Genomic DNA, 123,205 nt, shown 5'->3' on the forward strand with positions numbered 1-123,205 from the left:
AAGGCAGGCAGATCACTTGAGGTCAGGAGTTCAAAACCAGCCTGGCCAACATGGTGAAACCCCATCTCTACTAAAAATACAAAAAATTAGCCAGGCATGGTGGTGGGCACCTGTAATCCCAGCTACTTGGGAGGCTGAGGCAGGAGAATCACTTGAACCTGGGAGGCGGAAGTTGCAGTAAGCTGGGATTGCACTACTCCAGCCTGGGCAACAGAGTGAGACTCCGTCTCAAAAAAAAAAAAAAAAAAAAAAAGACAAGACAAGAAAAGACAAGAAAAACATTTCAAGATGCATATCTGATAAAAGGTTTTTATCCCAAATATATAAAGTTCTCAAACTCAACAGTAAGAAAAATAAACCAAGTAAAAATTCTCAAAAGATTTGTACAGTTACTTTATCAAAGTTACCTAATACAGATGGTAAATAAGCTTATAAAAATTTGCCTGGGGCGGTGGCTCACGCCTGTAATCCCAGCACTTTCAGAGGCTGAGGTGGGTGGATCACCTGAGGTCAGGAGTTTGAGAACAGTCTGGCCGACACGGTGAAACCCCGTCTCTGCTAAAAATACAAAAATTAGCTGGAAGTGGTAGCGGGCGCCGGTAATCCCAGCTACTTGGGAGGCTGAGGCAGGAGAATCGCTTGAACCCAGGAGGCGGAGGTTGCAGTGAGCTGAGACTGTGCCACTGAACTCCAGCCTGAGCAACAAGAGCGAAACTCCGTCTCAAAAACAAACCAACAAACAGAAATTTGTAGGATACACAGATTAAAACTGTGAGGATATACCGTTCGATATCTACTAGAATCATTAAAACTATAAGACGAACCGTATGAAATTCTGGCATGGATGAGGTGGAACTGGAGCACTCATACACTGCTGGTAGGAATGAAAAATGGTACAACTTTGGAAAAGAGTTTGTCAGTTTCCTAAATAGTTAATCATACACCTACTGTGTGATCCAGACATTATACTCCTAAGTATTTAACCAAGAGAAAAGAAATCCTATGTTCATACAGACTTGTACACAAATGTTCACAGCAGCTTTATTTGTAGTATCCCAAAACTAAAACAACCCAAATGTCATCAACAAGTAAATGGGTAAACGAATTGTGGTATATCCATACAAGGGAATATTCAAGATTTAAAAGAATGAATTTATACGAGCATCAAAATGGAGACATATGAATCTCAAAATAATTATGCAAAGTGAAAGAAGCCAGACAAAAAAAAAAGACATACTATATGATTCCATTCACATAAAACTCTACAAAATGCAAAATGAAAGCCGATTGGTGGTTTTCTGGGGAGGAGTCATCAGGAGGAGCATTGTGACACTTTCAGGGATGATGGATATGTTCACTCTCTTAATTGTAGTATGCATGTTCTCCACAAGGTGTGAAAACTTATCGAATAGTACACTTTAAATATGTTCAGTTTATTTTATGTTAATTATATCTCAATAACGCTTTTAACAAAAGCAGACATCTCTTGCCTACATAAGGATGACACAGCTCTTAAAAAAAAAAAAAAAGATTCCTGCTAGATTATGTGCAGCATAATAAAAAGGCTTCCTTTAAAGTAGAATAGCCTGTGAAGAGTGGGTGGAAAGGAAATAGAAGCCTAAAAATAGAAGATATATTTCTAATTCCATCTGTTTCTATTCAGCGATATTTGCATACCTGGCTCAGTTTGTTCTAGATTGAGTGTCTTCATTTTTTTTGTCTTGTATGTTTCGGAATTATAGCATAGCAAAACAGAGTTGAGAAGAGTTCATCTACAAAAGGTATGTTCTTTATGGAAAGAAATTCTATTCTTACCTCTGGGCCACACATCCCATGATTCTAACAAGAACTGTTGTGAAGGGTTAAAGCTATTAATCTGTTCTCTGGTAGAAAGAAAATAAAGAAATAATAACTGATTCAGGAAGTGGTTAACAGGTTGTGGATTAGCTTACAGAAAAGACCACTTACAGAAAAGACCACTCACTTACTAATTACTTTCTTGGGCTCCCCACTTGTCCCAAAATGTGTGTGTGTGTGTGTGTGTGTGTGTGTCTGTCTGTAAGTGGTAGAGTCTGGAGATGGACCACAGTTTAAAAACCAAGGATTGATATCTTTTTTAAAGTTAAGAACATGAGTTTCTTGATTTCGGAATGGCCTCTGTCCTTTGTTTCTTTATGTGCACTTTTTCCCAGACATATTTCCCCTTTTTGCTCTCTGCCTGCACTTGAGCAAGTTCTCCATGTTCTGTCTTTTATGCAATTTTACGAGTGTGAGGGGAAGGTGATAATGAGGTAAAGAAGACTGAGTTCGGAGGGTGTTCAAGCTTGAAGAGGAGTCAAATTTTAAAATAAAAAGGGGAAAATGGACTTCAGGCTGGCAGGGAAGCTTGGGACAAGCTAGGTGAAATAATACAGATAGCTAGAATCAAAAATGTTTTGACATAAAGGTGCCAGGCACCTGGAACCCCAGTTTCTGCAAAGGAGTTCTGCAGCCAGCTAAATGACAGTTTTCTGGGCTCTCATGTTTGGCACCCAAGTGACAAAGAATAGCTTAAATTCCAGAATAAAACTCAAAGACTTTTTTCTTTTCTTCCAGAGCCTTCAAATTCACTGTGCTCTTAGGTTTGCCTTCTTCTGACATATACTGAAGGCAGCTAAAATGCAGTTTTCCGCATAAACAGCTCCTCGTTGTATATATGCACAGGTACCTGAAGGGTATGTCTGGGAAACAGCACCTCGGACTCTAAATCTGCAGGCAGGAAAAAACAAAACAAACAAACAAACAAACAAAAAAACTTAGGTTTACTGCCACCTTGTTTCAGAAACTTAGCTTTTGAAACTTTTTGTCTTAAAGCCTCCAATCAGTAATAAATGTGGGAAGGAAAACTCAAGAAAATGTCTGAATGGTTAATGAGTAAATCTTTTTGTGAAAGAGGTAAGGAAGGAGACTTTGAGAAATTCCCCCAAGCTTCTGTCTGGCAAGAAGAGGACATTGGTGGGATGCAGGCAGTGACTTCACTAGCAGGTTCAGCAAAGAATAGGAAACTGACAAGAGAGGCATCAAAAAGAATGGGAAACTTACAAGTGGGGCATCAAAGGAGAACCGTCCTCCCAGAGCCATGGGTAGCTGGGGTTCCTCCGAGACAGCCCCATCCAGAATGGAAAACTGGAATAGGAAATTGCTTGCTGGATGAAGTCCTGTGGGGAGTAATGTTTCTGAGTTTGTGGAATCCACATGGTGGTTTTAGAATCTGAAAGTCAGTTAGTGTTAGATCCACGAAACTAAAGAACCAAAAGGTATCTTTGACATCCCCTTGACTGTTTTACGGAAACACTTACTGAAGGCTAGAAATACTACAGAGCCTGTCCGTCCAAGGTCATACACAAAATTGGTGATCAGATTAAGCTAAAATAACAGATATTCTGGCTCTCAAACAAGAATTCCTCCAGTGACAGTTTAAACCAGATTAATTTCCCTATCAACCAATACTCCAGCCCAACAAATATCCATGAACACTCACCAGATCAGCTGTGCTATTAATTTTCAGCAACTTGGCATCCAAAGACAAGCACTTCTCTTGGCTCTTTTCCCAGTTAAATGAGCCCGAGGAAAATAGGTAACAGTTTTCTCCATGCCAGATCCAGTCTTGCGGACAAGGAGCTGGGAAGGGTAGTATATCTCATCAGTCAGTTATGTTTGTGTAAAAGCAGTACTGCAGTTCTTAAATCAATGATCCCCTTAGTTCTCTCACGTGCATACTATTTATTTTTGTTTTTGTTTTTGTATTTTTAGTAGAGATGGGGTTTCACCATGTAGGCCAAGCCTCCCAAAGTAGTGGGATTATAGTCATGAGACACCGCGCCCTGCCCACACTACTTCTTAAGTAAAATTTTACCCAGGTTCTGCAAATACCTAAATAGACTCAGAGTCCTTATTTCTTTATTTTTTGGGAAAAAAAAAAAGAAAGAAAGCATACTGATTTCAGCAACCTAAATGTACTTCTCATTTAGCATTTTCACTTCCCCTGATGAAAAGCAAGTTAAGCTAGCATGTAATTTTAGAAACTGATCTATTTTTTAAAGTTGTGTTGGAAATAAAGAAAGTGAGGGTTGGGAGAACAGATATTTAGTAGCCATTCTGCTATTTTTAAAAAGTAATGCTATGCATTTTAAAATTTCATATCTTTGAATAATGAATCTGGGCTTAAATACTATGTGTCTTGCTTTCAGACATGTGTTGTCTAATACAGTAGCCATATGTGATTCTTGAGTACTAGAAATATAGCTAGTTTGCATTTCTTAAAACAAATTATTTTAATTGAAACAGGGTCTCGCTATGTTGTCCAGGCTGGTCTTGAACTCCTGGCCTCAAGCAATCCTCCTGCCTCAGCCTCCCAAAGTGCTGGAGTTACAGGCATGACCCACCACACCCAGCTAGTTTGCATTAAGATGTACTATAAGTGTAAAACACACAAAAGATTTTGAAAACTTAATTTGAAAAAAAAAAAAGAATGTAAAATAGTCCATTAAAAATTTTTATACTGATTAGTATTGAAATAATATTTCAAATATCTTGCGTTAAATAAAATGTGTTTCTAAAATTAATTTTATCTGCTTCTTTTTCATTTTTATGTGGTTACTAGAAATTTTAATGATATATGTATATATAAAATACATACTATATTTCTTTTGTACAGAGTTGTTCTAGGGAAAATAGTATATTAATATAAAGCGAGGATCTCAATTTAAACAAGATTTTAGAAAATAAGGAGATTTTCAGTAGCAAAATTCACAGGGAGTCCACCAAACCAAAAACAGGACTTAGACAATGGGCAAAATATACCAATGTCTACATGTTTATGGATGCTTTCAGGAACCCTCAAATCATCACTATCATCACCATCATCATCATCATCTCTCCCATCTCCTTAAGGGGAAACAAAGTACTCTGGTCTACACTACGACCAAAAGGTGAAAAATTAAAATCTTTGAGAAAGGCAGCATTTTAATTTCATTCTCACTGTGGCATAAAACCACTAAATAAATGTATAAGAGTAGGCTTTATCAGAGAGGAGAAAATAGGAGGGACTGAAAAACAAAAAGAAAAAAGTGAATGAGAAAGAGCATACAAAACACTAAGTTGATTTTTCACCAAACTGATGCTTGTAAAAAGAAAAAGAGACCAAGTTGAAAGCAGTCAATGCAAGCTTCTTACTTCTTAGTTTGCCTAACCCCATCATATTATGTAAATATAAATATATGTACGTTTTTGGCTGGGGGTGGTGGCTCATGCCTATAATCCCACCACTTTGGGAGGCTGAGGTGGGTGGATCGCTTGAGGCCAGGAGTTCCAGACCAGCCTGTGCAACATGGCGAAACCCCATTTCTACAAAAAACACAAAAATTCACTGGGCGTGGTGGTGTGCGCCTGTAGTCTCAGCTACTTAGGAGACTGAGGTGGAAGGATCACTTGAACCTAGGAGGTGGAGGTTGCAGTGAGCTGAGATCATGCCACTGCACTCTAACCTGGGTGACAGAGCAAGACTCTGTCTCAAAAAATATATTTAGATGTATATAAGTTTTTGTGGACTAAAAAGACAGTCTGGGCAAGTTTTCCCAGTTATGACAAAGTAAGAAGGACACATTACAAAATGTAGTATTTAAACTTACTGTATTTCTTTGTGTGTGTGTGTGTGTACACAAAAATAAACAGAGTAAGTGATATTTGTGTTTGTTAAATTATATAACAAATACAAATATCACTTACTATGTTTATTTTTTATATAATTTAACAAACACAAATATCACTCACTATGTGCCAGAAGCTATTGGAAGTACTGTACAGATATTAACTCATTTAATCCTCACAGTATCTCTGTGAGATAGGTTCCAGTCATTTTCCTCGTTTGACAAATAGAGGAGAATCTGGACCTAGATAATGTAACTCTAGAGTCTGGGTGTTTCACCACTATAACATACTACCTTTCAAACTTCTAAGTTACAACCATTTGAGGAAGTGTTTCTTGGTGCCGCTCTCGAGACATTTTGATACAGAATCTTGAGGTAAATCTGCAATCTGCCACTTTTAACAATCTATTTACATACAGTAAAGTTTGAGAATCACCACAAATTCCATTGCTAAATGTGAAGTCTATTCCTGCAAAGGCCCTGCATCTCACTAGCTCGTCGGCCTAAAGCAAACATATAAGAACCTCTCAGCATCTCTCCCTCCTCATATATACATTGAAGACCGCAGACTTTTTAGTAAAAAAGATAAAACTTGCCTCAAACTGGAAAAACCTGGCTTTTTTTTTTTTTCTGTTTGTGGTATTTTAGTATTACTTTTTAAAGACTTCTCAAAACTCTTTGGTGGGCCGGGCGTGGTGGCTCACACCTGTAATCCCAGCACTTTAGGAGGCCGAGGTGGGTGGATCACGAGGTCAGGGGTTCGAGATCAGCCTGACCAACATGGTGAAACCCCGTCTCTACTAAAAATACAAAAATTAGCTGGGCGTGGTGGCGGGCGCCTGTAATCCCAGCTACTCAGGAGGCTGAGGCAGGAGAATTGCTTGACTCCGGGAGGCGGAGGTTGCAGTGAGCCTAGATCGCACCACTGCACTCTAGCCTGGGTGACAGAGCGAGACTCTGTCTCAAAAAACAAAAAAAAATGCTCTTTGATGAAAGGCAAAACTTTATTTGGTATCTCTACTAATTAGCCTTTATCTGACACTGTCAAGGAATGGAACATGTTACTTGGTATATCTGCCAGCATCAGACATATCACTTATTGTTTTTTATTAGTTGTTCATCCAGGGCATCTCTGGGAGATAGTTCTGAATGGTCCTGATGTAGATTTAATCCCATACAACTGATAAAGACAAAATTCTCTTATGGCCTTGCCTGTGATATAAACCATTGGTTAGTATGTGGTTATGTCCGCTTTTATAAACATTCCTATCCTTAATAGATAAACTTTCTCCCTTTAAGCCTTCTTGAAGGTGGTATATTCATTTCCTAAAGAGATTAAAAATATTTGACACTTGCTAAAAATTATTTTGTTTAACAATTTCTGCTAATTTTGAAAATGTAAATGACCTCTAAATAGTGAAGGGATTTACAAACTGCAAAACATTACACAAAATTACTTTTTATTATCATTTCACTTTATCCGGGTCTCAGTGTTCCACCTATCAAGGAAAAGCTTGGGTATCTGTGAACTATTATTATATGCTCTTTATTCAAATAAATTATGTGGTTGAGATTAAGTAAATTGTGCAAGCAAGAAGCTAGAGAGATCTCTGTTTATTAGAGGAAGTTGTTCACTAATCCTGACAATAGGGCACTAATTTATGCACCTCCAAGGAAACAGAGTACCTCTGAATGACTCTCTCTCACACCTTTTAACTCTCCCTATGCCTAAAACCATATACCTGATTTAATGACATACTGCAGAAAGACCAAATAACACAGTAGCTTCTGTAACAATATCAGAGTTCACATCATAGTCTTCTTATAGATGCTACTATTTCTGCCTGCCTCTGGATTCTGAGTCCCTTTAGACGGCTAAAATTAACTCATTTCTTCTTATATAAATAGACTTCTTGGACTCCTCATATTTTTCTCTAATCTGAAGTATCTGCGTAAGGCTTGCAAGCCAGTCTACCTCCATTGGCTCTATTTAAATTGATGGGCCCGGCACAGTGGCTCACACCTGTAATTCCAGCACTTTGGGAGGCCGAGGCGGGTGGATCACCCGAGGTCAGGAGTTCAAAACCAGCCTGGCCAACTTGGTGAAACACCATCTCTACTAAAAATACAAAAATTAGCCAGGTGTGGTGGTGGGTGCCTCTAATCCCAACTATTCGGGAGGCTGAGGCAGGTGAATCCCTTGAACCCGGGAGGCGGAAGTTGCAGTGAGCCGAGAATGTGCCACTGCCCTCCAGCCTGGGGGACAGAGCGAGACTCCCTCTCAAAAAAAAAAAAAAAAAATTAGCCGGGCGTGGTGGTGGGTGCCTGTAATCCCAGCTACTTGGGAGTCTGAGACATGAGAATTGCTTCAACCCTGGAGGCGGAGGTGGCAGTGAGCCGAGATCAGGCCACTGCATTCCAGCCTGGGCGACAGAGCGAGACTCCATCTCCAAAAATTGAAATCAAATAAAATAAGTTGATGTAGTACACTTTAAGAAATAATGCCATAGAGTGAGCTAATGTAGAGTTAGGGGTAGACAGTTGCAAGGACAAAAAGACCCCTTAGAAAAAGAAATACAGTGATTAAAATGCATTGGAATGGAAAGAGATAAGGATCTATGGAACGGGGTGGGGGTGGCAGAATTCTTCAAGAAAAATGTCAAAACTGCTACTAGGGAGGCTGAGGCAAGAGAATCACTTGAACCCGGGAGGTGGAGGTTGCAGTGAGCTGAGATCACACCACTGCATTCCAGCCTGGGTGTGACACAGCGAGACTGTCTCAAAAAATAAAAAAAAAAAAGAAAGAAAAATCTCAGAACTAAAATTTTAAAAAGAAGAGGCTCTTATAAAGAAGGAAAACTTAAATCCACCAAAAGGTATGCTCAATTAAATCAGATTTTTCAAGGATTTGACATAGCATAGGGTGGTTCTGATAAAAAATTAAGAACTTCTTGCCAGGTGCGGTGGCTCACACCTGTAATCCCAGCACTTTGGGAGGCTGAGGCAGGCGGATCACTTGAGGTGAGGAGTTTGAGACCAGCCTGTTCAATATGGCAAAACCCTGTCTCTACTAAAAGTACAAAAATTAGTTGGGCATGGTGGCTCATGTTTGTAATCCCAAGCACTTTGGGAGGCTGAGGCAGGAGAATTGCTTGAACCCAAGAGGCAGAAGCTTAGTGAACTGAGATCACACCACTGCTTTCCAGCTTGGGTGACAGAGCAAGACTCCGTCTAAAATTAAAAAATAATAATAAAATAAAATAAAATAAATAAAAAATTGACCGAGAGCGGTGGCTCATGCCTGCAATCCTAGCACTTTGGGAGGCCGAGATGGGTGGATCACCTGAGGTCAGGAGTTCGCGACCAGCCTAGCCAACATGGTGAAACCCTGTCTCTACTGAAAATACAAAAATTAGCTGGGCGTGATGATGGGAGCCTGTAGTCCCAACTACTTGGGAGGCTGAGGCAAGAGAATCACTTGAACCCAGGGGGTGGAGGTTGCAGTGAGCAGAGACCACACCACTTCACTCCAGCCTGGGCAAAGGAGCGAAACTCCATCTAAAAAAAAAAGAAAAAGAAAGAAAAAGAAAAAGAAATTGAGAACTTCTTGTATAGAACATTATGAATGAATAATGATATGCATAACAATAGACCAATTTTGAGCCCAGAATTGTTTCCAAAAAATAGTTATGATTGGACAGAAAGCTTCCACTATGTCTCCTTACCCACCCTTCTCCCAATACCTGAACAATTTGCTACTCTCTTCAGTGTTTCTTGGAGATTCAGATTCTGGTGGTGAAGTTCCATTTGCTCTTTGGATTTCTCATTCAGCTTCCGAGCAAGGGTTTCTATCATTTCCTTGAGTTCGTTTTGTGACTCCTGTGAAGCTTCTTCTGCTTGTTGCCGGGCTGAGATCTGTCCCTCCAGTTTCTTTTTCTGGTGAGTTAGGTTTGCTTGCTCTTGTGTTAGGAGGTCAGACACCTGGGATACTGAATCACAGTTGCGTTAAGACTCTAGTTCTAATCCAAATAAAAATCCCTCCAGGGACTTTTTGAGGAAATCAAAACAGAATTAAATCTATTTTGACAATCGATAAGCTGCTGAAAAATGACCCAGATTTACTCAGAAGTTACAGATTTGGAGGTTCTTGAATACTCCTGCAGTATTTTGTTTAATGTCAGGAACATTGCAAACACTTGTAATTTTTTTAAAAATTACCAAGATTTTGGCTAGGCACGGTGGCTCAGGTCTGTAATCCCAGCACTTTGGGAGGCCGAGGCAGGCAGATCATGAGGTCAAGAGATAGAGACCATCCTGGCCAACATGGTGAAACCCCATCTCTACTAAAAATACCAAAGAAGTTAGCTGAGGGTGGTGGCACGCGCCTGTAGTCCCGACTACTCAGGAGGCTGAGGCAGGGGAATCACAGTGCCACTGCACTCCAGCCTGGCGACAGAGGGAGACTGTCTCAAAAAAAATAAAAAACAACAACAACAACAAAAAAAAAACCCAAGATTTTTTTTTATTGAGTTACAAATGAAAAGTAATCACAAGATAACCAGTACAGCATTAGAATAAATAAAATAAGGAAAACCTGAAATAGACACCCACCAGACTCAGTGACTATTAGTAGGAATTGTCATTAGTGATTTACTCTATTTATGTCTCAATTCCTCTGCTGTATCTCCTCCCATTCTGTCTACTCTTCCAGACTTCCTAATTTTAAGAACTGTGACATACACCCTTTTTTTGAGACAGCCACGCACACTGTGTCACAAGAGTCTCCAAGAATTTTTTCCTTTCTTTTTTTTCCCCCCTTGGCCACAGTACATTTTAGGAAGGGTGAAGATAAAGTGAAGGTTGTGAAATCAAGCAGGCAATAACATGTTAAGGGTCAAATGTCTCAGTTCCTGAATTTTGATGGTGCAATACAAAGCAGACCGCTTGGTTTGAAGGCAGCTTTGATCCTGTTATAAGATGATCAAAGGCTCAGAAGATTTTTCTGGTCACCACCACTAAGTCAAGGGCACTTCTCCTGGTCACTAGGAAAGGCCCTAAGTATTTACAAATTTAAAATAAAATAGTTTGTGAGCTTGAACAACAGTTAGGAAGCAAATAGCACTTCAATGGCCATAATAACCTGGATCCTGGGTAGCCTAAATAACTCAGTTCTACAACCTAAATTCACAGGCAGTTCAGGTGAACGTTGGGCACCATTTTCTTTCCTTCTTGGCCACTCTGGGCCGTCTTTTCACTTCTTTTTTTCCCTCAATATCTTCTCTTTTCTAAATGCTCTTATTATAAATGTGAAATATATTTTATTTTAAATGTTTTATTTATTAAGATTGTGTTTCTGGTTCTTAACATTAAAATGGTATTTAATTATCTCTATCAAAACTCAGCAAGCTAAATAAAATTTCTTTTACTTTTGGGCCTCTCAGATGATCTTGGATATTAGTAACTTTAAGTTATTATCTTCTCCATCATTCTAGAATTTAAATAGGCTCTATCCATGAGGTTGGTTTTTTGTTTGTTTGTTTGTTTTGAAATGGAGTCTCGCTCTGTTGCCCAGGCTGGAGTGCAATGGTGCAATCTCAGCTCACTGCAATTTCCACCTCCCCGGTTCAAGCTATTCTCCTACCTCAGCCTCCTGAGTAGCTGGGATTACAAGCATGTGCCACCACACCCGGCTACTTTTTGTATTTTTAGTAGAGATGGGGTTTCACCATGTTGGCCAGGCTGGTCTTGAATTCCTGACCTCAGGTGGTCCACACACCTTGGCCTCCCGAAGTGCTGGGATTACAGGTGTGAGCCACCGCACCCGGCCTATCCATGAAGTTATGAAAACAAAAGAAACAAAACAAAACAAACAAACAAAAAAATGCCTACCAATTGTAATTTTTATTTCATGGCTCTATCCATTTGAAGATGAACAATATACCCATTTATTTTCATGGTCACTCTTAAAAACATTTTGCCTAAAATGAATCTATATCAAGGCTGTTTGTAGTTGTTATGAAAGAAACTTATAAACCATATTTATTAACCTCATTTCCAACACCCCTGCCCCAATAAACATCAGTTCCTTATTTTAGCACTTACGTTGCATGCCCAGCACCATAATGGTCACTACTAATCCCAGGCAAAGGACCCCTAGAGTCGCAGCCGCCAGGCACCACCATGGAGAGTAAAGAAACTGAAGACCTAGAGTGACAGAGGATAGAATCAGAAAGACAAAAAAGAGTGAACAAGTAAGCAAACCATTCCTTGGAGCCTGTCTGTACTTGGTGATTTACTCTGTTTATGTTTTAGTAAATAGACATAAATAGTTTGCATTCCATACCACTAGTCCTCCAAATGGCTCTGCAAATAATTCATCATACACATTTAGGAATGGAAAACAGGGAGAGTTAAGGAATTTAAGTAATTTACCCATGGTCACACAGCCAGTAAATTCAGAGCCAGGATTCGATACCAGATATTTGAATCTAAATATATGATTCTAAAGCTTATACTTTATCTACTTTCCCCACAATTACTCCTCAAGAAACTCACAGTCCAGCTTGGTTGGATCAAATTCATCCACAGTGCAGAGAGCCTGAAGTTTTTAATATAGACCACGTGTACACATGTGCACACACAAGTAACATAAATGTCAGACATCAAGCAAACAAGCTTTCTTCAGTTAATCAACTGAGATTACCTCAAATAACTTTCTGAAAAATTTTATGCTATTCAATTATGAGTCCACCAAAATTACAACCTGGAACTGGGGTTATTAATCAAAGAAAAGTAGGGATGAAACCTTGATATTAATTTAGCTTATGTTAACAGCATATCCTACACTCACACCAAGTGTAGGCTTGATTTTACAAGAGAAATATTCACCATTTTGAAAAAAAATCACATAGCTCACAGGTGTATGAATATCCAATTATGTGTTCCACCACTAAAAAAAAAATCACAGATATTACTGGTTGTGTAGGAAAACATCCCATACAATGTATTTGGTTTCCTCACCTTGTGAGATAAACAAATAAGGTACTCCTATCATTATCCTCTGTATGCAAATAAGGAGACTGAAAGGTTTAGTGACTTGCTTAAGATCACACAGATGCTAAAACCCAAAAATAAGTCTTTAGTCTAATTGTCAGTAGCTACATGACTTGAAATATTATAATAATACAATTTCCAGTGTGAATGTATAATGATCCAGTCAAGCAGTGGTCAGATATATTCAAAGTTTTCATATGTCAAAGGTAGTGTGTTAGACTCCACAAATGATAAAAAGAAGATAGAAACTTGACAGGGATAAATATGGTTCATCTTCTGATTCAGTACTTAAACTGGCTTCTAGAGTGTGTGTGGCAAGCTAGCAGAGAAGTTGTAGAAGATAGCTGTGTCTCTTGCAAATAATTGCCTAATTCTAGCCTCAGGGGCAAATACCTCTATGTAAATCTTTCAACTCTGTGGTCACTGTTCATTCCACATTGTAGGGCATCAGATACCCTCATCGTGCTCTTTTTTTTTTTTTGAGGGGGAGCCTTGCTCTTCGCCCAGGCTGGAGTGCCATGGCGCCATCTCAGGTCACTGCAACCTCCGCCTCCTGGGTTCGAGTGATTCTCCTGCCTCGGCCTCCTGAGTAGCTGGGATTGCAGCCGTGCACCACCACAGCAGGTTAAATTTTGTATTTTTAGTACAGATGAGGTTTCACCATGCTGGTCTCGAACTCCTGACCTCATGATCCGCCCACCTCAGCCTCCCAAAGTGCTGGGATTACAGGCGTGAGCCACCGCGCCTGGCCTCATCACTCTTAAATAATGAAAAACTAAATTTTTAGAGGAAAAAGAAAATCACAGGACCCTGTGAAGGAAGGTACGTGTTCCCTTTTTCTATAGATTCTCTTTGTCCTGTGTCCTTGATAGGCAGAGACCATTAATCCAACTGCTGCCCCTACTAGTGATTTTCCAATCATAAACCAATCCGATTCTTTGCAGTAGGTACCTGATCTAACCAAGATTCTGAAAGAAGAATCAATCTCATGATTATTGTAAAATTCAGACCCTCAATATTTACTACACAAATAATGAATGAGTAAAGAAACGAATGACTATTGTTCACTTCTGGTTTTACCTATAAATATCAGCACTGTTTTTATAGCAATTTAGTTCATTAGCTCAAATGTTAAATCACTCCATGCTCACACTTATGTTCTCTATTGAGAGAAATTTCTGTTTTGTTTTTGGAAATGTAATTTGGAATTTCTTTATCCAAATTTCTGACAATACTTGTCTCTCTTTCTCTCCTTATATTCTGTTCATTTTCCTCAGAACAGATACAGAATAAAAGGCAATTTACCCAGACTGTCTGTGGAATTGGGATTATGAATTAATTTATAGCTATGCAATTTAATTACTGTATGGATCAAACAGAACTTACAACTTTTCAAAGCAGTAGTACACAACAAAATGTAACTTATGCTAAACTATACTGAATATCATTTACTTTGCCTGCATAATTCATGAGGTACTTCAGGTTTTTGTAGTGCCTGAAGGACACTTACAGAAATTATCGTTATATACACCAGATAAATTTGGTTCCCGAGCCCTCCGATGTATAGAATTCTGGATAAATGGGAGTTTGTGGTACAGTCCTAGCTCTACCACTTATTAGCTCCATAAAACTGGATGATGTTGTTAGTCCTCCTGATGCCCAGTTAGCTCTCTGTAAAAGGGAGATAGTAATAGTACCAATCTCAAAATGTTATTGTGAAGATTCCGAGAAATAATACTCTGAAAGTGAATAACATATAGAATAACCTGTAGTAAATACTCAGTATAAATTGTTATAAATAAGTTGTCATCATCATCATCATTATAGCCTTCTTGTTTATCTTTTAAGTAAATGGTATTAATTCTATTTTCCCATACTTGGGTGTTTAGCTTTCTAATCCCATTCTTCGGTGAATTTACATTTTGGGGCTAACACTGGGATTCTTTCCCTGTACACATTTTCCCATCCCTAGTACCTTTAGCTTTTTTTCCATTTGACTTCTCATCAGGCTGGTCCTTCACAGTCTGGATCTTTAGGTCATCAAAAGTCATTTCCAAATTCAAGCTAAGAATGAGAGAGTGAAGCAGTCATGAACTTCAACAAACTAAAAATATGTGAGCTTCTGCTGAAGTATTTAAATAGCTACTGTTATCTAATAGAAGAATGACTCAATCATTGGTAGGAGGAAGGAGAGGCTTTGCTTCATATTGGGAAGTTCGCTGACGCAAATTCTTGAGTTATGTGTCTTGCAGGTGGAGAAAGTGGTGATTCTGAAGGTGTTTCAGGATATTTCGCTAAGTAATTTATGAAAGGGAAAACTATTTTTCATGAGCATCAGAGGAGAGATATTGTACCCACTCTTCAGAGACAGAAACTGAAATTCAAAGAGAGTAAGTCACACTACATTTGTAAAAAATGTGCCAGAATTATGGGCCAAAATATTTGATTCCAATGTTTGTTTGCTAATTTCATTAGCAGACTGTTTCTATATGGTGTCTTTTATGAATCACATATATTCTCTTTTGATTTTCACTGTTTTATCTGGCAATAGATCTAAGAATTTTGGGGTGAATCACATATGGCTCCCACTTCCAGCAATGGTGTGTCCTGGGTGATTTTAGAATTTATCTGGGGCTACTAGTTCATGCAGTGCCAGTGTAACGTAGCAGCAGAGAGCACTTTGAAAGCAGAAAGAGCTAGTTTCAGTACTTTCCTTTAGTCTACAATCTTGGGAAATCTTAATACTTTGAATCTATGTCTTTGTCTGGAAATTAGGGATAATGTCTACCTGATAACATTGTTATAGGAATTCAAATGACATGCTGGGTAAAAATAATAAGCTTTTTTACACTAGGTTTGTGAAAAATGTCACGTTGCTATAGGAATTCAAATGACACGCTGGTTAAAAACGACAAGCTTTGTACTTGGAGCATAATAAGAACCCAATAAATAATAATTATTAGTATAGTACTAATATTCAGCACAGTTGAATTACCCATCAAATAATGTATTTCAGTAAAATCCATGATTGACTCATGTCACAAAGACGCTCACATGAGAGACCCATAAGTATGTCTATATGTATTTACTGATAGAATACTTTTCTATTTTCCCTTGACAACCTCCTAACCAGATATATATCTATTAGAGATGTCTTCTGAAGGAAGTATTTATAAGCAAAATGATATGATATCTGGCATTTACTTTAAATTACTCCAGGAAAAAAAAGTGCAAAGAAAAGAATACACAAAGGAAGAATGGAAAAATAAATACATAAATAAAACATATAGGAAACTATTAGGAAAAATTACCAATATTGACAGCCTAATTAGGATTCCATTTCCCTTCTCCTCCCTGTTTCCTATATTCCTTTTATTATGTGCAGAGTATTTGAGAACAAATTGAAAAAGTTGGCCAGGTGCAGTGGCTCATGCCTGTAATCTCAGCACTTTGGGAGGCTGAGGGCGGGCGGGGGGGGGGGGGGTGGATCACTGAGGTCAGGAGTTCGAGACCAGCCTGGCCAACATGATGAAACCCTGTCACCACTAAAAATACAAAAGTTAGCTGGGCCTGGTTGCAAGCCTATAATCCCAGCTACTCGGGAGGTGGAAAATGAAAATGCTTTTCATTTTCAGTGAGCTGAGATTGTGCCACTGTACTCCAGCCTGGGCAAGAGAGCGAGACTCCATTTAAAGAAAAAAAAAAAAGAATTAAAAAATACTGAAACGATATCACACTGAAAAGGGCACATTATCATTTCTACAGTGACTCAGTTATTTTGGATGCCATGAATATTATAGAACATAAAGTGTTTACCATTTCAACCATTTTTAGGTGTACTGTTCAGTGGCATTAAGTACATTTACATTGTTGTGCAGCCATCACCACCATCCATCTCCAGAACTTTTCATCTTCCCCAGCTGAAACTCTATACCCACCAAGCAATAACTCCTGTGATGGTGAATTTCATGTGTTTTGTTTGTTTGTTTGTTTGTTTTTGAGATGGAGTTTCGCCCTTGTTACCCAGGGTGGAGTGCAATGGCGTGATCTCGGCTCACTGCAACCTCCGCCTCCTGGGTTCAAGCAATTCTCCTGCCTCAGCCTCCTGAGTAGCTGGGATTATAGGTGCCTGCCACCACTCCCGGCTAATTGTTTTGTATTTTCAGTAGAGACAGGGTTTCACCATGTTGGCCAGGCTGGTCTTGAACTCCTGTCCTCAAGTGATCCGCCTGCCTCAGCCTCCCAAAGTGCTGGGATTACAAGCGTGAGCCACCGCGCTGGCCTTCTGTGTCTTCTTGACTGGGTCATGGGTTTCCCAGACAGGATGCTTTTAAATGAGATTAACATATTAATCAGCAGAGGAAAGTAGATTTCGCTGCATAATGTCGGTGGGCCTCATCCAAAAGTTGAAGGCCTAAAGAACAAAAAAACTTCTAACCTTCCCCCAAATAAGAAAGAATTCTCCAGCTGTCTATGGACTGGAACTAAGCCATCAACTCTCCCAGTTCTCCACTCGCTGGCCGAGTCTGGCAGCCCACACTCCAGATTTTAACTTACCAGACTCTATAATCATACAAGCCAATTCCTTATAATAAATCTATTTCTATGTATGTACACAGCGTATTGATCCTCTTTCTCTGCACAGACCTAATACAAATCCCAATTCCTTTCTCCTTTCTTGGAAACCACCGTTCCATTTTTTTGTTTCTATAAATTGGTTTATTTTAGGCACCTCATACTGGTGGAATCATACAATATTTGTCCTTTTGTATCTAACTTATTTTATTTAGCATTATGTCTTCAACAATTATCAATGTGGTAGCATGTGTCAGAATTTTGTTCCTTTTAAAGTCTGTATAATATTCCATTGTATGTATAAACCACATTCTACATTTTATTTATCCATTGATGGACGTTTGGGTTTATCCTGTTTTTAAAGATCAGTGGGATAGTTTCTACAGTCCTTGTGTGGCAGATAACTGGACAGATTTGAAAAATTTTAGAGGGCTCTCATTACTCCTGCCTCCTGGTGTTCATGATCTTGTGTAATCCTTCCCCTTGAGTGTGAGTGAGACCTATGACTTGGAGTGTAGCAGAGGTGCTGGAATGTATGTGATCATCTACGTGCGCTTATGTAAGGTATAGTGACTATTATGCTAAAGTCACTCTCCCTCTCCTATTTCCATCTTTATCTCCCTGTCTGGATTTTTAAAAGCAAGCTTAAATGGATCCTGCAGCCATAGAGAAATAAATTCTGCCTGAGGGAGCTTGCAAGTGAATCTTCCCAGGCTCACCTGAGAATGCATGGTGAGAATGCAGCCCAGCAGCCACCTTGATTGCAGCCTTGTGAGACATCAAGCAGAGGACCCAACTAAGTTGTGCCCACACTTCTGACTCACAGATACTTTGAAATAATAAAAGTACATTGTTTTACATTGCTGCTCACATAATTTGTGGTGATGTGTTACACAGCATATCAACCTAAAACATTCTATGATAAACTGAATCCTTCTGTCTTGTTTAACTTTTTTAACTCTAATCTTTTTACTGATTTCAGTGCCTTTGAAGCTGTCACTCAATCCCTATGCTGTGATCTTGGCTCATCAGATGGAAACACTTCCCAAGGGATCTCCCAAGGGTTGCAAAGATGAAACTTCTTCTGCTATATTATTTATTTTTGAAGTCAGGGCTGTGGCCCTACCCACTGACTTATAGTTTGAGGTTGATGCCTCAGAGTCCTGGCCTCTATTTTATTGAGGCACAGAGAGGAAAGAAATCCATAGTTGGCCACCTGACTTAGGCAAGGTCAAAAGGAGAATGATCAATGGAACCAGAAGTAAGCAATTTGTTTGGCTACACTTGTTACACCAGTTGTATAACAATTCCCTGAAGCATAGGTGTAAAACTCTATGTACATGCACCCTCTACTGGTTCCACTCCAAGTCCTTAACTACCTGGGCATAAGCTAATGATTCACAAGCTTAATGGAACTGCACAAGATTGTATAGGATTGTAATGAGACCATTTCCCTCTACCCCAGCTACCTGCCCTTCTGTACCTGTCCAAAGTGTACTTCGTTCAGTCTTCTTGTCTGAATTATCTTTCTTCTTTCATCTTTCCCTATATGGAGGCTTGGTTAGGGACAGGATTCAGAGTTAAAGCTGCCCCAAGGCATACTCTCATTCATTAGGATAAAAACAAACTTTTATTTTTCCAGGGACTAATCTGGTGAGAAAAAAAAAAAAAAGGTAGTAATAATTCTAAGAAAGGAAAGTCACAAGGAGGTCATTAACAGAACCTATTTTGTTCAGACCTGTTTGGAAGCTGGAGGGCAAAAAGATGATGGCAATTACGTGTTAGAAAAGTGCAATGCGAGCGGGGAGTCATGTTAACCAGCAAACCTGTTTAGGCAGGTGAAGGCTGGCGTGGTTGGGAGAAAAGGTGGCCAGGCTAGCAAGGAAAAATATTCAAGAATTAGAATATCAGGAGACTAAAATGTGGTCTGGACAGGGAATGGTATAAAAATATACAAGAGAAGCATAAAGGACAGTAATTATCCAGAATCTTGAAAGTAAAGGTCACTGGTAAAATTTAGTGAAAATCAAAATAATCTTAGCAAATACAAAAAAATATCAGGACTGTTATATTCATTTTACACATATTAACTTATTTAATCTGTATAAGGCTATCAAGTAAATATTACTACTATTACCCCCATTTTATATAAAATGAAAATGAGTCAATAGAGGTCTAATAACCTGCTCCAAGATCACACAGCTCGTAAGTGACAAAACCAAGTATTTAAACCCAGGTATCCTGGCTAGGCTTTAGGTCTTGGTGCTCTACTGTCTTTCTGTCAAGAAAAAGAGAAGGGAAAGTTTCATGATGGGTTCCCTATGTACAGGGCACTCATGATAGAAATATCCTATTCAAAATGCTTTCCTGTCTCTTATTTTATTTTCTCTAGGAAATAACATCTAAAGCAGGTCAAGTGGGTATTCTGCTCCCGTTGTATGAATGGGAACATTAAGGACTGGAGGAATTACATAATAATTTAGTGGAAGGCCACCTAAAGCCCTGCTCTCCTTGTCCTATAAAATACCTTCCACCTTGCCAAGTCTTCTACTGAAATCTGGAAATCACTCTTCATCCTAACCCCAGTTGCCTAATTTAAAAAAATAAAAAATAAAAGACTGTCAGTGCTCATTTTGTCTTGAAACTGACAGATTTTAAATCACCAGTATGGTACCAGGCCATTTTCTCATTATTTGTTTTCCTTAGCTGAGAACAAAACCAGTTTATATCCTGCATTCTCATATCCCATCATCAAGCTATGTGTGAGGACCCTTAGAGTGTGGTCAGCTCACCCAGAAGTCTCCCTTCCACAATCACTCAGCATAGTTAGATTTACTGAGCTAGAAAGGCCCTGAAAGGAGGTTTTATTCAATTCTTATGAGATAGATATATCACTGTAAACTAACATCTACTTTTCTTATCCCAGCCTGGCCAATATGGTAAAACCTTGTCTCTACTGAAAATAGAAAAGTTAGCTGGGTGTCGTGGCAGGTATCTATAACCCCAGCTACTCAGGAGGCTGAGGCAGGAGAATTGATTGCTTGAACCCAGGAGGCAGAGGTTGCAGTGAGCCGAGATTGCACCACTGCCCTCCAGCCTGGTGACAGAGAGACTCTGTCTCTAATAATAATAATAATTTTTTATTAAACATTTGGTATTAAGTAAAAGATCACCTACTTAAGTATAAATCATTCATACAGTATTCTTTTGTTTCTTTTAATATTTTGCTTTTTTTGAGGCAGATTCTCGCTCTATCACCCAGGCTGGAGTGCAGTGGTGTGATCTTAGCTCACTGCAACTTCTGCCTTCCAGGTTCAAGTGGCCCTCCTGCCTCAGCCTCCCAAGTAGTTGGGATTACAGGTGCCTGCCATGACGCACAGCTAATTTTTGTATGTTTCGTAGGGAAGGGGTTTCATCATGTTCTCCAGGCTGGTCTCAAACTCCTGGCCTGAAGTTATCAGCCCGCCTTGGCCTCCCAAAGTGCTGGGATTACAGGCGTGAGCCATGGCACCCGGCCACATTTGTTTCTATAGCTTTGTTTCATTGTAAGTATTCTAGGCCAGGCACGATGGCTCACGCCTGTAATCCCAGCACTTTGGGAGGCCGAGTCGGGCGGATCATGAGGTCAGGAGATTGAGACCATTCTGGCCAACATGGTGAAACCCCGTCTCTACTAAAAATACAAAAAAAACTTAGCCGGGCGTGGTGGTGGGCGCCGGTATTCCCAGCTACTCAGGAGGCTGAGGCAGGAGAATGGCATGAACCCAGGAGGCGGAGTTTGCAGTGAGCCGAGATTGCGCCACTGCACTCCAGCCTGGGTGACAGAGCAAGACTCCGTCTCAAAAAAAAAAAAAAAAAAAAAAAAGTATTCTATGCTCTTGCATGTGGGCTTGTTTTTACTCTAACCTTAGGTTTTATTTTCCTGAGTGGCAAGACTTATTTCTCAATCACATCACTACTTTACCAAAGAGAGAGAGAGAGAGAGAGAGAAAGAAGGAACAAAGAAAAGGCAAGAAAGAAAGAAACCTATACATTTGCTTTTTTAAAATTTGGTTTTAAAAAAATGTCTTTCTCAGTTATCTATTTCAATGGGAAGTGAAGTCAGGGTGGAGGAAGATGTCACTGATAACACATGAAAATTCTAATCTTCCAACTTGATTTCTCATCTTCAAGTCTGTTTTCTCCAAAGATGAGATGGCTTTCCTGTTCATTTGGCAACATCTCAGTCTTACCCCAATGGTTAGGGATAAATGACCCAGAACCAGGAGAGTTGATTATCAACATAGTGAAGGGGAGGGTTTCAAAGAGCAAGAAGGGGTTGTTAATCACACGGAGAGAGAAGAAAGGAGATTAGCAGGGTGACTTTCACCCTGCAACAGTCACGCTGGAGTACTCTGGTGAAGGATCAAGAATATTACCAGTTTTCTGATGAAGAAAGGAATATATTTGGTCACCAGCAATCTGCCTTTGACCATCCTCAAAGCCAAGTTTTTCATCGCTGTCTAGAAAAATACTTCATTCAGAGGACACATATGTCCTCTTTGAATGTCTCCTTTTTGGGAGCAGTAGGAGAAAGAAACTTAAAGATGTAGAAAGAATTAATAGTGTAACGGAAAGAAAGAAGGCAAAAGGAAGTAAATGTGGAGGCCATAGAAATAGTAATAAGAATAAAGAAGAGAAACAGGAAAAAAGAGGAGGGAAAAGCCATAGAAAATAACAGCCAGAGCGAGTAGGAGGAGACAGAGAGAACGAGAGAGAGAAAAGCTGATAAATTCCTGAGAAAAGTTTCTCTCCTTAAGAATTCTAGGTCAAGAAGTAAAATATGGCACAGAGCATTGAAAGGAGGCAACGGATGCCCAGTGCAAGATTCTGAAGAAGCAGGAATTCAGCCCGATGGGAGTCCGAGTTCATGTCGTGGCGGCCTCAGCCCTGCTGTATTTCATCCTGGTGAGTTCAGTGGTGAAAAGGCAGAAAGACAGTATTTTTCCCCAGATTAATCAACTCTCAGAAGAATCTGAAAGGAAATGAACTGCGGGGTGGGGAGACATATACAGAACCCAGGGGGTCATAGGGAAATGAATAAACTACCAAGTTTCCTTAGTATTACAAGATTGCATAGATGCATGTGTGACTGATGGCAATCACAATGAAAAGGGGGACAGAAATTAGAGCGAGCATGGAAACAAGGAGGATTGCCGTGGCACTTTAGAAGTGCCGCTGAAGTATTTTATCTCTTTTAGCATCTTATCACCCATCCCTCAAAATTCCAAACAAATTATGAAAACTAGGTGTGTAATTCCCCTAAACGGAATTTCCCATCCAGGAATTTCTAATCCTGTTCTAGCAGTTTAGGTGCCTCTAGTCTAGAAATAAGAGAGGCAGGGCTCTTTTAAAATATTTTGGGCCCCACAATGAATCAGAAGTCTCTGAGTAATCCATTAGTGGAGAAAAGGGTCACTGGACTGAGGAATTCTAAACAATCGTCACAGGGAAGTTTATAGAGCTATGCCATCTAGCAAGAAGGAGAGCAAATGAAGAAAACTGGATAGTCTCAGATTCCCGTATGGCCCCCGTACAGAGTGGGCTGTATGGTTTGTTTGTTTGTTTGTTTGTTTGTTTGCTGATAGAACAGTTCAAGTGGTATCTGAAAATCCATTTTTTCTTATATTTTCTTTTTGCTTCCTCTTCACTCCCTTTGCCTTCTCTTCCCTTCATTTTTCCTTTCTTTTCTCTTTGCAACAAGCCTGAAAAGTAGCATTTTCTCTGCTGAGCACTTTAGGCTTCTCTTACCTTTAGTGAAGAAAGTGAAAGAAAGTACCATGGTTGGGTAGGGGAAACACACGCTTTTTCATCCTTAGTGGCCATTTCCTTCCAATGAAAACACAAACACGGGTTTCTCAAATGTTATCTGCAAAGGCTGGCTGTTAATCCTTTTACAGATCCTTTTCAACTGATAGGTCTTGAGAATGTGTGTCTCCTTACCCCTTCACTACCCACCATAAACTCCCAATAGTTACAAATCTGTTTCCTTTCTAGGGCCTTTGTGGTTGCTTTCCTGAAATATCAGATCACTCAAGTTATTAGAAGACAGAAGCAACTTCTAGAATTGAGTTTACTTAAATGGTTTGTTGTTGTTGTTGTTGTTGTTTTTAAACGGAGTTTTGCTCTTGTTACCCAGGCTAGAGTGCAATGGCACGATCTTGGCTGACTGTAACCTCCGCCTCCTGGGTTCAAGCAATTCTCTTGCCTCAGCCTCCCAAGTAGCTGGGATTACAGGCTTGCACAACCACGCCTGGCTAATTTTGTATTTTTTTAGTAGAGATGGGGTTTCACCATGTTGGTCAGGCTGATCTCGAACTCCTGACCTCAAGTGATCCACCCACCTCGGCCTCCCAAAGTGGTGGGATTGCAGGTGTGAGCCACTGCACCCAGCCTTGAATGGGTTTTTGAAAGAGGAAGTCAACTAAAAAATCAGATAGAAGAAAGAGTGGACAGTTTTGTTTGTTTTTTTGTTTTCTGTAAAAGGAGTAGAAGGGACTTGATAGCAATGTCAAGGAATTGTTAGAGCAAACTTGTCCCCAGTGCTATTAATTCATCCAACACATATCTATGATAGAGTTTGATTTGAATTCTGTCTGCATCAATAGGTGTGTACATTTGGTCATTTTTTTTTTCCAAGATGGAGTCTTGCTCGCCTAGGCTGGAGTGCAGTGGCATGATCTCGGCTCACTGCAACCTCCACTGCCCGGGTTTAAGCAATTCTCCTGCCTCATCCTCCAGAGTAGCTGGGATTACAGGCGCACATCACCACGCCTGGCTAATTTTTGTATTTTTCGTAGAGACGGGATTTCACCATGTTGGCCAGGCTGGTCTCAAACTCCTGACCTCATGATCTGCCCACCTTGGCCTCCCAAAGTGCTGGGATTACAGGCGTGAGCCACCACGCCTGGCCTGGTCACATTACTTAAAACCCTGTGCCTTAGTCCCTTAATCTTTCAAGATAAGGTTAAATATACCCACCAAGAGGGTTATTGTGATTAAATGTTATGAAATATTAAGAGTTCATGGCCGGGCACGGTGGCTCACGCCTGTAATCCCAACAGCACTTTGGGAGGCGGAGGTGGGTGGGTCACTTGAGGTCAGGTGTTCGAGACTAGCCTGGCCAACATGGTGAAACCCTGTGTCTACTAAAAATACAAAAATTAACCAGGCGTGGTGGCACGTGCCTGTAGTCCCAGCTACTCGGGAGGCTGAGGCAGGAGAATTGCTTGAACCCGGGAGGTAGAGGTTGCAGTGAGCCAAGATCATGCCACTGCACTCCAGCCTGGGTGACAGAGCAAGACTCAAAAAAAAAAAAAGACTTGTTAGCAGTCTGAGTGGCATCTAGTAGCTATTCAATAAATAAGACTCTCTGTCCCACTGGCCTCCTCGCTTTTCCCCTTCTTCCTTTGTATAGTCATTGTCACACTAACAGGATAAAAAAAGAGCAGTGGTGTAGAATTCAACTGGGCAGGAATTAGGAGGACAATGGCAATATCCCAAGGGACAGAGAGATCAGGAATTTTCTACTACAAACAAATTAATGTAAATGGCTACCTCTCATTCACAAAGGGTGATGCTTACCCACCATCAACACAACAGATGAGATATTTGTTCTTCAAGGTTCCCTTACCTCAAGTACAAAAGCCAGCAAGTATGGGAGAGATGAAAATGGCAGTCCTAAATAGACTGCCCCTACGACCATGACCTTCTTACTGCTTGATCTAACAAAGCACAACCATGAGAGATGATTGGTAGGCAGCTGAACACAGTGGACAAAACAATTTCCCTGTATAAGACAATTTCTCTTTCTACAGCTTTCTGGGACGAGATGTGAGGAAAACTGTGGTAGTCCTGAACAGTAAGTATAGAGTTCAAGCTGGGAGGAAGGAGCAACAGACCAAAACATCACTACCCCAAAAGAGAGTCAAGATGTCATTAGACATCTATGACTTCCTTTTATTTATTTTTACTTAAGTAATAGATCTCATAGATGACTTATCACAAAATAAAGACGTGTTTTTGTCATCTTAAGCACTCAAAATAACACTGCTGACAGCATGTTTTTACCCAAAGCCAATCTTCCCATCAAAGCAGCACGATTAATCTCAACTTATACAGTCATAGAGACTTGCAAAAGACTTCCTTAGCCCTGCTCCTCAGTGACTCACCAGGACAGACGGTTTAGTATCTAGTCACTGGCATATATATTTGGGTGATTTCCAAAGTAACATTATTACTTTAAATTGGGAAAGTATTTTCTAGTTTTTAGGGCATGTTAACATTTATTGGGCAGACTTCATTTAGCTATCACTTTGATGTAGTTATCAACTAATCCAAACCTGTCACATTTAAGTCTTACGTAGACACAGAGGACATGAAGATAAAAATGCAAAAGAATCATTCCACTTAAAGGAACTATAAAATACAAATTTTAAAAAGTAGTGGCACTTTGAATAAAAACGTGTTTAGGATGAAGAAAAATACATATTTAGCCATGGGAAGGGTTTCCCAATAGCCAGGTCTGTTAAACCCAGGGAAAGGGTGATGGCCTTGATTACCTGTCACATGCAAATTGGGTGTTGACTACTTGACACCTGCTTTCTGAGGTTTTACACATCTTCCACCATAGGAAGAGTCCTTTCCTATAAACCAGAGTCTAATTAGAACTAGAAGAGTTTTCAACAAGTAAGAAATGTGGGAAAACCAAGAGGAGTCATTGTTCAGTGAAAAAAAAAAAACAAAAACTATATTTTCTATAAATGTGTGACCAGAGAATAAAAATAGATTCACTAGATTTCAGTAGATTCATGTATCAGAAAGAATTATTAAATAACAAAATTTACTACTCTTCAAAGATACACAAATGTTTTGCCTCCCCTCATTCTCCAATTCCTGAACTTATCTTCTCCTTCTCCCATACAATCCCTATTTTTTTTTTCATTCTTACAGAGAAAATTTACAATTGCCATAGTGAACTCAGAACATTATTTAGCTTTCATCATGGTAAAGTTGGCTTCTACTTTTTTCCCTCTTCCTGTTTGGTCTCAGTGGATATGCAAATTAGTTTTGATCCTGGATGTGAAAAATTAGGGTACTCTTTACGGTGGGTGTGATATTGTGAGAATATATATTTGGTTTTGTCCCTATCTTCTAGCATACAACTTCTAAAATCCCCAAAGTAAGTAGCATCATTTTGCATGCTAATGAGTTGATTGGTGGCTGGCAGCCCCTAGGTAGATTTAGGATGGGGCTGGTCATTGGAAGGACCAATGCAGAATGCTTAAAGCCTCACCCCTCAACATCCAAGGAAAGTAGAGGGGCTGAAGTTTAAGTTGATCATCAATGGCCAATGATTTAATCAATCACGCCTACATAATGAGGCTTTCATGAAAATCCCAAAGGATGGATTTGAAGAGTTTCTGTACAGCTGAACAGGCAGTGGTTTCTGAAGGGTGGTGCACTCAGAAGACCTGCAAGCTCCATGCCCCTTCCCACATGCTTTGCTCTGCGCATCTCTTCATCCGCATCCTCGGTAATATTCTTTGTAATAAACTGTAGATGTAAGTAAGTGTTTCCCGGAGTTCTGTGAGCTGCTCTAACAAATTAATGCAACCTCAAGAGGGAGTCAGGGAACCCCCAGTTTATAACCAGTAGGTCAGAAGCACAGGCAAAACAACTTGTGATTGGCATCAGAATTCTGGGGAGCCGTCTAGGGGACTGAGTCTTCACCCTATGGGATTGGATCCTATCTCCAGGCAGGTGGTGTTGGAATTGAATTGAATTAGAGGACGCTCAGCTGTTGTCTGTTGCTGGAAGATTGCTTGCCTGGTGTGTGCGGAAATCCTCACCCACCCACATCTGGTGTCAGAGGGTTGGAAGAGTATAGCAGGAAGAAACTAAGTTTTTTTTTCCTACATTCTCAGTGGGAGTGTTGCAACAGCTTGCAAAAGATAAATTACAAATGTGATTGTATGACTTTCATACTCATAACTGAAATTTTCTTTATGTTTACATTTTATTGACCTCAAATATACACAAGCCTTAACTTTCACATCCATTTTCAAAGTTACTCTTTGTCAACTTGCATTCCAAGTTCTTTCTTAGTATTTTTTTTTTTTCTTTTTGAGATGGCGTCACCACGGCCGGCTAATTTTTGTATTTTTAGTAGAGATGGGGTTTCACTATGTTGGCCAGGCTGGTCTCCAACTCCTGACCTCGTGATCTGCCAGCCTTAGCCTCCCAAAGTGCTGGGATTACAGGCATGAGGCACCGCACCTGGCCCTTTCTTGGTAATTTTTATCATAAATGTTTGCAATAGGCACAGACATGTTTTCTATGGACACTTCTAATGATCACTAGTTTGTTTTATAATGATTTACAAAATGACTCAGACAATGCCATCTATAGTATAAAGTACTATTTAAAGCATATCATTTGGCAAAAGATTCAACTAGCTACAGTGAATTTTAAAAACATAACCCATGGTGCTTTATTTATAACAAGGTATCACATCATATTGTAACGCATATTTCTGAGTCTGGAGTTATAACAGGGATTGACTATATTTTTAATGTAGAAAACTTTATTCTTTCTTTATAGTTGCCTGACCACAGACTGGGTACATCTCTGGTATATATGGTAAGTTTCACTTATAATACCCAGAAAGACACTGTATTCCTCAAGGCCATTAAAAATGACAACCTGCCTACTTACTTAGCATCTCATGGAGTAAGACTTCATTACTTCATCACTACCTATGTGACAATATGTCAGGATTTCCTTTTTCAATACCATCTCCTCCACAAACATCAAACCATTACTGTGTCCTTCCCTCGGAGTCTGTTCTAGAAATATCTCCACGAAGATTACTTTAGTGAATTAAAAAGCAGAGCCTGGCCGGGCGCGGTGGCTCACACCTGTAATCCCAACACTTTGGGAGGCTGAGGCAGGCAGATCACTTTGAGGCCAGGAGTTCAAGACCAGCCTGAGCAAAATAAAGAAACCCCCATCTCTATTAAAAATACAAAAAAAGTTGGGCGCGGTGGCTCACACCTGTAATCCTAGCACTTTGGGAGGCCGAGACAGTGGATTATCTGAGGTCAGGAGTTCGAGACCAGCCTGACCAACCTGGAGAAACTCCGTCTCTACTAAAAATACAAAATTAGCTGGGCATGGTGGCACATGCCTGTAATCCCAGCTACTCGGGAGGTTGAAGCAGGAGAATCGATTGAACCCAGGAGGCAGAGGTTGCGGTGAGCTGAAATTGTGCCACTGCACTTCAGCCTGGGCAACAAGAGTGAAACTCCATCTAAAAAAAAAAAAATTAGTTGAGTGTGGTGGCATGTGCCTATAGTACTGGCTACTCAGGAGGCTGAGATCGTGCCACTTCATTCCAGCCTGGGCAAGAGAGCAAGACTCTGTCTCAGAAAAGAAAAAAGAAGCAGCCCCCCAAACTACCTTAAATGTCTTACTATTTGTTCTAATGAATTGACTTACTGCAGCTGACAAAATAAGGAGGTGTATCTATAAAGCAAAAGCCTTGAAATTAAAATTATAAATTAAAATATTTATAATTATTCTATAAAATGTTTAAACAAGAATCAAAACACAGACATTAAAGACTGGTTACAGCAGAGCTGGGAAAAAACCAGATCCCAGAGCTCCCACTCGCCCCGTGGGCTTTTGCAGGTTGCTGGTGGTAATTGGCGCGCTGCTTCTCCTGTGTGGCCTGACGTCCCTGTGCTTCCGCTGCTGCTGTCTGAGCCTCCAGCAAAATGGGGAAGATGGGGGCCCACCGCCCTGTGAAGTGACCGTCATTGCTTTCGATCACGACAGCACTCTCCAGAGCACTATCACATGTGAGTACATTGAACTTTTAACCTGGGAGAAGGACCCAATTTAAGGGAATAATGAAAAGGGTGCAAAGGTGTAGAACAACTGATCGAGTAATATTAAAGATTCCAGGATTCACAATAATTTCAATTCCCAGAAGCCTGATGGTGCGGTGACCTGGGCTGTCACTGAAGCTGTGTTCTCAAGGGTCTGTCTGGCTCATGATAAAGAAAGAAGTGAAATAGTGGAGGCTACTGGAAATATTGAATAGGAAGAATTAGCCAGTTTATAAATAGTTACTTTGCTAAAAACTATTTTGAACTCCAAATGGGTGCCTTTTTCAAAATGTCTTGGATTTTGTGAAATCTACTTTTTCTATTATCTATATTATTTTATATTTTTAAAGAAATTAATTACATGTACTTTCAGTTCTTTATTCTTCAAGGCTTGATACACTAAATTTTAGCCTTAACATTTTCTCAATGATTATAAGACACTTTCCCTTTTCTTCTGTGGTTCTATTCTTTCCATGACGGGTTTTTTTTTTTTTTTTTTTTTTTTTTTTTGAGATGGAGTCTCATTCTGTCACCCAGACTGGAGTGCAGTGGTGCAATCTCAGGCTCACTGCAACCTCCGCCTTCCGGGTTCAAGTAGTTCTCTCCCTTAGACTCCAGAGTAGCTGAGATTACAGGCACCTGCACCACGCCTGGCTGATTTTTGTATTTTTAGTAGACACAAGGTTTCACCATCTTGGCCAGGCTGGTCTCAAACTCCTGACCTTGTGATCCACCTGCCTCCGCCTCACAAAGTGCTGGGATTACAGGCGTGAGCCACCATGCCTGGCCAAAATGGTTACTTTCTTTTTTTGAGACGGAGTCTCCCTCTGTTGCCCAGGCTAGAGTGCAGTGGTGGGATCTCAGCTCACTGCAACCTCCGCCTCCTGGGTTGAAGAGATTCTCATGCCTCAGCCTCCTGAGTAGCTGGGATTACAAGCAGTCACCACCACACCAGGCTATATTTTTTAAAATTTTTATTTATTTATTTGTTTATTTTTATTCTTGGTAGAGACAATTTACCATGTTGGCCAGGCTGGTCTCAAATTCCTGACCTCATGATTCACCTGCCTCTGTTTCCCAAAATGCTGAGATTACAAGCATAAGCCACTGTGCCTGGACTATGTTCTTTCCTAAAATTGAGGAGCAAGTACCAGTCAGAACACCAGCTGGCAAAATGTGGATATTTATTTTGAAAAGAGAGTGATGGCTGGGCGCAGTGGCTCATGCCTGTAATCCCAGAACTTTGGGAGGCTGAGGCAGGTGGCTTACTTGAAGTCAGGAGTTCGAGACCAACCTGGTCAACATGGTGAAACCTCGTCTCTACTAAAAATACGAAAACTAGCCAGGCGTGGTGGCACACACCTGCAATCCCAGCTATTTGGGAAACTGAGGCATGACACTCGCTTGAACCCGGGAGGCAAAGGTTGAAGTGAGCCGAGATCGTGCCACTGCACTCCAGCCTGGGTAAGCGACAGAGCAAGACCCTGTCTCAAAACAACAACAACAACAAAATAGAATGATATGATGTGTTGCTGTTCAACTTTCCTACCTCCCCTTTCTCACTGTCATCTTAGGAAAAAAGGATAACCAAGGCTGGGCACGGTGGCTCAGGCCAAGGCGGGCAGATCATCTGAGCTCAGGAGTTTGAGACCACCCTGGGCAACGTGGTGAAACCCCATCCCTATTAACGTACAAAATTTAGCTGGGCGTGTTGACACGGGCTTGTAGTCCCAGCTACTCGGGAGGCTGAGGCATGAGAATCATTTGAGCCCAGGAGGCGGAGGTTTCAGTGAGCCGAGATGGCGCCACTTCACTCCAGCTTGGGCTACAGAGTGAGACACCATCAAAAAATAAAAAAGGAAAGAAAGAAAGAGAGAGAGGGAAGGAAGGAAGGAAGGAAGGAAAAGAAGAAGAAAAAGAAAAAGAAAAAAGATAACTGGGCACTGTGGCTCATGCTTGTAATCTCAGAACTTTGGGAGGCCGAGGCAGGTGGATTATTTGAGGTCAGGAGATTGAGACCAGACTGGCCAACATGGTGAAACCCCACCTCTACTAAAAATACAAAAATTAGCCAGGCACTTTTGTTGGCCGGGCACGGTGGCTCACACCTGTAATCCCAGCACTTTGGGAGGCCGAAGCGGGTGGATCACAAGGTCAGGGGATCGAGACCATCCTGGCTAACGCAGTGAAACCCCATCTCTACTGAAAATACAAAAATTAGCTCGGCGTGGTGGCGGGTGCCTGTAGTCCCAGCTACTCGGGAGGCTGAGGCAGGAGAATGGCGAGAACCTGGGAGGCGGAGCTTACAGTGAGCCGAGATCGCGCCACTGCACTCCAGCCTGGGCGACAGAGCGAGACTCCGTCTCAAAAAAAAAAAAAAAAAAAATTAGCCAGGCACGTTGGCACATGCCTGTAATCCCAGCTACTCCGGAGGATGAGGCAGGAGAGAATTGTTTGAACCTGGGAGGCGGAGGTTGCAGCCAGCCGAGATTGTGCCACTGCACTCCAACCTGGGTGACAGAGTGAGACCCTGTCTAAAAAAAAAAAAAAAAAAAAGAAAAGAGATGAGGTAAAAATAAATAATCCTAAGGAGTCTATAGTATCGGGGGCTAGGGGAAAGGGATCTAAGTCTGAAAGGGGAAAGGGCAGGGTTGAGATGCAGGATGCAGAAACATTCTTAGCTGGGCGCGGTGGCTCACTCCTGTAATCCCAGCACTTTGGGAGGCCAAGGCGGGTGGATCACCTGAGGTCAGGAGTTCAAAACCAGCCTGGCCAACATAGTGAAACCCTGTCTTTACTAAAAATACAAAAATTACCTGGGCATGGTAGCGCGTGCCTGTAATCCCAGCTACTTGGGAGGCTGAGGCAGGAGAATCACTTGAATCCAGGAGGCGGAGGTTGCAATGAGCCAAGATCCACCATTGCACTCCAGCCTGGGCAACAAGAGCAAAACTCCGTCTCAAAAAAAAAGAGAGAGAGAGAGAGATACAGAAACATTCTTTAGATTATTTGAGGATACCAGAGAAAACAGGTCCTTCTAGCAGAGCAGGAAGCTGGGTTGTAAACATGCTTCAAAGGAGATTCATAAAATTTGGGGCAAGGAGTGACAATGAGTTTGGACACTTGTTAAAAATGAAGCGACAGTTAAGTGTGAAGTAGGTCTCTGCTGTCTGAGGGTGTCCCGTTTCCCTTAGTTTCTTAGCTCTGTTCCTTCTTTCTTCACAGCTCTGCAGTCGGTGTTTGGCCCTGCAGCTCGGAGGATCCTGGCTGTGGCTCACTCCCACAGCTCCCCGGGCCAGCTGCCCTCCTCTTTGGACACCCTCCCAGGGTATGAAGAAGCTCTTCACATGAGTCGCTTCACAGTAGCCATGTGCGGGCAGAAAGCACCTGATCTACCCCCAGTACCTGAAGAAAAGCAGCTGCCTCCAATAGAGAAGGAGTCGACTCGAATAGTTGACTCTTGGAACTGATGAGAGCTGTCATTTTATAAATAGGAGTGGAGTGATGTCCAGAGTCTGTGGGAAAATGGAACACATACTTTTCTAACCCTCAGAAGTTTTAAGATGGCATCTAACACCATCATTCTATGGGAAAGATGGTTCTTACTCTTCATTCACAGGCCTTTATATCTTCCGATACAGAATGCTCTAATTGGGGACTCTAATTTTGTATCCAATGGCCAAAATCTGCAAGTAATCTCTAGCCACACTGATTACTACTAAACCAGGAAAGCATCAAGGTGTCTTGAATTCCTTTAACTATTGAGTGCATATAAAATTCCTGTACCCACATGATACTGCAAGTTGTGTCTCTCTCTGTCAGCTAATCCACTGCGGTTAACTGGAAAAGAAAGACAACAGTGTCAGCACAGCCATCGACATTAATGCACTGAATGCATGCATCTTTCCTCCTGAGACAGCAATCGATTTTACACCGAATGACAATGATCATCTTAGACAGCACAACATACCCACTCGGATATCTAAAAGCTAGGGATGGGATTGCTGATACGGGCTAAGAGAACACAGTATAGTATTTAAGTGCCAAATATCAGTCTTTCTTTCTCTCTGGTCCTACCCCTCAGCAGTATGAAAAACTCCATACTGTGCAGTAACAGTTGGATTAATTCTTCAGTTCCTCCGCGCTGCAAACACATATGTGTGCGCACACGCTTGTATACATGCACCCTGTTTTCACTCTAAAGGAATAGTGTTGCTTTACTTCTTTCCTGTTTTGCCTGGACCACTTAAAGCCACAACACCTCCATAGTGACACACGCTAGTCTCTAGTGGTGGCCCTCACTGCCACCTAGAGGAGCCATGGTGGAAAACACACTCTCTCCTTTGAGCCTATCTGCACATCTCTCGAGTTCTTGTAGCAAAAACTAAATGCTGAACTAAGCCTGGTTGAGATGCTTCCCATGGACCATGCCGCAGCTCAGTGCTAATCTATCCACATAACATACCACCTCCCAAAGTATTATTATTGGAAAATCGAGGAAGTGACGCACATTTAGGGAAAAACTACTCACCTTAGAAAAGTCACTGAAATCCTTTTTTTTGTTTTTTGAGATGGAGTTTTGCTCTTGTAGCCCAGGCTGGGATGCAATGGCATGGTCTCAGCTCACTGTAACCTCCACCTCCCGGATTCAAGCAATTCTTCTGCCTCAGCTTCCCGAGTAGCTGGGATTACAGGTGCCTGCCACCGTGCCCAGCTAATTTTTGTGTTTTTAGTGGAGAGGGGGTTTCACCATGTTGGCCAGTCTGGTCTAGAACTCCTGACATCAGGTGATCCGCCCACCTTGGCCTCCCAAAGTGCTGGAATTAGAGGCCTGACCCCCTGCTCCTGGCCTGAAATCTTTAAAGCCGTTTTCTCCCTAAAAAACGGGGAATAATAACACCTCAGAAGGTTGTTGTGAAGATCAAAGAAGCTAAATATATGTGGCATGATTTGTAAAGTGTTATGCATATGTATGTTATTCTTCCTACTGTCATCTAACCTTCCCTTGCCTGCTATGACTTATCTGAGAGCTATGTTCCCATTTATCTTTTTGCCAACTATGTTACTGTTGTCACACCTGAAATGGCTTTGTTTTTATCAATAAATACTTGTTGATTGCGGTAAACAACAACAGATATAAGTGATTCCTCGTAATATGTTCTGGGTAGAGGTAAGGAATATTTGAGAAAACTAATTGTTTATTAGGCAATTAATTAACTCCAGAACTCAAGGAGGCAACACAGAGCCAAGAATTGGCTGATTATGCAGCTCCTTGTTAACTACATTCTTGGAATGCTCACTCAGCCCGGAGGGAAAAATGTTCTGAGTATAACCTGCTGGGGATCTGAAATTATCCTGAGTCATTTAACAAATTGGCTCTGGGAATTATTGAAATGCATGAATTGCTAATAGCGCCTGAAGTGACCTTGTTTTACTGCTGCCAAATGAGTCATTTAGTCATCAAAGACACATTCCAAAAGACATTCTAGGCTCTTCTATTAAGGCACCAGGAAATCACAGACTTGGCAAAGGTAAAACTTTCATTGGCATTAGAATATCTTGGGGGATATCTTGCCTATAATGTCTTATCCTAAAGGAATCTCTCTTCCCCACAACCACTCCCTAGCCCCTACCACCTTATTTGAAATATAGAATCACTTCCAACCATGACATGCTACTACCCTGTCCCTTGTCTCCATCCCATAGTGTGCCTTTTCCTAATCTGCTTCACATGTGCTGCTCCTCAGTCACATGGAGTCTCTCACTCCCGTAACTCCCCCATTTGGTCACTAGTTATTTGCACCCCTTTGGCCTCAATTCTTTCTATACTGAATCTAATACATCTGTTAATCACCTCCATCACCATCATTATTGTTCTCAATTTTTTAAAATCCTTTTTAACTTTCTTCACATCTACTCTTTAAACATTGGCTCGGCTGGGCACAGTGGCTCACGCCTGTAATCCCAGCACTTTGGGAGGCCGAGGTGAGTGGATCACTTGAAGTCGGGAGTTCCAGACCATCCTGGCCAACGTGGTGTAACCCCGTCTCTACTAAAAATACAAAAATTAGCCGGGCGTGGTGGTGCGGGCCTGTAGTCCAGCTACTCAGGAGGCTGAGGCAGGAGAATCGCTTGAACCTGGGAGGTGGAGGTTGCAGTGAGCTGAGATCATGCCACTGCACTCTAGCCTGGGCAATAAGAGCAAAACTCTATCTCAAAAAATAAATAAATAAATAAATAAATAAATAAATAAATAAATAATTTTAGTTGTGCTTGCATTACAATCATTTAACAGGTTTTATGTGTGTCCAGAAAGTATGATTAAAGAAATTACGTACCAACTGGGCACGGCAGCTCATGCCTGCAATCCCAGCACTTTGGGAGGCCGAAGAGGGCGGATCACAAGGTCAGGAGTTCGAGACCAGCCTGACCAACATAGTGAAACCCCGTCTCTACTAAAAATACAAAAATTAGCTGGGCATGGTGGCACGTGCCTGTAATCCCAGCTACTCAGGAGACAGAGGCAGAAGAATCGCTTGAACCAGGGAGGCGGAGGTTGCAGTGAGCCGAGATCGCGCCATTGCACTCCAGCCTGGGCAACAGAGCAAGACTTTGTCTCTAAAAAAAAAAAAAAAGAAAGAAAGAAAAGAAATTTTGTACCAAGAGTAGTGTAGAGCATGCAAAACAAACAGGGCCTCTGCCTCTGGGTCTTCACAGAGTTTACATCTTCACAGAGTTAAATTTTTAGGAATATTAAGAAAAACCAAGATAAAATAGCAGCAGATTTATAAATACAAAGAGCTAAACAAAGACTGAAAGGGGACAACAGATAGGAGAGGGTAGAGGATACTTGGGAGAAGCAAAGTAAAAGAAAAGCATTTTCGAAGATAAGAAAAGCCTTGGTAAATCTGAGAAACTTAAGAAAAAAAAAAGAAAAAAGAGTAGAAGCTGGGTGCGGTGGCTCACGCCTATAATCCCAGCACTTTGGGAGGCCAAGGAGGGTGGATCATTTGAGGTCAGGCATTCAAGACCAGCCTGGCCAATATGGTGAAACCCCATATCTACTAAAAATACAAAAATGAGTGGGGTGTGGTGGCACACGGCTATAGTCCCAGCTACTCTGGAGGCTGAGGCAGGAGAATTGCTTGAACCCAGGAGGCAGAGGTTGCAGTGAGCTGAGATAGTGCCACTGCACTCCAGCCTGGGCAACAAAGCAAGACTCTGTCAAAAAAAAAAAAAAAAGAGAGCGATTGAGAGTAGAGTAGCTGATTACAGGGAGCAAGGGAGACAGCTACAGGAAACAAAGTTCAAGAGGAAGGAGAGATACCTTGCGGACCAGAAGTCTGGACTATATTTTACATGTATTGAGAAGCGGTGGAAGGATTTTTTTTTTTTTTTTTTTTCAGAGTTTCCCTCCTGTTGCCCAGGCTGGAGTGCAGTGGCGCGATCTCAGCTCAATGCAACCTCCGCCTCCTGGGTTCAAGTGGTTCACCTGCCTCAGCCTCCCAAGTAGCTGGAGCTACAGGCATGAGCCACCACACCCAGCTAATTTTTGTATTTTTAGTAGAGACGGGGTTTTACTATGTTGGCCAGACTGATCTCCAACTCCTGACCTCAGGTGATTCATCTGCCTCAACCTTCCAAACTGCTGGGATTACAGGCATGAGCAACTGCGTCTGGCCTGTGGAAGGATTTTAAATAAGTCACTTGATGCAATTTGAATTTTAAGACAATGACTCTCAATGCTACAAGAGAATGGAGTGGAGTGGGAAAGTCAGAAGGTCAGAAGTCAAAGATCAGAAGATCAGGGAAAGTCTTCAGAGGTACTGAAGAATAGTGGATAAGAGATGATTGTGGATAGGATGGGTGTGGTGAGAATAAAGGGAGAGAGAGAGATAAATGTAGGAATTTGAGAGATATATTGGAGATAGGATCATCAGGACTTGCTGCTGAATTGGAGAGGAAAATGTATTAAGGAAAGGAAAGGAAGTGAAGAATGACTTCTAGATCTAGATCATTTACCCAAGCTGATGCATGGAAAGTACAGCTATTTATTAGTATGGAGAAGACTGGAGGAAGACCAGATTCAGGAGAAAATTTAAACAATGATTTCTAAAAGTGAGGAATAAGGCATTCGCTGGTGAAATATGTACGAAGTTAATCTAAGACAAGTCCTACTGCACCAAACAGTAAAAAAAGCTCAAACTTGCTAATGGAATAAGTCAAAGTTTTCCTTGGAATTGAATGAGGAAAGCCTCAATTCATGAAAAAGAAAAAGAAATTTTACATTAGTCATTTAGCTTTGTAATGTTTTTAAGATAATTCACTGGAGACTGCATGGAAACTGTTGGTTATGCCTCTCTGAGACTCTGGGGTTTAGACAGGAGGATATAAGTTTGGAAGCTATCAAGTTAAAATGTATATTCATATATATGGACATGAATGAGATCATCTCTCCCCATCCTCACCCTCTTGATCTTTTTCCCTCTCACTCCTTTAATTTTTCACTTTCCACCAGTTTCTTCCCTTTAGCATATAGTAGTTTAGTATGACTTGTATACTGTAAAGGGAGAGCAGCGCACGAAGTTGAAGTGGCACACTGCTCAGCCTTGCACCAAGCAATTCGGCAACTGAACTTGAAGACAATGAGGCGTGACTTAACGTTTTATTTGCAGGAAAGCTCCATTATGTGATCAATTTTTAAGAAACATACCCTGATGAAAGTTTGAGGTCTTAGCTGAAACGTGAGGAAGGCAGATCTTCATCCTGACTAGGAGCATATTGTAAAGCTGGAAACCATCATTCTCAGTAAACTATCGCAAGGACAAAAAACCAAACACCGCATGTTCTCACTCATAGGTGGGAATTGAACAATGAGATCACATGGACACAGGAAGGGGAACATCACATGCCGGGGTCTGTTGTGGGGTTGGGGGAGGGGGGAGAGATAGCATTAGGAGATATACCTAATGCTAAATGACGAGTTAATGGGTGCAGCACACCATCATGGCACATGTATACATATGTAACAAACCTGAATGTTGTGTATGTGTACCCTAAAATTTAAAGTATAATAATAATAAAATAAAAAATAAAAAATAAAATCCTAGTTAAAAATGGGGAGCTTGCAGGGCGCAGTGGCTCACGCCTGTTATCCCAGCACTTTGGGATGCCGAGGCGGGTGGATCACCTGAGGTCAGGAGTTCGAGACCAGCCTGGCCAACATAGTGAAACCCTGTCTCTCTTAAATATACAAAAATTAGCTGGGCATTGTGGCACATGCCTGTAATCCCAGATACTCAGGAGGCTGAGGCAGGAGAATCACTTGAACCCAGGAGATAGGGGTTGATGTGAGCCAAGCTCATACCACTGCACTCCAGCCTGGGTGGTAGAGCAAGACTGTGTCTCAAAAAAAAAAAAAAAAAAATGATGATGATGAGCATGAAAAGGAACATTGAGGTGGTGGTAAAATGATGTTCTTTTTTTGTTTCCAACAGAATTCTAAGCTGTGCTCAATTTGAAAAAAAAAAAAGTAACAAAGTGGTTAAAAACATGATTTTTAACACAATTGTTCTCTAGGTCTCTCCTATAATTTTAAGCAGAGGAAATTCACTGGCCCCTCTTTCTCAGTTCAAATAACACAAATATGCACAAACCCTCTGAGCAGGGCAGCTCCAATCTGCGGTCTTTTCAACTTACTGTCAAGGGTGATTACACTGTACAAAAAACCACATCCTCTATCGCTTTTTTTATTTTGAGACAGAGTCCGCTCTGTCGCCCAGGCTGAAGTGCAGTGGCATGATCTCCACTCAATGCAGCCTCCGCCTACTGGGTTCAAGCGATTCTCCTGCCTCAACCTCCTGAGTAGCTGGGACTACAGGCGTGCACCACCACACCCTGCTAATTGTGTGTGTGTGTGTGTGTGTGTGTTTTCAGTAGAGATGGGTTTTGTCATGTTGGCCAGGCTGGTCTCAAACTCCTGGCCTCAAGCAATCCACCCACCTCAGCCTTCCAAAGTGCTGGGATGACAGGCATGAGCCACCGTGCCCGGCCCTCCTATCATTTTTTACTTGTGAGGACTAAGCTCTGATTTTTAAATCTTACCCTAATTCCTATCTAAGGAGTCTAGGGAGTCATGCCCTACTAACCATAAATTCTCATCAGATGGATTTTATTTAACCCTGTATATCATGACTTACTTTCCCATCTGACTCTGGCATAACATGTGACAAAGAAGAAAGTCAAAATATTTTACCCCAAAACATGTTTCTTTGCCACATTTTGAAATGGCCCTGCAAAGCTGTCCTTTGTGGGGGAAAATTTGCATCCGTAAAGAATCTCAGCCAGCTGCGGTGGCTCTTGCTTGTAATCCCAGCACTTTGGGAGTCTGAGGCGGGCAGATCAACTAAGGTCAGGAGTTCAAGACCAGCCTGGCCAACATGGTGAAACCCCTGTCTCTACTAAAAATACAAAAATTAGCCCAGAGTGGTGGCATGCACCTGTAATCAATCCCAGCTTATAGTGGGAGGCTGAGGCAGGAGAATTGCTTGTAAACCTAGGAGGCCGAGGTTGCAGTGTACCGAGATTGTGCCATTGCACTCCAGCTTGGGCAAAAAGAGCAAAACTGTCTCAATAATAATAATAATAATAATAATCTCTATTAACATAGCTAGATCTTTTCTTCCAGGCCCTCCCAATCCTAAAGAGATTAACTAAGAGTCTAGCACTTTTTAAATATCTGAATAGAAAATCATTGTCATCTATTGTCTCTAAGGACAGCCACTATAAGACTTCAAAAGAACCTTGGTCTCTACAATCTTTTATTTTAACCTGAACATTTCCTTTCTATGGATCCCAGGTCTTTAGACAAACTCAACAAATTGTCAACCAGAAAATGTTTACATTTGCCTGGAAGCCCCCCCGCCACACCCCACCGGCTTTGAGTTGTCCCACCTTTCTGGACCAAACCAATATATTACTTAAATGTGTTTGGTTGACATCTCATGCCTACCTAAAATGTATAAAACCAAGCTCCCCCCCTACCACCTTGGGCACATGTCCTCAGGACTTCCTGGGGGCTGTGTCACGGGCCATAGTCACTCATATTTGGCTCAGAATAAATCTTTTCAAGTATTTTACAGAGTTTGACTCTTTTTGTCGACTCTTGCTAAAACCAAAACGACTGGAGTCAGGGCTGCGTCCAGTGTGTTGTCAATTTCTGAAAGAAGATGTTGATACATGCATAGCAGTAGGAAGTGACCCTGACAGCATAAAGCTCCTAATCTGTGCGGGAAAACTGAAAGATGAACCTCTACTAAATTTATATAAGGGCAAACTCTCCTTCAGTGGGGAGGCTGGGTCTGACACATTCTGTGGCTGTGATGACTAGTTGTCGGTGGTTTACAGGCAAATACAACAGTATAGAGTGCTTTGCAGTAGCCCGTTTTCCCTCCAGGTCTAGCTCAGGAACTGCAGCATCAGTTCTAATTGAGTTGGCCTTGTAGGTATGGCTATAAGATCTTTATTTATTTTTTAATTTTTTAATTTTATTTATTTATTTATTTATTTTTGAGATAGAGTTTCGCTCTCGTTGCCCAGGCTGGAGTGCAATGGCACGATCTCAGCTCACCACAACCTCTGCCTCCCAGGTTCAAGCGATTCTCCTGCCTCAGCCTCCCGAGTAGATGGGATTACAGGCATGTGCCACCATGCCCAGCTAATTTTGTATTTTTAGTAGAGACGGAGTTTCTCCATGTTGGACAGGCTGGTCTCAAACTTCCCACCTCAGGTAATCCGCCCGCCTCGGCCTCCCAAAGTGCTGGGATTACAGGCGTGAGCCACCGTGCCCGGCCTGGCTATAAGAACTTTATCAGAGGGACTGATTAGTTAATCTGTTAAGCATTTACTTGCATATGAGAGTATGGAAATAAAGCAGAAACAGGAATTGTTTAACAAATTTAAGTGGCAGGAGATTAAAATGGCAAAGTCTGGGGAAGGTATGCTTTGTTTTCTTTTCCTTGGGTAAAGTAGCTTGGCTGGAAGGTAACAAAGAAGTCAGTGTGGGACATCTGCCGTTGAGCAAGCCAACTGGGAAAATGATTTCAGTGATTTATGGATTGTCTAAGATACATGGAGAGTTCAACTGTGGAAAATATGTGACATGCTATCACTGAGTAGTGGTGGCCAGTGTCTTGCCATTGGCATCTCCACCTTGGTTAACCCAGAATTGTGCTATTTCCCACCCCAGGGTGCCTCACAACTTTAGGAGTCTGGGAAGGGTACTATGAAAGTAAGCAGTGTAGGACCGGGCCCGGTGGCTCATGCCTGTAATCCCAGCACTTTGGGAGGCCGAGGCGGGCGGATCATGAGGTCAGGAGATCGAGATCATCTTGGCCAAGATGGTGAAACCCCATCTCTACTAAAAATACAAAAATTAGCCAGGCCTGGTGGCATGTGCCTGCAGTCCCAGCTACTCGGGAGGCTGAGGCAGGAGAATCGCTTGAACCTGGGAGGCGGAGGCTGCAGTGAGCCGAGATCACATTACTGCACTCCAGCCTGGGCGACAGAGTGAGAGCCTGTCTCAAAAAAAAAAAAAGTAAGCAGTGTTGAAATCTAAAGGATAATTGAATTTTAAACATTAATTACACGGTGTAATGGCATTTTCTGTTTATAAGAAAAGATAGAAAAAAATGAGAATGTGAATCATGGAGACTGGTAAAAATTCCAGGAGTGATGTGATAGGAATTAATCTGGAAGACAGGTTCGCGTCTTTTTTTTTTTCTTAAGACAGAGTCTTGCTCTGTCACCCAGGCTGGAGTGCAGTGGCCCAATCTTGGCTCACTGCAAGCTCCATCTCCCAGGTTCGCGCCATTCTCCTGCCTCAGCCTCCCGGCTAGCTGGGACTACAGGCGTCCGCCACCATGCCTGGCTAATTTTTTGTATTTTTAGTAGAGACAGGGTTTCACCGTTTTAGCCAGGATGGTCTCGATCTCCCGACCTTGTGATCCACCCGCCTCGGCCACCCAAAGTGGTAGGATTACAGGCTTGAGCCACTGCGGCCAGCCTGGTTGGCTTCTTTTTATGGAAGGCATTAAATGTGAGCTTCAGCAGTTTGGACTTTATCCTGCAGTCAATGAAAGCCATCGCAAGTTCTTGACGAGGAAAAGGGGATAATGTAACTTTTAAGATGCTTTGGTTGTCACTAAAAGATGAATAAGAGAAGTAAAATACAGGAGACAGGGTGACCATTATGGCTACAGAGCTACCGCAGAGGCAATGTCTCTTTAATTTCTATGATAAAATCTTACTTATGGACAAAAGTTATGAAATAAGGCAGACTCAGTTAACGCCTCTTCTCTCTCAGCCTCCCAGTACCAAACCTTAAATTGTTTATGTTGCCTTTTGGTTCTTGCTATTCCTGTTTGATAAATGATGTCAGTGCTACAAGTATCTAGACTTTTCTTTAATCCCACTTTGTATATCAAACTTGCCTATACAGTATCTCTCTTGTGTGCTCTTCTCTTACACTGTAGTTAGGACCTGCTCTCCCCTCCAATATTAATACTAATTACCATAAGTGGTAAAGTTGAGTACTATCCTCTCTCTCCCAAAGAGTTGTAACTTCAAACTCAGTAAATACCAAAGTTGATAAATGCAAATCCAATTCAATGAGAACAAAAGTTAATTAAGAGGACAGGTACGGTGGCTCACATCTGTAATCCTAGCACTTTGGGAGGCCAAGGCAGGCAGATCAGGAGTTCAAGACCAGCCTGGCCAACATGGTGAAACCCCTATCTCTACTAAAAATACAAAATTAGCCAGGCGTGGTGGCACTCGCCTGTAATCCCAGCTACTTGGGAGGCTGAGGCAGGAGAAGCACTTGAATCCGGGAGGTGGAAGTTGCAATGAGCTGAGATTGCACCACTGCACTCCAGCCTGGGCAAAAAGAGCAAAACTCTATCTCAAAAAAAAAAAAAAAAAAGAAGAAGAAGAAGGTTCACTAAGGGTCAAATAATTTGGCTGGGCACAGTGGCTCATGCCTATAATCCCAACACTTTGGGAGGCTGAGGCAGGTGGATCACCTGAGGTCAGGAGTTGGAGACCAGCCTGATCAACACGGTAAAACCCCATCTCTACTAAAAATACAAAAATTAGCTGGGTGTGGTGACGCGTGCTTGTAGTCCCAGCTACTTGAGAGGCTGAGGCAGGAGAATCATTTGAACCTGGGAGGCAGACTGAAGTAAGCCAAGATAGTGCCACTGCACTCCAGCCTGGAGGACAGAGTGAAACTACGTCTCAAAAAAAAAAAAAAGAGTCAAATAATTGGTTAGTAATCACAGCCATTTGAATGCCAACTGTGCACCTAATGCATTATGTCACTTAATTCTCCAAACTCCCATTTTTTAGCTTTGGATGGTGAGTTGTCAGGAAGTAATGTCATTTGCAGAACAACTTTGTCAGACTTCAAACATCAAACTGAAAAACACTTTCCTCTTTTTTTTTTTGAGATGGAGTTTCACTCTTGTTGCCCAGGCTGGAGTGCAGTGGCGCGATCTCGGCTCACCGCAACCTCCGCCTCCCAGGTTCAAGCGATTCTCCTGCCTCAGCCTCCCGAGTGGTGGGGATTACAGGCATGTGCCTCCACGCCTGGCTAATTTTGTATTTTTAGTAGAGACAGGTTTTTCCATGTTGGTCAGGCTGGTCTCAAACTTCCCACCTCAGGTAATCCTCCCGCCTCGGCCTCCCAAAGTGCTGGGATTACAGGCGTGAGCCACCGTGCCTGGATCCTCTTATTTTTTAATTTTTATTTTTTTAAAATTAAATCTATGTATCCTTACAGATTGAAAATTCAAATAGCCCTGGAAGGCTTGTGAAGAAAAATAGCACCTTCCCACCACACACACATTTTCTACTCCCTACTTTTTAGCTGATATTTTTAGGCCTACAGTTCTTCAAATACGATGCATATGTTGCTATTCTTGATTTTTATTTTTGGTTTGGAACACAATCTATTGACTTGCCATTATAGAAGATGAAAATGAGGCTCTTTTTTTACCACCACCACCTCCACCTTTGCTAGCATCACGCATCTGAATATTTCTCATGCCCTTCTATCATCCAAATACGATGATATCATAATTTTGATTAGATCAGTATAATTAGAAGCAAGAAAGGGAACATTAATGGCTAAGAGCCTGAAACCGGGCTTTAAGGGTAAAAATTGTGGCTCTGCTCTTTACTCCCTGTCCAATCTTGGTGTAGTAACCTAATCGTTCTGGCTTCAATTTCCTCAACTGTAAAATGATGATAAAATGAGTACACCTACATTATACTATATGAGGACTACGGGAGTTGATATATATGTATTCATATATAATAGCATATGTAAAGCATGCATATTAATATACTAATACGTATTAATCACTTTATCTTATAGATTATCTTCATCTTTCATCATCTCTTTCTAAAAGGTAAATTTTGCTTCCTCAATCCCACATCTTTTCCTTTCTTGGTTTATTTTCTCATTGTGGGGGTGCTTACTGAAAACAAGAACATTAAAAGTAAATTTTGGGGGCTGGGCACAGTGGCTCACACCTGTAATCCTAACAGTTTGGGAGGCCGAGGCGGGTGAATCACCTGAGGTCAGGAGTTCGAAACCAGCCTGGCCAACATGGTGAAACCCTGTCTCTATTAAAAATACAAAAAAATTAGCCAGGTGTGGTGGCACATGCCTGTAAACCCAGCTACTTGGGAGGCTGATGCAGGAGAATTGCTTGAACTTGGGAGGCAGAGGATGCCGTGAGCCGAAATTGTGCCACTGCACTTCAGCCTGGGCGACAGAATGAGACTACGTCTCAAAAAAAAAAAAAAAAAAAGAAGGTAAATTTTGAGAGAGTTTCCATGTCTAAGAATGTCTTGAGCTACCCCCACACTTAAACAATAGTGTAGCTTATTATAAAATTCTAGGAAGAAGGCCGGGCGTGGTGGCTCACGCCTGTAATCCCAGCACTTTGGGAGGCCGAGGCGGGTGGGTCACGAGGTCAGGAGATCGAGACCATCCTGGCTAACACGGTGAAACCCTGTCTCTACTAAAAATACAAAAAATTAGCCAGGCATGGTGGTGGGTGCCTGTAGTCCCAACTATTCGGGAGGCTGAGGCAGGAGAATGGCATGAACCTGGGAGGCGGAGCTTGCAGTGAGCTGAGATTGCGCCATTGCACTCCAACCTGGGCGACACAGCGAGACTCCATCTCAAAAAAAAAAAAAAAAAAATTCTAGGAAGAGAATAATTTCCCTTAGAAATTAAAGGCATAGGTCTTTAAATAAAAGCTGATCTCTTTCTCTTCCATCGTCTCTCTGAGACTCCTACTATTTGAATGACGGATTTCTAACATTTCGTCTCTTTAAATAAATCTGACCTCCTTCCCCTGTCGCCTCTCTGTGATTCCTCGTATTTGAATGTGGGACTTCTAATTTACATTCCCTGCCCCCTTTTCCTATCTCTCTGGTCTTACTGCTTTACTTTCTAGGACATTTCCTCTAACTTACTTCTAATATTTCTCTTGAATTTTTTCTTCTCATACTTTCAATTTTTAAGATTTTTTTTTCTCTAAATGTTCTTTGGCTGCAGCTGTTTTTGTTTCATAGAAGCAATCTTTCCTTTTCTTTTTCTGAGGATGTTAATGACACAATTTTTTGGTGTTTCTATCTCCCTGAGTAATCTTTTATTTTCTTCAAATTGTTTTTCTCTTACTGAGTCATATTGGATCTTTTCTTCAAATCCCTAGTGATTTTTGACTACTTGCTGTCTTCTTATATTTAAAAGTGAGATGCTACAAAAGCTCATTTGAAATTCTGCATGCACAGCCCGGTGCGGTGGCTCACACCTGTAATCCCAGAACTTTGGGAGGCTGAGGCAGGCAGATCACTTGAGGTCAGGAGTTGGAGACCAGCCTGGCCAACATGGTGAAACCCTGTCTCTATGAAAAATACAAAAATTAGCTGGGGGTGGTGGTGAGTTCCTGTAATCCCAGCTACTCGGGAGGCTGGAGCACAAGAATCGCTTGAACTCGGGAGACAGAGGTTGCAGTGAGCCAAGATCACGCCACTGCACTCCAGCCTGGGCAACAGAGCGATACTCTGTCTCAAAAAAAAAAAAAAAAAAAAAAAAGAGAGAAAGAAATTCTACATGCATGCAACAACCTTGTAGAATTCTACATGCATCCAACCATGGTCTTCTACTGGGCAGGTTGTCGGCTGGGCTGAGTAACTGGAACAGACTAGAAGGAAGAAGGTTGGGGATTTAGGAGTTAGTATGGAAGTTCTCACTTAATATTTCTGTTTTCAGTATGCTTCTTCTACAGAGCCCTTTTCCTCTAGCTTTTCCAATTCATAGACTCTTTGTTTATTCTCTATAAAGAATAAATCTCAATACTATACGGGGATGGGAGAGAAGAAATTACGTGGCCATATAGGGGTAAGGAGGTAACTTGGTAGTAAAAATGCCTGTGCCTTTCTAAATCATCTAATGAATAGGCTACTTTAGACTTTCTTTACTGCCAACTTCAGATTTCATTCCTTAAGACTACTTTGTAAGTTATTTATCATTTGTTAGCCTTCTTTCTAGAGTTTAAAACTGATTCCTCTTTCCACTTTTTCTCTGATGTAGTGAGGTTGTTTGTTTGTTTGTTTTGAGATGGAGTCTCACTCTGTCACCCAGGTTGGAGGGCAGTGACGTGATCTCAGCTCACTGCAACCTCTGCCTCCTAGGTTCAAGTGATTCTCCTGCCTCAGCCTCCTGAGTAGCTGGGACTACAAGCACACGCCACCATGCCTGGGTAATTTTTGTATTTTTAGTAGAGATGGGGTTTCACTATGTTGGCCAGGCTGGTCTTGAACTTCTGACCTCAGGTGATCTGCCAGCCTTGGCCTCTCAGAGTGCTAGGATTACAGGCATGAGCCACTGCACCTGGCCTGATTTTGTGAGTTTTTTACTTCCTTTTCTCTTTTACAGTCTATCTTTATTTCCTAGAGCTGCTGTAACATAGTACCACAAACTAGATGGTTCAAACAACAGAATGTATTGTCTCACTGTTCCAGAGGCTGAAAGGCTGATATTAAAGTGTCAGCAGGGTGAGGTTCTTCTGAGGACTGGGAGGAAGAATCTGTTCCATGCCTGTCTCCCAGCTTCTGAGATCCTCAGGTGTTCTTTGGGTTGTGGATGACATTCTTCCTGTGTCTTCACATCCTCTTTCCTTTATTCAGGACTGTTTTTGTATCCAAATTTCCCCGCTTTGATAAGAACACCAGTCATATTGACTATCATCCACTCTAATGACCTAATCTTAATTTAACCATCTGCAAAGACCTTGTTTCCAAACGAGGAAAAATTCACTAATAATGAGAGTTAAAACTTCCACATCTTTTGGGCGACACAATTCAACCCATCACGCAGTTGTTTTAGTGCCACCTCAGGAGACAGCAAAGCCAAAAATACCTTTGCATTCCACCGTCTCAAATCGGAAGTCTATCTTTTGCTCTTTTGATGATGCTATGTTGCATATTTTGAGTCTTTGTGCCATGAGCTATCCAAAGCCCTGAGGAGATAAAAACAATATACGCTGTTTTTGCATTCTTTCATGAGGTAGTCAGTTAGGGAGGACACAAAAGAAGACAGAGGAGACACTCAGGAAAACAACATTTTCTGACAAGTAATTTTGTTTACTTGTGAGTAAGTTTACTCACAAGTTGCAGAAATAGCAGTCACAGCATGCCATACAGGCCACACGTCGGAAAGACACCAGGGAGGTCAGGGGAAAGAAGACAGGAGCGAGGGTAAGGTTTAGGTCAAAGCTTTCATTGGGGTTGCCATAGGAAAAACAGGAAAGGGAAGGGTAAACAATTTAGTTTGAAATATTTCTATGGGCTCTAAACCACAAAGGTTGTCCCTGGTTGCCTGGTAACTTGTCCTGCTATGATTAAGGCAGAGAAATGTTGCCTCCTGGAATGTACAGGTTGGATACAGGAGGTATGGCTCTAGATTGGTGAGTTTGCATATGAAAGGCAGGTTCTCAGCTGAGCCCTTGCTATCTCTAAGAACTGGTTAGGTCTGGTAAAGACAGTCTCTCCCCAGCCAGAATTTTTTTTTTAATGTAAAAACACCATAATATACAGAAAATAAGAAAATAAACTATCTCTCGCTACTGGAACGGGCTATCTGAAACTAGGGACCTGAATGCCCTCAGAACTCCCCCAAACTCTGTATATATTTCTATGTCTCTCTATCCCTATCATATACCTTGCCTCTCTGAGTGTTATCTTTATCTCATTTATCTGGTGACTGCTTGAGACCAAAACGATAGCAGCCCCTGATCTCATATCATCCACTATGGTCTGAACGTGTGTTTCCTCGCCAAATTTGTACACTGAAATCCTAACCCATAAGATGATGTTATTAGGAGGTGAGGCCTTTGGTAGGTGATTAAGTCATGAGAATGGAACCCTCATAAATGGATTAGTGCCGTTATAAAAGAGGCCTGAGACAGAACCCTCTTTCTTTCCTTCTGCTATGTGAGGTTGGAGTGAGAAGGCAGCTGTCTATGAGGAAGCAGGCCCTCACCAGATAGTTAATCAGCTGGCACCTTGATCTCGGACTTCCCAGTCTCCTGAACTGTGAGAAATGAATCTCTGCTGTTTATAAGCCACCCAGTCTATGGTATTTTGTTATAGCAGCTGGAATGGACTAAGACATCATCTAAACTTCACCATCAAAGAAGAAGGGGCTCCTTTCCTTCAGTTCATATGTAAGAAATTCTAAGGAAAAAATTTTGATTAATCTTATGGCCAAGGCAATGAGATTTTATGATTGGTGAGTTCCACTAGAACCATGCGGTGTCAATGTAAAAAGAGTAGTTGCTTCTGAAACCATACATATATCCCCCCCGGCCCCCCCCCCCCCGCCGAAAAAAAAAAGGAGATGTAATGGGCATCATGTTTTTTGTTTGTTTGTTTGTTTGTTTGGGACGTAGTTTTGCTCCTGTTGCCCAAGCTGGAGTTCAATGGCACGATCTCGGCTCACTGCAACCTCCACCTCCCAGTTCAAGCAATTATCCTATCTCAGCCTCTCAAGTAACTGGGATTATAGGCGCGAGCCACTACGCCCGGCTAACTTTTTGTATTTTTAGTAGAAACAAGGTTTCAGCATATTAGCTATACTGGTCTTGAACTCCTGACCTCAGGTGATCTGCCCACCTCAGCCTCCCAAAGTGCTGGGATTACAGGTGTGAGCCACCACACCCAGCCGGCATCATCTTAGCTAATGAACAATGCATCATTATCAGTGCTATGGCAAAGATAAGCACACAATACTTTGCAAGTGCCTAGAAGGAATACAGAACTCAGGCAAAGGAGATCAAAAGGTTTCCTAGAGAAGATGATGCCTGAACTAAACCCTGAATGTTTTATAGAAACTAGTCAGAAAAAAAAAGGAAGAAAACGTTTTCACAGGAAGGAGGCTTTGAATATCCAGTGGTCTGAAACAATACCAATATAGGGAAAATAATTTAGTATGCCTGAACCATAGAGTACAATGATAGGAAATGGCTATATATGAGGCTCAAGAGAGAAACAATAGCCTGATTGTGAGTACTCTATTTCCCTTGTAAATAATTTGAACTGTCTCCCAAAGATTACAGAGAATGCTGACCACTGAATGATATTAAGAAGAGAAATGACACAATGAAATATAGCTTTATTACATTTAGTCTGGCATCAATGAGCTCTCTTTTTCCTAGAAGCGGGAAGGACAAGACTGAACACTATTTACTAATGTGTTTGAGTAATAGTGTTTTGTTTGTTTGTTTGCTTGTTATTTTGAGGTGGAGTTTCACTCTTGTTGCCCAGGCTGGAGTGCAATGCCGCGATCTTGGCTCGCTGCACCCTCTGCCTCCCGGGTTCAAGTGATTCTCCTGCCTCTGCCTTCCGAGTAGCTTGGATTACAGGCATGCACCACCACACCCAGCTAATTTTGTATTTTTAGTAGAGACGGGGTTTCTACATGTTGGTCAGGCTGGTCTCAAACTCCCGACCTCAGGTGATCTGCCCGCCTCGGCCTCCCAAAGTGCTGGGATTACAGGCGTGAGCCACCGCGCCTGGCCCAATAGTGGTGATTTTGAAGCATATTCTCAGATTCTCCAATACTTCCTCCAGGTAGAAGTGAAGTCTGTGGCACCTTCCTTTGAATCTGAGCAGAACTTTGTGACTGCCTTGAGAAACAGAATGAGGCAGAAGTGTCCCTTTCAAATTAAAATGACTAGATTACAAGAGGCCATGTGCTTTCTGCTGACTTCTTTTGGCAAATTTGCCCAGAGACCCCATAGGTACCATGAAAGAAGTTTAGCTAGCCTGCAGCCACTATGGGAAGAGACCCATGGTGAGATCCTATACAGAAAGCAAGTGGTGGCTGAGAAGCGCCAATTGTTTGAGTCTTCTCAGTCCAGCTACCAAAACTGCTAGTGAAGAAGCCTTCCAAGAAGATCCTATCACCACACTAATTAAAACCAAAGCTGAGCCCCATTACTTCAGATTTGTGGGCAAAATAGATGATGCTATTATCTTAAGCCATTCTTTTGAGGTGGTTTGCTATATAGCAACAGATCATCAGAAAGAAGCCAAAATTTTTAAAAAATGAAGATTAAACTAAGGTAGTGGCAGCTGCAATGAAGCAATGTAAGCACACAAATTATTAAGGAGGAAGATCCACTCATGTATAGTTCAGGGGCAGGAAATATTTTCCTAGTCTTGCAGTCAGCCAGGCACATCCCGGTGGTATTTGACACTTGATTTGTGGATGGCAGCTTATTTAAAAATTCAAATTAAGTAATAAAATCCCTTGTTTAAATTCCAAGCTTAGCAAGCAAATTTAGAAAATGGCTGAATAACTAAACCTCTAGCTATTGTATTTGTCATTGGAGACCAATGCACTAAAATTCTGGTTTCATCTATCAATTTAAATGTGATAATATAAGAGACCCTGGGCCAGGTGCAGTGGCGCACACCTGGAATCCCAGCACTTTGGGAGGCCGAGGCAGGCGGATCACCTGAGGTCAGGGGTTTGAGACCAGCCTGACCAACATGGTGAAACCTCGTGTCTACTAAAAATACGAAACTAGCTGGTGTGGTGGCACGTGTCTGTAATCCCAGCTACTTAGGAGGCTGAGGCAGGAGAATCGCTTGAACCTGGGAGGTGGAGGTTGCAATTAGCTGAAGAGCAACAACAGTGAAACTCCATCTCCACACACACACACACACACACACACACACACACAAAGAGAGAGAGAGACCCTAGATCGAAGAAATCAGAACCTATCTTTATGGTAAATTCCACCTGTTTTCAGATTCAAATGCTTGAGTGGGGGAGAAAAAAAGTATGTTTGGGGCAATTGAGAAAATATAAATATAAGCTCTATATTAGATAATGTTGGAAAATATTAGTAGTTTTTAAGGTGTAATAACTATTGTGGTTATGGAGGAACATGTTCTTATTCTCAGGGGGGATATAATTTGTATATTGGGATGGTGTCATGTTTCTAATTTACTTTTTTTTTGAGACGGAGTCTCGCTCTGTCACCCAGGCTGGAGTGCAGTGGCGCGACCTCTACTCAATGCAACCTCCGCCTCCCGGGTTCAAGCGATTCTCCTGCCTCAGCCTCCTAAGTAGCTGGGACTATAGGTGCGAGCCACCACACCCGGCTAATTTTTTGTATTTTTAGTAGAGACGGGGTTTCACAGTGTTAGCTAGGATGGTCTCGATCTCTTGACCTCGTGATCCACCCGCCTCAGGCTCCCAAAATGCTGGGATTACAGGCGTGAGCCACCGCGCCCGTCCTCTAATTTACTTTCAAATGGAAGAAATCTAGGTGAAGGTTATGTTGGTGTTCATCATACTATTTGTCAAAATTCTCTACATGTTTGAAAATATTCATGAAAGATTGAAAAAACTTCTAACCCTTGAAATCATTTTAAAAAGTACAAGAGCCGGGCGCTGTGGCTCACGCCTGTAATCCCAGCACTTTGGGAGGCCGAGGCGGGTGGATCACGAGGTCAGGAGATCGAGACCATCCTGGCTAACACGGTGAAACCCCGTCTCTACTAAAACTACAAAAAAGAAAAATTAGCCGGGCGTGGTGGTGGGTGCCTGTAGTCCCAGCTACTCGGGAGGCTGAGGCAGGAGAATGGCGTGAACCTGGGAGGCGGAGCTTGCAGTGAGCGGAGATCGCGCCACTGCACTCCAGCCTGGGCGGCAGAGCTAGACTCCGTCTCAAAAAAAAAAAAAAGAAAAAGAAAAAGAAAAAAAAAAGTACAAGAAACATCGAAAGTGTATTTGAGAAAATGTGAGCTTTTTAATGTAGTATTTTGATTTTGGTTAAATAAGACATTTTGAAATGTTTTTCTCGATTGTGTTAATTTAAAATTTACTTTCATAGGCTGGATTACACCTGTAATCCCACCACTTTGGGAGGCCGAGGAAGGTGGATCACTTGAGGTCAGGAGTTCGAGACCATCCTGGCCAACATGGTGAAACCCCGTCTCTACTAAAAATACAAAAATTAGCCAGGAGCGGTGGCAGGAGCCCGTAGTCCCAGCTATTCGGGAGGCTGAGGCAGGAGAATCCCTTGAATCCGGGAGGAGGAGGTTTTAGTCAGCTGAGATTGCGCCCCTACACTCCAGCCTGGCGACAGAGTGAGATTCTGTCTCAAAAATAAATACAAAACACAGCCACAAAATAAAAGAAACTAAGTTTCATTACTGGCACCAGAAAACGAATCATATAGTCCCACTTCTTCATGTTATTTTTCTCCATGGCATCTTTCAATCTTTATGTATGAAAATTCATGAGGGCAGGGCGCGGTGGTTAGCACCTGTAACCCTAGCACTTTGGGAGGCCGAGACGGGCGAATCACCTGAGGTCAGGAGTTCGAGACCAGCCTGGCAGCATGGCGAAACCTCGTCTCTACTAAAAATACAAAAAAATTAGCTGGGCGAGGTGGCGGGCGCCTTGTAATCCCAGCTACTCAGGAGGATGAGGCCGGAGAAAATTGCTTGAATCCAGGAGGCAGAGGTTGCAGAGAGCCTAGATGGAGCCATTGCACTCCAGCCTGGGCGACAAGAGAGAAACTCCATATCAAATAAATAAATAAAATAAATAAAATCCAGAGTTATTTTATCACATTATATGTTTATAATTTTAAGCCTTATTTTCAAATTGAAAATAGTTTAATTTTCAGTCGCTCATGTTAGGTTTTTTTTTTTTTTAGACAGAGTCTAGCTCTGTCGCCCAGGCTGGAATGCAGTGACACGATCTTGGCTCACTGCAAGCTCCGCCTCCTGAGTTCACACCATTCTCCTGCCTCAGCCTCCCCAATAGCTGGGGCTACAGGCACCCGCTACCACGCCCGGCTAATTTTTTTGTATTTTTAGTAGAGACGGGGTTTCACGTGCTAGCCAGGATGGTCTCGATCTCCTGACCTCGTGATCCACCCACCTCCGCCTCCCAAAGTGCTGAGATTACAGTCGTGAGCCACCGCGCCCGGCCTCATTTTAGTTTTGATGCAAATATAGTTAAACCCTCCCGGGTTCTCCCTTCCGGGTTCAAGTGATTCTCCTGCCTCAGGCTCCCGAGTAGCTGGGGACTACAGGTGAGCGCCACCACGCTCAGCTAATTTTTTCTGTATTATTAGTAGAGACGGGGTTTCACTCGTCTCGTGTTGGCCAGGATGGTCTCTATCTCTTGACCTCGTGATCCACCCACCTTGGCCTCCCAAAGTGCTGGGATTACAAGCATGAGCCAACGCGCCCGGCCTATTTTTATTTATTTATTCTTTTTGAGACAGTCTTGCTCTCTCTCCCAGGCTGGAGTGCAGTGGGCGATCTCAGCTCACTGCAGCCACTGCCTCCCGGATTCAAGCGATTCTCCTGCCTCAGCCTCCACAGTAGCTGAGACTGTAGGAGCGCGCCACCATGCCTTGTTAATTTTTGTTTTTTCTGTAGAGACAGGGTTTTGCCATTTACCCAGGCTGGTCTTGAACTCCTGAGCTCAAGCGATCCTCGGCCTGGGCCTCCCAAAATGCTGGGAGAACAGACGTGAGCTACCGCGCCTGGCGCCCTGTGGGTGTTTTTAAAATTAGAGACACTGAGACCCCGACTGAAGAAGATAGGCCACGGGGCTGCTGTTATCTAATATTTATCAGAACTCACCCGACTTGTATGGGCAACGCAGCCCCTTTTCACTGTTCTTTTTCTTTGCAAACTCCACAGTCCTCCCTGTCGCTGCCCTACAGTACTGGTTGGAAGGTCTTTCTTCTTTGACTCTAGGTGGGGAAATCCTGAACGAGGCTTCGCCGCACCTGCCCCAATGCCCAATCTTCTACTAGCATTCCAGGCAGCGCTTTCTAGTCACGTGAGGGATACCTAACCACTGGAACTAAATAAGATGTGGGGGAACAACTGAGGTCATCACCTAAATTGCTTGATACTCTCTTTTCCAGAAGACGAGCCCCCTTTCTGAGTTTATGGCAGAAAGTGAATCCCTCCCTCCCTCCCTTCCTTCCTTTCTTTTTCTGTAAGACGGTGTTTCGCTCTTGTTGCCCAGGCTGGAGTGCGACGCCGTGATCTCCGCTCGCCGCAACCTCCGCCTCCCGGGTTAGAGCGATTCTCCTGCCTCAGCCTCCAGAGTAGCTGGGATTACAGCCATGCGCCACCACGCCCAGCTAATCTTGTATTTTTAGTAGAGACAGGGTTTCTCCATGTTGGTCAGGCTGGTCTCGAACTCCTGACCTCAGGTGATCCGCCCGCCTCGGCCTCCTGGGATTACAGGCGTGAGCCACCGCGCCCGGCTAGAAAGTGAATCATTTCTATATTTGATTGTACGTGAAGCCCTCGGTAGTCCTTACTGACATCATGTCTCCTTTGGACTTTGATTACACTACGTGTCCTTCATCTGACTCCTCTCTTCAGATTCCTGAGTCACGCTCTGTTTATGTTGCTGTTCAGGAGCGAACTGCGGCACCGCCCAAACACTGTGATGCCAGCGCGGGAGGAGGGCCGCGGGAGGGGCAGCGGAACGCGCAGAGGGCACGGTGCAAGCACGGGACAGCTCTGCATTGGCCAAAGGGATCCCAGGAGGCCTGGCCCTCTTTTCTCCTGAGGCTGGATCCCAACCAGCAGGAAAAGGCTGGATTTTCGCCTTTTGTATTTGTTTTGGGGCCCAACCAAGAAAAACAGTGGAGGGGGAATAAAACATGTTTAAATCTTTTTTTGTCTTAAAACCATCTTTAATTCCACAGTCACAAAATAAAACATAACTCGAATGTTTTGATGTTTGCAATGACATCGATTTTGAAAAAGGTTAGCCAGAAAGGAAACGCAGTGAGACAGAGCGCTCGGCCACCCCCTGCCCTGGGCGCCTGGCGCATGGAGGGCGGGGCGGGGCTCGCCGGGTGACGTCACAGCCCGACGCGCCACCCAACTGTTTTTGTGCTCCCAGCTCTAGCGAAAAGCCGCCGGTATTTCTCCATCTGGCTCTCCTCTACCTCCAGGCAGGCTCACCCGAGATCCCCGCCCCGAACCCCCCCTGCCCACTCGGCCCAGCGCTGTTGCCCCCGGAGCGGACGTTTCTGCAGCTATTCTGAGCACACCTTGACGTCGGCGGAGGGAGCGGGACAGGGTCAGCGGCGAAGGAGGCAGGCCCCGCGCGGGGATCTCGGAAGCCCTGCGGTGCATCATGAAGTTCCAGTACAAGGAGGACCATCCTTTTGAGTATCGGAAAAAGGAAGGAGAAAAGATCCGGAAGAAATATCCGGACAGGGTCCCCGTGAGTGTAGAGGAGCGGGGGGGATGGGAGGGGAAGGGCCCGCGGGGGCGGGGGCGGGTAGTCGAGATGGCTTCCCTGGGGCGCCCAGGCGGCTCTGGAGAAGGGAGGTTCCGAGAATTACTTAATCCTGAACGCCCTTCAGTGCCAGAGCCAATGGACGTCCAGACTGTAGAGCTTTTAAAACCCTGTGTGCCTGGGCCCCGAACCCCACTTCAGGGCTGACGGCGTTTTGGGGGCCGAGCCGCCGTCTTCAGTGACTCAGCAACCCACACACGGTCTCAGCAGCTGAGACCGTGTGTGGGTTGCGGTACACAAAATAGGGCCCCTGTGGGCGAGAGTGGTTAGATCGGGGCCATGGACTGGCTGCCTTTAAGAACGCAGGGACATTGTGCTGTGCGGTGAGGTTTGCGCAAACCCAGTCGATTTCTGCCTTGGCTGGTTCTCCTTTAATGAAGTTGACTTTGGCTCTCATATCATTGGTCTTGGGAGGAAAAGGTTCAGAAGCTATTCAGTAATTTTCTTGCATTACAGGGGGTTAGGGGAGCACAAGACAGTCCTGGCCTGGAAAACAAGGTCACGTTCTTTGCCCAACAGCCCTCTTGCCTCATCGTTCTAGGCTCCGGGGCTTGTGTGGGGACAGACAGCCTCCCCGTGTTGATTTCTGATCACCTGGTACCTGGTCGCGATAAGGCAGGACTGACGTTTTTTCTCCGTTTTAGACACCGGCTTAAGTAGTTAAAACTAGTGCAGGCAGTGAGTAGGAACAGAAAAGTATTAGGTATCTTTCAGCATCCGGGCGTTTTCCCCATTACCCCCTCCCCCGCCCACTTGCCTGGTGTTTCTCTAATGCAGGCTGCGCAGCCGAATTGGAGGGCAGAATATGGCTTAAGTGGTAGGGGGACCAGCAGCTGTTGGATTTTGGAAATGGAGGAGCGGAGATTTTAAAATTGTGCTCTTTATCTTCAGGTAGGAACATTAGTATTACATGTCACATAATGGTAAAATAATTGCTGTTATCTGATGTCTTTTCTTGACTCACAGCCACTCTGGGTTTCTTCTCTAATCCTTACCTAACGTTCGTGGTTTTATAGCTACCAGAAGCCACCAGCGCCTTAGCCCAGCCGTAGAAACCTCTTGTACCCCTTTTCCTTTAAAAAGAAAAAAAAGTCATTAGGGCTGTTCATTCCCCAGGAATTACAAAAAGGTTTTCAGCTTATAGAGAGGTGAGTTAATCCCTTACTCGGGAAAGGATCCTTTACAAATTACTTTCCTGGTTTCTGGACCTTGGATACCTGAAAATTTTGCCCAGTTCTGGTGATACCAATCTTTTGAGCAATGATATTTAAAAAATACAATCAAGTTTTATTGATAGTTTACCCTAGCGGTATTATAAGTACTCAGTCTGTAATCATTGACTTACTCCTTACGCGATTACCCGTTCTACAGATGGAGTATTCAAAGCACAAAGAAATGCAGTAACTTCCTAAAGGTTTCACATTGCTGATCTGTGGTTGAGCTGGAATTCCAACCCTGTCTGAAGGACTGGAGCTCTCGGGTATCTTAACCTCCATGCCATATTGTTTCTCAGTTTCTAATATAGTTGTATTAACCAGAATTAATGACGTGCTGTGGACTTTACACTGTTAAGTATTGGAAATAAATATTTATGTGTATTCACTCTGAATATTTTAGAGCATTCTGTTCTTTTCCTGCCCATAGTTTGGTGTTAAATGTTTTACTCCTGTGATAATTTTTAAGCCATTAAGCCTGTCACTCAGATTTCAGCTTTCCTAGGGTTATGTTTTAACCAATGGTGAGCTGCTCCCAAGGTGCTCAGTCTGTGACCTTCTTTCTAGTTATGACGCAGGTTCCTTGATTTGGTTCTAGTTCTGGGAATTCATTGCATCCTTGGGCAGAACTCTTAATCGTGCTGTGCTAGAGTGTCTTGTTTACAGAAAAGAGGGTTAGAGTAATGATTCCTGAAGCCCATTCCAGCTTGACCATTGGTGTTATCAAAGCAATGGCGTACCTTGACTGCTCGCATAACCAGAACTTAGCCCCACCAATATTTCTTCAGAGCCAACGTTGAAAAGAAGAGGTGTGCTTGTGCCTTCAGAGAGGAAGGGTTGGTGGGATCTTGAAATTATCTTCAAAGATACAACATATCAAAAAAACTGTTAGGAACAGATTGTCTATTTTAAAAATTCATAACCCTACTGAGTATTAGTCACATTTTACAAATGAGGAAAACTGAGACCCAAAGAGGCAAAGCATCTAGCCCAGGGGTCTACCATAGTGAGGAGTAGAGTTGGGATTCCTGGAAACTTAACCTTGGTTCTGGGAAACCAATATTTTAATGATTACCCCTCCCCCTTCTCTTCCTCTCCAAACCCCTCCCTTCCCTCCAGGTATTGCCCTCTGCTTTATCACTTTCTTTTTCTGTCTTCCTTTGTGGTTTTTATCTTACTGCTAGGTGTCCGAGTTCCTTTGGGGCACAATGCTAGCCTCTTTCTGCCTTTTCCTTTTAATTCCTGGCTTACGTTACCCTAATTCAGTTTTTATTTTTAAATTTAAAATGTGATCATGTCCCTCTGGTCTTCCTGGTTCAGGATTTTTTCTACAAGAACACAAAACGAGTTTTTGTTTTGTTTTGTTTTTGTTTTTGTTGTTGTTGTTTTTTACTAATTTTAATTTGTTCCTTTTAATTTAAAAAGTTCAAACTCCCTCCCAAGTTAATTATGTTAGATAATTCTTTATAATTTATGAAGCATTTTCATGTAAAATGTTATTTATTACTCACATTCACATCATATCAATACCATGACTTTGTTAAAGACGTGTTAGAAAGTTTTCTTTTCAGGCTGGGCACGGTGGCTCACACCTGTAATCCCAGTACTTCCGGAGGCTGAGGCGGGTGGAGCACTTGAGGTCAGGAGTTTGAAACCAGCCTGGCATCATGGTGAAACCCCATCTCTACTAAAAAATACAAAAATTAGCCGGGCGTGGTGGCATGCACCTGTAATCCCTGCTACTCCCGAGGCTGAGGCAGGAGAATCGCTTGAGCCCAGGAGGTGGAGGTTGCAGTGATCCGAGATCAGGCCACTGCACGCCAGCCCAGGCGACACATGTGACACTCGACCTCAAAAAAAAAAGTTACTGGAATACTGAAGCTGAGAGAGAGGTTACGTGACCTGTTGAAGATCACACAGCCACTAGAAGTACTCATACAGTTTTTTTTTTTTCTGCGTCTTCACTTTTTTTTCTGCATTTCCCATATGTTCTAACTAAAATGACTATATTTTCTTTTCTTTTTTTTTTTTTTTGAGACCGAGTTTTACTCTTGTTGCCCAGGCTGGAGTGTAGTGGCGTGATCTTGGCTCACCGCAACCTCCGCCTCCCAGGTTCATGCGATTCTCCTGCCTCAGCCTTCCTGAGTAGCTGGGATTACAGGCATGCATCACAATGCCTGGCTAATTTTGTATTTTTAGTAGAGACGGGGTTTCTCTATGTTGGTCGGGCTGGTCTCGAACTCCCGACCTCAGATGATCCGCCCGCCTCGACCTCCCAAAGTGCTGGGATTACAGGCATGAGCCATTGCGCCCGGCAATGATTATATTTTCTAAACTAAAAGTCTAAAGCTCATGATTTTACAATAGGTATTTTCTGTTTGGTAAGTTGTAGTGTATTAAAAATATCTTTTAAATTTTGATAAATCTAGTACAGAAATACATGATTTTTATACAACTTGAACTATAGAAGTATATAACGTAGACATAAATCCCTTAAAATCCTAACAATCGAAAGCCTAAAGCTCATGATTTTATAACAGATATTTTCTGTTTGGGAAGTTTTAGTGTATAAAAAAATCTTTTATATTTTTATAGATCTAGTACAGAAATACATAATCTTTATTAGAAGTATATAATGTGGACATTGAAAATCCCTTAAAGTCCTAACATAATCAATATCTATAAATGACTTGTTGTGCTGACATCATATTATAGGATATCATTGTCAGACTTGTTTTAACACTGTATCTTTTCCATTTAATAATGTTTGAACAATCTTTACAGTTCTTGGAAATTTTGACAAAGATTTAAACCATGTTATTGGTACCTTTAATAAATGGTATTTATGAGAAATAATAACTTACAGGTGATCAGGACCATATGAGAAAACCCAGTTTTCTTGATGCTCTAATTAAATACCAGAAGGTGGCCAGGCACGGTAGCTCACATCTGTAATCCCAGCACTTTGGGAGGCCAAGGCAGGCGGATCACTTGAAGTCAGGAGTTTGAGACCAGCCTGCCCAACATGGTGAAACCGCATCTCTCTTAAAAATACAAATACTTAGCCAGGCGTTGTGGCATGTGCCTGTAATCCGAGTTACTCAGGAGGCTGAGGCAGGAGAATTGCTTGAATCCGGGAGGTGGAGATTGCAGTGAGCTGAGAGGGAGCCACTGCACTCCAGCCTTGGTGACAGTGAGACTTCATCTCAAAGATAAATAATAAATAAATACCAATAGGTATATGTCCTATAGTAGATCTTACAGGTAACCTGTAATTACTTAAAATCAAAGTTCTTTTTACTTTTCATCATATACAATCTCTAGTTTATTTTTATTTTAGTAATGCAGCTATAACCTCACGAAGCCTATTTTTTTTGTATAATTTTATAAGGGGTGGGGGGATAAGAAATGAAACAGGTGTCCTGGGCCTAGACAGATTCATTTCCAGTAGTAACTAGGCAACTCTAGGGTGTAGAAGGAAAAATACTAGATTGCCTTCCGTAGTTTTCATTTCTACTCTCCTCCTCTCCTTCCAGGTGATTGTAGAGAAGGCTCCAAAAGCCAGGGTGCCTGATCTGGACAAGAGGAAGTACCTAGTGCCCTCTGACCTTACCGGTAATGCTCTTTGCCTTCCCTGACCCTTCCTCCTGTGAAAAAACTCTCTAGATCCTCATTACATGCATGAGATTGTGAGATTGAGAGGCAGTACATACTTGAAGGAAGTGAGTGGGATGCTCTGGAGTTATCTGATTAAAAAATGACTCAGGCTGGGCGCCCTGGCTCACGCCTGTAATCCCAGCACTTTGGGAGACCGAGGCGGGCGGATCACGAGGTCAGATCGAGACCATCCTGGCTAACACAGTGAAACCCCGTTTCTACTAAAAAAAATACAAAAAATTAGCTGGGCTTGGTGGCGGGTGCCTGTAGTCCCAGCTACTTGGGAGGCTGACGCAGGAGAATGGTGTGAACCCGGGAGGCGGCGCTTGCAGTGAGCCGAGATCATGCCACTGCACTCCAGCCTGGGCAACAGAGCGAGACTCTGTCTCAAAAACAAGAAGACTCAATAGTTCTTTCCCATCACCATGTCTTGTTGGATTTTGACACAGCAAAGCATAAGACATTGAAAGAAAGGACCAGATGCCCATTATTTAAACTTTTATTTTAATTAAATTAATTAATTAATTAATATTATTATTTGAGATGGAGTTTCACTCTTGTAGCCCAGGCTGGAGTGCAGTGGCATGATCTCGGCTCACTGCAACCTCCGTCTCCTGGATTCAAGCGATTCTCCTGCCTCAGCCTGCCGAGTAGCTGGGATTGCAGGCACCTGCCACCATGCCCGGCTACTTTTTTTTGTATTTTTAGTAGAGACAGGGTTTCACCATGTTGGCCAGGCTGGTCTTGAATTGCTGAACTCAGGTGATCCACCCGCCTTGGCCTCCCAAATTGCTGGTATTACAGGCGTGAGCCACCGTGCCCCACCTAAACCAATTTTAAAATTCAGCTTTGGCTGGGGGTGGTGGCTCACGCCTGTAATCCCAGCACTTTGGGAGGGGGATGTGGGCAGATCACCTGAGGTCAGGAGTTTGAGACCAGGCTGGCCAACATGGTGAAACCATGTCTTCATTAAAAATACAAAAATTAGCTGGGTGTGTTGTTGGGCACCTGTAATCTCAGCTACTCAGGAGGCCAAGGCTGGAGAATGGCTTGAACCTGGGAGGCAGAGGTTGCAGTGAGCCGAGATCGCACCACTGCACTCCAGGCTGGGTGACACAGTGAGACTCCGCCTCAAAAAAAAAAAAAAAAAAAAAACCCAAAATTTGGCTTTGTTAATTGTGATATCAATTTGTTCCAAAAAGAAAACCAGTCTGGCTTCTTGAGAGGATTATATTTTAGAGTTTCCTGATTAAATACATCTTCTTAAGCTACATTTTTTTAAACTAAGTTTTGTAGATTTTGTTTGAGATTATAAGACATATATTCATTGTTGGGTGTGGTGGCTCATGCCTGTAATCCCAGCACTTTGGGAGGCTGAGGCGGGTGGATCGCAAGGTCAGGAGTTTGAGACCAGCCTGGCCAACGTGGTGAAACCCCGTCTCTACTAAAAATACAAAAGTTAGCCGGGCATGGTGGCGCGTGCCTGTAATCCCAGCTACTCGGGAGGCTGAGGCAGGAGAATCGCTTGAACCTGGGGAGGTGGAGATTGCAGTGAGCCGAGATTGCACCATTGCGCTTCAGCCTGGGTGACAGAGTAGAACTCTGTCTCGGAAAAAAAAAAAAAAATACATATATTCAGTCTTCATCGTGATCCTTAATGGAATACACACTGCATCCAGGACACACTGGAAAGATTTTGTTGATTTGCTCCAGAGTTAATAGGTTTGAATATCAGCCATCTAGAAAATTTTCAGTATTCTCAGGTAAAGGCAAAGCATTGAACCTTGTTTAATGCCCCAACACTGAGTTGAGTGACTGTGCTAAGATGACCAGAGTCCAGTGGACCCCTTTCCATTGCTAAGTTTTTCTTAGGGAGGGTCTGGGGATGGAAAGAGTTTCAAGTCAGGTTTAGACAGTGATGGGAATGTTTTGGTCTGGATGCACATGGTATTCCTTCAACGTAGTCCTCAGGCTTTGAGTGGATATGCTAACATGAGGTCTGAGATTGAATAAGAGGGGAAAGGAGGAATAAACTCCACTATGGCATGTCAGGGACTGTGCGGGCTTCTGAGTTTCCCTTTTTATTTTGAAAGCTCCAGGCCGGTATTTGGCTCTTCTCAGATGGTATATAAAGCTGGTACTGACTCTAAGGGGAAAAATGCAATTGAATTTTTTTCCAGGACTTACCCTTCTACTAATTCCTTGTTTTCTTACTTTCTTGTCTGCTCTTTTCTTCTTCCATCATCCAGTTGGCCAGTTCTACTTCTTAATCCGGAAGAGAATCCACCTGAGACCTGAGGACGCCTTATTCTTCTTTGTCAACAACACCATCCCTCCCACCAGTGCTACCATGGGCCAACTGTATGAGGTAATGGTTCTGGTCGCACAATACTGGATGCCGTCCAGTGCAGTCTGGCATCCTCTAGCCCTTGTTCTAGATGCGTTGATAACACATCTGAGAAGTGGGGCAGAAGGTGTTATTTATCCGGATCCTCTTACATATGGCAGTGTGAGGCTCTGAGAGATTAGATACCACTTGTTTTTTAGGGATTAGGCACTCTACTAGATTTAATCCTTCTGAAATCTTGTCTGACTATAGTCTTGTCTGACTATAGTGTTTTAATGCTGGACTGTTTATTGAAACAGCAGGAAGTGATTCCTGATAGCAAAAGTACCAAAGCGTCAGCCCATCGCAGTTCCTGCTATTCTGGTTGGTAGCATGTAATTTGTAATGCATTCAGAATCCAGTTCATTATTTTACTCCCATTTAGCAACAGATTGAGAAAGCACGTAATAGTAAAGCCAGCTCCTTCTAACTCTGAGGCCAGCCTCTGCCAACTGAAGGATTCTCCCCACAGTCAGCTTCTTCTATGAACTCTGAAGTTTTGGCTTAAGACAACCACATTGATACTAAACAAGGGGAAACTTAGAACAAAACTAAAACTGTGAAACAGATTCCACATTATCTGGGCACAATGAATCAGATAAAATGAAATTTAAAATTAAGGCAAAGTCTGTAAATGGATTCATGTCTTAACAGATAAACTCAGGAGGAATAATTTTTATGTGATGTGGTTTAATTGGAAGTGTCAGAATCTGAGGAAACTATAGTGAAAGACTTTATTATTACTGAAAACATAATCTAGGATTATAACTATTATTTTTTTGCAGTATTTTGCATAAGATGCTTCCTTCTCATTGTGCTCCGTTAATGAATTACATAAACTTCTAATAATCCTGAATCTTTTATTGCATAGCATATATTCCCTGTTAGTATATGTCCCATTATATATCCATCTGTGGTATCTATGTTCCCCTTGCTAGGAGTGAGCTCTTTAAGAGTGAGGACTGTGCCCTAGTCATCTTCATATCCCTGATACCTATGTGTAATATGTTTTCAATGAAGGATTTTTGTTTGTGAACTCAGAGCTCAAAGTGTAATTCCAAGCACTTCTCCCTATCCTTTGCTCCTCTTTTAAATGGGGACTAATGATATCTTCCATACCTGCTTTACAAGGTTGTGTGAGGCTCAGCATCTTAGAGCTAATGAATGAATATGTTTTCTAAACTGTTGTCTTATCTCTTCCCCTAGGACAATCATGAGGAAGACTATTTTCTGTATGTGGCCTACAGTGATGAGAGTGTCTATGGGAAATGAGTGGTTGGAAGCCCAGCAGATGGGAGCACCTGGACTTGGGGGTAGGGGAGGGGTGTGTGTGCGCAACATGGGGAAAGAGGGTGGCTCCCACCGCAAGGAGACAGAAGGTGAAGACATCTAGAAACATTACACCACACACACCGTCATCACATTTTCACATGCTCAATTGATATTTTTTGCTGCTTCCTCGGCCCAGGGAGAAAGCATGTCAGGACAGAGCTGTTGGATTGGCTTTGATAGAGGAATGGGGCTGATGTAAGTTTACAGCATTCCTGGGGTTTAATTGTTGTGCAGTTTCATAGATGGGTCAGGAGGTGGACAAGTTGGGGCCAGAGATGATGGCACTCCAGCAGCAACTCCCTGTGCTCCCTTCTCTTTGGGCAGAGATTCTATTTTTGACATTTGCACAAGACAGGTAGGGAAAGGGGAGTTGTAGTGGACCATACCTGGGGACCAAAAGAGACCCACTGTAATTGATGCATTGTGGCCCCTGATCTTCCCTGTCTCACACTTCTTTTCTCCCATCCCGGTTGCAATCTCACTCAGACATCACAGTACCACCCCAGGGGTGGCAGTAGACAACAACCCAGAAATTTAGACAGGGATCTCTTACCTTTGGAAAATAGGGGTTAGGCATGAAGGTGGTTATGATTAAGAAGATGGTTTTGTGATTAAATAGCATTAAACTGGAATTGACAAGAGTGTTGAGCATCCCTGTCTAACCTGCTCTTTCTCTTTGGTGCCCCTTATCTCACCCCTTCCTTGGAATTTAATAAGTCTCAGGCATTTCCAATTGTAGACTAAAACCACTCTTAGCATCTCCTCTAGTATTTTCCATGTATCAGGACAGAGGTGTCTTATGTAGGGAGGGAGCAAGTATGAAGTAAGGTAATTATATACTACTCTCATTCAGGATTCTTGCTCCCATGCTGCTGTCCCTTCAGGCTCACATGCACAGGAATGCTACATGATGGCCAGCTGCTTCCCTCCTTGGTTATCATCCACTGCAGCTGCTAGTTAGAAAGGTTTGGAGGGATGACTTTTAGTAAATCATGGGGATTTTATTGATTTATTTTCACTTTTGGGATTTTGTGGGGTGGGAGTGGGGAGCAGGAATTGCACTCAGACATGACATTTCAATTCATCTCTGCTAATGAAAAGGGTCCTTTCTCTTGGGGGAAATCTGTGTGTCAGTTCTGTCAGCTGCAAGTTCTTGTATGATGAAGTCAATGCCATCAGGCCAAGGAAATAAAATAATTGCTTACCTTAAAAATCCACTGAGTTCAGCAATGTTGCCTTTATTTTGTATGTATTAGAATAGATGATATGTGGACTCTGAACAAAAGAACTAAGTGGGGAAAGCTGTTAGTGATGAATGTTCACATATGGTCAGACCCATATATGTTTACTCAGCTCTTTAGTGAGCAGGAGTTGCTGTCCAAGGGTGAATGTTATGCTGGGGCAGTGTGCCTGCTGCGTTGGTGGGGTGTGTGTGTGTGTGTGTGAGATTTTTCTCCTCCAAAGATAAGTGCATCGTCACTGTTCTATGTGTTTCTGAAAGCTGAAGGTGGAAGACTGCCTACGTAGAGTGTAAGGGGTGGGCTGTGCTAATTACAAATGCAGATGTCTAGGCCATCTCCCAGATTTAGCTGACTCAGAATCTCAGCGTAGGTGTCTAATTTTTAACAAGCTCCTGATATGACTGCTGCACACTGAAGTTTGAGCGTCATTGCTTTTTGCACCAGGTTTTGCTGTAGGTCCCAACCACACCTTACTCTCTCCATCACAACTTGGTCAGTCTGAAGCCACCATCTCCCAAAGCAGCAAATAGCACCTAGGCAAGGCTCCCGGCATCAGAACAAGCTTGGTGTCTTCTGACCATATGAAAGTCTTGTTCAGTTATTCAGGAACGAATATGTGGGTGGGCTTTGAGCATGCAAGTTAAATGAGAGAATGGAAAACAGATTAGTGAAAACTTCTTTCATGAAGAACCTTAAGACCCATCTCTAACCCTCTCTAATCTCTTGCAGTCATATCCCCAAGTGATGTCTACCTCTGTAGAGAGTTAGGGAATATATCAAGGTCACCAAAAAGGAAGTAGGAAGTTATAAAAGATCCATGCCAAGTAGCACCACATGCAGAAAATTATGTAAGATTATGGAATTTTGATGAAGGCATTGAAAATGGACACTTGTCCCTAATGACAAAAATATCAAGGTGCTGTTCCCTGATAAAGCCAAAAGGAAGCTAATATTTGAGTTTAAGATGTGAACTGTATTTTGAAACTAACAGATTTATCCACGACCTAGGAATGAGACTGGATGAATATTTAAAAGCAAAAAACACATGGCGGCAGATCCTAACCCTCTGTACACATCTGAAACAGTCCCTGTAGGGCAAGAGACTGTAAGCCATTTCTAAGCCAAAGAGATCGTTTGAATTTAGGGGCTGTCTCTCTCCCAGGTAGGCTTTGCTTATTTTAGGCCTACTTCCTGGATTTTCCTAAGGAACAAATTTTATCCTTGGATAGGACATTACATATCATTTTCGACAAGCTGTCTGATTTTACCGAACAGTGGAGTTTTTAAGTAACAGCCAAGTTCAGAGGCAAAGTCACATCAGCTGTTGTGGAAGTGCGTCTGGAATTGGTGGGTTCTTGGTCTCACTGACTTCAAGAATGAAGCCGCGGACCCTCACGGTGAGTGTTACAGCTCTTAAGGTGGCGCGTCTGGAGTCTGTCCCTTCTGATGTTCAGATGTGTTCGGAGTTTCTTCCTTCTGGTGGGTTCGTGGTCTCGCTGGCTCAGGAGTGAAGCTGCAAACCTTGGCGGTGAGTGTTACAGCTCTTAAGGCGGTGCGTCTGGAGTTGTTCGTTTCTCCCGGTGGGCTTGGGGTCTCACTGGCTTCATGAGTGAAGCTGCAGACCTTCGCGGTGAGTGTTACAGCTCATAAAAGCAGCGTGGACCGAAAGAGTGTGCAGTAGCAAGATTTATTGCAAAGAGCAAAAGAACAAAGCTTACACCGTTTGGAAGGGGACCCAAGCAGGTTGTAATGCTAGCTAGGGCAGCCTGCTTTTATTCTCTTATCTGGCCCCACCCACATCCTGCTGATTGGTAGAGCCGAGTGGCCTGTTTTGTCAGGGCGCTGATTGGTGCATTTACAATCCCTGAGCTAGATACAAAGGTTCTCCACATCCCCATCAGATTAGTTAGATACACAGTTGCCACACACAGGTTTTCCAAGGCCCCACCAGAGCAGCTAGATACAGAGTGTCCATTGGTGCATTCACAAACCTTGAGCTAAACACAGGGTGCTGATTGGTGTGTTTACAAACCTTGAGCTAGATACAGAGTGCCGATTGGTGTATTTACAATCCCTGATCTAGACATAAACGTTCTCCAAGGCCCCACCAGAGCAGCTACATACAGAGTGTCGATTGATGCATTCACAAACCTTGAGCTAAACACAGGGTGCTGATTGGTGTATTTACAATCCCTGAGCTAGACATAAAGACTCTCCACGTCCTCACCAGAGCAGCTGGATACAGAGTGTCGATTGGTGCACTCACAAACCTTGAGCTAAACACAGGGTGCTGATTGGTATATTTACAATCCCTGAGCTAGATATACTCTCCACATTCCCACCAGACTCAGGAGCCCAGCTGGCTTCACCCAGTGGATCCCACACCGGGGCTGCAGGTGGAGCTGCCTGCCAGTCCCGCGCCGTGCGCTCGCATTCCTTAGCCCTTGGGTTGTTTGTTCCTTCCGGGTCGATGGGACTGGGCGCCGTGGAGCAGGGGGTGGTGCTCGTCGGGGAGGCTTGGGCCACACAGGTGCCCATGGAGTGGGTGGGAGGCTCAGGCATGGCGGGCTGCAGGTCCCGAGCCCTGCCTCGCGGGAAGGCAGCTAAGGCCCGGCGAGAAATCGAGCGCAGCGCCGGTGGGCCAGCACTGCTGGGGGACCCAGTACACCCTCCGCAGCCACTGGCCCGGGTGCTAAGTCCCCCATTGCCCGGGGCCAGCAGGGCTGGCTGGCTGCTGCGAGTGCGGGGCCCGCCAAGTCCACGCCCACCCGGAACTCCAGCTGGCGCGCAAGCCCCGCACACAGCCCCGGTTCCCGCTTGTGCCTCTCCCTCCACACCTCCCTGGAAGCTGAGGGAGTGGGCTCCAGCCTTGGCCAGCCCAGAAAGGGGCTCCCACAGTGCAGTGGGGGGGCTGAAGGGCTCCTCAAATGCCACCAAAGTGGGAGCCCAGGCAGGGGAGGTGCCAAGAGCAAGCGAGGGCTCTGAGGACTGCCAGCATGCTGTCACCTCTCAGCAGGCTGGATTGGATTTGGCACTTCTTTACTGAAGGTAAGTTCTTCTCAGCGCCACTTCCATGTTTTCTGCTAGTCAAGCTTTTAATGCTTCTTTGTGCCGTCAGGCCATTGTGAGGCTTGTCATGAGCTAAAAGTAGTTTAAGAAGCCCTTCATTAACCTGGCCCAGTGTTCCATGTTAAGATTAGTTAGATTGTTAGTTAGATTGGCTTACTCTGATTGACTTGCTTCTCTCTGGGGATAAAGGTTGAATGATGTGTCAAATGAGATTAGGGAGGCCAGTATGACATGAACATCAAAGATGAGTGAGTCCTTAGCTCTTATACACTTCGGTAGAAAGATCTCAAATATATGTAGGGTAAGCATACATCTAAGTTTGCCAAGGATAGTCTTGAATTATGCCGGTTGTCCTGATTGATTTATTAGTGGTTCCTTATTTCACTGTCACATGACCCCCCATTGGACAAAATATGTGGTCACTCTCTATGTAGTATAAACATTGAAGCCTCTTCCATCAAGAGAGACACAATGCCTGTGCCATCCAGGTTTAGTGCTCCCCAGTATGGGTCTTACCCTGTCAGGTGGAGGGAGACTAGACAAATCATTCTACTTGTGAATGACAGTCTATTCTGCTTTTCTTGATTTTTCCCCCAACCCTGACTTGTTTTCCTCTTTCAAAGCATTGTGCTTTCGAAGCATTGTTAAATTTTTTTACTGTATTGTGCAATCAGAAGTTAAGATCGCAAAAGAACAAAGCAAATTATGATTAATGTACAGTAGTAACCAGGCAGACAAGATCACTGCCTCATGCACTGCCTCATCACTATAAAATATGAATAGAGCCCCCCCAGAGTGGTGCAGTGCAGTCCCCTGGTCACTGCAGTGGCCCTTTGGACACAAATCTTGTCAGTTACAGTTGCCTTGAGAGTGTTACACTTATTAAGCTTACAATTCTGCATTCTATTGGTACTGGTACCATCAGATAGAACAGGTGTGTTGTAATTTTGAAGTGGTGTGTGGAGGGGGGCCATGCATATCCACCTGCCCGTGGGTACAGCATCAAGTCAGCTGTAATAATGAAAAATTCAGTCATTTTGGAAAATGAACTAGTTGATAAATTCATATTAGTTCTTATACAAAATTTGTAATTAACTATTTCTAGCTGTGGTTTCTTTTGGATGTTTTTGCTTTGCCAGATTTAAACAAGCTACAAACATTTATTTAACTTTAGTTATTTTTAGCTGCATGAAACTACCAAATATTTCAGAAACAAGTCCCTTTTGCCTTTGGTGGTTCTGAGTCCAGGCTGTCTGAGTAATGGAGAATTCCCTCCTCACCTATGTCCACTGCCCAGCGACCCACCCCTTTGTTTACCTTTGATAAGTAGCTGAACAACAACAACAAAAAGTCCACACACACAAATACTAGAATCCCTGTTCCAAAAGCTGTGACTGATGATCTCAGCTTAGTTACCCTGTGTAGGGCCCTGCCTCATTTTCTTTTCCTTTTTTTTTTTTTTCCTCCTGGTTGTGGGCACTTCTTAAGTATATGTACCCATGGCTAGATTATTTTCAGAGTTTGAAATAACAGGAAGTAATCACCCTTAAAAGTAGTCAAATGACATTTCACTATGCCATTGTGCAGGTGTGCATGTTTTCAACAGTGACTAACAAAAGACAAGTCATTCTCCTGGTGTGTTTTCATCACTGTGGGGCCATCTATTTCAGTAGTTCTGTTTTCAAAAGCAGTGTATTTAAGACCCTTAGGACTTCTGTTTAGAAGTACTTAGCTCCTAAAACTTGAATAAAGTGATCCTGAACTTTTGGGTGAGGAGTTGAAACATGTTTTCTATTTTTACACTTTTAGTAGGCTCAAAGTTGCTTCATACCATTCAGTAAAAGAATGATGATGGCTTTATTGCTTCTTTAAGCAATATGCACATGGTATTCAAAGAATAAAAGTAACAGTAAGCCATATTTTACGTGCTAAAATTGGCTAGTTCCTAACCTCCTTCAAGTCTTAGATACTATGTCAAGGAGACCAACTCTGAACATCTCTAATATTCAACACCTTCCCCCTACTTCCCTTTCTCCTAGTCATTCTCAACCTTGATCTTTGTCTTTTTTGCTTCGTAGTGATCATGTAACATAATTTTCTAGTTTATTATGTCTTCTCTCTCTAGATCCTGAGATACAGGAAGGCAGAAACTTTTTGTGTAGTGATATACAACAATTGGTCAGAACAGTGAATGGCGTATGGTTGGCATTAAAAAATATTGAAATAGTAGTTTCTGATAGGACTAAACCACTAGGCAACTTAAATTATCCAGAAAGACATGTTACAAACAGGCCAGTCAAGGAACTCTGGGAAACACTTGGAGCTTACTAGAAAGATGTCCTGGAGGCAGGAAACAACTTGAATCCCAGCTCTGCTGCTTGACTAGAGCTAGGACATGGGCTAGTCTGTCATCTGTACAAATGAAATTTGCATTTCCAGGCTGGGCGCAGTGGCTCATGCTTGTAATCCCAGCACTTTGGGAGGCTGAGGCAGTCGGATCACCTGAGGTTAGGAGTTCAAGACCAGACTGGCCAACATGGTGAAACTCCGTCTCTACTAAAAATACAAAATACGCCTGTAGTCCCAGCTATTTGGGAGTCTGAGGAAGGAGAACCGCTTGAACCTCAGAGGCGGAGGTTGCAGCGAGCCAAGATTGTGCCACTGCACTCCAGCCTAGGCAACAAAGCGAGATTCCATCTCAAAAAAAAAATTCTGCATTTCCTTTTCAAGTAGATAAGATAATTACATCATACATTGTTGCGAACACAAGTAAATCCTTTGCAAACCATTAAATAGCATTCTTACATATTAAGATTTATTTTACTTGAAACTGAAATTGCAATAACTGGCCAGGCGAGGTGGCTCACGCCTGTAATCCCAGCACTTTGGGAGGCCAAGGTGGATGGATCACCTGAAGTCAGGAGTTCGATATCAGCCTGGCCAACATGGTGAAAACCCGTCTGTACTAAAAATACAAAAATTAGCTGGGCACGGGGCGTAGTGGTGGGTGCCTGTAATCCCAGCTATTTGGTAGGCTGAGGCAGGAGAATCTGTAATCCCAGCTACTTGGTAGGCTGAGGCAGGAGAATCGCTTGAACTGGGGAGGCAGAGGTTGCAGTGAGTGGAGATCGTGCCATTGCACTCCAGCCTGGGCGACAAGAGCAAAACTCCATTTCAAAAAAAAAAAAGGAATAAAAAGGCAATAACTTAGGCTAGATGGCAGAAATCTTTCTGATTGTTTCTCTTTTTTGTTTATTGGTCACAGCAAATGCAGGATGTGGCATGGATCAAGGAAAACAAAGCAGAATATGCCCAACTGGATAGCTCAAAAGACGGCTCTGACACTGAGGGGGTCTCTTCCTTTCTGTTAGACTCTCCTTTAGCACTGGTTTTCTTTTTTTTTTCTTTTTCTTTTTTTTTTTTTTTTTGAGACAGTCTTTATTGCCCAGGCTGGAGTTCAGTGGTGTGATCTCAGCTCACTGCAAACTCCAACTCCCAGATTCAAGTGATTCTCCTGCCTCAACCTCCCAAGTAGCTAGGATTACAGACACGTGCCACCACGCCTGGCTAATTTTTATATTTTTAGTAGAGCTGGAGTTTCACCATGTTGGTCAGGATGGTCTTGAGCTCCTGGCATCAAGTGATCCGCCCGCCTTGGCCTCCCAAAGTGCTGGGATTACAGGCGTGAGCTACCGCGCCCAGCCTCGGACTGATTTTCTTGGTAGCAGTAGCTGCTGTGTATCCTCAAAGATGATTACTGTGGGCTTCCTTTTCCACAGCAGCAAATAAAACCTAGATGTGGGACAGAGTACATCATTTTTTTTCCAGCCCTCTTAGGCTGGAATTAATATCATACATCGTTTTAAGCTTATTTTGATATTTTTGGCAAAATAATTACAAAATGTCCAGAGAAATATAACCACCTCCCATCTATTAGTTTTTATATCACCTGAAACAGAATGAACAGGGTGAATTTCTGCCTTCCAAAGAGGGTTAGATCAGATATTCTCTGCAATCCAGAGATGCTGGGCCGAAGCATTTCTCCTCCTGAGTTCAGTCTAGTGTGGAGGAACAGCTAGTTATGGAATGGCAAATTATATGTCTTTTTTTCTTTCCTTTCTTTTAGTCAATTTTACAGTCCCCAAATGGGACATCCCTCAGAGACCCACAGTTCAGAAATGCCCACAAGTAAGCCAGAAGAGAATTTAAAGGAGAAAAGCAGGGAAAGAGGACAAACCTGTATTGGTGAATTATTATATATAAATCATTGTGCTAGACATATTATCTTTGAAAATAAACTCTAGGTGAATATTTCAATTTAATTTGCCTGCAGTAGGAGGGAAGAAGGTTTAGTTTTTCCAAGATTTGGTAGCCGACTAATGTTGACCTATGTAGCAAGATTCAAATCCAGATAATTGCAAATCTCAGGCCTCGGTCCTCTCCATGGTCAAAACCAATTAGGACATCTTAATGATTCCATGTAGGGGTGTGCCAGGAGAAAATATTGAAGCTATAGACTGTTTCAGTTTCTCTTTGTCACGTTCCCCTGTTCTCTGAGTTGCTTCTGCTTGCTGTTTACACACAGGCTATTTCACACTGCAGGCTTTCTCTGTATATTGGTTTCTTTGTTTTTTTTTTTTTTTTTTTGAGACGGAGTCTCGCTCTGTCGCCCAGGCTGGAGTGCAGTGGCGTGATCTCGGCTCACTGCAAGCTCCGCCTCCCGGGTTCTCGCCACTCTCCTGCCTCAGCCTCCCGAGTAGCTGGGACTACAGGCGCCCGCCACCACGCCCGGCTAATTTTTTGTATTTTTAGTAGGGACGGGGTTTCACCGTGTTAGCCAGGATGGTCTGTTAGCCAGGATGGTCTACCATCTCCTGATCTCGTTATCCGCCCGCCTTGGCCTCCCAAAGTGCTGGGATTACAGGCGTGAGCCACTGTGCCCGGCCAAATATTTACTCCTTGATTTAACCCACTGCCACTACTAGGACCAGTGGCACTCACTAATTCACCATAAATTGGGTAAACAGTTACCTTGTTTTTATTAATCTTTCTTTTTTTTTTTTTTTTTTTTTTGAGACGGAGTCTCGCTCTGTCGCCCAGGCTGGAGTGCAGTGGCGTGATCTCGGCTCACTGCAAGCTCCGCCTCCTGGGTTCATGCCATTCTCCTGCCTCAGCCTCCCGAGTAGCTGAGATTACAGGCGCCCACCACCACGCCCGGCTAATTTTTAGTATTTTTAGTAGAGACGGGGTTTCACCGTGTTAGCCAGGATGGTCTCGATCTCCTGACCTCGTGATCCACCCGCCTCGGCCTCCCAAAGTGCTGGGATTACAGGCGTGAGCCACCGCGCCCGGCCAATCTTTCTTAAATGTATGTATAACTCACATTTATTTAAATGTTAAATATTAGAAGTGTTTGGGTCTTGGCTGGGTGTCGTGGCTCACGCCTGTAATCCCAGTACTTTGGGAGGCTGAGGCGGGTGGGTCACCTGAGGTCAGGAGTTCGAGACCAGCCTGGCCAACATGGTGAACTCCCATCTCTACTAAAAATACAAATATTAGCGAGGCATGGTGGCGGGCGCCTGTAATCCCAGCTACTTGGGAGGCCGAGGCAGGAGAATCGCTTGGACTTGGGAGGCAGAAGTTGCAGTGAGCTGAGATCATGCCACTGCACTCTAGCCTGAGCAACAGAGTAAGACTCTGTCTCAAAAAAAAAAAAAAAAAAAGAAAAAGAAAAAAGAAATGGTTGTGTCTTTTCTGACCAGAAACATGCTGTGGGAAAGTAACTCTTGTTTATATCAATTAGCCTATGATCAAATTAGTTTCATTACATGTTATTTTGCCTAAAGTCATAGTTACCAAGAATCTATTGATGTTAAGTGAGGACTTACTGTACAGAAAACAGCATTTTAAACACAGTTTTATCTATGCAAATGGAATCTTGAGACTACTAGATAAAGTGTTATGAATGAGAGAAATTAACAATCAGTATAAAAATAAGTCTACAATCCAGCATATCTAGGCCTAACAAGGAATGAAGACCTGGGGACCATGATTTGGGTATTTTCTTTGTAGAACAGATTTATTGGGGCCTATCCAAGGAAAAGTTAAAAAATGATCCTTTGAGTTTTTAAAATTTTATTTATCTATGTATGTATGTATTTTCTGAGACACAGTTTCACTTTGTCGCCCAAGCTGGAGTGCAGTGGCACAATATTGGCTCACTGCAACCTCCGCCTCTGGGGTTCAAGTGATTCTTGTGCCTCAGCCTTCCTAGTAGCTGGAATTACAGGCACGTGTGTCACCATACCTGGCTAATTTTTGTATTATTAGAAGAGATGGTTTTGCCATATTGGCCAGGCTGGTTTTTTTTTTTTTTTTTTTTTTTTTTTTTTTTTTTTTTTTTTAGATGAAGTCTCACTCTGTCACCCAGGCTGGAGTGCAGTGGCACAATGTCAACTCACTGCAACCTCTGCCTCCTGGGGTCAAGCGATTTTCCTGCCTCAGCCTCCCCAGTAGCCGGGATTACAGGCGCCTGCCACCATACCTGGCTAATTTTTGTATTTTTAGTAGAGATGGGATTTCACCATGTTGGCCAGGCTGGTCTCGAACTACCAGCCTCAAACTCCGCCCACCTCGGCCTCCTAAAGTGCTGGGATTACAGGCGTGAGCCACCGCGTCTGACCTCTTTTAATCTTTTAATTGTTATTTTTTGAAGTTGGATAATATTGGTTTCTTACAATCGGCTTATGACTGCTCTAATGTTGGGAGTTTTGTTTGTTTGTTCTTCAAAAACAAAAACCCTGGGTCTTTATTGCTACATTCAATTAAAATCCCTATCCATCCTACTGAACAAAATCAAGCTCTGCAGTGCTTTCCAACCCTGACTGCACATGACCATCAGTGGTGAGCTCCCAAAAACGTCTGATGGCAGAGCCCCACTTCTGCATCACTCTTGGGGAGGACACCGGAGGGTTTGGCATCCAAATTTTTTTTTTTTAATTTTTCCCCCCACCGCCCCCTCCCTATGCTATAGACTCCTTTTTATTGAGGTAAAATTCACATAATGTAAAATTCATGGCATCTTTACTTTTTACAAGCCTCTTAAGTGATATGTATAGCCAGGGTTGTGGTCGGCTCAACTGGGTGCTCTTTGTTTAACAACACATTGGGAACAGTTCTGGAAATAGCCGCTTGTGATGGTTAAGTTTATGTGTCAACTTCACTGAGCTATAGGGATGCCCAGATAGGTAGTGAAACATTATCCGTGGCTGTTTCTATAAGGGTGTTTCCAGAAGTGGTTAGCGTTTGAATCGGTAGACCTAGTAAAGAAGATCCTCCAGGCAGGTGTCACTCAATCCATTGAGGGCCCCCATCGAACAAAAGTTAGAGGGTAGAGAGTCCCTCTTTCTGTCCACGAGCTGGGACATCCACAGCTCCTGGTCTCAGACCTTTAAACTTGGATTGAATTATACCACTGACTTTCCTGGTTCTCCTGCTTGCAGACAGATGGTGAGGTTTCTCAGACTCCATAAGCCTCCATGAGCCAATTTCTATAAGAATAATAAATCTCTCTCTTTATTTATATGTAGATATTTATATACATATAGTCTTTATATGCATTTATATCTAGTCATGTGCTACATATAGATATTTCAGTCAATGACAGCCTGTATACATGATGGTTATCCCATAAGATTATAACACCATGTTTTTACTGTACCTCTTCTATGTTTAGATATGTTTAGATACACAAATACTTACCATTGTGTTCCAATAGCCTGTGCTGTTCACTCCAGTAATGTGCTGAATGGGTGTGTAGCCTAGGAGCAATAGGCTATACCGTATAGCCTAGGTGTGTAGTAGTTATATCATCTAGGTTTGTGTAAATACACTCTATGATGTTCACACAATGATGAAGCCCCCAGTAACACATTTCTCCGAACATTTCCCCATCCTTAAGTGACACATGGCTATATATAACATTGGTTCTATTTCTCTGGAGAATCTTCACTAATACAGAACTCCTCTTCTGAATTTGCCTTATTTTACTTTTAAGTAAAATAAGTAGTCTGGGTGCGGTGGCTCACGCTTGTAATCCCAGCACTTTGGGAGGCCGAAGTGGGTGGATCATAAGGTCAGGAGTTCAAGACCAGCCTGGCCAAGATGGTGAAACCCCATCTCTACTAAAAATACAAAAATTAGCCAGGCGTGGTGGTGGGTGCCTGTAATCCCAGCTACTCGGGAGGCTGAGGCAGAGAATTGCTTGAACCTAGGAGGCGGAGGTTGCAGTGAGCTGAGATCATGCCACTGCACTCCTGCCTGGGTGACAGAGTGAGACTCCGTCTCAAAAAAAAAAAAAAAGAAGAATATAATTCTTGCCAGATCCATATTTCCTTCTCCGTCAATGTTTGTTTTGCAGTGCTGCAGAAATTAAGATAATCTTAATTGATAGATTAGATTTCTTTTTTTTGTTGTTGTCTTAAGATGGAGTCTCACTCTGTCACCCAGGCTGGAGTGCAGTGGCACAATGTCGGTTCGCTGCAACCTCCACCTCCCAGGTTCAAGAGATTTTCCTGCCTCAGTCTCCCGAGTAGCTGGGATTACAGGTGCCTGCCACCATGACTGACTAATTTTTGTATTTTTAATACAGACAAGGTTTCTCCATGCTGACCAGGCTGGTCTTGAAATCCTGACCTCAGGTGATCTGCCCACTTTGGCCTCCCAAAGTGCTGGGATTACAGGCATGAGCCACTGCACCCAGCCAGATTTCATTATATATTAGTCTAGTCTCATGCTGCTATGAAGAAATACCCAAGACTGGGTAATTTATAAAGAAAAGGGGTTTGATTGGCTCATAGTTCTGCATGGCTGGGGAGGCCTCAGGAAACTTACAATCATAACAGAAGGTGTGTTCTTCACAGAGCAGCAGGAAACAGAATGAGTGCCAGCAGGGAAAATGCCAGACACTTATAAAACCATCGGATCTCATGAGAACTCACTCACTATCACAAGAACAGCATGGGAGAAACCACCCCCATGATTCAATTACCTCCCACTGGGTCCCTCCCATGACATATGGGGATTACTGGATTACAATTCAAGATGAGATTTGGATGGGGACAGAAAGCCAAACCATATCATTCCCCTCCTGTCCACTCCCAAATCTCATGTTCTCACATTTCAAAATACAATCATGCCCTCCCAACAGTCCCCCCAAATCTTAACTCATTCCAGCATTAACCCAAAAGTCCAAGTCCAAAGTCTCATCTGACACAGGCAAGTCTCTTCTGCCTATGAGCCTGTAAAATCAAAAGCAACTTAGTTACTTCCTAGATACAATGAGGCTACAGGCATTGGGTAAATACGCCCATTCCAAAGGGGATAAATTGGCCAAAATGAATGTGCTACAGGCCCCATGCAAGTCCAAAATCCAGTAGGGCAGTCATTAAATCTTAAAGTTACAAAATGTTTTCCTTTGACTCCATGTCTCACATCCAGTTCAGCCTGATGCAAGAGGTGGGCTCCCATGGCCTTGGGAATCTCTGCCCCTGTGGCTTTGCAGGGTACAGCTCCACTCCTGGCTGTGCTTAGTGCCTGCAGCTTTCCCAAACACATGTTGCAAACTGTCAGTGGATCACCATTCTGGGGTTTGGAGAATGGTGGCCCTCTTCTCACAGCTCTACTAGGCAGTGCTCCAGTGGAGACTCTGTGTGGGGGCTTCAACCCACATTTCCCTTCCACACTGCCCTAGCAGAGGTTATTCATGAGGGCTCCACCCCTGCAGCAAACTTCTGCCTGGACATGCAGGCATTTCCGTACATCCTCTGAAATTTAGGTGGAGGTTCCCAAACCTCAATTCTTGACTTCTGTGCACCCACAGGCTCAAGACCACATAGAAGCCAACAAGGCTTGGGGCTTACAGCCTCGGAAGCAATGGCCTGAACTTTACCTCGGCCCCTTTTAGCCACAGCTGGAGTTTAAGCAGCTGGGATGCAGGGCACAATGTCCCAAGGGTGCACAGAGCAGGGGGGGCCCTAGACTCAGCTCATGAAACCATTTTTCCCTCCTAGGCCTCCAGGCCTGTGATGGGAGTGGCTGCTGTGAAGGTATCTGACATGCCCTGAAGACATTTTCCCCATTGTCTTGGTGATTAACATTTGTCTCCTTGTTACTTATGCAAATTTCTGCAACTGGCTTGAATTTCTCTCCAGAAAATGGGTTTTTCTTTTTTATTGCATGTTCAGGCTGCAAATTTTCCAAACTTTTATACTCTACTTCCTTTTGAACAGTTTGCTGCTTAGAAATTTCTTCTGCTAGATACCCTAAATCATGTCTCTCAAGTTCAAAGTTCCACAGATCTCTACGGCAGGGGCAAAACACCACCAATCTCTTTACTAAAGCATAGCAAGAGTCACCTTTGCTCCAGTTCCCAACAAGTTCCTCATCTCCATCTGAGGCCACCTCAGCCTGGACTTCATTGTCCATATCACTATCAGCATTTTGGTCAAAACCATTCAACAAGTCTCTCAGAAGTTCCAAACTTTGCCATATCTTCTTATCTTCTTCTGAACCCTCCAAACTGTTCCAACCTCTGCCTGCTACCCAGTTGCAAAGTCGCTTCCCTTCTACATTTCCAGGTATCCTTATAGCAGTGCCTCACTTCCTCAATACCAATTTACTGTATTAGTCTATTTTCACACTGCTATGAAGAAGTATTCGAGACTGGATAATTTAAAAAGAAAAGAGGTTTAATTGAATCATAGTTCCATATGGCTGGGGAGGCCTCAGGAAGCTTACAATCATGGCAGAAGGTGCATTCTTCACAGGCTGGCAGGAGAGAAAATGAGTGCCAGGAGAGGAAATGCCGGATTGCTATAAACCTATCAGATCTCATGAGAACTCACTTACTGTCAGGAGAACAGCATGGGGGAAACCGCCCCCATGGGTCCCTCCCATTACATGTGGGGATTATGGGATTATAATTCAAGATGAGATTTAGGTGGGGACACAAAGCCAAACTATATCATGCTACTTACGAGTGGAAGTTATAGCATAAGGCTTCTTTGTACATCTTTAAGAAAATAAGCCACCTGTCTTCTGTCATCTGTCTTCTATTTTGATCTGACTGAAAGACATTGCTAAGCTAGTTTGCAAGGCAGCTCCCACCTCTAATTCTTCCCTCCTACTCCTTCACAGTTCAGGGAGGCTTCATTTCCAAAACGAGTGTGTTCATTGTACTTATAGCCACCAGGTGGCAGGCCAGATCCACTTAATAACACTGCAGCCTTAATCCTCACTGGCTGCAATTATTTTCCTTTTTAATCAATCTGTTATTAATAATAGTGTCACCTTTTTGTAAACAAAACCACAGAATTTTAACAATAGAGAAAAAATAAGAAGTAACCTTGTTCATTGTCAATTTTTCTTTTTAAATCTTCCCCCAAAGGAGGAAGATGCATTGCACATTTTTGTTGACTCTGGTGTCTCTTTCAGCATCTAGATGAAATAATAACATTTCTGTTTTAGACAAATAGATATATTTCTTCTGTTCCAAAAGGTAACAGTGGGCTGGGTGTGGTGGCTCACACCTGCAATCCCAGAACTTTGGGAAGCCAAAGTGGGCAGATTACTTGAGGCCAGGAGTTTGAAACCAGACAGGGCAACATGGTGAAACCCTGTCTCTACTAAAAATACAAAAATTAGCTGGCTGTGGTGGAGCATGCTTGCAGGGGGTTGATGCAGGGGAATTGCTTGAACCCGGCGGGTGGAGGTTATAGTGAGCTGAGATTGCACCACCGCACTCCAGCTTGGGTGACAGAGCAAGGCACTGTCTAAAGAAAAAGTGGATAGAGGAGGGTGAGGCAGGAAAAGGAAAAGGAAGTCAGCATTTCTGGAGCATCTTTTCTCAAACATTCCTTGTTTATTTGGGAGATTAAGTTTCTTCTGAGGATAAAAAAAGATGAGAAGTTAGATTGGTATTGTCTTAGGGGGAAAACAGGCAAATAGAATGATAATAGAACTCTGTTGCCATAGAATATACATCTAAGTAATACTGTTTATAATGTTCCAATTTACTACAGGTTGTGCATGCAAGCAGTCCTCTGTTTATCTCCTCATCCTCCAGTGTCACATGTCAATTGCCCTGTCACTAACTAATCACAAACCACACTGGCCTTTTATTAGTTTCTTGAATGGCATTAAATTCTTTCTGTCTCAGTCAGGGCTGTGCACATACCTGGTATCTTCCACTGAACTGCTCCTCTCTTAGCTCTGTATAGCCAGCTCCTTCTCATACTTTGTCGTAACTTAAATACTAATAGAGGCAGGAGGCAGAGAAATCCTAGACAGACAGGGATGCGTCCCTGGGGAAACCTTATCTTCAGGTCAAAAACAGCCTGAAACCCACAGACCAAAGTGAGGACTTCCGTTCCTGTTTGTTGGCTCTCTTCTTATTGGTTCTTTCTGAATAATGCCTTTTAACCAATTGAATGTTGCTTTTTCCAATACTACCTATGGCCCACCCTGCCCCCATCCTGTTCCTATAAAGGCCCCTGTCAGTGGAGGGGAGACAGCCTGACTTTGGGGAGGAGACAGCTTGACTTCAGGGAAACATGATCTGCTTTTCCGATACCCTCTCCAGCTCCCCTCTCCACTGAGAACTGTTTTCATCGCTCAGTAAAATTCTCCACTCTTACCATTCTTCAATTGTCAAGTGTGACCTCATTCTTCTTGGACGCTGGACAAAAGCTTGGGACCCACTAAGTGCAGGTGGAGGCTGTCACACTGGCCCTTTGCCCTTGCAAGTGAAGAGCAACCACCCCACTGGCAGCTACAGGGTCAGTGGCCAACTGAGCTGCTAACACACAGCCGTTTATCGACTGTGGATGGTGGAACTAAAAGAGCTAAGTAGCACACTCACACCCCCTCTGGGGCTTTGGGATCATGGGCACCAGGCTGCCATGTTCCCCTCAAGGCAGCATGACTGGTCTGGACATGGGCTTTGCATGGAGCTTGCTCCTGTGTTGGTGCTTGGAGTGGCTGGCCAGATCCCATACTCACTTGCTTCTGTGTACCTCTCTCAAGGGGCGGAGCATGGTGGGCCGAGGAGATGGGGCACTCTTGCTAGGAGTCCGGCAAAAGGGCCAAGAAAAATCCTGCATGAATATTACAATCTCTGATCATCCAGTTAAAGTTTCTAGGGCCCCTCTGCTGTTGCTGTCAATCTCAAACACTTTTTTGTTTCATTTACAACACATATTGGAACTTGTATTATTTTGAATTTGCTTTTTAACTTAAATTTTATAATTTCTTTCATTAGAATATAGTTTCCATGAGGCCAGAGAACATGTCTGTTTTTCTTTTTTCTATTTTTTTTTTTTTTTGAGATGGAGTTTTGCTCTTTGTTGCCTAGGCTGGAGTGCAATGGTGTGATCTCAGCTCACCGCAACCTCTGCCTCCTGGGTTCAAGTGATTCTCCTGCCTCAGCTTCCTGAGTAGCTAAGATTACAGGCATGCACCACCACACCCAGCTAATTTCGTATTTTTAGTAGAGACGGGGTTTCTCCATGTTGGTCAGGCTGGTCTTGAACCCCTGACCTCAGGTGATCTGCCTGCATTGCCTCCCAAAGTGCTGGGATTATAAGTGTGAGCCATTGCATCTGGCCCTTTTTCATTCACTGAATAATTTCACTACTTTACAAATATGTGTCAGGCACTAGGCTAGCAGACACACACATAATATTTGTTAAATAACCATACCTTTCTAGAAGGAACTTCCCCTTTAAAGTTTTTCTATATACAAATTGAGAAACAGGTAGAAAGAATCCACATTCTTAGAACTTATTCTTAGCAGATAATTTAATTTGAATCTCAATGAAAATGAAATTTAATAAATATGACTATTAAGAAAGAGACAATCAGAGTCATATTTTTAAAAAGTACATTCACTGACCTAATGAGTTATTATATGTGGAGAACATATCACAGAACCAGAAACATCCTGTCCAAAACAGCCTAGCATATTTTAGTTCAACAAACAAAATGATGTGTTGAAATTTAGTTGGTGAGATAAGACAAAGCCAGCCCATTTGGGTCTAAATTTATGAGATTTTTTTATCCAGAACATGATTATAATGATTATTTCACTTAGAGTTATGTGAATCTGACCTAACCAAGGATAACAATGGGTAGGTCGAAGATCATATTTATGACATCTTGGCCCTGGATTTTTCCAGTTCGTTCAGACTTCAAAACCTTTGAAGGGAGTCTTAGGTTCTTACCTTATTGTTATTAAGATGTTCGAAAAGCTCAAGAATTCTAAAAAGCCAGAATGAGGGGATAACTTTCACCAAAGACTTTCCCTTTATCTTTTGTTGTACGTGGTCACTTAACTGTTTTAGCTTAATTTAACAAAAAAGATGAGAAAATATTTTTACAGTATCATGAGATGAGGCTTCTAATGGGCCGGTGGCCAAGGATGGGGAAAAGAATCAAGGACAGATTAAATCTCCAAAGTAAGAGAATCTATTATATAGCAAACAAACTTGTATAATTAATCTCTAGGAGCACGGGTTCTAATAAGCCCAGGTACCACAAAGATAGAGAATTGTTTCTTCTGTCCAGGCAAAAGGCATGACTAAAGGTATGACTTGCTCTCTGGGGATGATACCAATTTGGCACCAGCATTTCCTTCCTTCCTTCTTTCCTTCCTTCCTTTCCTTTCCTTCCTTCCTTCCTTCCTTCTTTCCTTTTTCTTCCTTCCTTCCTTCCCTCCTTCCCTCCCCTCTTACTTTCTTTTTCTTTCTTTCTTTCTTTCTTTCTTTCTTTCTTTCTTTCTCTTTCTTTCTTTCTTTCCTTCCTTCCTTCCTTCCTTTCTTTTTCTTCTTTCTCTCTCTCTTTCTTTCTTCTTTTCTCTCTCTCTCTGTCTTTTGTTTGTTCGTTCATTTTTGAGACAGAGTCTCACTCTGTTGCCCAGGCTGGAGTGCAGTGGCACGATCTCAGTTCACTGTAACCTTCACTTCCCGGGTTCAGGCGATTCTCCTGCCTCAGCCTCCTAAGTAGCTGGGATTACAGGTGCCTGCCATCATGCCCAGCTAATTTTTGTATTTTTAGTAGAGATGGGGTTTCAACATGTTGGCCAGGCTGGACTTGAACTCCTGACCTGAGGTGATCTGCCCGCCTCAGCCTTCCAAAGTGTTGGGGTTACAGACGTGAGCCACATTTTCTCTTTCTTAAAACATTTTGCCCAATGCTAAATTTTATTGCTTGGTTTCACCATAGTAATCTGCTCTAGAAGAAAATTACCACAGGTGGGATTGTCAAGGTGTTCCGGGATAATCATTTCTACTTTCTTTCTTTTTTTTTTTTGGAGACAGGTTCTTACTTTGTCACCCAGGCTGGAGTGCAGTGGCGTGATCTCAGCTCAATGCAGCATCAACCTCCCAGGCTCAAGCTACCTTCTTACCTCAGCCCCCCAAGTCGCTGGGACCACAGGTGCGCACCATCATACAAAAATCATAATTTTTGTATTTTTTGTAGACACAGGGTTTTGCCATGTTGCCCAGGCTGGTCTTGAACTCCTGAGCTCAAGCGATCTGCCCGCCTCGGCCTCCCAAAGTGCTGGGATTACAGGCTGAGTCACCATGAGCCAGCCCTCATTTCTATTTTCTACATGCCTTTTTTTTTTCTTTGCTTTCATTGTTCAGCTTCATGCCATGATCTTATTCTGACCATGATGAAATTAGTAGAATAGATCTTCAATTATGTTCTCTGCTCCCACTGACTAATGTAGAGACAAGTTTTTATATTATTTGAATTTTTGTTATGAAAAAATGTAAACATTAAGTAATATAGACATAATAACTTAATGAACTACCATGTGCCCATCACCCAGCTTCAACTCACTCCCCAATCAAGGTGAGTGTGTATCTACCATGAGTGAGTAAACTACCACGTGCCCATCACCCAGCTTCAACAAGCATCGACTCACTCTCCAATCAAGGTGAAATATCAGACATCATGTGATTTTATCGGTCAGTACGTTTCCCTGATTTTTAAGTACATTTAAGTACATTTAAGTCAGTACATTTTCTGTTTTTAAGTAAATTATACAGGGATTCACTATGGTGACTAGTTATATCTTTTACCTTTGTTTTTGCTATTGTTTTTGTTGCTTGCATGAATTGAGTCATTTGTCTTTTAGGGTTTTCCACAGTCTTGATTTGCTGATTGCACCTCTATATGTAGTTCAACATCTTCTTCTTTTTTCTATATATATCCTGTGTATTGGTAGCAGGGTAGATACTTGGTAAGATTCAAGTTGGAATAATTTTATGAGGGGCAAAAAGCCCTACTATTTCATAATAAGAGTTGTGTAGTTACATTCAGAGGCATTTACTATCTAGTGTCTCTTTTATGTAATGTCAGCAGCAACTGATGATCATTAACTAGGTCCCTTAATTCATGACACAAAACGTTGAAAGTTTAATTCAATCATTCCCTATTCATTTATTGGCTGAAGTACTTTCATAAATAGCGACTTCACCTCATCAATTATTAGGTTACGGTTTGTATAAGAGTTTGCAGAAGTACTTGATTCTTTTCTTTACCAGCTTTCTAATTAATGAATAAACTCAGGAGGGGAGCGATTTTTTACTTTCATAAAATAAAAATAATTTCAGACTTACAGAAAAAATTGTGAGAAAGAGACAAAGAATGTGTAAATAGCTAGTCTTTACTCAGACTTCTTAAATGTTAATGTGCTACATTTGCTTTACGTAATCTTTCTTGGTTACATTTCAAAGAGAAGGCTTCTAGGTCCTTGAAAATGACATTACTGAGTTGTAAAACTGGCAATAGGTTGGAAAAGATTTACACCTCAAAGGGGCTGAGAAATAATTTATAATTGCAAGTTTTCTAAAGTAAATACTATAAGAACAGGGAGGCCAGAGAACCATAGTTAGGAAGAAATTTGTCTAAAATTTCAGTTAAGATCAGGAGAAGGTTAAGGCTGATATTGGATAGTATGTGTGTATATGTGCATATTTGTTTATATATGTGTATGTATATATATATGCATACATGTATATGCACACATTCACATGTAGAATTGATATTTTTGTACTATTTACTAAAGTACTTTGCAGACATGATGTTCTCTTAACCCCTCAGTATGTAAGTATTTCCTCAGAAATCTGCTTGCATCTGAAAGTTCTTCCTGTGGTGTTGGAAAGCAGGCTTTCATGACATCATAATCTGAGTTGCTGTATTCTTATAGCTCATTCGATTCCTCTTGTTGAACTGGAGAAACTTCTCCCATAATTGACTGGATGACTGGATTTCTTTGTTACTGTTCTTGCTGTTTTTTTTTTTTTTTTTTCAGAGAAGGGTGACTGTCTTGCAGCTTCTAGTCAAACGAGAGCAATATGAGAAAAATGGGATATATGTGCTGATTTTAATTTCTCATTCAACACTCCATTTTGATTTGTCTTCTGAAGTGTTGACCATGATATTTACAGTGGCATTTGAATTGTCAGTGTCAAGCTGATTTCATTTTACTAATGTGGGATACATTTATAATTTTTCTTTTCATAGTGATATGAACAAAATCATTAACAAATATTAATGAAACACATTACACAAAGCGATCTTCACTTGTATCAACCTCCAGGTTGGACATAAACAGGAAAACATTTTCAATCCCTTCTCTCCTCAAAAATCCAAAGCAACTACCCACTGTGCCATCTGGTGGATGGTGGATAGTTTACTCAAAAATAAATGAAAGATATGGGAGTGCAGATATATCTTCAGCATATTGATTTCAATTCGTTTGGATGTATACCCAGAAGTGAGATTGCTGGGATCATATAGTAATTCTATTTTTAGTTTTTTGAGGAGCTTTCATACTGTCTTCTGCAAATGGTTATACTACTTCACAACTGCAACCACAATGTGTAAAGTGTTCCCTTTTCTCCACAGCCTCACTAATACTTATCTTTGTTTCTGTTGTTTTGATAATAGCCAGTCTATAGGAGTGAAGTAATATCTTATTGTGGTTTTAATTTGCATCTCCCTGATGATTAGTGATGTTGAACATGTTTTCATATCCTGTTGTCCATTTGCATGTCTTCTTTTGCAGCATTATTCACAACAGCCAATATATGGAAGCAATCTAAGTGTTCATTGGGATGAATTTTAAAAATGTGGTATATATACATGGTGAAATACTATTCACCCTTAAAAGAGAAGTAAATTCTGTTACTTGTGACAATATGGATGAATCTGGGGGGCATTATGCTAAGTGAAATAAGCCAAGCACAGAAAGACAAATACTGCAAGATCTCATTTAAATGTGGAATCTAAAAAAGTCAAACTTCTAGAAGTAGGTTGTTACTAGAGACTGGGGGAAAGAGAATGGGGAGATGATGGTCATATGGTACAAAATTCCAGTTTAGGCAATGGGAATAAGCTTTTGAGATCTATTGCACAAAAAGTATGTGAAGTGATGAATATGTTAATTAGATTGATTTAATCATTCTACAGTGTGTACATATATCAAAACATCACATCAAACCCCCGAAATATATAAAATAATTTTTCAGTTAAAAAAATAAAACAGAAGGCCAGGTGCAGTGGCTCATGCCTGTAATCCCAGCACTTTGGGAGGCCGAGGCAGGTGGATCACCTGAGGTCAGGAATTCAAGACCAGCCTGGCCAACATGGCAAAACCCCATCTCTACTGAAAATACAAAAATTAGCCAGGTGTGGTGGCAGGTGCCTGTAATCCCAGCTACTCAGGAGGCTGAGGCAGGAGAATCGCTTGAACCCCAGGAGGTGGAGGTTGCAGTGAGCCAAGGTCACGCCACTCACTCCAGCCTGGGCGACAGAGTGAGACTCCTTCAAAAAAAAAAAAAAAAAAAAAAAAAGAACCAAAATGAAAGATATGGAACAATGTGAAAAATCTTGATATTTACCTTATCAGTGCTTAAAACTGTCTAATAACAATTTTACAGAATAAGCCATCGAACTAGGATAAGAAGTGTGCAAATAAAGGTGTTATAACGTGAAATAGTAATCTTATTAGGGATTCTCATTGGTAGCAGTTTTAGAAACCAGAGTAGAGAAGATCAAATATAGTTTGATTTAAAAATACAATGATTCCGTGTTTATTTTTAATAAATATAACTAATAAATAAATTGCTGCAGGTATGCAGGACTAAAATAAGGTGTCAGTACCTCACGCGAGAGCTTCAAATGGCTTCACTGCTACAGCTGGCCTGTCTATGTGGTTAGAAACTGTTGTTTAGTGGTTTCAGTGGTGAGCAGTTCGTGGGCTTCCGGTTTCTCTTTCTGAAATGGTCCAAGAATAGTGGCAAATAGGTCACTTGTTGTTGGTCAAGCGCTCAGGCAATTTTTTAAAGGATTGGTAAAGTGGTTCTGAAGCCCCTTGCAAGGGAATTTAGAAAAAAATGTCTACGTCATAGAACTCTATATCCTATGATTTTGTTGTTGAAACTGGAACATAAAAGAAAAGAGAGAGAGAGGAAGACAAGCAAACGCCTAAACAGAGCTCAGGGAACACCTTCAGGACAGGGAACTGGAGAACAGTCATCAAATCAGTCGCTACCCACCAGGCTCCAGGACTCACAAACTACCATTTGTGACCAATACACTCATTCACTCAATTTCAGTCAGTGTCTGGGGTATCAAGCTCTAGAAACCAGAAATAAAGCCAGAAACAAAGGAAAAAGTTTTCATTTCCAATAAACTCAGTTATTGTTAAAACTTCAGGGACTGGCACGGTGGCTCATGCCTGTAATCCCAGCACTTTGAGAGGCTGAGATGGGTGGATCCCCTGAGGTCAGGAGTCCAAGACCAGCCTGGCCAAAATGGTGAAACCTCATCTCTATTAAAAATACAAAAAATTAGCCTGGCATGGTGGTGGATGCCTGTAATCCCAGCTACTCAGGAGCCTGAGGCAGGAGAATCACTTGAACCTGGGAGGCAGTGGTTGCAGTGAGCCAAGATCACGCCACTGCACTCCAGCCTGGGCAACATGAGCGAAACTCCGTCTCAAAAACAAAACAAACAAACAAACAAACAAAAAACCCAAAACAAACAAAAAAACTTCATTGAAGAAATCATGCTCTTACTCTTCCTGTAGAGTGGTAATGCAGTATTGATTTAATTTAAATATAACCTATATTGATGGTTAATATTTATTGGTGTTTACTATATGTCAGGCTTTGTGTAAAGCATTTGCATGCATTAGCTCAAATAATTATTGTCATAATGCAGCAAGATATATAATGTTACTATGTACATTTTACATATAAGGACACTGAGGATTATCAATTAATGTGCTCAATTTCTGCTGGGTGCGGTGGCTCACACCTGTAATCCCAGCACTTTGGGAGGCCAAGGTGGGCGGATTACATGAGGTCACGAGTTCAAGACCAGCCTGCCCAATATGGTGAAACTCTGCCTCTACAAAAAATTCAAAAATTAGCAGGGCATGGTGACACCTGCTTGTAATCCCAGCTACTCGGGAGGCTGCGGCAGGAGAATCGCTTGAACCTGGTAAGTGGGGGTTGCTGTGAGCCAATATTGTGCCACTGCACTCCAGCCTGGGCAACAGAGCAAGACTCCATCTCAAAAACAAAAAATAAATAAATAAATGAAATAAAACAAGAAAAGTTCAATTCCACCTAGCTAGCAATTGGAACAACTAATAGTCTAAGAAAGGTTTACTCCATTTCAGAAAGATAAGCTTGCAGAAAGACAGTATATGAATACATGAAAATCTGTTTTATTTTTAGCTCAATTTTCCAGTAATTTTTAACTCTCTGTTTGAATTTAGCTATAAATAAACCTGTACCTACTAATGTATATTGATTATTTAATCATTAATTTCTGTACATGTACTTGTCTTTCTGTGTACTGTCTACTTGTCCTCATTGAGCCAAAATACAGATCATGATGTATGATTAAATTAAACATGCCAACTTCCACGACAGTCAAAGTACTTTTGGAAGTTTTGCCATGCTTTCAATGTGTACTTTATTTCCTATTGTAGTTTCTCTCTTTCCATGTTTTCTTTCCCTTAAGAAACATTTATTTTATTTTATTTTGGAGGAAAAGTCTTACCCTGTTACCCAGGTTGAAGTGCAGTGGCATGATCACAGCTTACTGTAACCTCGGGCTCCAAACTTAAGTGATCCTCCTGCCTCAGCCTCCCAATGTGCTGGGATTACAGATGTAAGCTACTATGCCTGGCCAATTTACTTTAAAAAGAAGCATTTGTTTCTTTGTTTGAAATGTTATGATATTTTAAAATACAATGCATTTCATCTCATGATAGCATTTTCATTGAGAGGGCAAATTTTATAATATCCCTAGGATTTATGTAAAGTTGAATTTATATTAAGTTGCCCTACTTAATTATATATTCCTCCCTCCTTTGTTGGTTCTGTGTGTGTAGAAACCTGTGACTGGAAAGATATAAGTGCAAACTTGTCACTGTAGTCTGAATGCAGAAATTGTGGGGATTTTTTTTCATCCCATATACACACATTTTGTGTTTATTATATACTAGTAAACATAAAATTACATGGTATTAAAATTATGAATATATACTACATTTTTAAGGAACTCAGTCCAGTGGAAATACTAATAAACATCAGTGATAATGCAATGTAATAAATGATATAGATGAAGTGTGTGTAACAGGTTCTTATACAGTTCAGAATTATCCTCTTGCTTCAACACAGTGACTGCTTCACAAGATAGGGTAGGAAACATGATTTGTGACCTGTCTGAGAAAACTCTTCCACATATCTACAAAATTTGAATTTACGCTATGGTGTATAGTAATATATGTTGGCATACAATATTATTCTATGGATAAAATTAAAATGCATATTCCATTTTATTCTGTAATTATATACCATAAAACTATGGACCAAATGGAATATTGAAGAACATGTCATTTGTCAAATCATTCCTATAATGTGCAAATAATTTTTGTTTTTTAGGATGGTTGATGTGAGATTTTTTGATTTGTTTTGGCTGTGTTTAGATATTTCACATCTGTTGGACTGAATTCAAATAATGAACCACATTGAAGTCTTCCTTCATAGTCCCATTAAATGGAGAGTCAGCAGATGTTTCTTAGTCTAAATGAGTAGGGAATTTCTTTTTTCTTTTTCTTTTTCTTTTTTTTTTTTTTTTTTGAGATAGAGTCTTGCTCTGTCACCCAGTCTGGAGTGCCGTGGCACGATCTCGGCTCACTGCAACCTCCGCCTCCTGGGTTCAAGTGATTCTCCTGCCTTAGCCTCTCGAGTAGCTTGGATTACAGATGTGCACTACCACGCCTGGCTAATTTTTGTATTTTTAGTAGAGATGGGGTTTCACCATGTTGGCCAGACTGGTCTTGAACTCCTGACCTCAGGGGGGAATTTCTATTTATATCAATATTTTCCATGATGCTGAATTCTCCACATACTTCTACTGAGCTAAGCTCAACTGCATTTGTAATTTGTTTAACCTTTATCATACTGTCTGAATTTTTATATTTCTAATATCATCTAAGTCATGAGAACAATTTATTGGAATGTGATTTAGTTAGTTGGTTAACATTTATAATTTATTTTTTTCAAACATCTTATCCAAGTAGATGTGTTAAATTTTATATGCTTACACTTTTTGTGTAAGTAGATGTACTAATTTTTGTATAACATTTTTAGAAAATTTAATACCTTTCCATCTTAGGCTTGATACAGTGTTTTGTGTGTTTTTTAAGACTTATTCATTTTTATAATAGAGTTTGCTTCACTTTCATATTTTATTTTCTTTAATCTAATTCAGTGAGTCTAAGATACATTGTGGTATAGTTTGGCTCTGTCCCAAACCAAATCTCATCTTGAATTGAAGTTCCCCTAATTCCCATGTGTCATGGGAGGGACCAAGTGGGAAGGTAATTAAATCATGGGAGCAGTTGCACCCATGCTATTCTCATGATAGTGAGTGAGTTCTCATAACATCTGATGGTTTTATAAGGGGCTTTTCTCCCTTTACTTGGTATTTCTCTGTCCTGGCCACCCAGTGAAGAGGGACGTATTTGCTTCCCCTCTGCCACGATTGAGACCTCTGCAGCCATGCAGAGCTGTGAGTCAATTAAACCTCTTTCCTTTACAAGTTACCCAGTCTCAAGTATGTCCCTGTAGCAGCATGAGTACGGACTAATACATATTGTTTTTTACATTTTAATGTCTCTGAAATTAGCATGCCTCTCAAAATATATGAAGTCTTACAATCACTGCTTGCCAGGAGACAGTTGCAATGTGCACATGCCTGACCTTGATTGTCACTGGTGCTAATGTCGCTGCTTCAGTGAAGTTATGTACATTGTTGGTCCTGCATGTTTTACTCATCACATCATTTAGACACCATCATAGGATGGAATGGAAATTCTCTGATCCTGTTTTTTTCCCCACAATTTTTCTAATCCTGTTTTTAAAAAAAAATCTATGAGACTTTTACAGATCAAGAAATCACCATCAAAAAACTCTGAATAATGAGCATCAGAAGCTACAAAGAAAATCTTGGAGACATTAGAGGGGCACTCTTTTTAAAAAAATGGTACATGACTATTGTTCTTTATGGCACAGAAAACAATATTGTGTTGAAAACAATTATGGTAATGATAAGTATGTTTTGTCTGCTTTATTGACACTAATAAACTTCTTAATATTTTATTTTTATGTTTATTTTATTGTGTGAAATCAGTTTTATTTAAATGTATTTTCTTTTCCTTCCTTCCTTCCTTCCTTCCTTCCCTTCTTTTCTTCTTTTCTTTCTTTTTTTTTTTTCAGAGTCTCTCTCTGTTGCCCAGGCTGGAGTGCAATGGTGTGATCTCGGCTCACTGCAACCTCCACCTCCTGGGTTCAAGTGATTCTCCTGCCTCAGCCTCCCAAGTAGCTGGGATTACAGGTGCCCGCCACCACACCCGGCTACTTTTTGTATTTTTAGTAGAGATGGGGTTTCACCATGTTGTCTAGGCTGGTCTTGAACTCCTGACCTCAGGTGATCCACCCACCTTGGCCTCCCAACGTGTTGGGATTACAGGCGTGAGCCACCATGCCCGGCCATAAGTATACTTTCCGCTTGATTATTGCACTTTTTGTTTTCTTTGAATCATATGCTTAGATAGAACATCATTACCATTCTGTTACAATGGAGATTTTAAAATGTTCACACTTGAAAATATCAATTTTGAATTCCATTTGCGTCTATAATTATATCAGGTTTAAACTCACATACAATAAACTATACACGATGGATAATGTGTCCTCTATTATTCTACCCATAAACAAAGTAAATGTATTTCCAAACATGGAGTCATTGGCATCAGCCCAGTGGGGGAGATTCTAAATTAGGCTTAACAGAGGACAGGGGAGTTGCTAACATCCCTTACAGTAAACAACTGAGGCAGTCCTTGATTCTGCCACATTATGAGGATTTTATACATAAGGTATTTCATGAAAGAAAGAGAAATAGTAAAACTGCACCAAAGGAGAAACAGTACTGAATTGCAAACAAAGAAGACAGAAGAAACAATAAGAACAGTTAACAATGCTTTCTCATCCCTAGAAAAACTTTGTGATGAGGATACTTTTATCCCCTTCATTTTACAGATGTGGAAAAAGTAGATTAGGGAATTCAACTGGACCAAAGTTATAAATATAGTAAGTGACACAACTCAAACTAATATCTTGCCTTATCTGGTATCAAACTTGTGCCCTTATCATATATCAAAATGCTTCCAAGAAAATTAAATATATGGTTTGCAACCAGTGGAGAAACTCTTGGGGAAATCGTCAATTTTTAAAAAAAGAATTTATTGAGAAGCATCCTTGAAACAACTTGAAAAAAAGAGTAAGAAATTATTTCATACTTAATTTTCTACAAAGAACAAAATAATGAATCTCACATTTATCACACATATGCAGTGAGAAGGACTCCTGGAGGCTGTAGCAGTCAGTGCCTTTCACACAGGAAGGGACCCTTACTCTGAGCTCTGCTAAGCAGAAGGGTGGTAGTGTCTCATGGTGGCTCGTAATGCATTTCTTGACCCAATGACTTCCTTTGTGGTTTCATCAGAGTTCGCAGGAGCTGCCATCACTCTAGCTTTATGGTTTTCAACTCTAACAAAGTGAGGAGTGTAGTAGTCCTTTTGTTTTCTCGAAGACCATTAGAATCACTTGTTGTACATACCTTGTCCGTCATGCTCAGATTTCCTAGGAATTCAACTTCTGTCCTGAGTCTCTGCCTTTATTTCTATCCTGGTGCATTAGGCTGTCAACCTAGAAGGAAACATTTACATCCCCTCAACCACTCTCTCTCTTAAGTCCTTACCATTTCCCAAGGTGGTGATAACGTTTGGCTTTTTTTTTTTTTTTTTTTAGGGGGGCTGTTATGAGTTGTGCTGGAAACCAAGAAAGGATGAGCAAAGAAAAAAGTTCCCCTGAGTCATTTGGCCCCAAACGTTTTAGCATACCCAAAGGCGCCAGAGCCCTTTCAGTAAGATGTATTATTCCTGTTAAAGATCCTTCCCCTTGGTTTGGGTTCTGTAGCTAGACAAAGAGAAGGTTAAGAACATCTGCTTCTGTGTCACATTGTTCCAAACTTTTCTTTTCTTTTCTTTTTTTGAGACGTGATCTCACTCTGTCGCCCCGGCTGGAGTGCAGTGGCAAAATCTCCCGCTCACTGCAACCTCTGCCTCCTGGGTTCAACTGATTCTCCTACCTCAGCCTCCAGAGCAGCTGGGACTACAGGCTCCTGCCACCATGCCAGGCTAATTTTTGTATTTGTCCCAAAGTTTTCTGCTTGACCTAGATAAAACTTGGGTATTAATTTATCAGTTACCTTTTAGACACATTTTAAAATTTACATTTGCAACACCCCTTTGATTATTAACTTCCATTATATGTTGAGGCAAGTCAGTACGAAGTGGTTTCAAAGTCACATAATACTTTAAAAATGGATAGCATATTAAGGTAATATAAAGGGTCTTGGGTCTGTGAAGCTAGAGAAGATCCAGACCAGGAGAAAGTCTCAGGTATTTAAGAGCGTGTTTTCTGGTTAAGGAAAAGATAATTGAAAGCAGCCGCAAGTGCCATGTTTCATTCATTTACCATCATTATCAACGACTTATTTAATGTAGTCATAATTTTGTAATCGGGATTTCTGCAGTTCCGTAAACTGGAGCTAACATGTTGCCTCGCTAGCATTAACTACAGATGTTAACATACTAACCTTTCACTCTGGAGTTTGGGACAGTGAGTGATTATTTGTTATTATACTATTTTCTTTTTGAGATGGGGTCTCACTCTGTCGCCCAGGCTGGAGTGCAGTGGTGCGATCCTGGCTTACTGCAACCTCTGCCTCCCAGGTTCAAGCAATTCTCCTGCCTCGGCCTCCCAAGTAGCTGCGATTACAGGCAAGCACCACCAAGCCGGGCTAGTTTTTGTATTTTTAGTAGAGATGGGGTTTCACCATGTTGTCCAGGCTGGTCTCAAACTCCTGACCTCAGGTAATCCTCCGGTCTCGGCCTCCTAAAGTGCTGGGATTACAGGTATGAGCCACCATGCCCAGCCCTTTTATGCTATTTCTTTGGCAAACACAAAAAGGAATGGTCTGGTCCAGTGGTCCCCAACCTTTTTGGCCCCAGGGACCGGTTTCATGAAAGATAATTTTTCCATGGATGGGAGCAAGAGGGGGATGGTTTGGGATGGTTCAAATGTGTTACATTTATTGTGCACTTTATTTCTATTATTATTACATTGTAATATATAATGAAATAATTCTACAACTCACCATAATGTAGAATCAGTGGGAGCCCTGAGCTTATTTTTGTGCAACTAGATAGTCCCATCTGGGGGTGACGGGAGACAGTGACAGATCATCAGGAATTGGATTCTCATAAGAAGCACACAACCTAGATCCCTCGCATGTGCAGTTCACAACAGGGTTCGTGCTCCTATGAGAATCAAATGCCTCTGCGGACCTGACAGGAAGCAGAGCTCTGGTGGTAATGCCAGCAATGGGGAGTGGTTGTAAATATAGGTGAAGCTTTGCTCACTCATTCCCTGTTCACCTCCTGCTGTGCTCCCGGTTCCTAACAGGCCACAGTACCGGTCTGTGGCCTGGGGCTTGGGGACCTCTGGTCTGGTCAATTACACATTTCTCCTGAATTCTGGAGAGATAACATACCAGTTGCTCAGAGGAAACAAAGATTTTCTTAAAAATCACATCAAATTAAATTACTGCTTTTTGCTTATTGAAGTGGATAATCTTACTCTTGTTTTTGTCATTGAAAAGACACCAGGCCAGGTATGGTGGTTCACACCTGTAATCCCAGCACTTTGGGAGGCTAATGTGGGTGAATCCCTTGAACTCAGGATTTTGAGACCAGCTTCAGCAACATATTTATGTTCTATAAATGTATGTTCTATAAATAATACAAAAATTAGCTGTGTGTGGTGATGTGCAGGTGTATTACGTATTTTCTATAAATAATACAAAAATTAGCTGGGCGTGGCGATGTGCACCTGTAGTCCCAGCTGCTTGGGAAGCTGAGGTGGAAGAATCACTCGAGCCTTGGAGGTTGAGGCTGCAGTGAGCTGTGATTGCGCTACTGTACTCCAGCCTGAGCAACAAAATGAGAACTTGTCTCCAAAAAACAAACAAACCCCACCACATTCTCAAGTTATAAGAAGTTAGTTCTTCTTCCCTCATGTTACTTAAGATTTGAATTCATGATTGTATAGAATCATTAGTTGTCTTAAACAAGCAAGGGCACTAAATGAACGGCCATTACAGGGAAGACAGTAGATTCCATGAGAGGATGTGTCTTGAGAATGTATATGAACATGAAGACTCTTCATCTTTGAGAAAGAGGAATAACTTTCAGAGGAAGGTGATTCAAGTGAACCAAGACATGACACTGAAGAAGAATGGTGGGGGTGGTAGGGAGTAAAACTATCGCAGCTGTGTATACACAAAAGGGAATGAACCAAGGTTGGGAGTGCAGTGGTGTGAGTTGTGACTTGGGCCTAGAATGCTTGATTGAACATAGCATTTCTGGCTTTGCTGTCCTGAGTGAGTCAGTGGGCAGTTGTAAAAAAAAAAAAAAGATGAATAATTTAACTTTTAATAAACAAAGTTTGACAATCCTCTGCATAAAACATTTCTTATCTAATGCTTTTAATATTTTTTTATCACTAGTTTTGAAGAACTTAATTATAATGTACATGTAAGTAGATTTTCTCATGTTTCTTTTGCTTGGGGTTCATGGACTTTCTAGATCTATATGCTTATAGTTCTAGCAATTTGGAAACATTTCAATTTCAGTATTTAAATCTCAGTTTTCAACTGTAAGTTCTTTGAATACTTTTTGCCCCCTCCTATGTATCCAGAGACTGCTTTTATGCTTACGTTGGGCCCCTTGCAGCTGTCCCGCAGGTCACTGATACTCCGTTCATACACTTTTTAAATGCTCTTTAATGTGTTTCATTTTGTTTAGTTTTCATTGCTATATCTTCAGATTCAGGCATCTTTTCTTTCACAGTGTCTTTTTTCTAACTTTGATTTTAGGTTTGGGGCCACCTGTGAAGGTTTGTTACATGGGTAAACATGTGTCATGGGGGTTTGTTGTACAGATTATTTCATCACTCAGGCATTATACCCAGTACCCAATAGATACCTTTTCTGCTCCTCTCCCTTCTCTCACCCTATCCCCTTGAGTAGACCAGGTGTCTGTGGTTTCCTTTTCTGTGTTCTTAAGTTCTTATCATTTAGCTCCCACTTATAAATGAGATCATGAGGTATTTAGTTTGGTTTCTTCATTAGTTTGCTAAGGATAGTAGCCCCCAGCTCCATCCATGTTCCTGTAAAAGGCAGGATTTCATTCTTTTTTTATGGCTGCACAGTATTCCATGGTGTATATGTACCACATTTTCTTTATTCAATCTGTGATTGATGGGCACTTAGGTTGAATTCAAGTCTTTGCTATTGTGACAAGTGCTGCAGTTATCATTCACATGCATGTGTCTTTGTGGTAGAAGGATTTATATTCTTCTGGGTATATACCCAGTAATGGGATTGTTGAATTGAATGGTAGTTCTGTCTAAAACTATAAAAACGCTGGAAAACAACCTAGGCAATACCATCTTGGACACAGACAGGAATGGGCAAAGATTTCGTGACAAAGACACCAAAAGCAATCGCAACAAAAGCAAAAATTGACAAGTGGGATCTAATGAAACTTAAGAGCTTCTGGACAGCAAAAGAAACTCTCCACAGAGGGCAGGGCATGGTGGCTCACGCCTGTAATCCCAGCACTTTGGGAGGCCGAGACGGGTGGATCACGAGGTCAGGAGCTCGAGACCATTCTGGGTAACGTGGTGAAACCCCGTCTCTACTAAAAATACAAAAAAAAAAAAAAAAAAAAAAAAAAATGCTGGGCGTGGTGGCGGGCGCCTGTAGTCCCAGCTACTCTGGAGACTGAGGCAGGTGAATGGCGTGAACCCAGGAGGCGGAGCTTGCAGTGAGCCGAGATCGCGTCACTGCACTGCACTCCAGGCTGGGCGACACAGCCACACTCTGTCTCAAAAACAAACAAACAAACAAAAAAAGTATCAACAGAGTAAACAGACAATGTACAGACTGGGAGAAAATATTTGCAAACTATGCACCTGACAAAGGACTAATATATATCCAGCATCTCGAAGGAACTTAAGCAAATCTACCAGAGAAAAACAAACAACCCCATTAAAAAGTAGGCAAAAGGCTGTGCACGGTGGCTCACACCTGTAATCCCAGCACTTTGAGAGACTGAGGCTGGTGGATCACCTGAGGTTAGGAGTTTGAGACCAGCCTGGTCAACATGGTGAAACCCTGTCTCAAGTAAAAATACAAGGAAAAACTAGCCAAGCGTGGTGGCGCCTGCCTATAATCCCAGCTACTCTGGAGGCTGAGGCAGGAGAATCGCTTGAACCCAGGAGGCGGAGATTGCAGTGAGCTGAGATTGCGCTACTGCACTCCAGCCTGGGCAACAGAGCGAGATCAGTCTCAAAAATAAATAAATTACAAAAAAAAAAGAAAAGTAGGCAAAGGACATGAACAGGCACTTCTCTAAAGAAGACATATATGTGGCCTACAAGCACATGAAAAAAGCTCAACATCGCTGATCATTAGAAAAATGCAAATCAAAACCACAATGAGACACTATCTCACATCGGTCAGAATGCCTATTATTAAAAAGTCAAAAAATAACAGATGCTGGTGAGGATGCAGAGAAAAGGGAATATTTATATACTGTTAGTGGGGGTGTAAATTAGTTCAACCCTTGTGGAAAGCAGTACGGAGATTCCTCAAAGAGCTAAACTGCAGTGTCTTATATTCTACTAGTAATTTGAGGACTTTTAAAAATTATTCATTGTAACTAAAGGTTTACTAATATTGTTAATCTTTTCTAAGGTCCAACTTTTGGCTTTGTTTATTTTCTCTATTTTTCCACTCTATTTTATGTACATACCTTCTAGTATTTATTATATTGTTCATTTGGCTGGAGTTGGGTTTAATTTATTTTCCTTTTTCTAGTTACTTAAGGGATGAAGTTAGGTTGTTGGTTTAAGATGTTCTTTCCAATGTATTTAAAGATACAAATTTGCCTCTAAGCACTACTTTTGTTGTATCCCGTATGTTTTTGTATGTTGTGTTTTTATTTTCATTAGCTTTAAGATATTTTCTAATTTCACTTGTATTTTTTCTTTGACTCATTGGTTATTTAAAAGTGTTGTTTACATTCTAACTAATTTTCAATTTTTTAGTTTTACTTCTGTTACTGAATTCTAGTTTCGTTCCATTGTGATAGGAAATAATGCTTTCTATGAGTTTAATCTTTTAAAATTAATTAAGACCAGTTTTGTGGTTTAACATATAGTCTGTCCTGAAGAATTCTCCATGTGCACTTCAAAAAAAATGTATATTCTGCTGCTGTTGGTTGGAATATTCCATATATCTTTTAGGTCCAATTGGTCCATAGTGTTGCTCAAGTCCTCTACTTTCTTATTGTCCTGGTTGTTTTTTGCATTATTAGACGTAGGCATTACATCTCCAAGTATTATTGGAGAGCTATCTATTTGTCTCTTCAGTTATGTCAAAGTTTGTTTCATATATTTAAAGGTTCTGATATTTAGTGTCTATATGTTTATAATTGTGATTTATTCTTGAGGAATTGACACTTTTATTAATATATGATATTCTTTGTCTTTTATATATATACATTTACTTTATCTGACATTAGTATGGCCATCCCAATTTCTTTTGGTTACTCTTTGCTTGGAATATCTTTTCCATTCTTTCATTTTCAACTTACATGTGCTTTCAGGTCTGCAACGAGTCTTTTATAGACACCTTCTTGTTAGATCCTGTTTTTGCTATCAATTCTGCCCATCCATGCCTTTTAATTGGGAATTTTAATTCATTTATATTTAATGCAATTACTGATGGGGAAGGACTTATATTTTCCATTTTCCTATTTATTTCAGGGTGTCTTATAGTTATTTTCCCACTTATTTTTTCCATTATTGCCTTCTTTGTGTTCGCTGTTTTTTTTTTGTAGAGACACATTTTCATTATCTTCTCCTTTCCTTTTGTGTATATTCTATAATTTGTGTTAACTTAAAGATTATTTATAATATTTAAAATTTTTAACAACCTATTTTTAATCAATACTAACAACTTCAGTGGCAAACTAAAACTCTACTCCTACACAGTTCCACCCCTCTGCTTTCTGATATCAATATCATAAATTACATCTGTATTTATTTTGTAACTATTAACATAGATTTATTAATTTATTCAATTGCTTCTAAATGTTATAAAAAATAAAAAGTGAAATTACACACCAAAATCTTAATGATGTTGGACATTATATTTCGCTGATGCATTTATCTTTACCAGAGATCTTTATATCTTCATATGATGATGATGAATTATTGTCTTGCATCCTTCCATTTTACTCTATAGAAGTCTCTCTAGCTTTTCTCTTAGGGCAGGTTTAGTGCAATAAACTGCCTCATATTTTTTTTATCTTGAAATGCTTTAATTTCACCCTCATTTTTTAAGGATGGTTTTGCCAGATATTAAAATTTTGATTGACAGTTTTTTTTAATTCATAACTTTAGATATACCACCTCTCTGCCTTGTGGCCTCCAAAGCTTCTGCTGGACACTCCACTGGTAATTTTATCAAGGAGCCCTTGTTTGTGACGAATATTTTCTTGTTTTGTTTTGTTTTCTTTTTTCTTTTCTTTTCTTTTTTTTTTTTTTTTTTTAAGATTTGCTTCTTGGCTTTGGCTTTTGCCAGTTTGATTATATCTTATTGTGGGTCTCTTTTCATTTATGCTACTTGGACTTCATTAAGCTTTTTGGATTTGTAAGATTCATGATTTTTTTTAAAATCAAATTTGGCAAATTTCTTTATTTTTTAAATACTCTTTCTTTTCCTATTCTATGACACTTATAATGGGTATATTGGTCTGTTAAATAACGTCCATTAAATCTCTTGGTCTCTGTTCACTTTTCTCTGTTCTTTTAAAAAATTTCTTGTCTTCTGGCTCAATAATTTCAAATGGTTTACTTTCCAGGTAGCTGATTCTTTTTTTTTTTTTTTGTAGTAACAGTATATTTTCCAGTTGTGTTATTTAATTTTTCATCTCTAGAATTTGTTTGGTTTATTTTTATATTAATATTTTCTATTTGTTGATATTCTCATTTTGTTCTATGTATCACCCACTTTTCTTTAGTTATTTTTCTGTTTTTTTCTTTAACTTTTTGAGCATATTTAGTACAGTTATTTTGAAGTCTTAGTCTACTGATCTGATATTTGTGCTCCCTCATGAACAATCTCTAAAGATTCATTTTGTTTCTTCCAGTGGGTTGTGTTTTCCTGTTTCTTCGTACGCTTTGTGATTTTTTTGAAAATTGAGCACTTGAAAAAAATAGCTACCTCTCCCAATCTTTGAAGACTGGCTGTATGCCAAGGCAATTCTCTATTTATTAACTATGTACTGTAGGTCTTGGGATTAGCCTTAGGTAAAGGCTTAAGGTCTTCTCAGGTCTTTTGGAGAGTGAATTTTCCTGGGTCTTTGTGTGGCTTTTTCTGTTTTCCCATACACGTGGCTACTTTTGAATGTCTTAATGTCCTGGAGAGTCACATTCCAAATTTTCTTGACTTCTTTACTTAACATTCTGAGTATTTTTATAATTGTAGGGAGACAAACTTGCTAGCCTGCTGATGACCTGGTGAATCTAGCTTAGGTCAATTTTTCCTTACTTACCCCAATACCTCTATAAACATATGAGTCCAAAGGAAACAATTTCTTTTCTGTAGTACAATTTATACTGTGTTCAGTTGTGCTTAGCTCAAGCTCTCCTCCTGCTGCTCTGACAAGTTTCAGTGGCACCATGCACTATCCCTATTTTTTTATCTTGTATCATGAGTCATTTGTGGTGTTTTTATTATTTAATTACTAGGCAGTGTCCAACACAATATAAACTACTCTTTCTGAATAATAGGCTTTTGGAAGTAGAACATATTCACATATTCTCTCCAGCCACATGGGGATGGGAGGCATTCTCTTTGGGGGAACAATAATGGGGAATTCAACCAAAATAGAGTAGTCAGTGATAAGTTGTTCATAGGAATTATATCTGGGGACTACAAAGTCCTGGAACAAAGGATCTATTGAAAAATAGAAATTTAGATAATGAGTATGTTTGAAATTTCAGCTATTGAAAAAATCGGAAGAATCAACCACCGCTAAGTCTACCTGGAGACAAAGTAGTCCTTCCAAAGACATATATGTCTCAGGGGGAGGAAATAGAACTAAATGGACCTTGAATGTTTAATTCATGTCTTCACTTGTCACTGAAAGAAATAGAGAGTGAAGAATAATGTGAAAATGAGACTCTTAATATGACTTCTTCACACAAACGCATATGGCTATCTTTCATTAGAAAAAGAGGTTGAAAAAATATATATTTATGCTTTCCCAAACTCTAGATATATACACCAAATCTTGGGAAAAGGGAATCTGTAAGACCTACGAAGAAGCCAAAGAAACTTAAATCATTTGTAGCAAAAGGAGCAATGAGCAGAGATAATTAGAATTAGTCTGCCAGCAAGACTTAGTTGACGGGAAAGAGAAACACTAGGAAACTGTGATTCTGAGGTACCTGGGGATGCTTCTACTTTTGAGATCAAAAGCATTTATTCTGTTCTGTAATATCCACCCTGAGTAACCCATGGCCTCCTGAATATCCACTAAAGACACAGTAGATAGTTCTGGCTAGAATGCCCACAGCCTTCAGTGTAAAATTCTAAGAATGATTCTAATATATAATTCTTCTTATTGGCTTAATTAAATATTGTTCTAGTGATTGACAGTTACTCCATCGCATTATTGTTGTTCCATTTTTAAGATGCATTCCTCCATCATCATAGTTATATAGAATATTTTGCTACTATTTTGGTCATTTTCTGAAAGTCGTAATATTCATCCTTGACTTATTAATGTCCAATATATGTAGTTACTTTACATTTTCCTAGCCATTATAAGAAATTTAGAGCTTTTTAGTTCTATTTATTATTCTTTTGAGTTAAAATGCAACTCTTTAATGTAAGTGTATGTACTGTAGTAAACTTTAGTTTTATGCAATTAAAGTAGTAGACATTATTTATGGTTTCATATAATTGCTATTCATTTAGACTTACATCTGTATTTACCTATTTCATTGTCTTTTATCCTGAGTCTTTGAGGTCTCATCTGAGATCATTTTCTTAAACCCAAAGAATATTCTGGGCTGGGCATGGTGGCTCAAGCCTGTAATCCCAGCACTTTGGGAGGTTGAGGCAGATGGATCACGTGAAGTTGGGAGTTTGAGATCAGCCTGGCCAACATGGTGAAACCCCGTCTTTACTAGAAATACAAAAATTAGCCAGGCGTTTTGGCACATGCCTGTAATCCCAGATACTTGGGAGGCTGAGGCAGGAGACTTGCTTGAACCCAGGAGGCGGAGGTTGCAGTGAGCCAAGTTCATGCTACTGCACTCTAGCCTGGGCGACAGAGTGAGACTCCATCAAAACAAAACAGACAAAACAAAAAAAAGATATTCTTCTAGTGTACTTTCTTAATACAGATATAAAGATATAATAAATTGTTTTTGCTCTACTTAAATGGTCTTTCTTTTACCTATGGAGTATAACTAGATGCTCATATCATTCCCATCTGTATAACTAGATGCTCATATCATTCCCATCTGATGAGATGATTGCCTCTGAGGATAGAATTTTAGTATGGCAGTTGTTGTCAATCAATAATCATATAGCCTTCATTTTCTTTTTCTTTTCGTAGGTTAGCTTCCATTATAATTGTTGCTCCTTTGAAAGTAAACTTTGCTTCTCTTCCTACCTGTAAGTTTCTGTTTGTCTTTTTTTTTCAACAGTTATATATGATACACCTAACTTGTCATTTTATTCACCCTGCTGGAGTTCATAAGCCTTTGATAATATGTAGTTTGATATTTTCTATCAGTTGTGGAAAATTCAGATATTATCTCTTCTACTCTAGGTTATGGGGAAATTGTGATTTATAAAAACAAATTTTAGGCCAGGCACAGTGGCTCACGCCTGTAATCCCAGCACTTTGGGAGGCCGAGGTGGGTGGGTCACGAGGTCAGGAGTTCGAGACCAGCCTGACCAACATGATGAAACCCCGTCTCTACTAAAAATACAAAAAAAATTGGGCTGGGTGTGGTGGCTCACGCCTGTAATCCCAGCACTTTGGGAGGCCGAGGCGGGCAGATCACAAGGTCAGGAGATCGAGAACTTCCTGGCTAATATGGTGAAACCCCGTCTCCACTAAAAAATACAAAAAAATTAGCCGGGTGTGGTGGTGGGCACCTGTAGTCCCAGCTACTCGGGAGGCTGAGGCAGGAGAATGGCATGAACCCGGGAGGTGGAGCTTGCAGTGAGCTGAGATCATGCTACTGCACTCCAGCCTGGGACACAGAGTGAGACTCCATCACAAAAAACAACAACAACAACAAACCAAAAAAAAAAAATTTTTTTTTGAGGTAATAGACCATTAGGAGCAATTGCCTTAGCAAATTCATTGCTCTTTATGTGCATTTTTTGTTTGCTCTTGCTGAAAGAGCTCATTGCTGATGTGTATATACAAGTTCACTTTGAAGCACCGTATGTAGATGAGATGAAAATAATGCAATTGGAAGAGACTTTCTGGTGTGCTCTGTTGAAAGTTATTCAAAGTGAAGTCTGGCTCAGTAGGGAAGGATGTTGCAATTATGAAGAGCGCCTTCTAAGAATACTGTATGGAAATTTTCAGCATATATGCCATAAATTTACCATCATTGATCTGAATTGAAGTCTTTATTAAAGGCAATAACAGAACTTCAATACCATGAAAAAGAAGAAATAATATAGAAGTAATAGTCACATAGTAGAGGAGAATTAAATATAAAAGACATCTATATTCTTTAGGCTTGCTAGGATCTACTGGGGGAAACATTACTGCTGTTAATGTCTTTTATTCACATTCCAAACAATAATTAGTATCAAAATAGTCCTTATGAAGAGCTATTATTCTTTTTCTCACTGTTCCTCTTTAGAAGATACATGCAGGGTAGAAAAACGTAAATCTGCTTGTGTAAGCAGCTCTGACTATTTACAAAGAAGCAATATTCTTACAATTTTATTCATTATGATTTTTTGTTCTGGGATCAGCAAAGCATAATGACTATGTTCCTGATCTTTAGAGTTAGACTCTTTTAGCTTAAATCATAGTTTAAGCTTCTAATTCTTACTATTTCTGATACCCAGAAAAAAAGTATCATTCTCTCTGGGTCTTGGTTTTCTTATTAATACAACAATGGCAGTGATAATACTTGTATCGTAAGATTAATGGGAAAACACGTGAGTTAATGCCCACAATCATTGATGTAGTACCAGGAATATTTGAAGCAATCAACAAATATTAGCTCTTTTTTAGTTGCCACTTGTGACCAGATTCCCTTTAGTTTCTGTGTCTATGTGATGTTTTCCCCCATTGTTAGCCAACATTTGAAATTTCTTATATTTGCATTTACTTCTGTATGCAAATATATTTGAAATCTAAAATGATTTTAAGGTCATATTTTTATCTTTTGAGTTTGATTGAGATGTCTCCAATTTATAAAATGTTGAGTTTAGCATGCTTAAATGAACACAATATGTTAAAAATTCTCTATTGATAATTATCTGATGTGTAAGAAAATGTAAGAATGAATATCACATTATACACTTCCAATTCTTCGTTATTGGTCTTGATGGGACTGGAGCTCAATGCTTCAGAACAAATTTTGTTGATGCCAAGATTTTATTTTCAGTAGATATAAAATGTCAGTTTTCTTCAGAGGAAGACCAATTACCTTGACAAACAAAAAGTATATGCTAGAAGATAACTTTGTCCCCTACAGTCATTCAGTGAATTATAATTTTTGCATTATTGTTTTCAGTTGTCCTCCCTAACTTCAAGAGAAGTCCTGACATACGAGAGTTTTTCTGACAAGTACACCATTGTTAACTAACTTTGGTCTTATATTTACAAAGTGAATATTTACCTAATACCTATTTACATATATTTACAAAATACGTCTAGATTTAAACAGCTTATGTGTGATAGATACCAACATTCCCATTGTAAACCAATGCTTACCTTTGTTTTGTGATATTATGTTGCAATGTGCAGTCTCAATGGTTGCCTTATTCAGGATCTCTTCAAGACAATGAACTGAAATTCACAATATTTGCAAAAGAAAATACTATTATCATTATCAAACATTTGGGATGGCAAATAAAACAGATATCCAAAATTTCTTACACACAATTTATGCATTCATTGTTTTAATTGAATGAAGAACAAATTGTAAATTATCATTTGCAATTTATATTAAGGTATGAACTTTTACTTATGAAATATATTTATGAGTCAATGACTGGTGATTTAATAAGCACATGTTTGTATATATGATTGATGTTATTCTAAGCAGTTAGTTAACCCAGGCAGTCAGGAAAAAACAACCTATGCTATTTTTGCCGCAAACAGCTTAGACATAGTGTACATCTAATCAGTCACAAAGTACTGTTTATCACGACAATGCTTCATATATCTGTTTCCTTCTTCACAGTAACATAGCTTTTTCCTACTCAGATTGTCATTATTTTTATGCTGAGCTATTTTAATATTATACAAACTCTCTTTCTCTAGTTTTCACTTTCCAGTATTTTCCACAAATTGCCTCCAGAGTAAACACCCCCAAAGCATACCTTGAATAATGGTACCCTTTCAATCATCTTCAGAGGCTATGAATTATTTATATGCTAAAATTCTAATTCATTAACATTAAAATTATACAAAATTGTACCATTTACACAATTGTACTTTTTTTAACCGGTTATATTTTCAACTACCTTCATATATGAAATCTTTAAACTACATGATTTTGCATTGATGTGTTTTGTAATGTTTTTATGAATCTGGCACTAGAGATGGCACAATTTGAATTTTTAAAATAAGAATGAATATCCCTAATTTGAATTAATTTTAGTCTTAATGGTCCGTGGTCACGTATAAAAGATTTGGGAGACTTGACATGAGTTGTAGAAGAAATCTGTCTGCATTTCTGCTTTACCGAGATCAGATCTGATCCCTGTCCGGTAACAAAATCTTATAATATTTTACCCACAAGGTTTCAGTTTAGTCCTGTACAAACTCATGTCCCCATGATTTTAAGTTATCTGAACCATGTTATTCCAGCTTGAGTACTAGATGCATTGCTAGACTCATGGAAATAAATGTCATAAGTATTGCTGAATCGTTCCCTTGCCAGACCCAGAGTATCGAAGTTGAGTATTTTTCTTATGATGATTTAATGGAAAAAGAAGAAAATATTGTCACCAGTTTTCCATTTGCTCAAATTTGCAATTTTCCATTTTGTTCCCAAATTGGGTTATTCCGTATTTTAAATATATTCTCATAGGATGGATGTGGCTAGTCATGGACATGATCTTAGTTGAACGTGAAACAACCACTTCCCTATCTTGTTCAAAATGAACTAATGAGAAACCAAATAATCAAGCTAAGTCTTAAGTCATCACTGCATCAGCAAGCCATGTATGAATTATTTTTCTACCCAAGAATATTCTTGTTTATTTAGCATTTCCTCTTCTATTTCTGTCATATATTTGATGATTTCTGGTTCATTTATGCTAAGCCCTTACTATCCACTGAAGGTTTCCCTTCTAAATGGTAATTCACAGATAGGATTAGCTTATTTGATGCAGGGAACTACTTCTAATGGTTCAACTGCTTCTCTCCTCCCTTTTGGTTATTAGGACAAAGTTTGATAATAGTAAAACAGAGGGAAAAGCTTCTGTTTATCAGGATATTTTACCAATTTATATTTTATTTCATTTAAAAGTAAGTATTCAGTACACTTAAACTATGCTAGTGTTCTCAAACATTACCAAGGTGTAATTATCAAAGTAGTATGTCCAGTTGCTGCAAAACACAGCTTCGCTCTAGCAATAAAATAGTCTTCTATATGGAGTGGTAATTCATTTTATCGAATTGTATTATTTTCCAGCTTTATTTAAGTATGACTGACAACAATTGTGTATATTTAGGGTGTACAATGTGGTATTTTGGTGTAAGTAGACCTGCATAATAATTCCCACAAGCAACTTAATATGTCCATCGCCTCACATAGTTACCTTGTGTGTGTGTGTGTGTGTGTGTGTAGTGAGAACACTTAAGATCTATTCTCTTAGCTAATTTCAAGAGTCCAATACATTATTGTTAACTATAATTACCATGGTGAACATTAAATCTCTAGACTTTATTCATCTTTTAACTGAAAGTTTGTATCCTTTGACCGATATCTCTCCATTTCATCTACTGCCTAGACTCTGGAAACCACCATTCTACTCTGTTTCTCTAAGTTCAACTTAAAAAAAAAAAGATTCCACATATAGGTGATATCATGCAATACTTTCTGTGTCTGGCTTATTTCACTAAGCATAATGTCTTCCAAGTTCATCCATGTTTTCAAAATGGCAAGATTTCCTTTTTTTAAGGCTGAATAATACCCTCTCTCTATATATGTACACACACATGCAAACACACACACACATATTTACTTATATTTTACCTGTTATTTTTAGCACCAAAATCTACCTAGAAATTATTTTTTACTTTTAAAAAATATTTTTCAAAATCTATTGTTAAATATCTGTCATTTTGAAGAACTTACTGTATCATTATATATAGACATACACATATATATGCACACATTATTTGTACACAGAGACATATGACTTTATTATTAGACTCCTTCCTTTTATTTTGATATATTTACTTTATAAACTTATCATGTGAAATTACTCACAGCCTTATTTCTAGAAAGGCTGTATCCCTACCTCTTTTGTTAATATATTTCAACATATATATCTGGGCTGAAACAGCACAACATCATTACAGAGAAGTATCCATTAGAATCTTAGGCCATACGGTGGGGCGCGATGGCTCATGCCTGTAATCCCAGCACTTTGGGAGGCCGAGGCGGGTGGATCACCTGAAGTCAGGAGTTCGAGACCAGTCTGGCCAAAATGGTGAAACCCTGTATCTACTAAAAATACAAAAATTAGCCAGGCATGGTGGCACACACCTGTAATCCCAGCTACTCGGGAGGCTGAGGCAGGAGAATCACTTGAACTCAGAAGGCAGAGGTTGCAATGAGCCAAGATCATGCCACTGCACTCTAGCCTGGGTGACAGAGAATCCCTCTCAAAAAAAAAAAAAAAGATTCTTAGGCCTAGGCCATACCACTACATCTGATATTTACGACCTTGTGTCTGACATGTCCCTGTACAGCTTCTTCATTTATGGAGCATAATTTCCTTTTTCAATCATTTTCTCCTTTAAACAAGTAACACATGAATTTACTTTACAAAAGAAACTGAATATATACTGTAAAAAGTGAAGAACACCTCCCTTCATGGTCCCTCTGACACTATTTACATCAGCAAAAAAAAAAAGATCACTGTAAAATGCTGTGTATATATATTTTTGACCGTTTTCTATTTTTTTTGCATGCTTATGAATAAATTTACTTCTTTCTTGTTTCCATAGCAACAGATTATTGATTGCTTCCATACTAACCCTTGCTTCCACATTAATAGATTATTGCATGTCTTTCTGACTTAATTAGGTAAATTTATACATGTGTATGTGTTTGTATGTGTACATACATACTTGTTTCTTATTTTTAAAGTATAAGTAAATGTAAAATATAAGTAAACTATAACTTGACAGTTTCACACATCAAATTTGTAGGAGAGGGTCCATTCTCCACACATTAACCTATGAGGAAAAGTATTATTTTTGTCAATTCAATGGGCAAAGGATGTATTTTAAAATTCATTCTCATTTCCATGATTACCTTTGAAGTTGGACATTTTTCCTACTTATGTATCCTTGGCTCATCTTTTAAAAAAATTCTTTGTATTTATTTAACTGTTATACTTTTGATAATATTATATGGATTTGAATACGTATTCAAACTGTTTCAACTATTTTTTTCCTGGTCTGTTATTTTTAACACTGTAATCTACCTAGAAATTATTTTTTAGTGTTTATATTCTTAAAAAAATTATTTTTTCATACCTATTGTTAGATATCTGTCATTTTGAAGAGCCTACTGTATCTTATTATATATATATGCACACACATATATATGTACACACATATATATGCACACATTATTTGTACACAGGTGCATATGACTTTATTATACATTATTTGTACATATTTGCATATGACTTTATTATTAGGTTCCTTCCTTTTATTTTGATACATTTACTTTATAAAAGTGTCATGTGAAATCACTTACAGCCTTATTTCTTTTTTTTTTTGAGTTATATAATAATTCCAGCATTTATTACTTTCTTGATTTTACACTTTGGTTTCTTTTTTTTCTTATTATACTTTAAGTTTTAGGGTACATGTGCACAACGTGCAGGTTTGTTACATATGTATACATGTGCCATGTTGGTGTGCTGCACCCATTAACTCGCCATTTAACATTAGGTATATCTCCTAATGCTATCCCTCCCCCCTCCCAGTAGCCTTATTTCTAGAAAGGCTAGATCCTTACCTCTTGTGTTAATATATTTCAATATGTATTTTATTAATCTCATAAAATTTTACTCTTATGTATAGTTTACAATGAACTGATTTATCATGAAAATACACTTGCCTTAAAATTACATAAGTGCAGAATGAATTTAGAACAGTATCATCTCAGTGTTCATCTTCCCACCAAGGTACATTTAATGTATATTCAATTTATAATGTCTTCACTAATGACCTTCTTTATGCCTTTTAATAAAGTATCATAGTCTCTTCTATATATGCCATATACATTATTAGGTATATCAGTTTATCTGATAAAAAAATTTCACTAAATATTTACAATGTGTCAACATACTATTCAAAAGCAGAAGATAAAATGTTGAGCAAATAAAGACAAAGGCTCTGTTCTCATGAAGATAATCCAGCAGAAGTCAGCCATTGAGTACATAATCACAGAAATAATTATACACATGAGACTGGAAAATGCTACAAATAACTGGTACATAAGATATCATAACAGAGAAATTTGGCTTAATTATAAGAGAATAATTAGACTTCTCCTTTTACCTGTCACAGAATGAAAGAAGAGGAGTCTGTGCATATGCTCTGTGGCTAGAAGCATCGTGGCTAAAGTTACAATTCACACAAATTTTCCCAGAGAAATCCTGATTTATGCCTGTTGTCCCAGAGTAATTGTTAATATGATCTGCTGTCATTCTTACAGTTATCCTTGTTTGCACAATAGTTATGCAGTCACACTAACCACGTTACATTCAGTGAACTAAAAGACAACAACTGTGGCTGGAGGCTGGTTCGGGAGAAAGGGTGTGCTTTTAGCTGGGGAAGTGAGCCGTGGACCAAGTATGGAAGGGCCTTGTAAACCATGTTCAGGATTTTAAAATTTACACTGAATCCACAGTGTTAAGAAACTAATCAGTAAAGGTAAGTGAGTTTATAAAATTTGCATTTTGAAGAGACAATTCTGGAAATCGATTAGAAAGAATCAAGGGTAGGCATAGTAATATCACTTGGGGGTTTATGGAGTAGACAGAGAGGGAGATTATTGCCTCAGATTAGATGGGTAGGAGTGCAGATGTGGAGAATTACACTGGCTCAGTGAGCCGAGATATTCAGTGGCTGTGAGATAACATAGGTAGCCCCTAGCGTCACCTCACTAGACATTCGGTCAACAGATGCAGGGTAAGTTAACAGTATTAAAGTATGTGATTTTTTTCTTGATCCTAGTAAGGACCAGGGCTGGGAATATAAAGTGTTTGAAAGTAATGTACCAGGCTTTTTTAAAGATATCTAAGAAGAAATGTCAAATAAGAGGCTTGAAAAGTGGACCTGGAAATTGGATATTAGATCTTGCTGGTATATAAGAAAGCTATTTTAATTTTGGATTGAGTTTACTTATTGAACTGTTCTTTTTATTTTGATTGTTTCTTTCCAGTAGTTTCTTTTTTAACCATCTGGATAAGAAAGCGCATCATCTGCATATAATTTCAGTCGTTAATTTCAATTCCAGTTTATATTATGTCTAACTAGGTTTTCTTACATTGTGGCTTTTCCTTGCCGAAGACATGCAAAAAAATGTTGAATACTAATAGTTATAGAAGTCATCCTTGTCTTCCTGATTGAAAATGATTATAATGTTTCACTATGAAAGATAATATTTGCTGAAGGCTCTTATAAATACTCTTAATCAAGTTAAATACGTTTGTATTTATTTCCTTTTCTCCTATTGAAACATCTCTTGATAAGTGAACAAATTTTTATCCCCAAGTTAAACCAGAATTTTATCATTATAACAGTGATGTGTTATGTTGGCTCTTTTATGTAGGACTTTTCTTTTTCTGTTTGTGAGGAATATTGTCCTAAAATATTTTCCTGTATGTAGAAATAATCCTAAACTAATTTTACTGATTTTAGGTGGGGTGGAGTGACAATCTTTCATCCTTTGGTAGATACTGAACAGCTTATCTAGTAGTCACTTTCTGTTATTAAGATATATTTGAGTTCTTTCTTTCCTTTTTTTTTGTTTTTGAGGTGGAGTCTCACTTTGTCACCCCGGCTGGAGTACAGTGGTGTGATTTCGGCTCACTGCAACCTTCACCTCCCAGGTTCAAGCAATTCTCCTGCCTCAGCCTCCCGAGTAGCTGGGATTACAGGTGGTTGCCACCATGCCCAGCTAATTTTTCTATTTTAGTAGAGACAAGGTTTCACCATGTTGGCCAGACTGGTCTCGAACTCCTGACCTCAGATGATCTTCCTGCCTCGGCCTCCCAAAGTGCTGGGATTGCAGGCGTGAGCCACCACGCTCAGCCTCAAATTCATTCTTTAAAAATTATCAGCCACGTGTCTATTTGGAGGCACGTCTTTGATTAGCTTACTTATTTTGTCTGCAGTATGTAGTAATATTTATTCAAATTGTCTCTTTTTTCCCAAGTCATTTTATCATAGTACGTATCTTCATAGGAAATCATACATTTCAAAAAAGTTTATGTTTATTACTAAAAGTTACATATTCTTTTCTATACTAAAATAGTTCACTTTGAGATTAGAATTGGTTTATATCTATCTATGCCTCCATATGTTTTGGGTTGTTTTTCTTTTTTTAATGAATCAAATTCATCTTAACTTTCTATATTAAAAGAACTTCTTCATGTTTCTAGTTTTCTTATAGTACGGAGTATTTGATAAATTTATTATTTTAAAAGATTATATGTTTTATAATATTAAGACAAATTTAGTGCAAGCAATATGCAGATTCAGTTTGATATCTTGATCATTTTCTTTCATTTTTTGATGATTCTGTACCCACCATCTTCTATTGCCTCTATTAATTTGCTCTTTCAAATGATCTGAACTTAATGCCATAATAAGTTAACTTTTAACTGCCAAACCAATAACATCTATAAACATTTTCACGTTTTATTACATCTCACAGCTTGTGAATCTAATGTCAATAACAATATAATAAAATATAGAATACTGGTACTATTTTCCATTTCTATCAAACCACTCAGCTATCCACTAACATCTTTTTATGAGGACACTGGGGCCTATGCCATTGCTGATAACTCAAAAAACTGAATTGATAAAATTACTTGTATATAATTAAAATAACAAATGAGAAAAATATCTTGAAAACCTTAGAACCAAATTTAAAGGCTATTTAAAATTATATTTTAGTAATTAAAAAATTAATGAAGTTGCTCTAAAAAATACTTACTCTTAGCTACCATAGCTGCAACTATTACCAGAGCGATTAAATAAAGGAAGGCAAATATCACAGCAACAATGCACCATGGAGACACTGTTCAAAAAGAGAGAAGTTGGCTAATGTCATCAATGGAAACCAGATTCAGGAGTTGATACTAAAAAGAACTTTCACCAAGAATATTTAACCCGCTTGAATTGGTCTAAAATGTAAGTTCATGGGAGCACCGTGCTGTGGGAAAATATACCTCAGCCTGTGGGGAGTAATTCTAAAAATTATTTTGCAGATTTAGGTGCATCCTGAGAAGATATTAATATTTTGATGTAGATATGCGCTGTTTATGAACGAACAAGTTGCCCTAGTAAAGAACTCTTCCAAAGGCTACAAAAGAGCACTTCAGAAATCCTGCTGTGGATTTAGTTCATTTCCCTCCCGTAATTTTTTTTTGGAGACAGAGTCTCGCTCTGTTGCCCAGGCTGGAGTGCAGTGGCGCGATCTTGGCTCATTGCAACCTCTGCCTCCCAGTTTCAAGTGATTCTCCTGCCTCAGCCTCCTGAGTAGCTGAGATTACAGGTGCATACCACCATGCCCGGCTAATTTTTGTATTTTTAGTAGAGACGAGGTTTCACCATATTGGCCAGGCTGGTCTCGAATTCCTGACCTCAGGTGATCCGCCTGCCTTGGTCTCCCAAAGAACTGGGATTAGAGGCGTGAGCCACCGCAGCCGCCTCCACTCCCTAATTGTTTTTTTTTTTTTTAACTATATCTTTCATCTTTGTAATAGAACTAGGTTAAGAACAAAACTCCAACTTTTGCTGTTGGCCAGACAGGTATTCTGTGACGGTTTTGATAAAAGTTACTTCATCATGTTCATCATGAGGTATCTCACATCCTCCACTTGTAGAAATACTGAAGCACTAAAAAGACACTTAACTTTTTCGAAATTAAAATATCAAAACCAGGAAATTGTGTATGAAGCATTCTTTTTCCATGATCTTGGTACACCATTCTAAGTCATCGTGGCCATCGCTGCCTGGTTGACCATTCTCATTTGCTCTTAACAGAGCAGAGCACTGTAGGTTACTATGACCCATTAAAAAGTGTAGGGACAAGAAATCAATCCTGATTCAAACATTAGCCCAAGAATATTTGTTTTCATGATTAGTTCATTAAAATATTTAAGCCAAAAAGTGAATCTAGAGTTTTAAATGGTTTTTACCTTTTGTTTTCAAAGTTTTAGCTATTTTTCCATTCTGGATATTTGAAGAACAATGAACTTTGAGGTCTGAGTATATTATACTTTCCTCAGAAAACTCTAAAAAAGATAAAAAAAAATGCATCCAACAACTATAATCCAGCTATATGTATATACACATACTTATATGATACATAAACATATAATTAAATGGCATATTATATGTGATACAAATTGTCACATTTTATAATCATAAGAAAGTTTTAAAATTGGCTCCATTTTTTTTTGCTTTGTGAAATGTGGTAAATTCTTACTCTTTTAAAAAAATTCTTAGTTCCTTGTCTATCATATACAGGTAACAATACAATAATCATTTATAGATCTATTGTAGAGATTAAGTTAATGTATATAAAGTCGATAGCATAGTGCTTGAAACATATTAACCACTCAATATGTGTTTTTCTTTAGTAGTAGTAATAATACCAGTGGTGTAGAATAGTAATTGTAAGAATATAATGGGCATTAGCATCTGCAGTAAAATTGGAAATAGAAGCAAGAGTAGAAATATTCAAATTAATTTAAATGCCTATTTCTGCCTCTTCTTATAGTTGAATTTGATCCTAATGAAAGGAGCATGAAAAGCTGTTATCTAATTCTCACTAAATAAATTCCTTCCACAACATATTGCGTGTATTCCTTCAGTACAAGTGAAGCAGAACTCATAGACACCAAAAGTCAATGACATTCACCAAAAGTCAAAAACATTACCCTAAATAATATTAAACCTAGTGCAATTGTAAATATTTACTTACCAAACTATAATTTTCTGAGATTTAAGTCCCCTCTAATTGGAAAATCCTGAACTCATTTATAAAGACAAAAGATTTTCAAATCCTCCTCTAAAAGTACCTGGTTATGAACTCATTATTTTTAATATTATTTTCTCATCAAAAGAACAGATGATTTAGCAATAACAGCAGAATCTGGTTTTACCTGTATTTATTTCATGAAATGCCGCTGGCGAAGGATGAAGATCATCAGAGAGCCTGGACAGTGCTGATGTCTCTGGTTCCATTGTTCAGATTAAATTGTAAGGGCCAATGAGCACAGGGTCAGAATGAGATGGGACCAAGGCAACAGAAGTCTTAATATTGCGACATCAGAGAGGATGTTTACAGTAAGGCTAATATGTAAACTATGTTTTTGACTTAAGAAAATTAAAGATAATGTACTCTTACAAATTAAATTTGTTTTTTCTTTTATGTATGATGAACCACTTTTTTATTTCTAAAGATAAAATTTTAAATATTAACCATAAAGATTTCCTCTTTGCCTTAATTGCTATTTTTTTAAAATGAGAAAACAATAGACTAAATAACATAATATAAATAAATGACATTGCATTTGAATGACTGTAACAGATACTGATTTTCAGAAATACCTTTTTTGTGATTGTAAATATTTATGCTCATTGTAAATGATTCAGTTGAACACAACATACAACCCTATTCCCTCGATATAATCTCTAACATAATTATTCATAGCTTTATCTAATTTTTCAAATGACCAATAGATGTTTCACTTTAAAAAGTAAAGTAACTGTCAAATTAAATAATGAAAACAATTAGTACTTATTTCTATAATAAAATTTTTACAGTCATTAAACATAGATGAGATAGCTTTTCAGGTATTTATGCGGATAATTTTCCATGATACATTAAGTGGAAAAAAGTAAAAGTATTACATAGTATAACTTTATATTTTGGTAGAAAGAATTCTATAATTATATGTGTGTTTGTAATAGAATAAGATTATATGTCTGACCTGAAAATATTGTAATGTAATAATATTTTGGTCATTAACTTGTTAAATTTGTATTTTTCATATGTGGTTTTCTATTTTTGTGTTACTGTTTCTGATGAGCATAATTTGTTTTTATCATTGAAAGGACTAAAGTGTGCATATGTGAAATTTCTTTTATAGTCTAATGTGTGCTCTGAGACATACACACCACAGTAACCACAGGTCAACTGCCCTCTCCTTTGATGGATAGAAATAAACTTCATAACAAAAGCATATAATTTCATTGGCAGACTATGGAGCATTGTTGGGTCTTAAGTTGTTTTGGAAGAGTGCAAAGATGATGATCAACTTCAGATATTAATAATTCACATATACATGGATTAAATTCTAGAGTGAGTAGTAAAATGATGAAAGTATAATTTCAAAAATTACAGAAGAAAAAATAGATTGAGAAAAATACGTACATTCAAAAGAAGTTATAAGGGTGGGTGGAGTGGGGGAGAGATGTAAGATCAGGCAAGGACAAGTAGAAAGCATAAATTTATGTAAATTATAAAAAATCAGACATATCAACAGTAAAGGTAAACTCTGTAAATGTTCCAGGAAAAACAATTAAAAATTATCACAATGGGTTCTTAAAAATTTTTAAATGTTGGCCAGGCATGGTGGCTCATGCTTGTAATCCCAGCACTTTGGGAGGCCAAGGTGAGTGGATCATCTGAGGTCAGGAGTTCGAGACCAGCCTGACCAATGTGGTGAAACCTCGTCTCTACTGAAAACACAAAATTAGCTGGGGGTGGTGGTACATGCCTTTAATCCCGGCTACTCAGGAGGCTGAGGCAGGAGAATCGCTTGAACCCGGGAGGCAGAGGTTGTAGTGAGCTGAGATTGCGCCATTGCACTCCAACCTGGGTGACAGATTGAAACTCCATTTCAAAAAAAATTTTTTTTTAAATGTTACAGGTTATTTACAAAAATTACGTCTAGTAGATAAGGATGTGAAATGGTTGAAAATAGAAGATCAACATTTATATAATGCAAACATTAATCAAACTAAAGTATCATAGCTCCTGATATCTGACAAAACACACTTTAAGGAAAAATGTAGTAAGAAGATGGGTCTTTTAATAATAATAAAAGTTTCAATTCAACAGTAGTATATCACAATTTTAATATAACCCTTTAACACAATTAGATTAAATTGTGCTACCTGGAGGCATTTGTCTAAACTGCCGTATGTTTAATTTCTTTTTCATGCTGTCTTTTTGTCTCTATGGGCTGTGTTTTGAAAAATGACTTCAGAAATGTCATTCAATTCATTAATTCTCTCTTCATCCGTGTCTAAGTAGACATTAAATATATCCAATATATTATTTTGTCTTTCAAAAAATTATATTTAGTTCTTTTACAACTCCATAAATTTATGTATTTTAAAGAGTTTTTTGTTTTCTAAACACATTTCCAAATTTGTCTTATGTTCCCTTAACCATGGTAAATATAATTAATTTATACCATGTGTCTGATTATTGAGGTAATGGTTGTTTTGTATCTTTTTCTTTTTTGGAGAAGGAGTCTTGCTCTGTCACCCAGGCTGGAGTGCAATGGTGTGATCTCGACTCACTGCAACCTCCACCTCCCAGGTTCAAGCGATTCTCTGCCTCAGCCTCCTGAGTAGCTGGGATTACAGGCGTTTGCCACCACACCCAGCTAATTTTTGTATTTTTAGTAGAGATGGGGTTTCACCATGTTGGTCAGGCTGGTCTCCAACTCCTGAACTCAGGTGATCTGCCTGCCTCAGCCTCCCAAAATGCTGAGATTATAGGCGTGAGCCACCGTGCCTAGCCGTTATTTTGTATCTTCTGTCTTTTTTGTTCCTACTGGTTCTTTTTCAGGTACTTTGCTTGTGTGCTTAGTTTTTTATTTGTTTCTAGCTCTGAGTGTCTCATCTTTCTCACTAATTTATTCATGGTAAATCATTAAGCTTGGGATGAAATGGGTTGTTCTAGAGAACATTACAAATTAAGTTTGTATTTTTTCCTGCTAGGTGACAAGAAATATTACTAATTTAGACGATTTTAAAATGAAATCTTGACCTGCTGATCTTTTTAACTGGTGGTGGTGTTAATGCAACCTGCAAATCCACATGATGTCTGGCTCCAGAGATACTATTTCAGGAGAAAATCTTCCTTTCAACCATCGGGGGAAGCTGATTTAGTTTAAGTTTACCTTATCTGAAGCATGTAGTTAGGGTTAGGTGTTGCGGGAATTGTTGAGTTACTTGAGAAACCAGGTATTCAAAGTTCACAGTTACAATGGAATGTTATTTTAGTCATACCTCTAATATCAAGTGAGATGATATGCAAAACTGCATTTGTATATCCTCCACTCTTTTTAAGATAAACTTTTATGATAATAAAAATTACCAATTAGATAAAGAAATCTATTAATATTTTTCCCTCTGAAATATGACAAACATACAGGAAAGGACAGAAAACATATATGTAGAGATTAATGAATAATGATAAAAGTTAAGGAAAGATAGATATTACCACACCCGAGAGTGTTTCCTGCATTGATCTTCCTTATTACAATGCTTCCTTCTAGAATTAACCATTCTGATTTTCTTGCTTCTTATGCACATATTCTTAGTAGCTTTTTTGCTTATTTTAATTTTATTTGTGTGAATAGAATGAAACTATACTTTTTTTGCATTGTTTTGTTTTGTATTTATTAGAGTTATCTGTGTTGCTGTGGACAGCTGTAGTTTACTTGTGTACGTAATTTCCTTGTATGATATACTCTCAATCAGTTTACTTACTCTACCTTTGATGGACATTTAATTGCTTTCTTTTCAGGACTATTATAAATAATGTTGCCTTGGGTGTTCTCTGTATTTCTTAAATTATCACTTCACTACACTTGTAATCTATATTTAAAATTATAATATGTTTTCTGTTCTTGTGCTTTGTTTGTTTGGATATTTAGTGACTAGGTCGGTATATGGGTACAAATGGCTATAAATTTCTCTAGGGTAGCCTTTGACATTTTCTGTTTATCACAGCCTTTTAGTATCTTTATCCTTTTGGCCTTTGCTCACTTCCTGTAAGAGAGATGGTTTAAGGGCAGTGATCAAAATTTGAAAATAACAACAAAATATCTTGGTATTGAGAATAAGAAATTTTTCTTTTTCTTTTTTTCTTTTGAGACGGAGTTTCGCTCTTGTTGCCCAGGCTGGAGTGCAATGGCATGATCTTTGCTCACCACAACCTCCCCGTCCCAGGTTCAAGCGATTCTCCTGCCTCAGCCTCCCGAGTAGCTGGGATTACAGGCATGTGCCACCATAAAATTTGACAAAAAAAAAAAAAAAGTAAAATAATGGTCAATTTCCAGTGATAATCAAGGTGAAATTTGAGAGCCTGATATGAATTAGCACCAGGAAGTTTGACCTCTATCCTCAGAATATGCAATCTGGATACAGAAAAAGAGATGAAGTTTCTTTTTAAAAATTTTAATTATTCTTTTCTGCATACTTAGTGACAAGAGAGGATGAAATTTAATTTAGCTGCGTGCCACAGTTAATTAGGTATATGTAATGGAAAATAAGAAATAAGTGGAAACAAAATCATTCAGATGACTCACCATTAAGTCTAGTTTTGTGTGGTTAGGGCATGGCAGTAGCAACAAATGAGAAAATAAAAGTCAAGCCTGAAGAAGAAATTAAGCAGAATGAATGAAATAAATACAAAGGCAAATGTTGGCCTCACAGAGTTTTTTTTTTTTTATTTAGATATTTGACGTTCCAAAGGTAGAGGTGGGTTTCTGATCTATCTCAAACATGCACTGTACATGGAACTGTAGACTCACTGAGACTCACCCATTTAACTGTATCCCCACTACTGGTTCTAATTCTTGCATGAAATATTTAGACCTTTAATACATTCACTGAGATAAGAAAGGCAAGGAGGAAGCGGAAAAGGGAAAAATATAAACAAATGTTATTAACTCCCTATTTGATAGTCATTTTAATTTTTATTATAGGGGAGAACTTAGTCCCTAAATAAATCAATTGCTATTTTGGTTTTGGATAGGTGGTGGTGTTTTTTTACCGAGTTTATTATTATTTTCCCACTTCATGGGGGAAAAGAATGAAGGAGAATAGAATTTGGAAGCTGAATTTGTGAATTTGGGACTCAGTTCTGCCATTGATTGATTATGTTATGATATACAAACAGCCTATATAAAAATGATTTTTTTACTTCACTTATTTCTTTTCTAAAATTGTATAAAAATATTTCACAGGTGATTCTGAGAATCATGATTAAAATGTATTTGAATACAATCTTAACTGTAATATACTATTTAGAAATTATAATTTTTATTTATTTTATGATATTACTTCAATTAGTCCCTCTGATTTTTAAAAATTAGTAGACTTTATGTTTTAGAAAAGTTTTAGATTACAGAAAATATTGATCAGTTAGTGCAGACTCAATCAACAGCTTAATTCCAACTGGTCTCATCAGAGAATGTACATCTGTGATTCCTTTCAGGTTAAATTTTGTGAAAGGTTTAAAGTCTGTGCACTATTTGATCTCTACCAGTGCTGCCTGAATTTATCATTATTCTGGACATGACAACACAGCGACCATCATAGACTGGCAGAGAGTGAAGGACTGTTTCTGATGTGGAGGCTTCCACTGCATGCCAGGCTTGTGGCCCCTGCCTAAGATGATCCTATTGTTTTCTGGAGGAGGAGACCACATTGCACAGGGTATTGCCCCTACTCACTTTTGGCAGATTAACTACAATGGATATTTGACCCTCTCTTGTAGCTGTCAGTTGAGCCTCACTCTGTGTGCACTTTCCTAGGTGATAGTATTACTATTCCAGTCTTATCAGCCAACTCAAGCCATTCCATTTGACCTGTGAAAATAATCCATGTCAGGTTTTCAGGTTTCCAAGCCATTTACAGTCTGAAGATGGTGTCTGTCTTATCAAAAAAGCCACTTATAAGGCTAATATTTAAAGTATTTGGTGGACTTCCATGCTCCCCATCATCTATAGGCATCTGGTATTGTTAAGCTTTGGTATGGCCTCCTCAAAATTACACAAAAGCAATTTCTGACTCTACCTTCCTCATCTCTTCTTGGTCCACATATTATGAATTCAAGAACAGTCCCTGTACTAGTGCTGTCTTGATTCCTATTTATTTTCTGACCTATTGCTTAACTTGTGTATGCTATATAAGCTGTGTTTAATGGTAACCATTGATTTAAAAACACTGCTATTTGCAAAATAAGTCCTTAGTTTTAAATTATATCCTTCCGAAAACTGCCACTTAAGTAAAGTTATTTGCTACTGATTGCTAAGAAAATGTTACTTCTTTTAACATGTAATGCAAATCATGGCTGTTTTTGTTTTGCTTTGTTTTGTTTTTTCCTGTATGAACAACTTTCTTACCTGGGAGAATTAGATATAGCAAATTTGCACAGAGGCATACTCTTTCTTAAAGGGAATGTTAAATATGATAAATGGCTTCTCAGATATGTATGCTATTTTCATTGTGTTTTACAATTCTTTTTT

The 123,205-nt window shown here is 40.4% G+C and overlaps 4 protein-coding genes and 1 long non-coding RNA gene across 9 annotated transcripts; 2 read left to right on the plus strand and 3 right to left on the minus strand.

Moving 5' to 3' along the window:
* Positions 1-398: 398 nt before the first annotated feature.
* On the minus strand, positions 399-54,806 carry OLR1 (oxidized low density lipoprotein receptor 1). The gene is made up of 8 exons (XM_031001059.3): positions 54,500-54,806; positions 47,742-47,841; positions 14,716-14,804; positions 11,790-11,891; positions 9,431-9,676; positions 3,521-3,660; positions 3,082-3,197; positions 399-2,748 (listed from the first exon to the last, which is right to left on the minus strand). Exons 2-8 carry the CDS (start codon positions 47,747-47,749, stop codon positions 2,607-2,609), a joined length of 843 nt encoding a protein of 280 aa, XP_030856919.1. The 5' UTR covers positions 47,750-47,841; positions 54,500-54,806; the 3' UTR covers positions 399-2,606.
* On the plus strand, positions 21,652-34,380 carry TMEM52B (transmembrane protein 52B). Of its 3 annotated transcripts, XM_004052699.4 has the most exons (5): positions 21,652-22,262; positions 25,172-25,215; positions 27,957-27,995; positions 29,046-29,215; positions 32,471-34,380. In XM_004052699.4, the coding sequence occupies exons 1-5, from the start codon at positions 22,209-22,211 to the stop codon at positions 32,713-32,715; spliced, it is 552 nt and encodes a 183-aa protein (XP_004052747.2). In that variant the 5' UTR covers positions 21,652-22,208; the 3' UTR covers positions 32,716-34,380. The 3 variants fall into 3 exon arrangements, with proteins under 3 accessions (XP_004052747.2, XP_018894341.2, XP_004052748.2); XM_019038796.3 differs by lacking the exon at positions 27,957-27,995; XM_004052700.5 differs by lacking the exon at positions 25,172-25,215.
* A 514-nt stretch (positions 54,807-55,320) lies between the features above and the next one.
* On the plus strand, positions 55,321-65,991 carry GABARAPL1 (GABA type A receptor associated protein like 1). Of its 2 annotated transcripts, XM_004052701.4 has the most exons (4): positions 55,321-56,114; positions 60,940-61,018; positions 63,310-63,428; positions 64,653-65,991. In XM_004052701.4, exons 1-4 carry the CDS (start codon positions 56,025-56,027, stop codon positions 64,716-64,718), a joined length of 354 nt encoding a protein of 117 aa, XP_004052749.1. In that variant the 5' UTR covers positions 55,321-56,024; the 3' UTR covers positions 64,719-65,991. The 2 variants fall into 2 exon arrangements, with proteins under 2 accessions (XP_004052749.1, XP_018894342.1); XM_019038797.4 differs by having other exon boundaries at positions 55,741-56,114; positions 63,310-65,991.
* LOC129525942 (uncharacterized) lies at positions 57,054-58,059 on the minus strand. The gene is made up of 2 exons (XR_008670518.1): positions 57,535-58,059; positions 57,054-57,262 (listed from the first exon to the last, which is right to left on the minus strand). It is a non-coding gene; the product is annotated as an uncharacterized lncRNA (long non-coding RNA).
* A 39,599-nt stretch (positions 65,992-105,590) lies between the features above and the next one.
* LOC134756551 (uncharacterized) lies at positions 105,591-116,938 on the minus strand. 2 transcript variants are annotated; one of them, XM_063693813.1, is made up of 5 exons: positions 116,813-116,938; positions 115,844-115,939; positions 114,637-114,720; positions 106,926-107,000; positions 105,591-106,638 (listed from the first exon to the last, which is right to left on the minus strand). In XM_063693813.1, exons 1-5 carry the CDS (start codon positions 116,892-116,894, stop codon positions 106,610-106,612), a joined length of 366 nt encoding a protein of 121 aa, XP_063549883.1. In that variant the 5' UTR covers positions 116,895-116,938; the 3' UTR covers positions 105,591-106,609. The 2 variants fall into 2 exon arrangements, with proteins under 2 accessions (XP_063549883.1, XP_063549884.1); XM_063693814.1 differs by lacking the exon at positions 114,637-114,720 and having other exon boundaries at positions 116,813-116,904.
* Positions 116,939-123,205: the final 6,267 nt, after the last annotated feature.

The sequence above is a fragment of the Gorilla gorilla genome, chromosome 10, assembly GCF_029281585.2.
Source record: "Gorilla gorilla gorilla isolate KB3781 chromosome 10, NHGRI_mGorGor1-v2.1_pri, whole genome shotgun sequence".
NCBI lineage: Eukaryota > Metazoa > Chordata > Mammalia > Primates > Hominidae > Gorilla > Gorilla gorilla.

Excerpts from the sequence above, each read along its gene's own strand:
- TMEM52B (XM_004052699.4), top strand. The coding sequence starts at position 22,209 with ATGGGAGTCCGAGTTCATGTCGTGGCGGCCTCAGCCCTGCTGTATTTC. Across the intron at positions 22,263-25,171 it reads CCCTGCTGTATTTCATCCTG|CTTTCTGGGACGAGATGTGA; the intron begins GTGAGTTCAGTG and ends CTCTTTCTACAG. Across the intron at positions 29,216-32,470 it reads TCTCCAGAGCACTATCACAT|CTCTGCAGTCGGTGTTTGGC; the intron begins GTGAGTACATTG and ends CTTTCTTCACAG.
- OLR1 (XM_031001059.3), bottom strand. Across the intron at positions 9,677-11,789 it reads TATGGTGCTGGGCATGCAAC|TATCCCAGGTGTCTGACCTC; the intron begins GTAAGTGCTAAA and ends ACTGTGATTCAG. Across the intron at positions 2,749-3,081 it reads TCTCCTTTGATGCCCCACTT|ATTTAGAGTCCGAGGTGCTG; the intron begins GTAAGTTTCCCA and ends TCCTGCCTGCAG.
- GABARAPL1 (XM_019038797.4), top strand. The coding sequence starts at position 56,025 with ATGAAGTTCCAGTACAAGGAGGACCATCCTTTTGAGTATCGGAAAAAG. Across the intron at positions 56,115-60,939 it reads AATATCCGGACAGGGTCCCC|GTGATTGTAGAGAAGGCTCC; the intron begins GTGAGTGTAGAG and ends CTCTCCTTCCAG. Across the intron at positions 61,019-63,309 it reads AGTGCCCTCTGACCTTACCG|TTGGCCAGTTCTACTTCTTA; the intron begins GTAATGCTCTTT and ends TCCATCATCCAG.
- LOC134756551 (XM_063693813.1), bottom strand. The coding sequence starts at position 116,894 with ATGGAACCAGAGACATCAGCACTGTCCAGGCTCTCTGATGATCTTCAT. Across the intron at positions 114,721-115,843 it reads TAAAACTTTGAAAACAAAAG|TGTCTCCATGGTGCATTGTT; the intron begins GTAAAAACCATT and ends CTTTTTGAACAG. Across the intron at positions 107,001-114,636 it reads TGCAGCTATGGTAGCTAAGA|TTCATTGTCTTGAAGAGATC; the intron begins GTAAGTATTTTT and ends TGTGAATTTCAG.